Source organism: Nelumbo nucifera, chromosome 7 (genome assembly GCF_055504915.1).
Source record: "Nelumbo nucifera cultivar China Antique chromosome 7, China Antique-T2T, whole genome shotgun sequence".
Classification (NCBI taxonomy): Eukaryota; Viridiplantae; Streptophyta; class Magnoliopsida; order Proteales; family Nelumbonaceae; genus Nelumbo; species Nelumbo nucifera.
The window spans coordinates 8,081,129-8,186,564 of record NC_142655.1 but is presented as its reverse complement, the minus strand read 5'-3'; the positions used below and the strand labels follow the sequence as shown (position 1 = coordinate 8,186,564).

The following is a 105,436-nucleotide window of genomic DNA, read 5'->3' as shown; positions in this document are numbered from 1 at the left end:
CTTCATTAGTGTCCAACAATTTCCCAAAATCACACGAATCATTTTTCTTGTAATTTAACAAATTTTCACCTCTCGTTGCTTCAGCATAGAAAAATAAAGATTGAGTTCATGCTAGATTATCTGATACAAAATGTGCATCATCCAGTGGCAATACTTTAGAAAACTGATCGTGCCTTAAAAAACAAATTTTATTTAACATCGAATTAAACACAGGATACAGATTCTTTCTCTTGAATATTCAGTGGATCTAACAGATATTTTAACATAAAAGAAAGAAATTTATTGAGAAAATATAAGAAGGCTCAAGGATGAAATAGGGTGATGATTTATCCCCCAAATGCATAGCATTGAAACACATTCAAAGGTACATCATTTTACCAATCAATAGTCTCCCAAAATTCTTCCCCAAAATCTGATCCGTTTGACTTATGAAAATTCTGGTAAAATCATCAGCTAATCCACTATCAACTTTCCAATTTCAATTATCTTTCAATGTGTCTAGACTTATCTTTGAACAGTCTTATATTTCTCTCCTTCCATAATTCCCAGCATATAGTGACTGGAATGCAACTCCAATATATGCCAGCCTCCTTGCTACCATAATCTTCATTCAGTTAGTGAAGATCTCACCCAGATTTTTTTTTTTTGATAAGTTGATCTCACCCAGGTTGTTAAGATGGAAAACCTGAACTGCAAATAAGAGAAGCAGGGATGGCAACGGGGCGGGTTCGGGGAGGGTTTTGTAAATTCTAGGCCCTACCCACATCCCTAGACCCCATATAATTTTCTCTTATTTCTTGTTATATATCAAGTGATAAATAAATAAAATGACACAAACAAACAACAAAATTTTCAATTATTTAATCAAAACATATAAACTGTCAATTATCCTTTACATAAAATTCAAAACATAATACATAAAGTTATGTGCTTTCCAACAATATGTGGGTTGATGAGGGTTGGGTTTAGCCTAAGACTGTACCCTACCCGTACCCGTATGGGTTGTAGAATCTCAAAACCCCCATGTCTGCCCCAAAAGCCATCCTTCAAGCATAAAAAACCCACCCCATTGGGGCGGGTACCCACCGGGTAGGGTAGAAATTGCCATTCCTAAAGAGAAGAACCTCCAAAGAAAATCTGCTACCTTGCTAGTAATGAGTAAATGCCTCACACCTTCTTCATATTCATGACACAAATAACAAATTCTGGCTATTTGGAAGCCTCCTTTTTTCAGTGGATACAACAGTCGTGCTTCTGTTTCAAACTGTCAATTGATATCTGCAAATTCACATTACTATTGTTATCTAACATGTGCCAATTTCTAATGGAAAGACCCCATCTTGATGTAGAGAAAACTGAAGTACTTTGAGATCTTACAACATAGTCATGAGTCTCAAATATAGGATTAGAGTGTCATTTGATGATCAAATTTGATAGAGATTCCATAGTTAGTTCATCATCATCATCTTCATCATCCAAGCCTTGTCCCAGCTACATGGGGTTGGCTACATCAATCCTGTTCTTCCCTTCTGTTATGTTAAGTGTCATATCTATTGTTAAATCGTGAGGGATTAAATCATTTCTTACTACTTGAACCCATGTCCGTTTTTGGTCTGCCCCTAGCTCTTCTAGCCCCTTCAACTTGTTACAGGTAACTTCTTAGAATTGATGTAGATGGTCTTCTCTGCATGTGATAAAACCATCTTATTACAGGTTTCTCATTTAATCACCTATTGGAGCCACTACCAGGTTCCATCAAATGAATTTATTTCTGACCCTGCCCTTTATAGTTTTTCCATTCATCCATCTCAACATTTGAAATTCTACCAGACCCACTTTTTGGACACGTTTCTTGAATGCAATGCTCTATTCCATAATACATTGGCCTCAACCATTTCATAAAATTTCCCATTTAATCTGAATGGTATTTAGCTACCATGTAAGGCTCTAAATGCACTAATCCATTTTGCTCATCCTGGTCTAATTTTATGGGGTGACATCTTCCTCAAGCTCTCCCTTATTATGGATTATAATAGTAACTCTTTAGCTACCATGTAAGGGTCTATATTGGTTCCATGAACTCTTTAGTAACTAAAGAATTACTATTCTAAGTTCTGAATGTTAAAGCTTTTAACTCAATTTGCATGGAAGTTCTATGAAATTGTGTTGTCAAGCATATGCTAGGGAATTTTAATTTATTTTGAGATTTAAAGAATAAGTTTATGTTAAGAGTGAAGAAAAAACAAAACAAAAAAAACGTCCTCTGGTGTTCTGCATACCATTTTGTAATGAGTAACCCAGGGTTTTTGCCCCATCCTCTGATCTTCTGCATTTGTTTAAAGAACTGATTTTAGATAATTTGGGTTGTGTTTGATACCACTACTGTTTCTACCTGAAATGTTTTTCCTCGATCAATACAAATTGGTGAGAGGTGTGTTTAAAGAATGATTAGACTTCACCTCCCTGGAGGTAGAAAAACCAGTTTGATAAACAGCCTCAAATAACAGTTGTATGCCAGTTTGTGTTGATCAACCCAAAAGATCAGTTTGATAAACAACCTCAAATAACAGTTGTATGCCAATTTGTGTTGATCAACCCAAAACATTTTAGGTAGAAATAGCAATGTTACCAAACACAACCTTGTTGGCTCTTTAGGTTTCTGTTTGGATTGCAATTCGGTAGTTGCAGGTCCAAAAGGCTTCTCCTCTTACAAGGTCTTGTCACTAGATCGAAATTCTTTCCCTTCTTCCCTGGTTGGGTATACAAAAAGTTATTCCCTTTTCAGATAACAATTATAGTGTGATCTTTTTCGAGGTTCAGTAAATAGCATGCCATATTGTAACGAAAACTGCATAGTTTGGAAGATTCCTGTAAATGGTAAGTTTCTATCTATAGACGCTTGAATTATGTGATGAAACGGCTACATGAAATTTGGGTTCTAATTTTGAAGAAAACTTTGTAACATGAGCCATTATTATTCCGCAAGTTAACAAGTATTCGTGCGAGATCGGATGACAGTTTTTTTTTTTTTTTTTCATTTTCATAAAATTTCTATGAAATTCATTTGTCATTCTGAGGAATTTCAAGTAAGTTAGGCTTCTGCTGGTTAAAGTAAAAAGACTAACAATTTCGGAAGAATGAAGTCTCAATCTCTACCTTTATTTCTTTATTTCTTATAAATTGAGCCTATCATGAAATCTTTAACGGGGAAACAAGTATGAGATTCAATATTTAGAGCTTTTCTAAATAAATCAAACAATTCCTGTTTGGGAAGTATGATTACCACTCCCCTTTAGCTCATGGAACGCCTATAAATTTATCGATGTTATCTGTCTTGGCTTTATATCCTTGTTATTCATTCATTGGTAGACACATGTACAGAGGGGCCTGATATGGGAATTCAAAATAGAGACGGGATTCTGATCCAATAGGGGGTGCTGGGTTGGTTTGGGTTAAGCTATAACTAGCCAAACATGATTTTCAATTCTAAGGTTCTAAATCCTAACTCGACCCTATACTTTGGGTCTAGTCTTGCTTTGACATCTGAATTTTAATGTGCCAATCCAATACTTGAACTCTCAAAACATCTCAATTTAATCTCTACCATTAGTCAGTTATTTGTATCATATGATGACATGTGTAACTTAAATTTTTGAAAATGTCAAAATTATCCTTTGAAATAAGACCATTGTTTATCATCTTCTTCTTCGAGAATTAAGATTGAACTAAAGTAATGGTGAAAAACGGACACTTGGATTTGGACATTTAAATAGTTGATAAAGAAAATTAGATGATGTCAGAAGGGTATTAATCTGCAATTTATCCTAAAAAAATTATGACAAATCACCATCCTCTTCCTCTCATTTCAATAACTTTATATGGAATTAGTATTTTTTTAGTCATATTTCTAACCTAATCCTAACCCTTTTCTACTATTTTCGGGTTGCCCCAACTCAAATTGCAACAGTACCCACATTAAAAGTGCTCAGGGCCGGAATTGGATACATAAAGTATGTGTTTGGTACCGTTTATGTTTATTGATTAAATATTTGTACTTTATTTGTTAGTAAAACTGAGAAATGCAATAATTGCAATTGTTTATGACAACTGGGTGCCATTAGGTGCCACTTCAGCATAACAATGAATAAGAATAAATGCTTGGCCCTCTATGAAAGCTTCAAAAAATAACTTCTACAAACAGTTGTCATGCAGATAAACCAAATTTTATCTTTTACATTTTCGATGTAAAGTTTATTTTTTACATTTTCGATGTAGAGAAGAAGAAGAGAGAGAAAATGCTGAAATGACGCCTATATGATACCATCAATAAATATTTACTAAAAAAAGGTAAACGGTACCAAACATCACAAAGTAAGAAGACTCTGAAAAAAGGTAAACGGTACCAAACATCACAAAGTAAGAAGACTCTTTTGGGCTGACCTTCCTAGTTATTTGTCTATCCCGGACGCTTGGAAGGAAAGGAACGAAATTGAACCCTACCTCTTTTTCCCTTTTTCTACAAAAAGGGAATTAGATTCGACCTAACGTTGCTCACCAATTGACACAATGATTTCTGGACACCGTTTGAACGCTTAAAAATCACATTCCATACAGGACACAGCAGGCGCATTTATTGGATTGAAACGCTTTCGTCAACTGAGCTGAGTAGGGTTGACACGATTCTGTCCATTAGAGTTGGCGTGGGAATCCTGGAGCCTTACCAACCAGCTGATTGGATGGAAAGAACCCAAGATGATTTCCAAGTTAATTACCCTGCTTAACTTTATCTTTATATTTGCATATACTTTTAGGAAGGACAATGTAAAGAGACAAATGCTTTTATACAACTGAGTTTAATTCACTTCATGGACAAGAGTGCTCTCAATTTTCGAGCCTAAGCCATTGTTTCTTGCTCTAAACATGTACCTTTTGTACTGGGTACATAAACTACATACTCCAAGTAAAGGTCAAGTATTTGAACTTTGAAGCAATTTGGCACATGGGTTAATCATGAAGGAAAAACAGGTCTTGTACTGCTCTGTTCTAAGTTTAATATAAAACAGAGCAAAACAGGTTATAAATAAAATAAATGCAATGTGCAGAAACTTGTGGTTCCTGTCAGTATTTTTTGTTTTAATGAGCTGAAATCAGATTCAACTACATATTATTTTATGAGGGAGGATTCAACTGCATTGGGTTGCCACTGTTTATCTGGTAAATCATGTGGGGCTCAGATTACCAGCTGGATCATTTCAGGCAAATGGTGGAAATATTTTCCATATAAACTCTCCTATTCAGCTAGTAGACCTAATGAAGAAGATTTACCAGGCAAAAGTTGAACTAATTTGGCTGAATTTCTTTTTGTTTTCTTTTTTTTCTTCTCTTTCGTATTGGCTTCTTGTTGAGCATCACTAGCCATTAAATTAAATAGATATTAGGTGCTTGTAGTTTCCCAGATTATTTAATACTCAGAATACATAGTTTTTATGTTCAGATCTTACCAAAAAAATGTTCAGAATCTTCAAATTAAGGTAGGATCTACCATCTATATTGAATGTTTCAAACTAATTTAAATATTCATAGATTGTACTGGAATATCTGAAGTAGAGGAGGGGTACCTAATATTCTCCCATTATTTTATTATAACAAAATAATAATAATAATAATAATAAAATCCTCCATATTCTTTAACCCTCTATTGCTGACTTTTTCCATTGTAACTATGAGCTTTGCTAATTAGGATTAGAAATTTAGAACTACCAAGTTTTAGGTCTGTAAGGAAGAATAGTCTTCTTTTACTTCTTTCATTTCTTCTTTTCAATGAGCTTGAGCCTCCATTTTAGAAGGAATTGCAGTTGAAGCAAAGTGGACTCTAGGGCCTTCCACCCATCCAAGTCTTAACAGTAGAAAGGTGAAGCACTTTCTATATATAGCCTGCACCTGGGTGATTTGATCCCTTTAAAGTTTAAATATTCCCCGCCTTGACTTCATTAATCCCCAACAATCAAAACTTCCACGTAGTTTCCTCACTCCCCAAGAAAGACAGGCTGCTCAATTTGTTTAATGCATCTCTTACGAGTTTGAACGCATCGTCATCCTTTATGCGCAGTCCACACATTAATTGATTAATGAATCAATCGTGCTTGTTAACAAGAAAACAACACGTGGGCTGTTTGCAACTTGCAGATATATATATATATATATATATATATATATATATATATATATATATATTCCTCTTAAGTGCCATTCATACGTGCCAATGAGTCATTATATCCTCTTCCCAATTAACCTGTTTCTGTTTGTATAAGCGAGGACGCAAAAAGAACCAAACACGTAGTCTATATGGAAAGTTGTGGAAAAGAATATAGTTAATTGGATATCTCAAGGCTTTATTTATGAAAATAAAGTAAGTTTCTAAGGGGTCCAGTCCAATAATGAAGCCAAATTTAATTTAAGCTCTTCTGAACATCGTTTTCATGCTTAACGCAACAAGTCAGGGTTTGTTTGGATAAGCTTTTTCACTTTTGAGCTCTGGGCTGTGAAAATCAAAATGAAGTGTTTTTGAGTGTTTGGTAAGATTTACCGTCAAAAACCGAAAACACTTTTAAATCCAAAGCACAAAGCCTAAATTTGGGGTTTTTAGGATTTAGAAGCACAAATCCTAAAGATTGTCCAAACATAACGTTAAGTTACTGTCTAAAGACTATTTAAACAGACAGCTGGCCATGGGGCAAGACGTCAGCCATCAAGGAGTAGTGGCTGAAGTCATTTGCAGTGTAAGCATCAACATCATGCCCAAGTAAACAAGTGTTCAACGTAACTATAGCAAATTTCTTTGCCAAGAGACAGAGATGAGCCGCAGCCTTGTCCAAGTGGAGGTCACATCTCTGCCCCACAATGCCCCACATCTTTGCCGTGTATTAGAAATATCTCTCTTGATGACATCATCGGGACTGGTACTATCATTGGAAGATGTTTCTAATACACGGTGGAAATGTGCTGTGGGCCGTTGTGAGGCGGCTCTTTATAGGATGGAGATGTAAACTCGTCCAAATGGAATCTCAATTTGGGGTTTGGTACCTTATCTATCTCTCAAACCTTAAGCTTGAATTCCCATTTAGCTATAGATGTGAAGTTATTAGAAATATATGCATCTGATCAGGCAAAAGAATGAGGATGAATAGAGTTGCCATCAAATTCACAAAAGGATAAATCAAACGTGTGTAGCAAGAGAGACTTTGTATTTGCGTGTATGGGACTAACTGCTGCCATACACCAGTGCAGTGATGCATAGATAAATAACTCCATACCTAACGTACAACCAAAGCTCAAGCTTGTTGCCTTCTCCAATTTAGAGGTTCCTCACGAAATCCAATTTGTTTGTATCCACCGAAAAGCACAAATGGGCAGATGCTTGGATATGGTATAAGAGTAGGGACCCATGTCATTAATATTGGTCCGGGTTCCAATTTAACACATGGGTAGCCGTCCAAGTCCAACCATTGGCACCTATTATTGAGGACTATGAGTAGTTTATTTTCGAAGAGGTGAGCACTTAAATATCTGCACACCAGAGATGTTTGTCACTATTCTCTTTCTATAACCAGGTCCTCATATTGCCAGAGACCGGATGGTTTAGCAGTAGACACTATTCAATCAAAATTTTAGTTTCAACGAGTGGATTGAGTGAGCTAATTGCCAATAGGGATAGCAATTTCTACCCTACCTGGTAGTAGTTGGGCCTAAAAGGTTGGTTTTTTTTTTTTTTGTTTGAACTTTGAAAGATGGATTTTGAGTTTCTACAACCCATATGGTATGAAAAGGGTATGGTTAGGGGTGTCAATTGGACTGGATTTGGTCCAATCTGGTCTAGTCCATAACAAATGGATCCGGTCCAATCCAGTCCAATGAATATTTTGGATCATTTTTGGACCGGTTAGAGATTGTTCAATCTGTTCAAATTCATGTTAATTTAGATTGGTTTCAACTCAAACCTGGTCCATTGACACATGTGTTCTTATCTTTTATCAATGGACCAGATATTGGCTCAATCCAATATAAATTAATTATGGACGGACCAGGTCCAATCCGATATGTCATATTGGTCTGTCCAGTCCATCCAAATTCAATATGTCTTATTGGTCCATCCAATCTGTTCAAATAGATTTTGATTTGGACAGAGTCCAACCCAAAACCAATCCATTGACACTCTTAGGTATGGTACCCACATATTGTTGAAAAGCATATAAACTTTATGTATTAGGTGTTGAATTTAGTAATATTTTAAATTTTATGTAAGGGACAATTGATAATATATGTGTTTTTACATGTCTTAATTAGATAATTAGAATTTTTTTGTTTATTTAAATTATTTACTTGTTTATTGTTTATGTATGATAAGAAATAATAGACAATTAGATATGAATTCTAAACCTAATCCACCCCTTCCAATCTATTATAGGTTTTGGGGTGAGTACAGATTGGAAAGTTTAGGAAAACAGGTGACATCTAAAATTTTTAAAACCCTCACTAAACCCATTGTCATCCCTAATTGCCAAGTTGTGACAGATTCAGAAACCAAAGCATTTTACCCTCGAATAGGAAATGGGTCGGGTTAAATTCACACGGGTCGAGAAATGGTCATCGAGACTCGTATTTTGGCGCCCCTGCAGACCCTGCAATCGTGAGTCGTGAGTCGTGACGAGTAAATCCCGACCCGGAACTGTCAGGTTGCGCTGGGACGCATCCCATTACCGCCACCTGCACAATGAAACGTGATGAAATAGAATTTGTGTCTACGTCGGTCGGTCTAGGCTTGTGTAGTTCTACGGTTCTACCCCCTACAAATGGAATGGGGAATGGGATCTTTTCCTTCTCTTTTGTTGCATGCTTTGGTGGAAATATATATAAATGGGCTCTGATTTTTGTGCCTTCACGGCGTGCTCTAACAGTAGTTGAGTCTATTGGGTTTGGATCCATTAGACTTGATTGTACTGAAAATTGTATTTATTTATTTAAATGATAATTTAAATTTTTAAATTTGATAATATAGTGTTAAAAATGATAATAAAATATTAAATTATTTATATATTAATAGATTAAATATTTTAATTAATATTAACTTTCAAATTTACCATTATAAACATAAAATATGATAAAAATTATAAAAAATATTATATATATATATATTTAATATAATAATCAATTACACAGGTCTTAATTAGCTTGAGACATGCAAACACTGAAACCAATCCTGACAAAATCATGGATCAAAAGGACATAATTGATCCGGTTTGGTTCAGTCAGTCGGGCAGAACTGGCCCATTGACAGCCCTAGGAAAAGATGATGTTTGTTATGGAGACAATGTAATACTGTAATCTTAACGCGAACTCAATGTCCATTCAACAAGCTGTGTGTATCTCTATAATGGAGGAGGAGGATCAAAGTGCATGACTAAAAATATTTATGGAAGATTAAAGTGGTTGAGACTGAGATATCAAATCTTAATTAATTGTCTACAGGTTTACAGTTGATTTCCTTTTGAAGGAAATCCTGTTAAGAAAAAAAAATAAGCCTTGAAAAAAGAAAACTCCAATTCAACCAAAGCTTTCTGATTGGGATGCTTAAGATGAAATTGAAATTAATAAAATAAAAAACGTGGCTTATTACAATGGAATATCCCAAAAGTATATTGCATGTAATACACGGACCTTTCTGTTTTACACCATTCAGCTTTGTAGATGAGAATCTTTGTGGGTCCCTCACTCCCTCCTCATCTCTTCGATGATCAAAAAAAAAAATTAATGGGTCAGGGTCATCATCAACAATGTGATCACCATTACTAGTTTACTACAATAACAATTTAGGGCCTAGGAGGGGTCCCCCACTCCTCTGTCTTTGCGGAACTGGTTCAGTCATGTGATTGGTCCGGGTTAGGTTGAAGTTGAACCCTCGGTGTCAATTGGGTGTGGCCCAAGAACTCCATTGGTTGATCTCAATCGATCGGATTGATTGTCGGTGGTGATACAATCTCATAGAATTTGTATAGCCGTTGTATCATATAGATAAGATTTCGTCCTACACAGTGAAGCGACGAGGAACCGGAACTCTGGGAGTTGGAACGACGTTATCTCCACCAGATTTTATCAACTCGATCCGGTTCTGTATGGTATTGTCGAAGAGCCGGTTTTGGGGGTTGTCAGCATAGCAGACGTAGTAACAACTCACACATGCGTGTGGCAGCGCCATTCCGATCCGAGTCTGATGCATTAATTCATTCAAAGCATGATTTAATTAAGTTGAGCACTTGCTTGATGCATTTGATAGATTAATAAACAAGTGTGAGTTGTGAGTGAGGGCAGTAATACTAACCAAGAGGTAGCCAATGAAGAAGGCCATGAGCGAGACCGTGGCCGTGAAGCTCTTGTGCTCCGCCCAAGTCCAAGAAGCCGTGACAAGGACACAGATGGAGCCACTGCATACTCCGGTGAGGAAGCCAATGGCGCTGGTTATGTCGGAGTCGACGATTGGCTCCATTTGCTGCCTCTCAAACATCTCCCATGTTTGTTCTGATGCCTCAACAAATCCCTTTCCATATGCAGCTATCTGTAACAAATACCCATTTCATTCCAAGTTTCCAACCCCAATTTCTTCTGTATAGTAATTAACTAAACTACTATAGTATTATTAGAGAGAGAGAGACCCCATCTAATATCTCTATAAACAATGTTGACTCAACTTCATTGGATGAACTCCCAATGTCCAATTTTTATTTTTTATTTTTTTTTTCAATCCATATCAAATCCATTGGACAATTACAAAATAGGATATGGTTTGGTCAATTATAAGATTAACCCCACTTAATATTTAAGATGGTTTGATCAAGGGCATAGAAAATCATCTACAGCGCATATTAAGAAAGAAACAATCTGTTACAAGTTGAAGGGGTCAACAGGATTAGAGGTAGATCAAAATGAAATGATGGGTTGAAGTAGTAAGAAATGATTTTAGGGCTCTTAATTAATAATGGATATGGCACTAAACAGAATAATAGAATGGTGAATCAGGATTCACGTAGCCCCATCCCATACAATTGGGATAAGCTTAAATGATGATGATGATGATGATGTGGAGTATAGTTGTGATTTTTCAAGTAGGACCCATAGTGTAAAGGACTTAGAAGGTTGCTTGCAAGCATTTGTAGTCTGAAGTTATTGCTTACAATAAGTGAAAAAATAAGCTAACTTTACCTGAACATAGGCCCAGCCATTGCCATATCGGAAGATGGACTCCATGACTCTGAGGCAGCAATGGGCGCAGGAGAACATGAACTCATCTTCGCCTTCCAGTAAATTGAGACCCCGAGCAATGATTCGCATAGTTTCGATGGTCGGCACAAAGAGAGAACCTAGACAAGCACTTCCAAGGTTCAGAGTCATGGCTCTATGGAAGCAAAATTGGGTATTAGATTGCATTCCTCTGAGATAATACAGAGATATAACCCGACTAACTGTTAAATTTGCTACGTTTCTCATGACTTCAGCTGTCCAAGCTAAACTCAAGATCAGTGCAATTATGATCAAAGGGGGGAAGTAGAAATTCAAGGCTCCAATAACTGCTAAAACCCAGAGAGAAATCCACATGAACCCAATTCCGAGCATCCAGTAAGTGGGTTGATTGAGATCGGGGAATTTCGAGACTGGTTCAAAAGATTTTATAAATATTTTTGCACAGAACCCAACTCTCTGTGCGACCCAACAAGCATAGAGGCCATTGCCGATCGCAAAGCCGATAAGGGCAATACCAACGCCGTCCGTCGTTGCCCTCTGGAAGCAAAGGAGGAGAATCCCTGCAGATAGTGATGTCGCAAAGCTGCTCCATACTATGAATTTGATCATGAATCGAGGCCACTCTCTGACTGCCTTTTGCCATACGAAGGCAAGAATGATGCTTAGAATAGCTGAACCTTCAACTTGTGGCAGCCAGAACTCCAATATCCTTCTCTCTTTTCTTCGAGTGTCACCAGTTTTCAAGAGACCTTGAACCGCCTTGAATCCAAGAAACGATACCAGCCCAACTGCAGCAACCATGTGTAGAAGAAACAGAAACAGAGAGATTCGATTCGTGTAAGCCCTTGAACTCAGTGTATTCAACGGTGGCTGATTCAATCAGATAAACCCAGAAACGATGAAAAGTCAATATATTGTAAAATGAAAGAAAATTTAAGCTTCCTCTCACTCCCAATCTATGCAACTTACTTGAGGAGTTGAGAGAGTCTGTGCAGGAGCGGGAGCAGCAACTCGAGTGGCATTTGGACCTCGAGGGATATTTGGAACTCGACCACCTTGAACGACAATCCTCAGAGGATTTGATGGATTCAAATTTCTCAAATTGGACACATGGAATTCCTTCTGAGTATAGTTTTCCACCATTTTTTCTTGAATACCCACCTCTTGTTTATCTGTTTCCTTTGCATCTCTATTAACCTTGTTCTCCTTCTCACCTTCTTCTCTCGCCCCATTTTCCTTACCTTGTTCCTCCATTACCTGAGAACAAAGAAAATCTCTGCAACTATAGCGAACCAGGAAAACAGAAACAAAACAAAGGCTCCAGAGTAATATGTTTTAAATGTTCTTACTGGTTCTGCAGCGCCCATGGTGGAGAGAAGTCTGGAATTTGTTCTTGTAAACCTTGTATCGTCGTCCCCGATGGCGATCGTTTACTTCTTGTTGCTGATGTCGTTAGCTCTTCTCTAGCCATCAACTCATCAGCTTCTTTTATTTCTTTGTTCTTTTGTTCTAATTTTCAACTTGTCTCGGCTGTATCTACGAGACCCACTTTGATTGGGCTACATATAAATATGTGGGTAGGTGGATTGGTCCGAATGGCTTAGAAGATAGTCGGGTCCAAAAGTCTTCGATCCAAAATCCAAACAGACATGTTCACTTCAACATTTCTTGTAGAAATTCGGTTAACCTCTTTTTTTCCCCTCTTCATTCTTTTTCTCCGGGCGCAGGTTTTTGTTGGGAGGGAGAGATCAGAGATTGTCTGATGTAGCACGGTCCGGTCACTCCTAGCTGGCGGGGGCTTCGCTTCTAGTTGGCAATAAACAACACCTGAGAAGAGGAAGAAAGTAAAGAATTCCCAGGGAGCTTGCCCAGTGGGAATATTCTGATGCTTAAGTTAGAGCTGTAGAGAATGTAGAGGGAGCTAAGAGTGCAGATAGCGCAAGATCAATTCAAGTCAAGTTAAGTTTAGATAGATTTTTGATTACCTTTACCCCTTGGGAATCGGGGCCTTTAAATACTGTGTTCTTGCCAAATCGAGCATAACCGTCTCTGGCCCTCTGTCACAGTCGTTTATTGCCAGGGCTGTGCAGGTAACCGTTGCAGAGTACTACCCAATTAGATGAGAGACACGACCCGGGGAGGACAGACACACCGCCACCTGTCGATGGACGTGGGTATAGTCTGCTGGACTGGCAGGGACTGCATCATCGGTCAGGGGATGTGGTGCAGTCTGACGGATACGGTCTTGTCAGATAGAATCTTTCTGAAAACGCTTTTGTCGTTCAATAGCGAGCTATCCTATTAGCGAGTTGCTTTGTAGCGAGCTATCCTATTAGTGAGCTGCTTTGTAGCGACCTCCCGCTAGCGAGCTGCTTTGTAGCGAGCTCCCGGATGTATCCCGAGGTGATTCTGCCTGAGGTTGCCCTTAAGGCCATCCTTTTGCCTAAGGATTGGAGCGAGCTGATTACTATAGCTCGCGAGCTGGGATAGACTTAGCTTGGAGTGTTCCCTTTCAGTATACTGAGGTTCTTGAGCTTGCGCTGTAGTGAACTGTCATGTAGCGAACTGACTTGCGAGGGTATTGACGAGCTCGTTACTCAGTTAAAGTCAAACTATCACGCTGAACTGTCGCTTATGTCGAATCATGTCCATGTATCACCTTCGTAGGAGGTCGGGTCAAATCTTCCTCCATCAAGACCTAAAATGCTAAAATCATTTTGATCACTGGTCACTGGGTTGCGGATCAAATGGGTCTGGTCATAGCTCAGTACGTAGCATGGGACCCATCTTAATTGACAGATGTGGTGATTTAGCAACTGTGGGGAAATCCAAATTCAACCCGAACCGGAACCCCAAAGGCCCGAAAATCGTAAGGATAGTGTCGGACATAGATGAGATGATAGATCACTGGTTTGGAGGATTAAGATTGGATGGTGGTTGGACTTTAGTGTTGGAATAGAAAGATGAAGTGGGTGATAAGTTGGACGGCTAGGATTGTATTTACATTATTGAAGTATGTAGGGAATTACAATTATTCTTAGTTAGCTTGTGATCCATGAAAACGACTGATTTTAATCCATGGATCATGTCTTCACTTCTCAGGGCGTGCAAGGCACTACTTCCACTATATTTATTAGTACTAAAACTAATTAGGGTTAGATGTCTGAGATTGGATTTCCAAAACCATAAGTTAAGAATTAATTAATTAGTTTTTAAGTTTTAACTGATAGTTAATAAAGCTAAGTTAGTAAAGTAAAACATTCGAAGGCGATAGCTCAATTAATTTGATTAATGAAAGACAGCCCACGGGAATTTGTAAATGAGATAAGTGGATTGGTGGAATGAGTCGAGAGACAGGATTCAAATTTGTATAGAAGTATAGAACAAGCAAATGAGAGGTAAACTTGTAATTTTGTAGTGCCCTAATGCCTTGGGTTTTTGATAACTAGTTTTATTACCTTCTTCGCTTAGAATTTCTCCCTCCCCCAAAAATCTTCTTGAATGAAAGCAAGGTTCAAAATTGTAGTGTAGTGGTGTATATATATATATATATATATTAAACTTGTTAAATGCTTTTTATAATGTTTTTTTATTTTTTTTAGGTAAAATTAGATAATGACCATTTTATTCATAAAAGTATTATTATTGAAAGGGCAATATTGTTTTATCATAATTTTTTTTTATAAGTAAAATTATTTACTTAAGTGGATAAAGGGTGATACTTACTCAAGTAACTAACCTACTTGGGAATTGTTCGTTTTCATAAGATCCACTAATACCAAAACACAAAATGTAGGTGAATTAATCAACTCTTGTCTTGATCAACTTACCTGCCTCCATTTACTGAAAAACGAACAAGACTTTTAGGCTATGTTTGGTTTGAAGGAAAAAGTAGGAAAAGGAAAGAAAACCTTTACAAATCTTATATAAATTTCCCTACATTTTTCTTCATTTCCCTACCCTTTCCTTCAAACCAGACGTAGCGTAAAGGGATTTAGGGGGGCAACTGGGAGAATTGGAGATTAGTTGCCAAAGCTAAAAATTTGTATTGCATGCGGGACTAACACAAAAATTAGACACCTCCTCTAACCCAAAAACTTAAGTTATAAGGTTGTGGCCTTGTGGGGCAATTATATATATAAGTTCGTTGCTTTCTTTTCAATGTGGGACACCATCCACTCACAAATGAATCCCAATAACAGCGAACTCCTATCTTATATTATCTTGAAAAGAAAATATAACATTACCTATAAAAAATGCGCAAAAAGAAATTTTTTGCTCTGGGATCAATGCCTTGAATCTTCTTCTCTTCTCAAAGGTCAAAAAGGCAGCTCTCTTTTCTGTCAATATTTAACTGCATCTATTCCCCAGAATACTATGTGTTGTTTTGCACTACTACTAATAATTTAGTTGTCTGGACTATGGAGCTAGCGAAGGAAAGCTTTAATTGGAGAAATGGGTCAATCTTTAGAATATTAATTCTAGTTGGGTTGGTTGTGGAGCCTTCTAAGTTGTCAAATTTATGGAGCACTGAATACTGCAAAGCAAGACAAAGACAAAGCTAGTTCCATTTTGGACAACACATTGTGCATCAAACTAAAGCTTTTGGGCTCTCAAGCAACGGAAACAAGAGCAAAAGAACAAATTAGACAAATGTAAATCTCGTTGCAGCTTCTCTCAGGCAAATTCCTTGGAGGTATCTGTTGGACCTGGCGTGGAATTCCTTACGCTAAAAGGATTTAGAAATGAATGGAAGATGTATCATTGGTTGGCTATAAGCAGGTGGTCAAGCAACCTCTTTTAGTCAAGGTATTCTTCCAAAGGGGCAATGAAGTCATCATGGTTGGAACCATTAGATTGGCTACACATCCTTGCCACAATCAATATGTGAATGCAAGGAAACTTCAGACCTCGGGGAAATTTCTCTCCAAAGCCATCCATATTGTCAATTGAAGAGACTCTCAGGTACTGTCTTATCATCTTAAGATAATTATTAAGGCTTTGTTTGGATAAGTTTTTTCTTAAAGGACTGGTTTGGGAGGGATAGAGTGTTTGGTTGAGTTGCTTTCACTGAGCTGTTTTGGAGAGCCCACTGGAAAAGAATCGGGATCTCCTGCTAACAAAATTCTTTTCCAACGTGATCTATAGATTTATGCACATTCCATACATGATGGGTCCCACTCTTATGGTAGATCCCACACATGATGTGCAGATACAGGTCTGCAGGTTGGAATTAATGTGTTGGGAAAGATTTTTATTGGCAAGAGATCTGGGTTCATTGAAATTAGAAGCTCACCAGATTGGCTTTCTGATATTCATTTTCAGCTCTCAGCTGGGGTGGTTTTCACCAAACGGATACTAAGTTTTGGGTTGTGATAAACAAAACTGAGGCAACAAGTATTTTAAACATTTGGTAAGAGTTGTTTGCAAAAGAATAACAATCTAAAGCCAAAACAATTTTATGCGCCCAAGCATAAAGTGAAAATTGGGAATTTAATGATTTTAGGCTTTGAAAGCACAAATCTTAAAGCTTATCCAAATGCATCCTAAGCCCATATGGGCTGGCTTAAGAAATAGGGTTCAACTAAATCCTTCTCTTACAAAAGGATAAACATGCACATAAAAGTAATAGATTACATACAGTTTTGATGGTGCATAATTTGGTAGCTTCCTACTAGAGGACGGTTCGGACACGGGACTAGATAGGTCGCTTAGTCGAGTTGTAAGGAAAGAGAGAAAAGATCAGAGTATCCGGGCTACTTTACCCAGTGTGGAGTTTTTTGAGAGCTAGACAGCAAGAGAGAGCTAGAGAGCTTGAGTGTTAAATCATGTGTACCTTATGAGATTGGAGGTGAGGGTCGTGAGGCCCTTATATAGGTGAACTGCCTTGAGCCTCACAAAACACATCCGGGATCTCCAGCCCGTTTGGTTTGGAGGTGGTTTTATGCCTGGAGGTGGACTCTGTGTAAGCAAGTAATGTTTATCCAATCCCGTCCAAAGAAGGCGAGGTGATAACCAGCTCTTCCAACGTGGTGTCGTGATCCCGGAGAATTCGGAGGCAATAATCCACTTAAAGGGGAGGTCACTAGGCATGTTAGAGTTCAAACATGTCGCTAACCAGAGTTAGGTCAGATTGGTGGAGGCAAGTCACCTCTTATGCCAACCTAAGGTCTTGCCTAGCTGTTATAGTTCGACCTACTGGGGTGGTATTGAGGTCATCGGTGTAGTTGTGAAGTGTCCGAGATGCTCCTGCGGTCTGTTTTCATGGTGCCAAGGTGTCATTCTGCAATTCTACAATGTCAGGTATCAGGATATCATTGAATGACCAAATTACCCCTCATCAAGTTTCAATTAATTTACCTTGGATATGTTTTCTAATTTCCTTATCCTTGCTAAACATGTATACTCTACTTTCACGGTCTCACTCTTGTTGGGTGTTTGTGTTTTCTTGGTAAAATTTTTGCAGTGGACCCCTTGGAGGTTGGAGCTAGTTAGGTCTCTGTTCAAAGAAAGCTGAGTAGGGGTGGATTTGAGCCGAGTTAAGCTGAATATTTGGCTATTCAAGCTTGGTTCACTCAAACTATGTTAGGCTCAAGCTTGATTCGAACTAAAAACTTGAGCTTGAGCTGGGCTTGGTTCAAAGCTCGCAAATTCGAGCTTGACTGCAAGCCAATTTTTTTAAAAGAATAAAAAAGATACATATAAAAATATTTTTTATCTTGCATATAAAAATTTAAGAATTGTAAAAATTATTTCTTATTATACATATAAAAAATAAAAAATAAATGTATAAAAATGTTTTTATTTTGCATACAAAAAAATAAGAATTATAAAAATTATTTACTATTATACATAAAAAATAAAAATATTATTATATAAAATAAAAAATATTTATTATATATATTTATATGTATATGTATATATGTATATAATAAAAAATATTTATTTATTATATTAGGCTGACAAGCCTCATGAGCCAAACTTCACTAGGCTCGAGCTCAACTCAACTATCAAGCAAGCCTATATATTAGGCTCGAGGTTGACTCGAAGCTCGATTTAAACCGAACCAAGCCAAACTTTTCACGAGCCGAGCTTGAATAACTTGTGAGAAGCTCGACTCGTGACCACTCCTAAAGCTGAGGAGTGGCAATACTAGTTCTCTTGTTTTGACAAATCAGAGGCTGCCAAATGCTGTTTTGGGATAAGAATCCCATTTTAATCAACTGTCGGCCAGAATCTCCATGTGTCCATGTGTCTCTGGGAAGGAGCTTGAAGTAGCACATACAAAAAGGAGAAGACAATATTCTGCTGTTTATCCTCTCAAGTCTCAATCCCCCATGTCTGGGGAGGGGCTTCTGATGGTAACTTGCACCATAGAAGTTGCACAGAATTTGTGCATCTAGGTGTAGGCTGCTTTTTCATCTTTGGAGACTTCCCTACAAGATGTGAATTTGACTTCTACATGTTTCACTTTAGCCAATCACAGAGAGTTCAACATCACTAATCAAGGGTCCTTTTTATTTTTAGAGAAATAATTCTAAGTATAAACAGTGAGTTTGAGCAACTCTTGTAAACTTTGTCCTAAACTAGCATCCATGGAAGGATATACTAAGACAAGAATTGGACATTTCAGGAAATTATTGGGTCTCATTTAATTTTGTTTTTGGGAGAACTAAGAATTGCATAAACTCACTTGTTTAATAACATTATTCACAGTTTATTATACTTTTCGGTGTACTCTGCTTTTTCATGTTTTCCTAATGAGAGAAAGAGAGAGAGAAGATTTTGACAAAATCATAATTTATAAGATGGGATTTCCTGAAAGCGAAACACATACAAACATGCCGAAAGAATGGCATCCATGAGAACACCCTTCTATGAATTTAACATATAAGTACAAGATAGATTCCCAATGTGCATCTGGATGCCGTGTTCTCAGCATTTTTGCATGCTTCTTACATCCAAGAGTTACGGACTAGTAATCTCTATATACATAGTATATTGAGGAGAGATGAAGGCCAAGAGTCATCACACCTCAATGGTAAAACAGATTGATGTGGAGTCATCACTTCTGATGGTAACCACACCTTAATTTTCACGTGAATCAGATGGTATGATGTGGAGTTTTAAATAAAACAGATTGATGAAACAGGATTCATGTGGCCAACAAACCCCATATAATGGAATAAGGCATGGATGATGATAATGAGATGTATGATGCGGAACTAAGTCCATCTTTTGCATGTGAAATATAACCTTATTTAAATCCCCACCTGAAAAAAAAAAAAGGAAACTAGGAACGTTCTACATGGATGAGTCATCCGTGTTCAACCTCAATCTCCTATTAACCAGATGTCACCCAACAATTCAATATGAGCAATTTTGAAATGATCTGCCCGGTGAATATTATTAATTTAGCCACGTCAGACCATGAGTTGCCTAATTTTGACTAAAAAACAGATCACTTGTCCTGAGGGCTATTCATGGGGGGTTTTGATCGGTCACAGTTGTTCCGGTATCATATCTTTTCGACATCATAGATATGGCCTATACGCAACCCTAGCATCCTACTTTGTGTTTTTCATACAAGACAAGGAAATTTCCCTTTTAAGAACCCAGATTCCAACTTTACTTCTTAAATGGGTGTTTACCAATATTTATGAATTTGTTTTTAACAAGATAATTCATATCGTTGAGTTGTTTGTCCTATTGCTTCCAGAAAATGAGATCGAAATAAGAAAAGAAAGGATAAAAAAGGAGGAAAAGAAAAGAAAATAAAAGATGAGAATAAAATAAGAGATCAGGCTCACTTCAAAGAAAGGTTTTTAAAATCGAACCGGTCAGGGGTTTGATTACTGGGTTGAATAGTCCGATTGTTTGAACCGAATGCTCAACCCATTTTGACAAAAAAATAAAAAATAAATAATAAGCGGTTAAAACTGTTGAAACGATTCGAATGATTAACCGCCCGATTCAGCGGTTCGCTGACTAAAATCAACGGTTTTGGGAGAAAATCCGGTTTTTGAGGAAAACGGAATCGGTCAGACCCAGTTTTCCGATCCGACCATCTAATCCAGGGTCCAGTCCAGTTTTGAAAACCATGCTTCAAAGTCCCAGCTTTGTTTTGTACCCAACTAAAACAGAGCACATGAATAAATAGGAAGCTATTAAGCTGAGTTTGATTGGAGTACAAATACAAAGATGTAGAGTGCAAAACCTTGTATTTTGTATTATTTTGTATGTATTTAGTATTTACGCTACATATTTGCATTTGTATTCCTTCCAAACTCAGCCTAAGAATTTAAATTGAGCGTTTCTTTTTGCTTCGTATCCTTACAAATCTACAATAGCTGCATTTCTTTGATGAACCAAAGCATTAAAGGCAATGGCCGAATTGAATGCTATTAGAGCAATTATGGATGGTGACAAGCCATGTTAGCCATGGCTTAGTCCTAATTAGACCTGTTCATGGGCCGGGTGGTCCGACGGGCTGAATCGATCTAGCCCGGTCCCCGGACGGGCTTGAACACGCATATGGGCCCGCAGGCTTAACCTCGGGCCAAAAATCCCAACCCGCAATAAATTCGAGCCGGGCTTGGGATTTTCCAAAATAGCCTAGCCCAGCCCAACCTATAATTAAACCTAAAAACCCTAGTCGAATACCCTCTTTTTTTCACCTCTTTGCCTCTTTCCTTTCTTTTTCCAACAGAACCATTCTTCTCCACATCCTCCACAGTTCTCATCCTCACACTCTCAGGCAGCCACACAACCGACGAGGTAACAAACGTTCACCGGCACAACAACTCCGACGGTGAGTCCTCACACTTCTCTTCTTCTCTCTCTCTCTCTCTCAGACACAAACTGATCACTGTTAAACTTAGAATCGCAGGTCGCAACTCACAGACCACAGTCACCACGAACTCAGTTCTGACAAACACAATCACTAGCGAACACAAACGGGCTTCGAGCTTTTTATTAGGGCCAGGCTCGGGCCCAAGTTAAAGGCTCGTTGGTCAGGCTAAGCTCAGGCTCGGGCCTAACAAATTTTCATTAATGAAGAGTAAAAACCCAACCCAGCCCATAAACAGGTCTAGTCCTGATGATATACACCATCTCTAATGTTCTGGGCAACAATATGCCAGTATGCCACACGTTTTTACCACACCCATATGGCCAGAATTGCTCCTCAAGCTCTAGAATATCAAAATTATGGTCGTGACATTATGGAACCTCGACAATTGCCATGGTTTCCACTTTCCAGTTAGAATTAACATTTATTAAATGTTAAGCTGACTCCGGAACTATTTCTTCCTGGATCCTGAATTCATGATATTGACCTGTTTTAGTTCAGGATCTCCAGTGATTAACATCTTGGTTTCATGGGGTGTTTCACCATGCCGAGGTTCTAGGACTAATTTGACTTCAGTAAAAAGGCAGTAGCTGGTAAAAGCTGGGACAATGCAAAACACTACATTTCTTCAAGCTCCACTAACACAAAAACTCAATGTGTTTTTTCTTGCAGGATTCACAAGCATTGAACATCAAAATTCTTAGATAATACCAAGAGAACGAAAGGCAATCAAAATGGATTTCTACTTCCTAGATGACTCATCACTTTGAAGGCTAATTTACACCACATGCCGCCACGTTATATGTGCTTTTCTATATTTACTATCTGCAGTCCAAGCATCTATTATTTTTTTGAACCACTTGTAGATTCTGGTGGTGATTTTACAATGCTAAGCTGCCCACCTTCTTTGTTAGCAACAGTGGCAGCCTTCACCTCATTGCAATGGTTTATGAACTTAGTTAACTCCTGGAATCATAACATAGAAAATAATAATTTATCAGTGCTGCAAACAAACTATATGACAGAAAAATTAGAAACAAAGACGTACAGCTTTGTGGACCTTTCCCATTTCATAATCCAAAAACTGAAAAGTAATAAACATTGGAGCTCTTCCCATTCCAAAAATAGCCATGGCGATGCATGAATAGCCAAAATAATACCAGCCACTAGTTACTATCTACCATTAACTGAAACAAACTAACAAATGATAAGATATTTCATAAGTAATAAAATCAAATTATAAAGAAATATACTGAACTAAATAGATTAATGGAGATCACCTTAAGATAGTGTGGCATCACTGAGCATACAAACAACAAGAAGACAAGCCCAGACCACTAGTTACTATGATATACTATCTACTAAGACCAAGAGGATACAAGGGTCGGGATAGTAGACTGATGCAAAATGGTTCTCTGAGAATTGTGCAAAGCAATGGTAAAACGTTGAACTGACAAGTGTGAGAACCCGTTCAAATCTGAAAACAGCCAATTAGTGCAAAAAATGCCGAGGGTTGGGTCCATGTACATTCCACCCCTCCCAAGACCCTGATATCTGGGCCAGCAATGAGTAATGGCCTTCTTTTATGAATTATGATCCTTTATAGCCACTCTGTTTAATAGTTAATTCAGCTTTACCATATAAAGTCTATGGTAAAGACCAAATTAGCCACCAGTATTCCAGTAATGCAGTCCAGAGAGCTACCAAGTATACATTTAGTGAATAACATTGATAACATAAAGGGATTTCTTCACTTTCTTTCATACCCCTAACTGAATGAATTCAGAAATAAGACAGCAATCCCTTCTTATACAATTGAAGGTAGCCTACAACTAACACCCCCCCCCACCACCCTGTGATACTGCCTTTGCTGCTAATATGCAAGCAGCCACTAGCCCACTACCCACCAGAATGCATAGGTGGCTGCCCACGTGCACATCAACCAACCAAAACCAACATACTAAGTTGCTTTGTGTCGCAACCACCAAAGTCATCCTATAATAACAAGGGATAAGGTTTATTCTCTTAACTATGTATACATTGTTTATACCCTGGGGCTCTGGCCCCTATGTTGCATGGTTATTATCAATATACCACTTACGGTTGACAAAGAAAATGTTAACTAGTAGACAAACAACATCTAAGAAGGTAACATCCTATGATCTGGAACATACTTTCCAGTCTTTCACTTTAACCATCTCAAACTACTCAAAATGCAAGCATTGAAGCCATTATAAATCAGAAAAGAAAACTAAATAAATGAGGCAAAAAAACTGCTATTTATATGTCAGTACTTAGTTTGTACACAAAAAGAATGTTTGGCTTAGGAATAACATCATTGTAAAGAATTCATATGCACTCTAAGTAATAGTTGTAAAAGGTTACAAAAAGAATGCCCCATTCTATTGAGAAGAATCACTAAAAATCTAAAACAGCTAGAAAGACATGAGTTTTATTGATAAGAATCTCAAAGATGTGCCAACAAGGGTGCACCTTTACAAAGGTCTTCTAGGGAAATGTTATTTTGGGCAGCTTTGTAATCTTTCTTTTTGAATACCTGTAACATTTTTTTAGGAGAGGCTGCACCTTGTGCCTCTCCAAGGGATGCTTGTAAAAGTTTATTCTCTTTGATTAATGAAATTATCATTCAATTATCAAAAAAATACAAGGGTGTATCTTTCAGTCAATATCCAGTGAGTCCCCTCGACTGCACTTTTCTGGAATTCATATAGCATGGCAACTAAAAAGGAGATGAAGGAAAACAAATACTCTGTCTCGAGACTATTGAAACAGGAATCCTAAGTCTAAAGGGATAGAAATTAAATTTACTGGCTAAGCTATGATTCCCATGGAATTTTTTGATATGATCAATTTCAATCAAAATATGGAAGAGATATTAACAGAAATTGATTTCAGTTTCTAATGTTTTAATGACAAAAAAAAAGGAAAATTTGGCTCCCATCCCCACTAACATGGTATGACTCATGTGGACTGCTATGCTCAAAATTTTGCAAACATCATGGACAATGTAATAAAATGTATCAGCAAAGTTGGTGGTGAATCTGTCAATCATAGACACCCATAATATTATTTTACAAAATTGCGATGGATATATTTCGTACCGTTCATTAAGAAACAATGTCCTTAAAAGCTAAAGCTTGAGATGAGGGGTACAAAATAAGCCCTTCATCTTCCCTGCCCCTTTCAGAGGAGAAGGGGACTACATCTGAACTAAAATGCCAGCCTTCCTAAAAGAACTTCAACTACCATTTAACTTATCAATAGCTCTGCAAGGAGTGGTGTTATGAGGAGTGATTTGTTTTAAGGAATAGCTGATGCAGTTAACTTCTCTTCCTCTATTCCTTTTAATTTCCTTTTTATTTTAAATGAGTATTTTTCAGTTACTGATAAAATTCAAAGGGCAACTGTTTTCTGATTGCATATGGATCACAATGTTTATTGCACAACATGACAAGGAACTCTACAAGACATGTCAATAATTCCAACTCAACAGAACCACTTCATGCTGCATGGGGCTTAAAGAGAAGAGAATAGATCAATAGCAAGACTTACAAAACGGGCTAACAGGCAATCAAAGCCCATTACCAAGTCCAAAATAGGCCAAATATTTAATTATTAAAAATAAAATATCTAAATACTTGAACCCAGGCCTAGTCCCAGGGAGACATCCATACCTAGGCCAATGCCAATAACTATTTTATTTGGCCACGTACCCAGGGAAAGAAGGATGGTTAAGTGGAGAACCACAGCACCTAACCTCATTAGCATGAGAAGGACTGCCATCAATTTCCATCAATTAGTTATTATTTATTACTTGTAAGTTATAAGCATTACTCTGTACCCTCTATATAAAACCATCTAACTTTAATTTATAATAAATGAAAGGCAACAAGGGGGCAGAGGAAGGGAGAAAAAACAACTAGCACTGGTCAACTCTAGCACTTGTTTGTTCCTTTAATGGAGAAACTCCATTAACCATTTAATATTTGGAAATCTCATAGTAATACTCCAAATTGAAGGACAGGTGAGGCTAAGAAGGCTATAATTCTAGGATATGCAACTTAACTTATCATTCATTCTCTTCTCCATTCTATCCTCTCTTAAACTTCTGTTTATCAATCATTGTATGGTTACCTAATTCACCCTGTACACCCAACCATAACCATCACATCCATTTCTAATACAAAATTTAGGGTCCACCACCATTTTTGTCAGTAACAATCAAATTGTATTGACTAAAAAAGAAATTGTCGTGTAGATATACAGAACCGTGCCTAGCACCCTTTAGGTTGATATAGGAAGGCATAGCCACCTAGTTCACCCTTATTGTTTTGCGTTCACATCAGTTTCTTAGGGAACACCTCCCCAGTACACCTTAATTCAATTAGGACTTTTCTTTGTTCAGGGAACACCACTCCCAAAGACTTCAAAGAATGCAATTATTGGTTATGTTAAGTCCTCAAGTTTGGAATCCATAATTTTCCTTTCTAGTGGAGGTTTAGGTGGTATTGTGGTAAAGTGTGCACTCATGCAAATATGAACATTTTTGAATTGACCCCATTTGTCATAAGGATACATGCCTTATGAATCAAAAACAGAAGTCCCTAGGAGATCACAGAAATTATGGTACCACAACAACTTAGTTTCTCAAACTAAATAAGTCTAGACATGTCAAGACATGAATACCATTTGATGCTTGACACAACACTTCCTGTAACATGCTGATTACAGCAATTGATGATGATCACAAGGTTTCTAACAAAAAAAAATGCAAGGATGGTATGTTGAGTGTTGACAGTCGAAAAACTAGGGAACAAGAGACAGTAACAAGTTAAGCAACACTAAAAAGTTTAACTTTATAATACCCCATCAAATCACACCTTTAATAACAATTAAAAGGTCTGTATTTGCAAATCAACGTACTAACCAACTATTACCAAACTTGATTTGCTTAGATGAATAAAAGTTAGAGTATAAATATGTAAGTTTGGGATAATGATTATGGGTTTGGTTCTCCAATACTACCATTACTATCATGAAGTAAAAAACCTAGAATATTTTGCAAATACATCAGAAAGCCATGAAGAACTATCCATTATTTACTTAAAGCACAAGGGTTTCTACTCAAGCCTCAGAACCAAAATATTTGGCTTGCTACCAAGATGGAATGATGCAACAATGGTCCAGTGACTTCAAGAAGTAAATGCATTACTTCCTAAGCATTTGTATCATCTGAAGGAAGGAAAGTGGTCTGAGCTAATAAATCTGTTGGAATGCCAAAAGGTGTGTATGACGTAAAAAATTCAACCTAAATATTAGTGGAAACCGTAATTAAGGAGTGCATTATGTGCAAGATTCAACCTAAACATTTGTAGAAACTGTACTTAATGGCCAAAAAATTTTGTTGCAAACATTTCTTGGAATGTGGCATCGAGTCTACTAGGAAATATAACGGGACAGACCATGACATGAGTAGCATTTACTTAGAACAAAAGAATAAAACTTAAACCCTTTTTCTCAGGGCGTCAAAAAAACAAATAAAACACTTTTTCTCAGAAACTTAATTTCAATACGTCTAGCAAATTAGTAGATACCTTTTCACAGGTACAAGGCATCTGCTAGTTAAGAAGAGCTCGTTATAAGTTTGGATTTACATTTCTGGTCGCAGAAGAGAGAGAGGGAGAGAGAGAGAGAGAGAGAGAGAGAGAGAGAGAGAGAGATTACCCGATCAGCATCCATATCCTTAGTAACCTTTGATGGCTTCACAGATTTCTTCCCTGAAAAGTAAGAAAATGATAAGCTGAAAGAGAACAACAGAGATGGGGATGGAAAAATAGATGGTGTAGTTTACCTTTGCGAGTGACAGCGGCTTTGCCATGGCGATTTGGAGGAATTGTCTTCTTCTTCTGCTGTCCTTTGAAGAGATTGGCCTTTTGGGTCATCGTAACACCTTGGGATAAAGTAGAGAAAGCCTCAGGACCCAGGAATGTTCCTTCTTTATAGGGTTTTCAGAGTTCCTCACGGTTTTAGTGTTGGAAGGAAGAAGATGACCGTGGAATCGTTACCTTGGAACAACTTTTTAAGAGAAGGCGGTGGTAGGGCAATCAATTGGTCGGACCACCTGTCCATCCGACCGAAATCCGGTCTGATTAGTGAGTGGCTAGTTGCCACACACATACTCCAAAGCCAGAGAAGTGTATCCGCTTCACCGAATAAACCAATCCAGTCTGATCAGGATGTGATGCCATAAAAGCAATGGACGGCAATGATTCGTAGAGATGTCAATTAATGTATGATGCCGAAAGTTTTTCTTCCAGACTGTTTACCATATATATTTAGCCAAAAGGAATCTAATTGTTTGGACGGTAACGATCATTCAACTTGTTCTCTCTATCATTGTTCTTGGGTCCGCCCAAATCATTGACAGCCATAGCTTCATTTGAAATCACATTCAGTCAATACAAAACCCGTTCGAACACCCATTATAACCTTACATCGAGAATATCTCCATGAAATAAAGCAAGAAGTGCGCTCATTCATTTGAAGTTCAAGGGATATTCACTACTCAGGCTAGATCTGTGTTCTGTCCATGGAGTTCTCTTTCCTCTATTAAATATGTTATGTATATCTTTGTGTGCATATAACACGTATACTTGTATAATAAATTCATACAAGACCGAATGGCCTTAAAAATCCAAAAATATATATCAGAGGGGGCCTAGCTGGATATCTCTATAAGCCTGTGGGATGGAACCAAGCCAGCCAAAATCAAACAGACCGGCGGTGAGGCCAGATTTGAATGGGCCAATTCCGGAAGCCTGGGCCCAATATAGTGTATGTTCTTTAAATTTGGTACCCAACTTGTTCTCTCTATCAATGTTTTAAAAATCAATTTAGAATCAGAACCGCTTTGGCCACTGGTTTAGCTGTACGGTTTGAACAGATGATCCATTCAATTTTAAAATATAAAAACAGCTAAAAACCATTACCTGAATCAAATGGATCAACCGATCAATTATCCGAGTCAGCGGGTCACAGGTCAAGTCAACATTTTTTAGCAAGATTCTGGTTCAGGGGCGAAATGGAACTGACTGGCTGGACAGCTTCCAGGCCAAATGGTCTGACCATCCAGTTCAACGATGGTTCTAAAGCCATGCTCTCTATATACAGTGAGCTCAAAGTGTGCTGGTACAAAAGCACTAAAGTGCAATTGGAAATGAACTTTAAGGGTGCACTCTCTTTTTTGGATTTGGAGAAGGGGGAAAGTTGATCAATGGGATTTTGGTTCCTATTGACCATGAATTCCATGTTCTTGTTTCAGTTTTATGTGGAGATCAGGGAAAGTTTATTTTCCTAGATATCATTTACCCAGGAAAGTGATACCCATCTTCTAGGTGGATAAATAATTTTCTAACATAGGGGGAAAGTTACCAACACTTGAATGGGACAAAAGTGCCCCTTTTAATAATATATTTCTATGGCTAAAATGGTCATTGTCTTATTTACTTGGGAAATGAAAGAACATGTGTAAATGCGCTTACCCAGGTAAGTGTTTCCCAAAAAAAACTTACCCAGATAATTGCATTTACCTGGATAAATAACTTACTGGAAAATGAACAGAACCTAAAGATCATAAATAAACATCAAGCCCAAGCCTTTGGATCTTGTTTGATAGCAATGTAAAATATCATATAACTTGGGAAGGTATTATAAGGGTATAAAGAAGATGTCCAACTACAAGCTTGATACCGATCAACGTTCAAAGTTTCACTCACAGTAGGTAAAAATAGCACATAGAGAGTTCCATTCCATGGAAACTCTTTGCTATTTTTTTTTGTTTTTTACTCTTTTGAATGGTAATTTGTCAATAGATACATTATCACCTATTGACATTTAAAAGCAGTTGAAATCATCTAGATCATTGCTTAAACCTTGGTACCACCCTAAATCACATAGCTCAGAGGTTAGCTATAAAACCATTAAATTATATATTACAAAATACAAGAGAGTACACGACATGAATGAATTATATGATGCACCTAATAATTAAACATTCCTAATACATAGCAGAGTATTATCGGCAATACTGCTTCAACTGAAAGCAGATTCCCTCTGATACCCTTGTTAATCAAAGATGATTTAGAAAGAAGTATCATACTATAGTGGATCAACATCTTGTGGCAATATGACATTACTAAAACTTGTACGCTCGATTGAAGTTGAACCTGAGTCCCATAGCCCCAAAGATTCAGTGACGAAGCACTCCACTTTTTCATCATCTTGTTGAATTGGAGAATGCCCTTCATGTGTTCTCAACCCATCAAGTTCTATTCTATCTGAGGATGTTACTTTGTACTAAAAATGGCAACAATTAGGATCACACCCAATGTACCCATCTCAAGACCCTTAGATAGTTGGAACCATCATTGGGTAATAGCCTTCTTATATTATCTCAAATATTTATGAATAATTGGAATGTAAATAGAATTAGTAACTAAAGGTAATATTTTGTACCTAAAAACAGTTTTTTTTTTTCATTTCTAGAACCCAAGGACTACTCTTAGGCTATACAATCCATCTGGATTACACCAAAATATATGCAATATTTCAGACCTATATCTGCAACATATATACCTTAAAGTTGTGTTTCATTTGATAAGAAATAATTTTTTGGAACCGAATTGAAGTCAGTTGTTTAACCAGTTGATCGGTTTGGCTAGTCGGTTTTTTTGTTTTTTAATTTTACAATATATTATAAAAATATGTGATAAAAAATGATAAATATATATATATATATATAATATTATATTTTAAATAATAAATAATATATATTTATATATATAATGCATATTTATTAATTTATAATATATAAAAAATATAATATATATATATAATATAGAAATATATTTATACCGGTCGGTTTGATTATCTGCCAGTTTTCTATATTGGTTAATCAAAATTGAACCATATCTTTAATTTTTTAAAAACACCGAACCGGCTGATACAGTTAACCAATTTTTTTATTTGGTTTCGATCGATTTTTTCTCACCCCTAAGAGAAAGAGAGTTTTCATCAAACCTGTGTCTGATAGAAAATGAAAGACAAATGGGAAAATGCTCAACCGCAGCCTTAGGTTGCTCAAAGGCAATGAGATCTTGTGAGAATAAAGAATCAAGGACTATTCTTTGTCAGTTCGAGCCTCTAATGTTTGTCCGTTTTTGTGTGCACATGTAATTATATAATATATGTATATTTAAATAATTTTATCGAACTAAATCATAATGGATTAGATTCTCTTGGGTTAGTCCCGATCCAATTATGTAATTGGACTTTTCGGACTCCATGGAGTAAGTATGTGTTCCCATTATATGCAGAATCACATATACATCGCACATATGATTTACCATTTGTCATTGGCAATATAGAAGACATCGTAGGAATCCCATCGTACGAATTGGGGCCACAGGAAGACATGGGATCACCCTCTATCTCCCACATCACTTCCACCACATCGTTTCCCTACGGGAGCGAGTGATGATGATATGCAAGAGCTGTGTGTAAGTGGAGATCGAGGTCTGGCAACAGCCGACGCCTAAGCAACCAATTCTCTCCATGTTACTGGGGCAGACTGTTGCGCAGTATACTGCCTACAATTGATTTCAGATCACCTACCAATAAAATGTATTCCAACAATCTATCAATATAATTTCACACAGCACATCTCATTCATTGCATCTCCCTATTTCATGGTGAGATGTGTGGTGTTAGATTAAGTTGATAGTAGGGGTTTGGAACATGTTTCGTTGGCAGATGATCCTAATCCAGATTTATCATTTACCGTTGATAAGCAAAAGTGTGTATACAGAAGAGAACAAAATTTTTGAACAAGTGAACATTTCAATGGGACTTTGGTCTTTGTGTATGCACAAAGAAATGATTTAAACACCCATAATTTGACAGATAAACAAACACCTCCTTAGCTTGAAGCTTTGAATCCAGCTGTTTTTTTTTTTTTTTGCTGGGTTAAAAGATTATATTATACCACAGCTATATTTGCAATTCCACGAAAAGCAAGACATGTACAACGACCTGCACACCCCAATCACAAGTAATTAAATACATCAGTTACCGGCAAATTGTGTTTTCGAGTACCACTAGAGGTGGGTCATGTTGTTCATTGCTATAAAAATCGATTGAACCCACTTCTCCTTCCCAATCAAACAAGTGTATGTGATGTAATACATTACACAATTAATAATTAAAATAAGAATGTAGAAGGTTAATTTAAAATTTATAGAAAATTTGAGCAAGATTTAATATTAATAAAATCTTAGTTATGAGAATTGTTGTTGTTGTTATTATTATTAATGATGATGAAATTGATAGCTCTCTACTGGAAGACAGTTCGAACGTCGAGCTGATGAGGCTGATAGGCTGAGTTGCAAGAGAATAATCAGAGTATCCGGAGTGTTTTATTTAGGATGGGCACTTCGATGCTTAAGTCAACTATGAGTGTGAAGAAAGCAAGAGAGTTTGAGTGCACAATCACACATACCTTTTTTGGTTGAAGGAGGTGCCTTTATATAGGCATGGGCCTCACGTAGCACGTCCAAGAATTTTGAAAGTACGTGGCTTATTGGCCTGTCACCTTCATAGGTAGTTTTCGCGGATAGCAATAAGGCTTATTTGATTATTTCCGAAGCGGGTGGCACAGAAGTCAACTCTATCGGTTAGGCGGCGTGATCCTAGAGGACTGGGAGATAAGAAGTTCCACGTAGTGTAAGCCGGTCACCATGTCATGTAGGTTGCCACCTCAGGCCTCGGTCAAGTCGATAAGTGCTTGATAGCCAAGGTCCTAGGCCTGCCCTTGCCGAGGTTGCTAGTCTGCTCTGCCGAGGTGTGCTCCCCTTGAGCGAGGTGATGCTAGGCATTCACTCTCAAGACATCTGACGTGTGTCCGGGGTGACTTTAAGGTGAATACGAGGTGATTCTGACTGACTTGGTAAGGACACATCACTACCTACATGGCGTCAAGGTATTATGCAACAGTTTGGAAGTGCCATGTGACATGACGTCATTGGAGGGCCAAATTACCCCTTATTAGAAATTAGGGTTGTTCACGGGTTGGGTTGGGTCGGTTTACTGTGGTTTTTCCAACCGACCCGACCGGGTCAGGTTACCTGACATAGAAACCGAAACTGACCCGGTGTTAAGCAAAACCGACCTGGTCGGTTTGAGTCAGGTTGGGTCGGTTTCGGTTCTAAGTTCATCCCTATGATAAAATCTTGCTAATTTTAAAAACAGTTATAAATTGAACATCATTTCAGCCATCTCCTATGATAAAATTTAAATGAAAAGTTAATCACAAAAATTGTTCATTAATCCAAAGTTTCTTGCAACCATTCAAAAACTAGGTGGCCTAATGGGCTTTGGAACTTCATGTTTGAATTAGGAACTAAGTCGGTTCGATTCGGGTCGGTTTTGGTTTTCTTGTGTGAAAACCCAAATCATCGGTTTAGAAATTTGCACAACCCGAAACCGACCCGTGCTGATGAAAACTCGACCAACTCGGGTTAGATCGGTCCGGGTTGATCGATTTGATCGAGTTGGGCCTTCTTATGAACAACCCTATGAGAAATGACTAACATTATAAAAAGAAGAAAATCTTAATCATGACTTATTAACCTGAGATAAAAAAGATCCATAGTTTAACTAGTAAGATCATTTGATTGTTGACTAAGTCAATAACATTTTGTAACAATGGTTTGCTCAGAGATTTATCTAGGTGATATTAAACAATTAACTGTTTAGTTCAAACACAAGTTAACAACATTTATATAACCTACAAGTAAGAAGATTTGAGGTTAAGGCTTTTTTTGTTGAAAATCGACAAATCTAACATTTCCCAAATGCTTAAATTATTCGTCTTTGTTACATAGGCTATGATAAGAACCCTTAAATTATTATTTATTGATATATTATTGTTGTTTTTACCATCCTCATATTTCAAATCCAGATCCATTTATGATACAATGTGCAAGCTGAGATGGTATAGCAAAGTTGGCCCAATATTACCAGTATAGCTTTAGGCTTTTCAAACTCTTCTTTTAAGTTGGCAACTTGGCATGCACTTCCCCATGATGAAGTCCTCTCTTCAGCAAAATTGAAAAAGAAGTGAAAAGACAAGAATGCTGACGACCAGGAGATAAATCCACATATTGTGGCTTGATTTATTGCTTAATGAGTGTAATGCCTTATCTCCCAACTCGCATTCCCTTATGACAATTCCCCAACATCACAGTGATGTTGTCTGTAAGGACTTATGCTCCGGCCCTCTATATTATTTGTGATGGTGGTACCCTCATGAATGAATAATCAAGGTTCTTTTGGTCTAAATATTTTGGATAACGACTTAAATTTTTTATATGCTCTGGGTGCCATAGTTTCTAATGTTTTCAGCCGCCCCATGGAAGTTGAATGTATCGCAGTTCTTCAAAGCTTCTTTCAAGTATCATGGGTGGTCCAGTCTCACCATTTAACTCGGATGCAAAAGCCCTTGTAAATGCCAAAACAGGATCTTTGGAATTTTTTGACAGGAAATTGCAGCATTATCTTCACAAAATCTTGAACTTTATTAATGATTTTGGATCTGGATATTTGCAAGGGTGCACCTTGGACGACCCCAAATTGGGGTTTTGTTGAAATTTGGACGAATAGAGATGAAACACCTGGGCCTAATGCAACGTAAAATCTTCAAAACGGGTATGCACCCCTACAGAGTTGCATGGTCGGAGACCTGCTGACAAATAAAAATTTGGTTGATAGAGTTGTCCCTCTAAGCCAATTCCGTGCCAGAGTGCCTCATTGTATATAATATATACACCGTCAAAGGCTCTTAAAATATCCAGAGTTAAGCCTAGTGGTTCTGTCTTTCTGGGTTTTGATGTCTAACTCGCTGGATATTAATCAATATATGAAGAATTTTATCATAAGCTTTGATGAGGTCTGCTCTGAAAATTCTATATCTGAGACCACAATTGAAATAGTGGTGCTTTAGAGTTTTTTTTTTTTTTTTCTTTTTTTTTTACACATAAAAGAGACCAAAAAAATGCGAAAGTATCGGAGGAGGATTGCCGAACCTTACCTTTCTGCTTTATTAAGATAACCATCAAATCATGGTTGATTGAATGGATGTGCAGAGTTGCTTAGGGTAGAGATTTGGGTGAGGAATTTTTAGAGATTCTAGTGTTTTGGGAACTTGGGAATTTGAATAACATATGAGAAAAACGAGGACAACTGTTGCTTAATGCTGTCTTTGGTTTGAAGGAAAAAGTAGGGAAAGGAAGGAAAACACAAGGAAACGTATATAAAGTTTGTTTGTAAAAGTTTTTCTACATTTTCCTTTCTTTCCCTACTTTTTCCTTCTTACCAAACATAGCCTAAACGAATTTCTTACTTGTCAATGACCCAGTAATTGAGGTAGTCACTTTGGTGTCAACGAACTCGCTCCAAAAAATTATAACAGGTGAGCTGGATCAAACCTACTGAACTACTGTGACTCTGTGGTATGGCCAGCGCCATAGGTGCACCGACCCTTGAATCCTCACAAATAATGCTTGATCTGAGTACAAAAACCGGAATATCATGATGCACATGATAAATCTAAAATTGCACGAACAAAAACTATTAAAATCATTCCTAATTGTCCATGTTATAACCGTCTTATTGCGATATTGAAGTAGAAAAAGAATACATATACACAGTCAGCATGAATAAGATGATGTTTTATGATGTTAGGTGCTTATAGCAAAGACCACTGGCACTTCCAAGCGTGGCAGAATGCGGCGTGTTGAGCAGATCCAATGGGAGGGTCATGCAAAGCAGAGACCGGCGTGTAATGCGGGACCAATGGTGCGATCGGACGCAGCGACCTCAAATGGCCGTGCCCTCAGGGCCAGACTACATTCTAGCCATTCGCACCCACTTAATAGGGGGTGCCCCAAGGTGCACATCTAGACTTTTCACCACTGAGAATTTCATTGTATCCCTTGTGGCCTCATCTGAGCACTCCTAATTTAGGCTTCGTCCACATCTCGCCACACCCTTACTAATTTGACTGTTGCAGTCCTCACTTCGGGTTAGCACCTAGGGCCTTTGACGTCTTATATCTCTTCATAGGACTGACCTACAAGCCCTTGGCCACAGTGGACCTCGGACTCATCAATCAGCCTTCGGCTCGGAAGCGATCTACTTGTTGCCCTCAGCCCATTCAAAATAGTAACAATTGGTACCGTCTGTAGAAAATGACTATTAAGATTTCCCTCAATCAAACTTGCACTAAAAAACTCACCTTAAAATCAATGAATAGAATGCTCTCTGGGTTAGACTGCTAAAGAGTATCTTTCTAACAATGAAAAATTTCCTAAAAGAATTCTGAATAGCGCTTTTTCGGTTTGAAAAGTGATTTAATTCTAAAGCTTTGCATAAGATGCTTCCTAAGTTGGGTGTGTATGTTTATTAGAAATCAAATTTAAATATTTGGTCTTTTATTATGTGGGTCATGAATAATAATACTTTTGAGTTTCCATTGGGTCCTATGAATAAGAGCCAAGAATCTTTTCTAATTAGAGACTTTATGGATCAGAATTCTAAGAACTGTGACAGAACTAAATTGAATCAAATCTTTCCAGTTGCTAGTGTGGACAAAATTGTTAAGACTCATGTATTTATAAGTGATCATAATAAGTATGTTTGGACAAGGAGCTAGTAATGGTAAATTTTAAGTCAAAAGTATATAAAGTATAATGGGATGAAAACCATTTTCAACTAAATTCAACGACATTAAGTCTTATTAGGAAAGTTTGGAATCTAAAAATACCTCCAAAATTTAATGTGTTTTTATAGAGAATATGTGGTAGTTTTGTGTGTATTAAACAAATCTTTGTGTTTTTTGTCAAGAAGGTGAGGAGTCCATTATTCATCTATTTTGTTATTGTCCTTTTGCAAGAGCTATTTTGTTTGCTAGTCATTGGAGTTTGAATGTTTCATGCTCTAATTTTCACTCAGTTTTAGATTTCCTTCTATTTGTTTTAATAATGTAATTCAGATTCAAGAGGAGAGTTTGGATTATATTTCTAAGTCTGTTAATAATGTTATACAAGAAGATTGGACTAGTCAAGGGTGTATAGTGCTTCTTTGTAATGGGGGACTAATGATGGTTGTGGATCTTACAATACAAAATTGGTTATAGGGGGTAGATTAGGCAAGGCTTCAGATTCTATGGAAGTTGTTAGATAGTTATGCCCTTAGGTTCAATCAGATTGATGTATCTTTTGACATTTATTGTAAATGAATAAAGTACATAATTGATTTATGTCATTGTGGTGTGTTTCTGTATAATACTCTTAAACTGGACATTTATGAGACTCGTATTAGTTTAGAATCTTCACAGCTGTTGGATAGATCTGGGGAGATTTATCCTACCAAGGCTGACACTGATGTACCGCCAAGTTGATTGGGGTAGCTTGTCTCAGCTATCAGGGTGAGACCTGAGGTACATGCAGTGTGGGTTTTCTTGAAACCCTAAATTGGACCAAAATTCTAGTATTGCCTTGGACCTTGGAGATAGATGGGCAAAATTGGAATGTTACACTTGACCCCTATATTCGATTATGGTATTGCACTAGGTGTTGGATCGGGCTGTCTTTGATATGCCAATTAGTGAGATCCTTAGAGGGGGTCAAAACCTGGGTATGTTGGGACAATCTGAGAATTCATCTGAGTGGGTGATCATAGTGATAGGATCAGCCCCTTTGTCGGACAAAGTGAATGATTGGGGATGCACTCTCTCTGATGGAAACCTAAATTGTCAGTAGTTGATTTCAATCGTTGAAATTTGTTTTTGCAAAATATATTTATATAGATATATACATATATATTATGGTTTCAAAATGTTTGCAAAAGGATTTAATTCCCAGAGTCCATGTGAGTAGAGAGTGCACCATTGTTCCTTGCAGCCGAGGGAGATGTCCTTTCTTGTCGGGCAATGTTTGATCATTATGGGCTGAGAGGTTAAGTGTAAGACCATTGAGGGTAATACCTGATGGGCTAATCTTGCATCTGCCCACAGTTTTTGGGTTTTCATAAGGTGGCTGGACCCAAGGACCATTTAGTGTAAATGTTGGGCCCATAAAGAGTCTATAGTGATGGACTCAGGGGTTCACTGTCTCCTATAGTGAATTCGGCCAGGCCTTATAACAAAGGCTGGGCTGAACCCATGTGGCTAATGTGTAGATCAATGTTTGGGTCCCACGCCATACAAAGAGAGCCAACTGGGCAGCAGGTTAAGAGGTTAAGTGAGCACATAAACTTAATGGACCTAAAGCCCAATTTCGAACTGTGTTAATTAGATTAATTAAATAGGGGCGGATCTGGGTTTGGATCAGTAGATAAGGATAAGAGGATAAGTCTTATCCACTTAAAGAGTCTAGATCCAAATAAAGATTTGGATCAGGAAACTCCTAATTTGATTAGGATTAAGCTGATCTTGAACTGCAGATAAGATAAGGGATTATCTTTATCACTTAAAGAGTCCAGATCCAAATAAAGATTTGGATCAGGAAACTCCTAATTAGATTAGGAGGTTGTCTCTTTAAGGCTATAAATAAGAGAGCAGGGCAGACATGAAAAAGACACTAGATACAAGACAGCAATCTGTAGAGTTCTTCCTTGTTCTTGCCGCCCCGACCTAGTTCGACCTCCACTTGTGGGAGTGATCAAGAATTGTTCTTGATATTGCTTCTTGGTAAAATAAGCAATTTGAAGTCGTGCTCACCAGCCCTCTACTCCATTCTTGCTGAATAATTCGGTTCTTGCTTCGTCCTGCTGATCCTGCTTCACTTCACACTGTGTCATCTTCAATGGAAGCAAGTTTTGGTTATCTCCTTGGGTGTGAACACCTTCATTGGGAGTTACTGCTACTTTGTATCAAGTATATCCCTCTCCTCCCTTTTGGTTTCAGATCTGATCTGGTTTGGTTCAAGATTGATCATTGAAAATGCAGTTTTCTAAAATAAGGAATGCGACTCCCATATGGGATAGAGAGAAATTTTTGGAATTTCGCCCAACCTTCCTACAGGTTTTGGCCATCCATATGATGGATCTCTCATCCCTTCAAGTTGAACTTCCAAACAATTTGGAAAGCTTGTTTATTGGCAGAAGAGCAAGGTTGGAGGAGTATAATCATTTGGTTAGATGCTAAAGCTGTTGTGGACTCACTGAATAGGGAAAGTTGTGAGATCCCTTAATTTTTGGAAAACTAGGTTGATTTTATATTTAGGGATTATAGCAGATAAGGGATTAGTCATAAATAATCTCTTATATTTATGAGTCTAAATTTCTTTTCTGTTGTTAAGTTTGTTTATACGCCTTCTGCTTTTATTGCATCTTCTCACTTTTAGCTCAATGGGCCAAAACATCTAGAGACTTTTGCTTCCATGGTCCCCATTTTCCTTCTGTTGTATACTCTTTTTTTTTTCATTTTAAGAATTAAAGATCATTTTGAAGGGATGGGATATCCATCATATGGACGCCCAAATCTTGTGGAATGGATCGGGCAAATTTCAAAAATTTCTCCCATCTCTGCTGGGAATCGAATTTCGTATTTTAGAAAAACATATTTTTCAAGGATCAATCTTGAACCAAGAACCAAAACAGATCTGAACCAAAAGGAGTAGGAGAGAGGTGTACTTGATATAGAGAAATACTTTTTCTCAATGGAGGTGTTCACGCCCAAGGAAGGAATCAAAATATGCTCCCACTGAATATGGCGCAGTGCAGGATGGAGCAGAATCAGCAGCGTTCTCCAAGAACCTGATCCTTCGCAAGAATCAGCAGGATGGCACGTGAGTACAGCTCCCAATCAATCTTTTCCCAAAAGATTGATATCAAGATCAAATCTTGATTTCTCCCAAGAATTTGGAGATCGAACTGGGGTTATGGCGACGGCAAGAAGGAAGCGACAAGAAAAAATTTCTACAAATGTTGCATAAATCTTTCTTCTGTGATTTCAGCTCTGAAGACTAGAGATCTTGAGGTCTTGCATGTCTAAAGGCTGCCGCCCCCTCCTCCTTTTATAGGCTTAAAGGAATAAGCTCCTAATCCCATTAGGATTTGCTGATCCAAATCATATTTGGATCAGAAATCCCTTTAAGTGATAAGGGAGAACCCTTATCTTATCTGCAGATCATATCAACCTTCTCCTAATCTTATTAGGAGGCTTCCAGATCTAAGTCTTATTTAGATCTTGGACTCTCTAAGTGGATAGGGTCAAGGCCCAATCCTATCAGCTGATCCATTCCAGAATTCGCCCCTTAATTAACTGATCAAATCAGCCTAGTTCGAAATGGGCTTTAGGCCCATTTAAGGTTATGTACTCAGTTAGCCTTCCAAACTGCTGCCCAGTTGGGTTTCCTTGTATGGCGTGAGACCCAAACATTGATCTACACATCAGCCACATGGGTTCAGCCCAGCCATTGTTACAAGGTCTGGCCGAATACACTATTATGGACAGTGCACCCCCTGAAACCCATCTCATGGGCTCTATGGGCTCAACACTTACCCTAAGTGGTCCCTAGGCCAAGCCACCTTGTAACACCCAGGGACTGTGGGTAGATGCAAGATTAGCCCATCAGGTATTACTCTCAATGGTCTTACACTTAACCTCTCAGCCCATAATGATCAAACACTGCTCGACAAGAGAGGACCTCTCCCTCGGCTGCAAGGAACAATGTTGCACTCTCTATTCACATGGATCCCAAGAATTAAAACCTTTTGCAAATCATTTCGAAATCATAACATATATATATATATATATATATATATATATTGCAAAAACAAAATCTCAACAATTGAAATCGGCTGCCAGCAGTCTTGGTTTCCATCAGAGAGAGTGCATTCCCGATCATTACCTTTGTCTGACAAAGGGGCTGATCCTGTCACTATGATCACCCACTTAGATGAATTCTCGGACTGTCCCAACATACCCAGGTTTTGACCCCCGCTAAGGATCTCACTGATTGGCACATCAAAGACAGCCCAATCCGACACCTAATGCAGTATCATAATCGAGTCTAGGGGTCAGGTGTAACTTTTCAGTTTTGCCCATCTATCTCCAAGGTCCAGGGCAATACTGAAAATCTGGTCCGGTTCAAAGGTTCTATTAATCCTACACTGCATGTGCTTCGGGTCTCACCCTGGTGGCTGAGACAAGCCACCCCAATAGTTGGCAGCACACCAGTGCTACCCTTGATAGGATAAATTTCCCCAGACTTACCCAATGGCCGTGAACATTCTAAACTAACACGAGTCTCATTAAGTGTTCAGTTTAAGGCTATTATACAAAAACACACCATAGGAACATGAATCAAATGTGTACTTTATTCATTTATAATAACTTCATAAGTTACATCTTTCTAATTGAAGCTAAGGGCATACAACTGTCTAACACTATGAATCCTATACTGCATGTGCTTCGGGTCTCACCCTGGTGGCTGAGACAAGCCACCCCAATAGTTGGCAGCACACCAGTTTCAGCCTTGGCAGAATAAGTCTCCCTAGACTTACCCAACGGCTGTGAACATTCTAAACTACCACGAGTCTCATTAAGTGTCAAGTTTAAGGGTATTACACAGAAACACACCACTGGAACATGAATCAAATATATACTTTATTCATTTACAATAAATTCATAAGGTACATCAGTCTATTTGGAGCTAAGGGCATACAACTGTCTAACACATTTATCCACCAAAAAAAAGTACAGACAAAACACATAGGAGTGAAAGTCGAATGGGCTGGTTTGGATTTTATGTCAACCAAAGCCCAACCTTAAAAATTGGGCCTAAGGTCTAAGCCCAAACCGAACCAATAATCAAGTCCAAGCTGCTCATTCCAGGCTCAGCCCACATTCAACGCAAACCCAAGCTGAAATTTGCTTGGATCCATTTATCCATTTAAACAATTAAGATGCGAATTCAAGGAATAAACAAGAACCCAATAGGGTTGGGTCAATTCCAGTTAGAGGAGATCATGGAGTGCTTAAGAATCAAAAGATGTAATATCAATGGTATGAAAATCTCCTACGATAATGGAATTGCTCATAAAATTGTTCAATTTTCTATTTGTAATAACAAAGCCATGATATGGTCTTCCACTCCTGAATTCCTTCAGTTATTTGTTGTATATTACATAGAATGGAGAAACTAAGTAATTCATCTTCAGGAACGAGAAATTTTGTATCATCCACTGATAGAAGGATGCTTTGGAATTAATAGTTACATTCCCTAAGCCGAGATTGAAAATAGACATTTTATTATAGCTATCAAGTCTGAGCCGTATAGTAGAACACAATTTCACAAGTCAACAAGAAAGATGGCCATTTCAGCACCTATTCTGAGCAATCATCTCCAATGCACTATCCAGTGATACTGCCAGATGATCATTCATACTACTATCATATATAACATTACTATGATGGAGATCTGATGGTTCACCAAGCAAACATTCTGCCTCTTGAGAATCATGTTCTATCATTGGAAGTACGACCCTTCTAAATCTTTCTAGCTCAATTTCTACTTCCTTCATTGTTGGTCTTTCTTCTTGATTCACGTTTAAACATCTCTTTGCAAGCTCAGTTACCTCTTGAAGTTGATCTTCACTACTCTCATGCATTACTTGTTCCTCCAAAATTTTGTGGATGTTGTTCTCTTTCACCAAACTAACAAAATGCCTGGCAAGATTTCTCTCTTCTTCAGGTCTATCAAAGGAGAGTGCCTGCCTTCCTGTTAATAGCTCTGCAAGAACCACTCCAAAGCTATAAACATCGCTCTTCTCTGACAATTGATTTGTATGAAAGTATTCTGGGTCCAAGTATCCCAAAGTTCCTTGTACCAATGTAGTAATCTGAGTTTGATCTGATGGAATCAGTTTTGAAGCTCCAAAATCTGATACTTTTGTTGTATAGTTATTATCCAAGAGTACATTGACAGACTTAACATCTCTATGAATGATTGGTGGGGAAGCTGTAGAATGTAAATAAGCAAGAGCAGATGCTATTTCTGCTGCTATCCTTGAACGATCTTCCCAAGATAGTGTAAACTTGTGTCCTTCATTGTGGATATGGTGAAATAAAGTTCCATTGCTTATGAACTCATAAACTAACAATGGAACTTCAGTCTCTAAGCAACAACCCAGAAGTTTCACTACATTTCTATGGTTAATTTGCGAGAGAATGACCATCTCATTGATAAATTGCTCAACCTGACTTTGATCAATTATTTTGGATTTCTTGACTGCAACTTCCCTATCATCAGGTAAAATTCCTTTATACACTGTGCCATTGCCTCCCTGACCAAGAATTCTATCCACGTTGTAGTTGTCTGTTGCTTTTCTAAGCTCATCTACGGTGAAGATTTTGATAACTTCGGTAGGACCATTACGTGAGGAAAGATGTTGCTTTAATAGAAGGCCACCATTTTGTTGGAAGAATTTCTCCTTCAATTTATAAAGCCTTCTCTTATGGAAACCCCAGTGCAGCCAGAAGCCACCAATTAGGAAGATGATGCCAGAGCTAATACCTATAACAGCAAGATAAATTTCATTAATAACAAGAACATTAAACATTGTATCTGTCAATGATAGAAATTGTTCTAACAATTCATTTTTCTCTCATTTAACGGGTGAAGGCAATGTTTTAGTTGGCTAGAAATAGCAATTCAATGCTTGGTTTACTACTTTACTTGGACAAACCCAGTATAATTACTTTTGTCTTGGAAAGACTCACGACTCACGAGCAAGAGAAGAAAAGAACACTCCAGATTTCCTGCCCATAACTCTCTACCACATTCTACTTGCCTTGAATTGCAACCATACATCGCCATTTTGTATGTGAGATGTACAGCTGCAGTGCATTATGCGTAGGGCGTGGGTAGAGAAAATGAGTAGGAAATCTTCTGGTATGCCACTTCCAAGACGAGGTCCTCGACTGTCCTCATTTTCTCGGGCTCGTCCTCGTTTAGGAGTATCGAGACGAGGTCCTCGGCTGGTTGGCCTCGGTTTGTTGGTTTGTCCCTAAGGTTGAGGCCTCCCAATGGCAAAACTTCCCTATTCTTTCCCTTCAGTGCCATCACATAGCACTATCGATCTGCTTGTTGGTTCTCACGAACGACTCTGATGCCGTGCTCGGTGGGAAACTTCATAACGACGTGGTAGGAGGAGATAGCTGCCTTGAGGGCGTGAAGAGTCAGCCTCCCGATGATGGCATTGTAGGGGGGCCAATCCTCACAGCTAGGAACTCCATCATCCTCATCACATGCCGAGGTTCTGTCCCTACGGTAAGGGGTAGGGTGATCTTCCCCTTCGGTTTGACTATGTTCCCGGAGAATCCGACGAGTAGCACATTGGCCGACTGAAGGCATTCCAGCCTGAACTTCATCTTTTCAAAGGCCTCATAAAAGAGGATAACCACTGATGAGCGACTATCGACCAGTATCCTCTTCACCATAAAGTTGGCGATGGTCACCGACACCACTAATGCTTCGTCATTGGGGACTAACACCCCCTTCAGGTCCTCATCTGTGAAGGTGAGAGCTTTGTTCTGCTTCGTCTTCTTGGGAACCGGCGCCTGGATGTTGAGCTGCCTGGCATAGGCTTTACGGGCCAAGGCCGAGGTGCCACCCGAGGCCGAGCCTCGGCGATGACTCCTGCTAGTTGTTGTGGCTACTGTTGTTGCTGTGAGGATGAGGCATGGCATCGCCCCCCACATACTCCTTGAGGTGACTATAGTGAATGAGGGACTTGATTTCGTTATTGAGGTCATAATAGTCCTCGGTGTCATGGCTGATGCCGCGATGGTACTTGCAATATTTCTTCGAGTTACCCCGCTTGGGGTTCTGCTTCATCTTCTCTAGCCACTTCATATACTCTTCTTTCTTTACTTGCATTAGAATTTGTATTTGGTTGGAGTTGAGTGGCGTGTACTTGTAGTATGTTAAGGCCAGTAGCTTCTTGTTGCCATCCTTGTTGCTGTTGTTGTTGTTGCCGCGACCGTCTCCATTCTTCCTTTTCTTCTCCGACCCTTTGTGGTTGTGATCGACTTCTCCTTCTTGGCATTCGCCGGTCGAGGACTCCTTGGCGGCGATTTACTTCTGGGCTTTCTTCAAAAATTCTGCCTTGGTTTTGGGTGGTATCTTCACTGTAGAGCATTCGAGGGTTGACCGCGGAAGGAGGCCGTTGATAGCTGTGTGCACGAAGACCATTGGATTGAGGTCTAAGACCTTGAGCTCTTCCTTCTTAAAGCGGTCAATTTAGGACCGTAGACTCTCCTCTCTCTTCTATGGAACAGACATTAACGAGACGACGCTCTTCTGGCACCATCAGTTGCTGATGAAGTGGGTGGGGAATAAACTTGGAAACTGCTCTCACGAGCTAATAGAACGCGGTGGGTGTCTAGAGAACAATCGGTTGGCTACCACCCTTGAAAGTCGCTTGGAAATCCCAGCATGTCAAGGCGTCGGAATATCCATAGAGGAGCATGAGCGCTCTAAAGCTTTCCATGTGATCATCCGGATCTGTAGTTCCGCCGTACATTTACAAGGTGGGGGCTTTGAAGTGGGGAGGGTTCTGAGGTGATGTCGTCGGTAAAGGCGTCCATCTTGGTGGACAAGGGATTCTAGCTTGCTAAGGCGTCACCTCAACCCTCCTTTACCTATCGAAGTTCGCATTGCATGGCACCGATCTGTGCCTCAAGGTCAACAATCCTCTGGTCAACGGGAGCTTGGGCTTCGTCCTAGTTTTCTCAAACACGGAATGGGTTGGCCCGATTCCCTAGGTACTTTGGTGCGGGCACGTCTTGAATCCTTTTGGCCCATTGATCATTGATGATCTCCCGAAGGTCTAAAGCATGTGAGGGAGAGGCACGACATCAGTCCCCAACCCTCAAAGGAGGACTATAGTTACCTAAGTGCACACCTTCGTCCTAGGAGCTTTCCACTCAATAGTTGCGTTCATGGTCCCAGCGCTAGTCGCAGGACCTTGCTAGATCTCCTCCCCTTCAGCTTGGGAGGTGGGAGGTTCTCGACAACTGACTAGCGCATCGGTAACTGCCATGGGACCCTAAGGGGTTGGCTCCGTGGGGTCTAACTAGGCTCCTAGCTAGAGAGCTTGGGAGGAGTGCTTGTTGTGGTGCCCCAGGCTTTCAACGGGGCAACCACCATGTCGACTGCCTCCTGTCGGTTGCACCACCTCGTCCAAACACTAGGTGATGTTGTTGAGCCGGTTGAGGACCATCTAAAACTAGTCCATGGTGGCAAGGTTCTGAGCGTTTTGCTGATTATCTTGGTTCTTAGCCATTACATTGGAAGTTAAGTGATTATGTTTTGAAGTAAGAGTTCACTTGAGGGAAGTCTTAGCAGTCGTTCCCACAAACGATGTCAATTTTTATTGCTTGGAATGGGCCAAGGGCAACAATGTAAATTTACTTCCGAGGTGAGGGCTGGTTGAAGAGTCCGAGGGCTGGTAAAACCGAGGGATGTAAGTCTGACCAGTGAAGGAAGAAGCACGTCAGAGGCCTCTGGTGTTATCCCAGGGGTGGAGACAACGATGACCAAATTAGCAAGTGCGTAGCACAAAAGGTAGAACAAGGCCTGAGTGAGATAGCTCATACGAGGTTACCAAGAAGCCAAAGAGCTGAGAGCAATAAATGCCAAGATATCTAACCTAGGAAGTGATGCCACTTATTTATACTTGAACATGCTTGGAGTTAGTTACAAGCGAACGACTAGGATGTGATCTACCCTGAGCCGCACGCCACCATTTGAGGAAGCCATGTGTGCATGCACCATTGGGCCTACCATGTGCGCCTACATCACTACCCTCATGGCTGCCTCCGCTCAGCTCTCCTCTTTTGGTGTGACCCTCTTTTGAACCCATCTCTTTACAGAAGCCTTGTTGGGGCCTTGCAATACATCACTCTATTGTGCTCCAAACTCTCCTACTCTGTTAACAAGGTGTGCCAATTCCTCAAGGAACCTACTACTAAACTCTTGGTTGTTTTGAAATGCATTCTTCATAATTCATGGTTTTCTTTTCCATCCCTCTCATTCATTCTTGTTGACTGTGTTCTCTGACATTGATTGGGTTGGTTTCCCTATTGATAGATGTTTACAATATTTTTCCAAAGTGATTTGTTGTTTTGGTTGTGTGTAGTTTCCTTATTTGTTTGGTAGTTTAGTTTGTTTTTGTTGCTTTCTTGTTTGTATTTGTTGGAATCGGAGTTGTTGTTGGTGTTTGGTTGCTCCGTTCTGTTTAATGAAGTTTCTTGACTATCTATACTACTTATAAAAGTGTGAATGAGGAGGTATTGGCTTATGGAATTTTTCTTTACAGAAATACCCCTCTTCTTGAATTTAGTTCATCTCCATTGAAAGGGCAAAAAATGTAATTAAAAAAATACCATTAAGTACATTCAATTACCTCTCATTAAATCTCACATTTAAGTCATTAAATAAATCACATTCTCTCTCATTGAATCCAACATTTATACTTTTGCTTATCATCATTACACTAATAAATGCAAACACAATAATTATTAATAGAATGAAATTTTATATTTTTAAAATAAAGATAGAATCACCCAAGTGACAGGTTTTTCAAAAAAATCACTCCCTTTTATGTATCTAGGAGCCCCAATTGGAAGGAAGAAATTAAGAATAAGGGACTTTGATCCTCTAATTGGCAAAATAAGAAAGAGGTTAGAAGGCTGGAAAACAAAATTACTAACTCTTGGAGGCAAGTTTACTCTTATTCGGAGTGTGCTTCAAAGCATGACCATTCATGTTTTGAGTACAACAAGTCCCCCTAAGAAAGTAATTCATAGTATTTCACAAAATTTTCGCCCAATTTCTATGGGGAGACTCTAAGTACGGGCCAAAGCACCACTGAATAAATTGGGAAAGAATCTGTAAACTTGTGGAGAAGGGTGGATTGGGGATCAGGTCTTTATTTGAGATCATCAAAGCTTTACGAATGAAAGCTTGTTTCAAGCTAATCCAAAATAACTCTAGTTGGGCAAATTTCTTCCATTCAAGATATCTGAATGACATGCCTCTTGGCCTTATATCAAATCATATATCTTCATCAAAATTCTGGAAAGAAATTTGTGAAGTTAGTGACCAGACTACAATGAATAGCGAATGGATTGTGGGCCGAGGAAATGTTTCTTTTTGGTACCACAATTGGACTGACAAGGGTCTCCTTTTGGACTTAATGATTCTAGAGGATATAATTGTTTTCAAAGTCTGCAATGTTATCACCGAGGATGGTTCATGGAATTTCCCAGATTCTTTCAATGTTAATAAGAACATCTAAGAAATTGCTATAAACTCGGAGGTTGTAATTTCAGAAGCAAATGACAGGCTAGTTTGGATTTGTACAAATAGTGGAAATTTCATAGTTGGATTTGCTTGGAATCCCATCCATTCACAGGGTAATCAAGTAAATTGGTCAAGGAATGTTTGGAATTCAGGTATCCCCACCAAGATCTCCATGTTTATGTGGCGTTTTCTTAATAAAGCAATCCCAGTGGACACGACTATCAAACAAAAAAGGGATAATGCTAAGCCTCTAAATGCAGGTGTTGTAGAGATGCTAACGGAGAATCATTTGATCACCTTTTTTCTAATGGAATCTTAGTTACAAAATGCTGGAAGTTTTTTGCAGAAAAATTTGGCATTCCTATTCACTCCATGCAACACATTAGAGATCGTATCCTAGATTGGTGGAGTATTTGCAACATTAACTCCCATCGTAACCAAGTTCTTAGGGTGCTACCTTTGGTGATCCTTTGGAAAATTTGGGTGGAAAGGTGTAGAAGAATCTATGATGATAACTCTATCCCCGCAAACTAGGTAATCCAACGTATCATAAATTGGTTGGTTGAAATTGATAAAGTTATTTCATTACCCACTATTGAAGACGCAAATGATTGGTGGAGGACTGGTTTCCCAATTCCCCCCAAGCCCATCAAACCAAAACTGTACAAATGGGTAATGTGGCAAGCTCCTTTACGTGGAAAGGTTAAACTAAATACCGATGGGGCTTGTCGAACAAACCCAAGTATAGGAAGTGAGGGAGGACTGATTCGTGATGAGGAGGGCAGATTTATCAAAGTTTTCGCAAGCCCTTATGGTTTCTACACTTCCCTTCAAGCAGAAATAAAGGCGTTGCGTGGTGGAGTTAAGACTTGTATAAACCATGGCTATCTTAATATTGAGATTGAATGTCATAACTTTGTAGTGGTAAGCCTTTTCAATTCAACCGTTATTCCATGGAGTATTCATTACTATGTAGTAGAAATTAAAAGGCTTCTTGACTTCTACAACTTCTCATTAAACAATGTGTACCGTGAAGCAAATAGACCGGCAGATTGCTTAGCTAAAATGGGCGGATTGTTGGAAGAATTCACCAGTTTCAACGCCATTTCACATACCCTAGATCAGGTAAGAAAGTTAATTTTTGAAGATTTTATAGGTCTGCCCAATTTAAGAGTTAGATAATCTTTTTGTATTTTTCCTTTGGGTTGGGCTGAGAGATTTAGGTTGAGGGATTTGTATCTTGGGATTGGGGTAAGACGGGCTAAGTCCTCCCCTGTAATATCTATTTTTATATTTGATAATGATTAATAAAATTTAAGGTGGCTGCTCCTCCACCTGGAGTAAATTTTGGGGTTAAAAAAAATAAACATAGAAACGAAATCATATTTTTCATCTAAGTGGTGGGTAAGTAGTTCAACCATTTGGGTCAAATAGATAATTTCATGATGTCCTAAATAAATAATACGAATTTAGAAATATAAAAATACAAAAAATATAGAAAAAATATGAAAAAAATTGGACACGTTTCTATTATTATATATTTGTCATATTAAAAATAACTATGATAAAATAGACATAATTTTATTAATGATGGACATCAAATATACAACTTAAAACCGATTGGAAATTAAACCATCTTCCTATCTACGGGATGGGTTAGTGGTTCATCCTTTCAGGTCAAATAGGTTAATCCATGATGAATAATTAAAAATAAATTTTTAAAATAGGATAGTACAAAAATATGAAACAATTTTGGGCACATCTATAATATTATATACTAATAATATAAACAAAAGTATGATAAATAATAATTATTTTATCAATGATATAAATGAAATGCAAAATATAAACCGGTTTGAAAATGAAACCATTTCCATATTTAGATTGTAGGTAAGTCAATGATCTAACATTCTAGGTCAAATGGGTCAATCTATGATGTCATAACTAACTAACGAATATTAAATACATACATATAAACTCAAAGAAAAATATAAGCTTTGTATAAAGCATTTGCTACAATTCTATTGTAATATATTCATCAAATTAAATAAAAATAAATGTGAAAATAAGAATTACTTTTATCGATGATGAAAATGGAATACATGATTTAAAATCAACCGAAAAAGCAAAATAGGTTTTCTATCCAAGTGGTGTGTTAGTGGTTAAACTATCCATGTCAAATGGATATTATTAAATAATAAAATACATAAAATTCTATAAAATGTAGAAATTTATCAATAATTTTGGGTTCATTCTATAATATTATATATTCATCATATAAAAAAAAGTGTGATTAATGAGAATTATTTTCATGAGTGATAGAAATGTGATAAAAATTAGGATAAAAAATAAAGAGCATTAATTTCTAACACATGACCCGACTAACCATGTCAAATGGTTTAATAATTTCATTAGCCAGGTCATTGTAGGCAACTGGTTTGGTAGGGATGCAAACAGATCAGATTCAGATCATATTTGAATTTGGGTATATTCAAATCTAATCTGATCCAAAGATTCGACTAGATCGCATAAATATTGATTCGAATCCGAATCCAATCAAGATGTTGGATATTCGAATCTAATACGATCTGATTTCATTTTTTTAAAAAAGTAATAAATTATTAAAAAAAAGAAAAATATAATAGTTGAAATAAAAAACAAAAAATATAAGTATTTCCTCAACTATTTCCATCATATAAAAGTTTACAAAAATGCAATATAAATAATATATTTATAAATAAATAATAAATAACATATATATTATATATAAATAATATATACTATATATAAATAATTTATTTGACCACAATATTAAAAACCAATGTTCAAACAATATATTGGAGTTGCATTTTCTCTTGGTAAATAGGTAATTTTATTATCTCATAAATTAAATAATAAAAAATACAAATATAGAAATTTTTATAAATTTTATAAGAAAATTTGGACAGACATTAATATTATATATTCTTCATATTAAACAAAATATGTTTGAAAAATGAGAATTATTGTTAGTAAAGATAGAAATGGCTAAAATACAAAGAAAAAAAATGAATTAATGTCTTAATCATAGTCCATTTTCCTGGTTAAATAGGTTAACAATTCAACAGTAAGGTCCTTTAATTATTGATTATAAAGTAAAATACAAAGAGATCCTATCTACCAACGTTTGGACACCACTTGACTCCCAAGAATTTCTAAATTATAAAGTAAATTTTTATGGATCCTAACCTCTCTTGGGCCAAAGGTGCTTTTCAAGAGGTCTCAAATGGATTTCTCTGGGACCACCACTGGAACCTGAGAGTCTGAGACTTAGGTCCCTCCCTGAGAGTCTGAGACTTTCCCAATTCTTCTGTTTTCTAAAGATTTTGGAGTTGATACACAAGTGTGTATCATCGACCTACCAATTGAAAGATAAAGGATCGACGTACCTAAATCGGTTCACTAATAGATGTGAGAAAAAGCAGGGGATTACCTATTACCCAAGGAATATATCTTTCAACCTCATTTTCCTTCATACAGCCAACTCCAATTTTCTTCCCATCGCCGTGATAACCAGGTGGACAGGAGCAACTATAATTCCCAGGTCCATTTACACAAGTCCATCCGCAATCGTTGGTCTTTGTGTCCGCGCATTCATCAATATCTGAAAATACATACAACCAAAAGGAAGATATATAGCGGTGACTTCCTTAAGCTCAATCTATCTATTTACTATTTCAAACACAGGAAAATTAACACAAACTGATTCATCAACTCTTCTACGCACTGGGGGATAAAGAAAAAGATCCTACCATGGCAACCTTGTGGAAGATAAGGATTCCCCTCATAGCCGCGGTTACAGAAACAAGCATATCCATCTCCAGAGGTGACATTCCTGCAGTAGGAATTGGGGCCACAGTTGGACGAGGGATTAGCGGTCTCACAGGTCCCATTCCCAATAACCCAATCCAGCACCACTGGGCGCTCCGCCGTAGGGTTTTCCCTATATGCGGTAACATTAAAATCATTCCCGAGCCACTCCTTGTCAGCTATGAAAGCGTACGCGGTGTCATTTAAAGCTGTCACACGACTTGATCCCAGTTGGAGGTACTGAAGGAGCGGCAAGATAGAAGTCTGGCAACAACCATAACCACCGTTGCAACCAGTTGGTGCGATCCTAACGCGTTTATTGACCTCAACGGTTCCGGACATTAATATACAAGCTGACAGGCAGCCTCCGACGCGTATACCACCACTTATCATGTAGCCAAGGATATCGCAACCCACAGTCGTGAATACGTTACGGTCTTGTGATAGGTAGAAGGGAGTGCCTATCAAGTTGAGAAAGTAGTTACTTTCATTTTCACTAGCATTGAAAAGCCAGAGTCTGTCGGTAATGATCTTAACTTTGTTTTCAGGCAATATTTCTACCACCTCCGAAGCTGGAGGAAGCCCAATGCTAATAGTGGGGGTATAACCGGCGGCGGCAGTCGAATCACAAGAAACTTCGAACGAGGAGTTTTTGGAACAGTTAGATCCAATACCGAACGGATAGGGAATACTGACGTTGCCGCATTTGTCCTGACACCCAGGTAATGCCAGAGATGATGATGCTGCTGCTACTTCATCCTTTAGCAATACAAGTAATAAAGACAAAGAGATGAACTGAAGCGTCGGCCGTTGGGCTCCTCCATTTCTCGCGATTCTTCCAGGTTTGCAGAAGTGATGCGGGAGATACCAGGGGGTAAAGCAAATAAGCAATAGAAATTTCTCAGCAGTTGTGGCCAAGCCATATTCTATCATCAACTTGCTATAATCTATTAAAGGGTTTCTTGCGTTGATACACAGACATTGACCATCCAAATGAACAAGTCATCGACGTTTGATAACATGGAATGCAACTCTGTACATCTTGAAGATTGTGAAACAATGCTACCGAGTATCGTCACGCCTTACGTCACGGAGGCATTGTTTATATCTGGTGTATAAATGAATCCGTATGCATCGTTTCTCAGAGTTTGGATCTGCTGCTCCTCATTGTGGGTTAAGTACACTGATCGGGATCTCCTCCTCGTGCGTTACATCCCACCGTGCATTGAGAACATTTCCCGTAAATAATAACACATAAGTGTAGGAGATGTTCCCAATGCACGGTGGAACGTACTTGTCAGGTTGGTATGAGAGGTTTCATGTATGAGAAGCAAATATAGTTTCTAATTACACTGCAGTTCAATGCAGAATTCTGAATTACAACCACTCATAATCTACTAGTTGCCCCTATAAATCACATTCTACCCATGGATTTGGCATCAATCCATGGTTAGGATTCATCCTCTCTATACTGTGGAGTTAAAAAATTCTGATCTGAACTGATTAATCATTCTCCCAGTTTTTAAATGAAAAAATGTTTCAGATGCATGGTTGAAACATACTATAAGGTTGGTGTGAGATGCACTCTGTGAAGAGCAGATCCCATCTCTGTTTCTCAAACCAACCTTTACGTCCATGCAGCCACACATGGGATGTGCTATGAGATTGGTGGTAGGAACACAATGTGAGGAGCAAATCCAGGTTAATTCCAATTGGCTCATTCTAGTGTCATGGTATAACCATTTTATCAGTCAAGAGGGAAGATTTGTTATCCATAATCCAATTCATCTTGGTAGTAATGGAGAGTTTTGTATCTCCATAATCCAATTCTCAGAGTTCCAATTGGGCCTTCTTATGAACAGCCCTAGTTCTCGTGGTAGTAATGGAGAGTTTTGTATCTCCCCTCCCTAATTTAGCGTTATCTACTGTAAAACGAAACATGCGATCACCTTCTGCGAAATCTCTTATTTCAAGTCTTTTATAGTATAAAATCTTTATAAAAATATAAGAATAAAGGAGAAATAAGGAATAATGATTGAAAAAAGTTGTGGCCCATTCAAAACAAACGAACCTGATTCCGACTGCAACTAACAATGGTTTTCATTTCTAATATCGAAAGACTAATCTAAAGCTATATAATCCATCTTGATATTGTGGTGCACAACAGTTGTTTATGTCAGAAGGTAAGCCCATTGGGATCTGGATTACACCAAAATATAGAATGCAATATTTCAGTATTCTTTTCAGTGCCTCTCTCTCTCTCTCTCTCTCTCTTAATCAAACCAAACATAGATGTGTGCCTAATAGAAAATGAAAGACAAATGGGAAAATACTCAACCGCAGCCTTGGGTTGTTCAAAGACAATGAGATCTAGAACTTGTTAGAATAAAGAAGCAAGGACTATTGATGTTGAAGACAATCCAAGTCAAATTAGCCACGTGGCTATGCTTGATTTGATAGAGGGAAACAAAAAGTTGAGGGAAAGTTCTTAAAAATATATGTTCCCTCAACTTTCTATTTTTAAACCAAAGACAGCCTAAAAACATCGACTGTAGAAAGAGGATTAGGGAATAGGATAATGGTGGACTGGATGGGCACAATAAGTATAAACAACGTTTTCTTTTCCTTTTTTTTTTGGGTGTTTTTCGATGTTGACACCAAGTTATGGAAGAGATAAATTGCATACTCAACTTTGGTTTGGGCTGCAAAGTGGAACGAGTTGGGCAGGTTTAAGGTCAATGCAGGTGCAACCCAACGAATTGAACCTAGGGCTCGAATTTAGGCCCAGTCCGAAATCAAGCCTGACCTAGCCCTAACTAAAATTTGGCATACTCAAGGCAAGTTGGGTTGGTCAATTAAAAAGCCCAAAGCATAAGAGTTAAGCCCAGTCCATACAAAATGCAGTATGGATCGGTTCAGCTAAGGTCAGGCACGCAGGATGTTTTTTCCTATTCTTTGTCAGGCCGAGCCTCTAGTGTTTGTCTGCATGTATATAATTATATAATATTGCATGTACATTTAAATAATTTTATCGAACTCAATAATAATGGTTCAGATGCTCTTGGGCTAGTCCCGATTCTTTGTGGGATTGAATCTAGACTTGTTTTTTAAGGTGTTATTAAGTTATTCGCTAGGTTTTGAGGCTGTGGTCTCCTGCTTTATTTGTATCCGCCTCGTATCGAATTTTTATTAATAAATAATATCTTATTATAGTCAAAAAAAAAAAAATCGAAAACGGATGCAATCCATATCCAATCCAATTATGTAATTGGTCCTTCAGACTCCATTTTGGATTTTTAGTATGTGATTAATTTTTATCAAACCCCTTTGATAAAAACCAATATATTTCTTTATAATGATTTTGCATTGGGCCTTCTTTTTCCTTGTCTTATCTTAATTAAAATAGATGTTTCAGTCATGGTTTTCGAAACTGGACTGGACCGAAAAAACTGAGAATTGGTCAGGTGATTGGTTTCGTTTTTCCCCAAAATCGGTTTTTTACCAAAAATCGTTGATTTGGTCAGTAAATTACTGATCCGGGCGGTTGAACTGTTCGGACCATTCAACAGTTTTAACCATTTTTATTTTTTGTCAGAATGAGCCCGATAATTCGGTTCAAACAGTGGGACTGTTCAACCCAGGAATCGGACCCCTGATCGATTTGTTGTCCAGGTTGATTTTAAAAACCTTGGTTTCAGTATAGGGTAATTACAGAAACATACCTTGTAAATGGGGGGGGGGGGGTAGTGATACCAAGGATCTGAATTTTCAAATGCGACATTTTAGTGCCCTAAACTTTAGAAATATATGTTTGAGTCTAATTCTGTTAAAACTAACACAGGTGAGGGCACAATTATACAAATGCCCATATTTCCACTGTTTTTGTCATTCTAGTCAAATGCTTACTTTGCTAGTGCTAGTTTAGGTTCAAAGTTCCAAGGTAGAAGAAGATGAACAGTGAGCACAACAAAATCTAAAGAAAGGCATTTTTTAATCTGGATTTTAAACAAAAAAGAGACCAAAAAAAAAAGCTAAAGTATCGGAGGAGGATTACCAACCCTTTATGCTTAATTAAGATACCCATCAAATCATGGTTGATTGAAATTGAATGGATTTACAGAGTTGCTTAGGGTAGAGATTTGGGTGAGGAATTTTTAGAGGTTCTAGTGTTTTGGGAAGTTGGGAATTTGAAGAAAGAATATGAAGAACATATGAGAGAAACGAGGACAACTGTTGATTAAACGAATCTCATGCTTGTCAATGACCCAGTACTTGAGGTACGTAGTCACTTGGTTTCAATGAACTCACTCCAAAAAATTATAACAGTTGAGCTGGATCAAACCTACTGAACTACTGTGACTCTCTGTGGTATGGCCAGTGCCATAGGTGCACCCTACTCTGTCCCCACCCTTGAATCCCCACAAATGCTTGCTGGTGAGTACAAAAAACCTACTAAAATCATTCCTAATTGTCCATATTGTAACAACTTATTGAGATATTGAAGTCGAAAGAGAATACATATAATACTGAGTCAGCATGAATAAGATGAAGTGTTAAACAATAGTGGCTGGTCATCTAATGGCACAGTGACACTACTCTCTAAACTTCTGAATCCATTTGAAGTTGAAGCGCCATCCCATATGCTGGACGGTACAGCTATGAAGGATTCCACCTGTTGAAGGTTTTGTTGAATCATTGTATGCCCTGCAGACATTCTCAATCCCTCTAACTCAATGGAAACTTCTCTCATTGTGGGCCTTTTCTTGCTATTCAAATTCAAGCACCGTTTGGCAAGGTTAGCAACTACCTCAATATCATCTTTTTCGCCACCTTTGACAACCTGTACATCAAGGATTTCAAAGAGACGGTTCTCTTTTATTGAAGAGATAAAGTAATTGGCCAAGTTTTTCCCTTCTCCTGATCTAGTTGATGATATTGGCTTCTCTCCAGTTAAGAGCTCTACAAGAACCACTCCAAAGCTATAAACGTCGCTCTTGTCAGTGAATTGGTTTGTTTGGAAGTACTCGGGATCCAAATAACCAAAAGTGCCCTGCACTCTAGTTGTTAAATGAGTTTTATCAATTGCAATTGACTTTGAAGTTCCAAAATCAGAAACTTTAGCTCTATATTTATCATCTAACAGTATGTTTGTGGATTTGATATCTCTATGATAAATTGGTGTAGCAGCTGATGAATGCAAATAAGACAATGCTCCAGCAACTTCTATAGCAATTCTTAATCGATTCTCCCATGTAAATATGAAGTCTTCACTTTGGTTATGGGTATAGTGGAAAAGGGTTCCATTTGAGATGAACTCATATACTAGTAGAGGAACTTCAGTTTCCAAGCAACAACCTAACAATTTAACCACATTTCTGTGATTGATTTGGGAAAGTATGACAACCTCATTAATGAATTGCTCAACTTGATCTTTATCCACCTCTTCATCCAATTTTTTGGACTTTTTAACTGCCACAATTCTTCCATCTACTAACATACCTTTGTAAACAGTACCCTGCCCTCCCTGACCAAGAATCCGGTTTATGCTATAGTGATCTGTGGCCTTCTCCAACTCTTCTGCAAGGAAAATCTTTGTTTTCTCAACGTTACTTTCCTCTGAAGATATTTGGTGTTGTAGTAACAAACCACCATTTTGTTTGAAGAAATTCTCTTTCATTTTTCTACTTTTTATTTTCTTATGTAATTGGTATAACCAGAAACTACCAAGCAGTAGTAACAATATTGTGAAGCTCGAGCCAATACCTACACCACCCACAAAAGTCAAAGATCTGGTTGCAGTCTCAAATAACACAAAAGTTATAATAAACAAATTAAATTTAACAAAGTTCAATCCATCTTAACTATATATTATGATTGTTCACTTAAACTTGGATTCAGTTTATGAATTTAAGTGCTAAGCTCATGCTTTGATCTTTAGAAAATAGGCATAACAATTTTGCATGATAAAGCATAACACCCATTCTCATACTAAAAGGAGCTTTGTATATCCATTCTTTTAAAAATATAAATAGGTGTTAATGAAAATTTGCTACAGGTAAAAGTAAAACCTAATAACCCAGGTTTTATGCAAAATTTTGCAATATTCTATTAGTTATAGCAACATAATAATCTTGTATTAAATAACACTATTAAGAGAACGTAAGTAAATCTTAGTCAAAGATTGATGGGAGATTTAGAAAAATTGACTTGTAATATGATTTTTCATTTTCTCTATTGAATCAATTTCTAGGTACTTGGAATTTGACAATTTTGATCTCCAATTTTGCCCCTGAAGCCTTCAATGAACCTTTCAAGTTCCAAAATATCTTTTACCCAGATTAAAAATAAACTAGGAAGCACAAGTAACTGTAGGGATGCAAATAGGTTGGGTTTGAAATGAGATCAACCTAAATCGAACATGACCTGAAACTACTCCAACAAGAGATTGAATCCAACCCTAGTTGACCAAATGAAATGGAAAACAAAACCCGATCTGACCTGGACTAAATATTTCAAAGCTACAACAATATCAATGAATCAAGTTTGGCACAGGTCAACACTGACCTAAACCTGACTGAAAACCTGATCAAGATTGATCCCACCCTTACCTGATAAGGTTGGGTACATGGGGATTCGCTACTTAGCCCGACTCACTTTCATCCCTAAGTAACTCCATGGATAATAGAGGTTGCATTTCATTTATATACCAAAACGATCACCAAAAAAAAATACTATATTCCAAAACATAGCGAGAAACTCATAAAATAAAGTGAAACCTTTCTTGGACCAAAAATGAATGTAGTAAAGTCTAACAATTTAGATCCATGACAAGGAAATTAAGTGTCAACAACCTAAACCACATTCAGAATGTTCTAGAAAACTACAAAAGTTAAAAGGAAAATAATGCTGTTTGAAGATAAAGGTAAAGTGCATATAAGAGATATGCTCAAACTAACAAGCATGGTCTGTTGTGTAGTGCAAGATAGTACGACTTGTATGCATGTATTCTTTGCCAAGTAGTAGTTTGTTGAATGGTAAGACAAACATATATATGAAAGTGTTCTACTGATCAGTCAGTTCAATCAGAGAGCCTTTTTCGAAAGTAAACTAAAATTTTATAAAAGGAAAAAAAATGCAAATATACAATAGGGGCCCAGCCAAACGAAAAAAGAAGGCCACCATACCCAAACTAGCAAATCAACAATCTGAAAAGACAAAAAAAAAAAAGAAAAAAAAAGCTAGCCTGGCCAAAAATCAATCAGACAAGCAAAACTCAAACCAGATATACGCACCAAAATAGCCCACAATCAAAAAAAAAAAAACCAGATCCACATAAATCCCAAATCAAACATACCAAACAACCTAACAAGAAGAACCCAAACTAAACCAACCTAACTTGAGCCAAGACAACCATCTCAAATTGAGTTTCTCCCCTGGCTTTCTCTGCTACCTCTACCACTATGCTTTTTGTGCCTCTTCTACCAGGTTGAATCACATTGTCTGCATAAAAGTCAATGAGTTTCCTTATTTTTCTACTCTCCTGTAGGCCTCCAAAACTGTAGGAATCTTCAAACTCCTTAGTAGAATCCTCCTTGCATTGTTCTTCCTCTAAGCCATACCAAGAAGTTTTGGACTTCCGTCGCCGAGTCCTCCTCCAACATAAAATTTTCTTTTGCTCACTTTTCTCCACCCAAGAAAAACAAACCCAAAGAATTCCCCACATGAACACATGGACATTGTGATCCACATGTTGCTTTAATGGATCTACCTCCCCTTCCTATTCCTCAATAGAGGTGCTTTCACCCTCAACACCAGGTTTCCCAACAGTTCCTTTAGCCACCAACCTAGTAACTTCAGAAGTCATCAGGGACTCACAACCACTATTAACAGAAAAACTTACTCCTCTTTTTAAAGGTGAACCCCCCATCCCCCCACCCCCCACCCCCCACTACCAACATCTGGACACCACTTGACTCCCAAGAATTTCTAAATTATAAAGTAAATATTTATGGATCCTAACCTCTCTTGGGCCAAAGGTGCTTTTCAAGAGGTCTCAAATGGATCTCTCTGGGACCACCACTGGAACCCGAGAGTCTGAGACTTAGGTCCCTCACTGCCATTAATTTAAGGGACGGTGGAGTGATCTCAGGCCCAAAAGGCAAAGACAGAGGCCCATTCGTGGTCACTACTTGACAACCTGTGATTTTGCCTAAGTTTGGATCCAAACCCACAACCATGGTATTCTTCTGAAGTCTGAACCCTCCTTCCAAGATGGTGATTCTTCTCCTCCTCTGTTCTTTGTTTCAGGATTCCCTTCAACCTCATGAGAACAAAAGATTACGGTGTTTTGGGTGGATGTCTACCTTGACAGTGTTACTTAACCCTAAACATGCCTCTCGCCCGTCCACTTTCACACCTTCACCACCCACTCTCCGGCTCCACAGCACCCTCATTAGATTGAAAAACTCAATTCTTTTCCTATTTCATCTGAACAACCTTCTTTTGCTGGAAACTAGCAGCCAAACATCATCTACCAGCCATGCTTGCACTTCCAGGGCCAAGGAACAAGTAATAGGGCAGTTTCACCCAAATCATAAGAGGGTTTTTATTTTGAAGAATAGGTAAAATATCAAAAGGACCCTTATACAACTAGAGGTTGCAGACAGGGAATATATGTCGATACATACAAAAAGAATGCCTATGCCACCAAGTCCAAAGAAGTCAATACAGCTCCAGTCCAGGTTCAACAAACCCCCTTTTCACATCTCCAAATTCTTTAAAAATAACCCAAAACCTAGAATGTAACAGAAACCTAAAAAACTCTAAACTACATCTTTGATAGCCCTCTAATATCCAGTCTTTCCAAGTTTGTTTACTGATGTTGAAGAGCTAATTGGCTACTGTTAAAACGATAAGAGATTGGGCTTGCACCTAGCTTCAACTGTGGACTTTAAGGAAAAAAAGTAGACATCTACTAGCAAAAAGCTTGATCGTGGATTTCAGACGGCACCTTTAGGCCTTAGTTGTCTACTCTTTGAATTCCCTTGGATCAACACCCAAACCTTCTAATGCACCTACCAAGTAGTGATGAAGCTATGCTTCCCCTCAACCACATACTTACTAGCTACAACCACCCAAATTGTGCCATGAATCACCTTGACCGCCACCTCTCCCTCTTCCAAAATTCCCAACCCAACCATAGAAAAGAATGTTAAATGAACATGCTTTTTTATTTCACATGTATGAATCCAAATCATCCATTAGATACGGAATCCTCTAGATTTCCCATGTGCTTACTATTGCTATTAACACACATTGACACTTCTGCTATCTTGTTTGAAGTTTTTTCTAGTAATATCACCCATAAATGAAGTGAAACCTTTCTTGGACCATAAATGAATGTACTAAAGTCTAACAATTTAAATCCATGACAAGGAAATTAAGTGTCAACAACCTAAAACACATTCAGAATGTTCTAGAAAACTACAAAAGTTAAAAAGAAAATAATTCTGTTTGTAGATAAAGGTAAAGTGCATATAAGAGATATGCTCAAACTAACAAGCATGGTCTGTTGTGTAGTGCAAGATAGTACGACTTGTATGCATGTATTCTTTGCCAAGTAGTAGTTTGTTGAATGGTAAGACAAACATATATATGAAAGTGTTCTACGGATAAGTCAGTTCAATCAGAGAGCCTTTTTTGAAAGTAAACTAAAATTTTATAAAAGGAAAAAAATGCAAATATACAATAGGGGCCCAGCCAAGCAAAAAAAGAAGGCCACCATACCCAAACTAGCAAATCAACAATCTGAAAAGACAAAAAAGAAGCTAGCCTGACAAAAAATCAATCAGACAAGCAAAACTCAAACCAGATATACACACCAAAATACCCCACAATAAAAAAAAAAAAAACCAGATCCACATAAATCCCAAATCAAACATACCAAACAACCTAACAAGAAGAACCCAAACTAAACCAACCTAACTTAAGCCAAGACAACCATCTCAAATTGAGTTTCTCCCCTGGCTTTCTCTGCTACCTCTACCACTATGCTTTTTGTGCCTCTTCTACCAGGTTGAATCACATTGTCTGCATAAAAGTCAATGAGTTTCCTTATTTTTCTACTCTCCTGTAGGCCTCCAAAACTGTAGGAATCTTCAAACTCCTTAGCAGAATCCTCCTTGCATTGTTCTTCCTCTAAGCCATACCAAGAAGTTTTGGACTTCCGTCGCCGAGTCCTCCTCCAACATAAAATTTTCTTTTGCGCACTTTTCTCCACCCAAGAAAAACAAACCCAAAGAATTCCCCACATGAACACATGGACATTGTGATCCAGATGTTGCTTTAATGGATCTACCTCCCCTTCCTATTCATCAATAGAGGTGCTTTCACCCTCACCACCAGGTTTGCCAACAGTTCCTTTAGCCACCAACCTAGTAACTTCAGAAGTCATCAGGGACTCACAACCACTATTAACAGAAAAAACTTACTCCTCTTTTTAAAGGTGAACCCCCACCCCCCCACCCCCCACTAAGGCCTTTACTTACAAATTCATTACCACATTCAACAACCCTCTAAGAGCTGCTCTTCTACAAGAGATCCTAACTACCAACATCTGGACACCACTTGACTCCCAAGAATTTCAAAATTATAAAGTAAATTTTTATGGATCCTAACCTCTCTTGGGCCAAAGGTGCTTTTCAAGAGGTCTCAAATGGATCTCTCTGGGACCACCACTGGAACCTGAGAGTCTGAGACTTAGGTCCCTCACTGCCATTAATTTAAGGGACGGTGGAGTGATCTCAGGCCCAAAAGGCAAAGGCAGAGGCCCATTCGTGGTCACAACTGGACAACCTGTGATTTTGCCTAAGTTTGGATCCAAACCCACAACCATGGTGGTATTCTTCTGAAGTCTGAACCCTCCTTCCAAGATGGTGATTCTTCTCCTCCTCTGTTCTTTGTATCAGCATTCCCTTCAACCTCATGAGAACAAAAGATTACTGTGTTTTGGGTGGATGTCTACCTTGACAGTGTTACTTCGTCCTAAACATGCCTCTCGCCCGTCCACTTTCACACCTTCACCACCCACTCTCCGGCTCCACACAGCACCCTCATTAGATTGAAAAACTCAGTTCTTTTCCTATTTCATCTGAACAACCTTCTTTTGCTGGAAACTAGCAGCCAAACATCATCTACCAGCCATGCTTGCACTTCCAGGGCCAAGGAACGAGTAATAGGGCAATTTCACCCAAATCATAAGAGGGTTTTTATTTTGAAGAATAGGTAAAATATCAAAAGGACCCTTATACAACTAGAGGTTGCACACAGGGAATATATGTCGATACATAAAAAAAGAATGCCTACGCCACCAAGTCCAAAGAAGTCAATACAGCTCCAGTCCAGGTTCAACAAACCCCCTTTTCACATCTCCAAATTCTTTAAAAATAACCCAAAACCTAGAATGTAACGGAAACCTAAAAAAATCTAAACTACATCTTTGATAGCCCTCTAATATCTAGTCTTTCCAAGTTTGTTTACTGATGTTGAAGAGCTAATTGGCTACTGTTAAAACGATAAGAGATTGGGCTTGCACCTAGCTTCAACTGTGGATTTTAAGGAAAAAAAGTAGACATCTACTAGCAAAAAGCTTGATCGTGGATTTCAGATGGCACCTTTAGGCCTTAGTTGTCTACTCTTTGAATTCCCTTGGATCAACACCCAAACCTTCTAACGCACCTACCAAGTTGTGATGAAGCTATGCTTCCCCTCAACCACATACTTACTAGCTACAACCACCCAAATTGTGCCATGAATCACCTTGACCGCCACCTCTCCCTCATCCAAAATTCCCAACCCAACCATAGAAAAGAATGTTAAATGAGCATGCTTATTTATTTCACATGTATGAATCCAAATCATCCATTAGATACGGAATCCTCTAGATTTCCCATGTGCTTACTATTGCTATTAACACACATTGACACTTCTGCTATCTTGTTTGAAGTTTTTTATAGTAATATCACCCATAAGCTTGATACTTCTTATTTAATATGTGAGCAAAGGAAGGGCTTATTTTGGGAATTTGGCAAGGTTTTTTGGGCTAAATTTTAAAACTAAAAAGGATGGAGAAAGGAGTATCGGGGAGGATTCCCAAATCATTCAATCTTCAGCTTAGTGGAGTCTAAATGGCCTAAGAATCTTCTGTTTGACCATATGTTTTAGGATTCAAAAGGGCCCTAGATGGTCTCCTTGTAAAGCTCTACTAATGAGGCAAATTATGGCCAAAATGATGTTTTCTCTGAGGGAATATTTAAATAAAAAGTTAACACTTTTGGTGGCTAGGTGATGCAGTACATCTCTTAGACATGGAAAATATTGCTGAAAATTTTATTGATAAAAGGGAGAATCCAAAACTTCAGAAAGTATATGAAAGGACAAAGAGGACTAAGAAGGAAAAGTGGCCCAGTAGCAGCCCAATAGTCAAGCCAAGTAGCATCAATTAAGTCCAGTCTCTGTTAGGGTGCTTAATATATTAGTTTAGTATTTTTTTTTAAGTTTTATTAGAAGTTTACGTTTTACCTTTTCTAAAGAAGTCAGTTTTCTATTGCAATCCAGTTTTCTTTTTCTTTGAAAAGCTTAGTTTCCTATTGCAAGTCAGTTTCCTTTTCTTTTTGGAGTAATTAACTCTTCCCTATTATAAAAGGGAAGGTTGGTAAATCTTTTAAGAACAGGATTGATAATTGGAATTAATTAATTTTTACTTTTCACGCTACAGGAATCTGCCTTACTAGAGTCAGGTAATCCTAGAGTCTTTGTCTCCTTTACTCTTTTATTGAATATAAGGCTGCATTTGGCATTCCTTATTTTAAGGACTTATCTCCTTTTTGCAGTTAAAAACTCAGTATTCATAGGGGCATTTTAACTGCAAAAAGGAGAATAAGGAATGCCAAATACAGCCTAAGAGAGGATCACAGCTCTTTCTAATTTTGTGGTTTAGACAGTGTTCCACAAATTAGAAGCTGAATCTTACCTTAAATTTCTGGGATAAGAGACTTGTTCTAGGAATTTTTGGTGAGTTAATTAAAACACAGCTAACCATTCAGAGCTGTGCTACATCAATTGGTATCAGAGCTTTGTTCTTCTTAAGAACACTGATCCATCAGCTGTGCTGAAATCAAAGGGTGGAATAGATCAGAATTCAATTTCAAGGGAAGAATTTCAGAAATCTCAAGAAGAATTGTGGACTGAGATTAGGCCAGACCCACATGCCAAGCCTCCCTTTCAGTGGCGGTGGCGCAGTGCCAGTCCATGCACTGTCCCCATGAGCATGTGTGCGCCCATGAGGAACCCTGGTAGCCATGCTAGCCATTAAACAGGGCCACCCCGCGAGGGAAGTTGGTCTAGGAGTGCCAAGGTCAGGCACCCAAGGAGGTCGACCACCCCTCCTCAAAGAGTACTTTAAGCTTTTGGTGATCTGTCAATAGAAAACATGAGTTCTCCCAATAATCATACTGGAAAATTTACGATAGTTCTCTCAAAATTTAGCCAATAACCCACCTTTGTCCAGCAAACAAATTCCTCAAAATCCTAGTCCAAAACCTCACCAAACCAGGTCTGCTGTGTTAGGTCATAATTGTGGAAAACTTGGATGTGTACGAGGACATTGTCGGGCTAGACAGCTTGTCATGTTTGATGATGGAAGTCAGGGGACGATTATGTTTATTTAGGAAGATGAGCAAGAAGAAGCAGTGCCTTGTGATGAATAACAAGAAGAGGAAGATGCTATAGGCCCAAGGGATTGTGGTCCATGTTTGGTGAATAGGAGGTCCTTCTGCACTCCTAAGAAGGAAGAAAATTGGCTTAGGCATAATATATTCACCACCACTTGCTCCCTTGGAGGCAGGACAGAAAAGTTATTATCAATTCAGGAAGTTGGGAGAATGTTATCTCACAAGAAGCAGTAAATAAATTGAATCTATAAACAGAGCCACACCCACACCCCTACTAGTATCAACATCCAAAACAAAATCCTACTTAGCCTCAACTTAGCCTTTTTAACTTCTGCACCAGGGCTTTTCTAGGAGCAATTTCTTGCTTCAGCCAATCCCAGATAGTGGAAATTGGGACTAATGCTTGAGATTGCCCGAAGAAGCTGGTCCAGGAAAAATCAGATTGTGGGAATCAGGGGCATAGTATTTGGAATTGTAGGTTATAATTCAATTTTTAGGCACTTGGATGTCCCAAAATCATGTGCATATATTTGAGCATCTATGGAGTTCTAATTCATACATTTGTGACAAACCTAATCTCCCCGCAAGGGTTTATTTTGTCAATTCTCATGTTGGGTAATATATACACCTTGTGCATGATATATAATAAAATAAAAAGATATGTTATACCTAATAGTATCATTTAATATAACATCAAAATCATCACCATCATCATTATTTAATAATACCTACATTTTTTTTACAATTATCTCTATTAAAAGCAAGACAGTCAACTATTTAGATGAAATGGTTTACCAGACAATTTGAATTATTCTCCACCAAGAGAATTAATTCTCATATAACAGTCATACATTGGAATTTCAATGCATTGTTCTAATGCATAGATATTTGAATTCCTTATGTTTAAATATCCATGAGAGTTTTATTTCACACGGTGAAAATGCATTATAACTGTATAAAAGTAAGGTTTCACCTATCCGATCATAAGCAAAATAGTTAATCAAAGGAAAAAAAAGGATAAGGAAAAATGGTTTAGAATTTGGGAAGATCAATATGAATCAGACCTGGCCTGATCACGGCTCTGGGACGGGAAATTCTTCAAGGCATGATGATCTTTACCGTTCAACTAATGCTCTAGTCATACTCTACGATCATTCCACAGTGATTCATATCTTAGAGAAGCAAAAGTTCATCTCATGGCTGTGGCTCGTTAATTTAGAGGGTAAGAGTTGCTTTAAAACCATTAAACATGTGAAGCCAAAACACTTAAACCCAAAAGCACAAAGCCTAAAATTGGGACTTTTTACTTTTGGGCTTTGGAGGTGAAGAAGCTTATCCAAATATAACCTAAATCTTTTTTCTTCCAACAGTTTCCATTTCCAATTAATTGGATGACTAGAACGGGCCCCTTTTTAGTATGGATTCTTTTGGTTTTGGTTCCTTGAAGTTAATGGAAATCACTATTCGAATCGACTGATAGGAATAAGCAACAATCGGCAGTTTTGACAGTTACTGACAGGCAGTTTTGACAGCTAAGGGCTGTTGGGTGCTTAACAAGATGCCAGATCAACCTGGCTGAGTCACCAGTCCAGTTAGTTAAGTTTGTTACCATACAGTTGTACTTGAAACTACTTTCTGTTACTTCTGTTTCTGCTTTCTGTTACTCATGTAAAGAATAGTATATAAGCATCAGAATGGGCAGAATAAAGCAGCAGAATTGTTACCTTATTCCAACTTCCTTTTCCCTCCAATTCTTCCCTTCTTCTTCTCTAATTCTTTCCATCCTCTTCTTCTCTTCTTCTCACTTTTATTCCCAATTCTTCTGTTTTCTAAAGATTTTGGAGTTGATACACAAGTGTGTATCAAGTGGTATCAGAGCTTGATCTTGGCACCATTGCTTAAGGATTTCAATTTGCAGCAAGACCAGTCATGGCGGAAGGTACCAGAGACCAAGAAGCTAGGAGGCTCGAGGAATCCTTCAAGAACTTTACGTGTGAGGCAAACCAGAGGCAAGATCAAGCAGATGCTCGAATTACTGAGTTAAGCGAAATGTTTGACAGATCTCTGGCTGAAATGAGGGAGTTACTTACAGCCTTGAGTTTCCAAGTTCAAACCATTAATGCCCAACAGAACCAGCAGATGAATGTGCCACAACAGAACTCCACAAGATTGACTCAAATTGATTTTCCAAGATTCAGTGGTGAGGATTTCAAGGGTTGGCTGTACAAGGTGGAGCAATTCTTTGAATTCGATAGGACTGCCGCTGAGAACAAGATCAGGGTAGCCGCAATCCACTTAGAAGGTAAGGCCCTACAATGGCATCAAATGTATGCCAAGAGTAGGGGATTCAGGGGTTTACCTGTTTGGGAGGAGTACTTGAGAGCCATGAATGAGAGATTTGATGAACAAATTTATGATGATCCCCTCGCTGAGCTCAAGAACCTTAAGCAAACAGGTTCCCTCCAAGATTACTTTGATGAATTTGACCAATTATACACACGAGCAGATGTGGCTGAGACCCAAGCTCTCAGCTTCTTCCTTGCAGGCCTCAAGAAGGAAATTCAAAATCCAGTTAGGATGTTTAACCTTGTATCACTCTCCCAGGCTTATGGAATGGCCAGATTACAGGAGATCACTAATGAGTCATTACTTGCAGTGGCCAAGACTCTCCTCAAACCATAACATCAGTCCCTTCCAAGGCCTCAACTTCCTGTATCAACGAAACCACCCCAACAGGCCTTATTGCCTAGACCGCCACAGCAACCCTTATTACCAAGACTGTCACCACCAGCTCTCTCAGCTAGAAACAGTCAGGCTGGAATTCTACCATTGCCTCCCAGTGCACTGCCCTTGAACAAGGGTAACTCTAGACATACTAGAACCCTGTCTAATAAAGAGTTGGAGGAGAGAAGAGCCAAGGAGTTGTGCTTTACATGTGGTGATAAATATGAACAGGGCCATAGGTGTAAGGGAAAACAATTGTATTCCATCACAATTGCTGAAGAAGAGGAAGGTGGGTGAATTGCCTGTGAAGGGGAGACATCTACTACTGAAGGGGAGACTCCACTCATTGAAGAAGAAACACCAGTGGAGGATCTACAACCCTTGATATCTCTCCATGCTCTATTGGGGCAAACTGAGACTATTCAATACAACACCATGAGGATCACTAGCTCTTATAAGAGGAGGAATTTGCATACATTGGTGGACTCAGGAAATTCACATAACTTTTTTGATGCTGTAATGGCAAAAAAAGATAGGTTGTGCACTAGAAACCACAAGGGGCCTCTTAGTCAAAGTAGCAAATGGAGAGCTGCTGACTTGCAATGCAATATGTAGAGGCTTCACCTGGTCCATGCAAGGGTATGTTTTTACAACTGATGTACTGATACTAAATCTAGGTGGCTGCGAACAAGTACTTGGAATACAGTGGTTAGAAACACTTGGTGATGTTCTTTGGAACTTTAGAACTTTGAGAATGGAATTCACCTTAGCCGGTAGACAAATAGTATTGTTCGGTGAGCAAACTGCAGCAGTAATGGCAGTACCTGAGAAAACCTTGTCTCAACAACTGAAGAAAACCACTGACAGTGGACTAGTTCAGTTCCTTACCATTCATGTCAGAAGCAAGGAAGAATCGGTTGCACTTCCCTCAATTATGCAACTAGCAGCAGGAACTTCGGTAATCCCTACATCCATTCAGGCTCTTTTAGATGAATTCAGTGATGTTTTTGATGAACCTAGAGGGTTACCACCACATAGGGCATATGATCACAAGATAGTATTAAAGGACAACACTAATCCTATTAGCTTAAGGCCCTATAGGCACTCATCAATTCAGAAAGACATTATAGAACAGATCATTAAGGAAATGCTAGATAATGGAGTCATAAGAGCCAGTAATAGTCCATTCTCTTCCCCAGTTATTCTTGTAAAGAAAAAGGACAGCACTTGGAGAATGTGTATTGATTACAGAGCTCTCAACAAAGCCACTGTAAAGGATAAATTCCCTATTCCAGTGATTGAAGAACTCTTAGATGAATTGCATGGGGCTGTTATTTTCTCCAAGATTGACCTCAGATCTGGCTACCACCAGATTGGAAAGCATGTTGGAGATGAGTATAAGACTGCATTTAAGACTCATGATGGTCATTATGAGTTTCTTGTCATGCCATTCGGCCTTATTAATGCACCCTCAACATTTCAAAGCTTAATGAATGAGATGTTTAGGGCCTTCTTAAGGAAGTTTGTACTGGTGTTTTTGATGGCATATTGGTGTATAGCCCTTCCAAGGAACAGCGCATGACTCACTTGAGGCAAGTACTTACCATACTCAAAACTCATACCTTGTATGCCAAAAGGAGCAAGTGTAGCTTTGGCAGTACCAAGGTTGAGTACTTAGGCCATTTTATCTCCGCCAAAGGGGTTTCAACTGATCCAAAAAAGATAGAAGCAGTCCTAAGATGGCCAACACCTGCAACCGTTAAGCAATTAAAGGGATTTCTAGGTCTCACAGGTTACTATAGGAGATTTGTGAGGAACTATGGTCATATCAGCAAGCCCCTAATTGCTCTATTAAAGAAATATGGGTTTAAGTGGAACGAGGAAGCAGAAGAGGCCTTCCAGAAGCTCAAGCAAGCCATGGCTTCGGCACCAGTACTTTCCTTACCGGACTTCTCCAAGGTTTTTGTTGTCGAGATAGATGCTTCAGGTCATGGAATTGGTGCTGTTTTGTTACAAGAAGGCCACCCACTTGCATTCATCAGCAAGGCACTCTCCAAAAGACACCAGCAACTCTCAGTTTATGAGAGAGAACTACTGGCCTTGGTTTATGCAGTTAAAAGATGGGAACACTACCTAACTGGAAGGCACTTTGTGGTAAAAACTGACCATCAGAGTTTAAAATATCTACTAGAACAGAAGATCACAACCCCTGGACAACAGAGATGGTTGACAAAGCTACTTGGTTTTGACTACGAGATCCAATATAAGAAGGGGAGAGAAAATGTAGTTGCTGACACTCTTTTAAGGGTGCATAGTTCTAAGTTGTTTGCCTTAGCAGTATCAAGTATACAGTCTGGCCTCTTAGAGGAAATACAAGCTAGTTGGGAGAAGGATGAGTATCTCCAACAACTCATTGCTTCTCTCCAAGAATCTCAAGTTCCTTCCGTTACCCCATACACACAGTATTCTTGGGATAATGCAGTTCTAAAAAAGAAAGGGAGAATAGTTGTGGGGAACAATCCTGCTTTAAGGAAGAAAATCATTCATCTAATGCACAGTACACCAATTGGGGGCCATTTAGGTGTCTATGCTACCCTCAAGAGAATGCAGGCAGTATTTTTCTAGAAAAGAATGGCAAAGGATGTAAGACAGTTCATCAGAGCTTGCAGCATCTGTCAAAGATGCAAATATGACCACTCGGCTGCTCCCGGTCTCTTGCAGCCCCTTCCAATTCCAGAAGGTGCTTGGCAAGCAATAAACATGGATTTCATTGAAGGATTGCCAAAGCCACAGGGCTTTGATGAGATTTTTGTTGTAGTAGACAGATTTACAAAATATGGTCATTTCATACCCCTTGCACATCCCTTTACAGCTTCCATGGTGGCTCAATCCTTCATGGATCATGTCTTTAAGCTATATGGGTTACCTAATTCCATTGTTAGTGACAGGGACTCTGTCTTTTTGATCACCTTCTGGCAAGAGCTATTTAAGTTGCAGAGTGTAGACTTGCTGCTATCATCCTCGTACCACCCTCAATCTGATAGCCAGACTGAGGTGGTTAATAGAAGCTTGGAGACTTATCTCCGGTGCATGGCTTGTGATCAACCTAAACAATGGGCTAAGTGGCTCTCCTTGGCCGAGTGGTGGTATAACACAACCTTCAATACAGCCATACACACATCTCCATTCGAGGCCTTATATGGGTATCCTCCACCTATCCACGTGTCCTACTTCCCAGGAGATTCAGCTATAGCTTCTATTGATCAACAATTGCAGGACAGAGAGTCAATGTTGCAACTCCTAAAATACCACTTGACTCGAGCCCAGAAAAGGATGAAGACCTTGGCTGATAGAAGAAGATCTGAAAGGAAGCTTGACATTGGAGATTAGGTCTATGTGAAACTGAAGCCTTATAGGCAATTTTTTGTAGCTCACAGAGATAACCATAAGCTTTCTCCCCTTTATTTTGGCCCTTACAAGGTGCTCGATAAGGTTGGTGAGGTAGTGCTATCCTAGCTAGGAGAATGGTGAAGAGAGGCAACCAGGCAGCCACCCAAGTCCTCATACAATGGAGCCATAGGCCTGTTGAAGAAGCTACATGGGAATATCTTTATGACTTCCAGGCTCTATACCCAAACATAGTCCTTGTGGAAAAGGACTCTTAAAGGAGGGAGTATTGATAGGAACAAACAACAATCGGCAGTTTTACAGTTACTGACAGGCAGTTTTGACAGCTAAGGGATGTTGGGTGCTTAACAAGATGTCAGATCAACCTGGCTGAGTCACCAGTTCAGTTAGTTAAGTTTGTTACCATACAGTTGTACTTGCAACTACTTTCTGTTACTTCTGTTTGTGCTTTCTGTTACTCATGTAAAGAATAGTATATAAGCCTCAGAATGGGCAGAATAAAGCAGCAGAATTGTTACCTTCTTCCAACTTCCTTCTCCCTCCAATTCTTCCCCTCTTCTTCTCTAATTCTTTCCATTCTCTGCTTCTCTTCTTCTCACTTTTATTCCCAATTCTTCTGTTTTCTAAAGATTTTGGAGTTGATACACAAGTGTGTATCATCGGCCTACCAATTGAAAGATAAAGGATCGACGTACCTAAATCGGTTTACTAATAGATGTGAGAAAAAGCAGGGAATTACCTATAACCCAAGGAATATATCTTTTAACCTCTTTTTCCTTCATACAGCCAACTCCAATTTTCTTCCCATCGCCGTGATAACCATGTGGACAGGAGCAACTATAATTCCCAGGTCCATTTACACAAGTCCATCCGCAATCGTTGGTCTTTGTGTCCGCGCATTCATCAATATCTGAAAATACATACAACCAAAAGGAAGATATATAGCGGTGACTTCCTTCAGCTCAATCTATCTATTTACTATTTCAAACACAGGAAAATTAACACAAACTGATTCATCAACTCTTCTACGCACTGGGGGATAAAGAAAAAGATCCTACCATGGCAACCTTGTCGAAGATAAGGATTCCCCTCATAGCCGCGGTTACAGAAACAAGCATATCCATCTCCAGAGGTGACATTCCTGCAGTAGGAATTGGGGCCACAGTTGGACGAGGGATTAGCGGTCTCACAGGTCCCATTCCCAATAACCCAATCCAGCACCACTGGGCGCTTCGCCGTAGGGTTTTCCTTATATGCGGTAACATTAAAATCATTCCCGAGCCACTCCTTGTCAGCTATGAAAGCGTACGCGGTGTCATTTAAAGCTGTCTCACGACTTGATTGCAGTTCGAGGTACTGAAGGAGCGGCAAGATAGAAGTCTGGCAACAACCATAACCACCGTTGCAACCAGTTGGTGCGATCCTAACGCGTTTATTGACCTCAACGGTTCCGGACATGAATATACAAGTTGACAGGCAGCCTCCGACGCGTATACCACCACTTATCATGTAGCCAAGGATATCGCAACCCACAGTCGTGAATACGTTACGGTCTTGTGATAGGTAGAAGGGAGTGTTTATCAAGTTGAGAAAGTACTGACTTTCATTATAACTAGCATTGAAAAGCCAGAGTCTGTTGGTAATGATCTTAACTTTGTTTTCAGGCAATATTTCTATCACCTCCGAAGCTTTTGGAAACCCAATACTAATTGTGGGGGTATAACCGGCGGCGGCAGTCGAATCACAAGAAACTTCGAACGAGGAGTCTTTGGAACAGTTAGATCCAATACCGAACGGATAGGGAATACTGACGTTGCCGCATTTGTCCTGACACCCAGGTAATGCCAGAGATGATGATGCTGCTGCTACTTCTGTCACTGCTAATTCATCCTTTAGCAATACAAGTAATAAAGACAAAGAGATGAACTGAAGCGTCGGCCGTTGGGCTCCTCCATTTCTCGCCATTCTTCCAAGTTTGCAGAAGTGATGCGGGAGATACAGTGGATGATCTTCCGAAGATCAGCCACTCATCCAGTCACAAGAAAATTCTTAATTTGGAGTCGGCATCTGCTGCTGTGTTTACACTACTCCCGTCCATGTGGGATATAAAATTGCATAACCCTTACGTCATTGCAGAGTTAAAATCAACGTCTGCAATTCTTCTCGTCATAATCAACGCCAGGATCAAAGATTCAATGGTAAATGAATTTCGCGGCAAGACCACCACAAACAGACGAAGCTTCCGAAAGTTGCCTCCTGGCTCGCTGTAAAAGTGTAGAGGGAATGCCTGTTCGGAAAAAAAAAAAAATTCAGACGCCAAGTCAATAAAAAAAAAAAAATCAATCACGCAAGGCTTAAAGTAAACTAATTTATTTTCTTCATCATATTCATAGCACACCAAACGTTCTTTATCCAATGGAGGCTTCACTTTGGTTTCCTCTCTTTCCTCAAAATATCATTTCTTAAAATACCAACTCAGCATCCCCGTTATCCTAAAATCTATCTCTAATCCCAATCACTAAATCATCTCCTCTTCTAAAATTTCTTGTAAACTATCCTCACTTGAAACCTCCTAAAATATCTTTAATCTGTCTCTTCCCTCCTCTTATATCTCTCTCTATCTTTTTTTTTCATTTCTATCTTTATTCACTCTACGTATACGTGCATTTAATTTCCCAACCATTTTTTGTACTTTTTATAGAAAAATGTTATACAATTTTATTTTATTTATACATAGATAACGTACCAATTGAAAGTCTTCTCACTCATCCTAACCTGTAAAGTCATAGGCTCTTTTGCAAGAAAGTGAGAAACGGAATCATTCATATTTGCTGCTAAACATTTAATTATTTACACAATAATGTCATTATATGAAACAAAAGTAATGCTGGTTTGTCATTTCCTCTTTCATATTTGCTATTAAGCACCTAACTATTTAAACCGAAAATATTTTCAAATTTATAAATATAAATCATTCTCTCTCTCTGAGTTCCATATTTTGGGTCATCTAACTTAGTTCTAATATAAGGCCTTTGCATGCTCCTTCATCTATTTCTTTACCTAATGGTTCTTTAATGGTGACAACTCGTAGGTCGTAGGGGAGAAGTTCTCCTGCCCTGGTTTGTTGCTTAAGGATGTCCTGCATATCCCTACTTTTAAACATAATTTGTTGTCCATTGGAAAGCTTACATCCAAACTTGGTTATGTTGTCCTGTTCTCCTCTAATCACTATCTTCCATAGGATTGTATATTGAAGAAGATAACATTTTAGGTGCAATTAATAGCTACAATACATGGCACACTCGACTTGGACATGCACAGTTGTTTATTTTGACTAAGAGATGGTTTTCTTCCATTGTGACAAATGAGTGTCTCATATATACTTGTTAATATTTAGGATGCATACCACACAACTTCTCATTAAAACTGGAGTTTTGGGATGAATGTGTGTTCATAGTTGCATACTTTATCAATTATTTACCCTCTACCACTTAGTGGGCAGACACCCTATGAGGTTTTGACCGGAAAAAGGCCCTACTTACACCCAAGAATGACCACTTCCCAAAGACAAGTTTAACACACACTTCTTCGTGGGCAATTCCTATGGAACTCAAGGGTATAGGGTGCACAACTTAGCCACTGATCACATATTTATCTCTCAGGATATGTAACATTTTATGCACATATATTCCCCTTCGAAGGCATTTCCTCATCCTTTGACCATACACCCATCCTAGTTGACCCATTCACCCTCAACCCATATCTCCTACGATATCTGTTACCACTACAACATAGCCCATTACTTTTGAGGCCCCACAGAGTCTGTTCAAATCAATACATATCCTCAATGTGGCCTTTGCCCAGCCACCTCAAGGACCACATTTGCTATGGGCCTACTACAGAATTGCCTAATCTTGTTGAGCTCAATACCTATACATAGGTTGCTCATGATCCAAACTAGCAATGGACCCTAGAAGAAGAAATCACAGTTCTTGAACGCAACCGTACTGTTAGGTGGTTTCTAAAGATATATACAAGTTGAAGAATATGATTATCATGACACTTGCTCTAGTTCCCAAGCTTGTCACACTCTAATGTGCTTTTGTCGTTACCTGTGGAAGGGAATTTCACCAACTTGATATCAACAATGCCTTTTTGCATGGTGATTTACATGAAGAGGTCTATACAACCATTCCACTTGGATTTCCTTCTTCTTCAAAGAACAAAGTGTGTAAACTTCATAAATCACCATATGGGCTCAAGCAAGCTTCTAGATGCTAACTTGATAAATTTGCCTCTGATCCCAAAGGCATTGGGCTCTCTCAATCGAGGGTTGATTATTCACTCTTTGCTTATTCTCAACATAATAATTTCATTGATGTTTGGCCTGTATATGTTGATGATCTTGTAAGTGTTGATCTAGTTCACAATACAAGAAAAACAAGCTAAGCCGACGCTCACTAAACCGTCGGCTTAGCCATTTCAACCGCCGGCATAGACATGAGCCAGCGGTTCAATGGCCGCCATCTATAGTTGTGTCGCCCTAGGTCATGGACACCGGCTTAGAAGACAAAGACCGCCATCCTAGGGACCCGGTCCAACCATTCTTTTGCTAGTGGTGTTTAGAGAACCGCCGGCTTATATAGTGCACGACAACAATTCAAACTGCCGTTAATGGATGCCTTGACCGCCGGTTTAGTTATTGGGCCGGCGTCTCTGACCGCTAGTTTAGTTATTGAGCCGACACCCTTGACCATCGGCGGCGTATATTCATTTGTCATTTCCATAAACCGCCACCTTAGTTAAAATTTGTAATCAAATCCGGCTTTTTTAACCGCCGGTTTAGACTTAATTGTCATCTAAATAAACCACCACCATAAATGTTATATTTCATCAAAGGTGGCGGTTCGGACCGCCGGCATAGACATTATATAAACCGCGGGTTTAAGTATAGTGATTTGCCAAAGGTGGCGGTTTGCATGACCGCCGATGTAGGTTTAATTTTCTTTTTTTTTTAATTAAGAATGTCAGTTTAAACCTGCTGAAACCTAAAGCATAATTATGAAACTGAAACCTGAAACAAGAATTCAATACAATCCATTTTGATAATCTAATTTGCACTTATACTCAAGTTCTAGTAAGCTGATATACACTTAATCGAAACATAAATCTACTAAAATTAGTTCATGTAAACTCAACAAAGCAGGGCAACAGAAAGAAACCCCCAAAGGCATAAACAAATTATAACCACGACCATATCCCCAACCCTACTTAATATTGAAACTTAAAAAAAATAGACACTAAAAATAATAATTGTAAAAAAAAAAACAGACAAAATAAACACCCCAAAACTTTCCTTCCCCACTCTCACTCGTTTAAACGACCCAAAGACAGTTTACATGTGCTCTTGTCTGCAATCAAACACCATTTGCTGCTTACACTCTGGAGGCCATTCACCTTGCTGACCTTCCCCAGTTTGGGCCCTTCCGCTTTTCTGCAGTTCAGAGCATTGAAGTGGACGATAAGATATAAGCAAAACCCAACAAGTAAATTGGACAAATCAGAATTTTGGCTTCTTCAAGAGCTTTTGGGTCAAACTCTTCCCTGGATACTATTCATTCTCCGTGCTACAAGAAAGTTATGTATATTGGTAAGAGCTGCAATTAAAGAATTGATACAATAACTACCAAAAAAAGATACAGTAAAATGCAATTTTACCCAATTGCTTTCTGTAGGATAAGTTCATCCTCCTCAATCATATGATAAGTTTTTGTCAAAGCAGAGTTTTTGAAATAAGGATTAGTATCAAAAAAGAATTCCAACTTGAACCCCTTTGGATTATCAATCCTACACCACTTGATGTCCTTGAGATACTTGAGTGCCCCTTCATCACACTCTGAAATCTGAACTCCCGAAAATGCAAAAAGTCAATCACTTTAGAAACAATCAACAAGGAAAATTTGTAGATCATGTTCCCTTACCTCCTCTGCTAGAATTACATTGGTCTTCATAGCAGTGAACCAGAAATTAGGAACTCCCTTCTCTGCTCGAATGCATAAGTGAATGATCAGACATGGTAGACAAAAATCTAACAAAATTTAAAAACTAATAAAAGCAACCAGATTTGCTCTCATCAGGCACCTTCTGCACCTTTGTCCTCTTCTTGATCTGCTGCAGCTTCCCTGATCTATTTGGCACATGTTTTTATTGTTCTATTCCCAGGGAGATTCAAAAGCTTAAGAATCTAACTACATTGATTCTTTGGTAGAACCATTTATCCGAGGAGATTTCTCCTGAACTTGGGAACTGCAGTAGCCTGGAGTTGCTTGCTTTGAATGACAAGCTTTCACTGGAAACTTAAGATCACTGCACAGCTTGTGATTACTGCACAGCTTGTGATCACTGACAATGCTTTCACTGGAATGCTCACAGGGTCACAGTTTTACTAGTTAACTGGGTGGTTAGCCTGTTCAAATCATGGAAACCATCATTTAAGCAGGACCCAGAAGGGTGACTGGGTTATTAGCTGTACAGTCCAGTCCAAGCTTGACAACACTAGTGGGCACCATAGAAGTGAAATGATACATTTGCTATCCTTGCAAAGATGCTGGAGTTTGAAGATGGAGTAAAATTATAATCAGAGAAGGGAATTAAAAATTTTGGTTATTAAGGTAAGTTGAGGGAGGATAGAATTTAGTGTCTTGTGCCTCAACTTGATATTGTAACACTAATATTGGGAATTATTTCCCCCCTCGTTCTTTTGTTAGGTGCTGCCTCAGTTCAAATTCTCCCAAGTCCAGACAAGTTCAGTCAGTAGGCATATAGAATGTTTTATTGTACTCGTATTGAACAGGTGCATATTCGGTGGGCTAGAGTGCTGCAACAGTTTTTTTTGGAGTTACAGTGGCTGATTTCACAAATGATTGGAGACCAATTATATTGTGATAGTTTTTTGTATATTACTGATTCACTGTAAATGATATAGTGATACTTTTTGAGTAGTTCTTGAAACATGTTCTTTTTTACAGAAGAGGGTGCCCTAGTTCTTGATACATGTTCTTTTGTACAGCAAAGTGTGCCCCTCCCTTCTCATTCACATACTATTAATACAATACTTTTTGCCAAATTATCCAAAAAAAAAAAGAAACTGAATAAAACCTTCATATTACAAATCCCTAAGACAGGACCCTGATGAAAATCAGTTATATTTGCTCTTCCCTAGAAAGTAAGTCAACAATGAATTTGCACTCCTAGGGATCTATCTACATTAGATGTTCAATTTTTACTCCCAAGTACAGCCAAGTTCTGTCAGCTCCTCAAAACAAAATGTTTCATTGTACTCTCTGTCTAGACAAAGGATCAACTAGGAAATTTATTGATCTTGCTACTATTAGACGAAACTCTATTATATTAGACTTATGAAGTAGAACTCTACTCCTATGGATATTTGAGTGTGTTTCTTGTCCACAGTGGACTCTATTAGACGAAACTCTATTATATTAGACTTCTGAAGTAGAACCCTACTCCTTTGAATATTTGAGTGTGTTTCTTGTCAACAATATTTCTGTCAAGGCTTGTAAACATATTGGAAAAGGTTAGGTACCTTTGGATGGTGGAATCACTGCAGCACATAGATCAACCAAGATAAATGGCTTTGGTATGTCTTGTCCATGATTTTTTTTATCAGTGTCTTGTCCATGATTTTTGAGCTTTAGCAATATTTTATTAGATATGGATACATATACTTGGTTTTAACTGTACCCAGCTAGGAGTAAGTCTGTCAACAGGTGAGATCTGGGTCAGGACAGATCTCTAAAAGATGTGGAGGAAAGCTTTCCTAGCTAGGGGGAGAAGTAAATGCAAAGAACATGTTTAGAATTTTGGAGGAGGAAGAAACATATTTGAAGGGGGATGAAGAGCAAGTGAAGGAGGAAGGCAGAGAAGACAACGACTCTCTAAAAGATGTGGAGGAAAGTTTTAGGTATGGGGGTTTATCGGGAAGTTGAAAATTGAGAAGACTTACAGAGTTGTATTTAGGCTACTCAATGCAAGTTGTTAAAGAAGTGAGAAGTTGCAGTTCTAGGGGAAAGGGAAGGAGAGGAAGAGGCTTGTAGGGAGTTTCGAAGAGCTTTGTAAGTGTTTTTGGAAATGTCTGTTTTGTTATGTTGAGTGGTTGAGGGTAAAAGTGTGGTTTTTTGGGTAGTATCTCGGAGGGTAGGCGTTGTTGGTGCCTTTGTTTTGGCTCAGGGTGATTCTGGTTGAACATTTGTAAATCATACATTTTTATTTTATAAAATTTTTTATATTTATCTTAAAAAAAGTTTATCCTGGTTAAGGCATTTCTTTCCTAGAATGAATGATCTTTAGGTTTGGGTCTCTTTCTGCCTATTTGATGGCCTTTTGTGGGTAGGGGTGAGAAAAAAAAAACTGAACCGAAAAATCGGTTAATTGAACGGTTGGTTCGGTGTTTTAAAAAATCTGAAGGTATCGGTTCGGTTTCGGTTAACTAATATAGAAAACCGGTGGTTAATTGAACCGACCGGTATACATATATTTCTATATTATATATATATGTATATTATATATTATATATTTTACATATTATAAATTAATAAATATGCATTGTATATATAAATATATATATATTTATAATATATGATATATTATTTATTATTTAAAATATAATATTATATATATATATTTATTTTTTTTATAATATATATTGTAAAAAAACCGAAAAACCAATGAACCAAACTAACGGTTAACCGAACTCGATCAACTGATTAACCGATTGGTTTCAATTTGATTTCGACTAGCAGTTTTCCAAAAACCAGTAGTACCGGTTCGGTTACATAAAAAGGCCCACTAACCGAATCCGTGAGCACCCCTATTTGTGGGTGCTCTTGTTCTAGCGATTTTTACATCTTTCAATCCTTTAATTTCTAATGAAAATGATGAAAAGGTAGAGAAAGAGAGGGGGTTGGGGGGAGAGCAAAGAGAAGAGAATGAGTACTCAAGATAATAAGTGTAGGGACTAATGACAAGCTTTACTCACATGCATAAGAAAGCATGGGAGAGTCCAGGAGATATGATGTTAAATAGAGGCAGGATTAGATGAAAAAGAAATGGTAAGGATCGGAGACGAAAAATGTTTTTGACTTTTTTCATGTGTGGTAATGTTCATGATGTTTATGATTGTCTATGGTTCTAAATTTCTACATAAATCCAACACTAGATAGTTTATCGTAAAACAAATGGAAATGTAATAGAAGATATGTTATTATATTAAGATCATTTGTTCAAGTGTGCTAGCCTTTAGGTAGGTGAAGTTAATGCGATTTGGAAGAAGGGAGAAAATCTAATTATAATCAAATTTAGATGGTCAAAATAGAGAACCATGTGAAGGATCCTAATCAAGGCGTGATTTTCTTTTCAATCATTTCGGAGAGAGAAGATGAATTGCCTTGGTCCAAGGATAGAGAACAGTCCCATGAGTGAATATGGTGCCTCTAATTATCTGGTGAGGAAAGATGCTTTCTCTCTCTCTCCATTTGTTGTTAACAAATTGTCAAAAAATGAAGATTTACATGGTGTTTGGAAGCATGGGTGCTTTTGGGGACCGATTTTTAAGAAAAAATGTCTATGCTTTCAAGACCCGTTTTTTACAAAAAAATACTTCTGCCACGTAGGTAGTGAGCAACACTATGCTGTTTGATAAGGTAATTTTCATCACCGTTTTTCATGAATGTGCTGATAGGTAAACACCACATAGGATACACATCAATCAGCTGTTGGGGGAAACGGTTCATCCATGCATGAAATGCTAAAATTTTTTGACACATGTCCGATTTTTTAATAATCGACTGAACCAAAGAATAAGATACATGGACATTTGTTGAAATGCCTATGTAGATCCGACGTGGCACTATTTTTTTGAAAAACGGCCCCAGTTCCAAACATCCCCTAAGCTAGTGAAAATGGAGGTGTTTGGGACCTTTGCTGATTTATGAGAAACCGGTGCCATGTTAGAGCCACATCAGCAATAGTTAGTATTGAATATCTTGTTTGGTTGGCCCATTTCTAAGAAATCAAAATCAGAAAACCGGTTAGAAATTGATTATGCAAATTGGTTCTAATGAGGAATTGTCATTTTCAATGATTCCTCTTTTTCAGTTTTTTTTTTTTTTCTTTTTGCTGGATGACTTGGCACTTGACATGGAGCCATGAAAATGTTTCAACAGCGAAAAATCATTGTTGAGAATACTACCAAATAAACTTATTGCCAATTTCTCAAAAATCAACTTAATTATGTGACAAGAATGGAACCAAACAAATAAATATTACCCATTTCTGAAAAAATAGCGATTCTTGAAACCAATGGTTTCTGAAAAATCGCAATTGAGTAATCGACAATGATACCAAACATCTTTAGGGCCCCACACTTCATTAAAATTTGAAACCCAACAAAAGAGTGGCATGTTAATTCCTTTTGTATTGGAGAAACACCCATGTGTCTCATTGTTTGGTTCAGCCGACTATTAAAAAACCGGGCATGCCTTGAAAATCGGGAATTTGGTGTTTCATGCATCGTGAACCATTTCCCCCAATGGTTGACTGATGTGTATCCTATGTGGTGCTTACCTGTCACCACATATATGAAAAACGGTGATGAAAAAAATTATCTTACCAAATAGCATAGTGTTGCTCACTGTCTACGTGGCAGAAGCGTTTTTTTGTGAAAAATGGGTCTTGGAAGCATGAACATTTTTTCTTGAAAATCAGTCTCAAAAAGTGCCTATGCTTCCAAACACCATGCAAATTGAACTCTCTTTAGATCTAAGAGTCAGATTGTGACTTCTCTTAAAAGAAGTTGTGTCGATTCTCTTAATTTATACCCCACCTCCCACTTCTCTTGCAGTAAGGATTAGGGGGTCAAAATATAAGTGAGATTTAAATGGGTTTTGAGGCATGGGGGGCCATGACTCCCCTTTGCCACTTCTGGCTCTGCCTCCGGTTTCAAGTTCAAGCAGAAAACATCAGTTGTAGCAGGGTAGGTTCCGGTTCCAAAAATTAGGAACCGATCCCTACAGGGTAGATTCCAAGTTCTGCCATGGAACAGAACAATATTCACCCCTACTTGATAGGACTGCAACTCGGGTTATCCCAAGTTAGTATTTTATACTACTTTCGGCTGAATTGGACCTTTAGGCTCGATTCATTCAAAATTTGACAAAAATCCAAACTAAGCCTGTCTAAATTGCACCTCTATACCGCCCAACCCCCAAAGTACATGATAGTTCTCTATATTTTACCCCTCAAATGCTAATATGTATAGTATACTGTTCACTTTTATACGATGAACTCGTGCCACACAAACCCACCTTGTATTGGCATGTGCCCCATTATGTGACATTGGGTCCTATAAGTTGTGTTAATGTTTTTTCAATTGTCCTAAAAAACCGTTAATTCATAGGCTAGTTTGATTCATTTTATATTTTATCATAAAAATATAAAATAATTATATTTTATATTGACCAAGTACCGTTAATTCTAACCCTTTTCCTCTCCCATCCGAGTCTTACCTGAACTGGTTAGCATGTGCCTTAGGCTTTTGGAGTCACTATTAAAGCAAAATGTTTTTGAATATCATTCCCAGGGGTCTCATCACCTCCATTTCTTCAATTGATGGGTGGTATCTCCATTCCTAGTCTAAATGAGCCGTTTCCCAACACTCACCTATACAAAATTGCTCATGATCCAAACTATCAATGGACTATGGAAGAAGAAATCACAGTTCTTGAACACAACCATACTTGGTCAATAGTTGATCTTTCTCCTAATAAGCAGCCCACTAGTTGGATGCTAAAGATATACACAAGTTGAAGGATATGATTACCTTGAAACTTATGATGTGTTTGCGAAGCTTGTCACACACTAATGTTTACTGGTTCCTGTCATTATCTATGGGAGGGAACTCCACCAACTTGATATGAACAGTGCATTTTTGCATGGTGATTTACATGAAGAGGTCTATACAACCATTCCACTTGGATTTCCTTCTTTTTCAAAAAACAAAGTGTGTAAACTTCATAAGTCACTATATGGGCCCAAACAAGCTTCTAAATGCTAGTTTGATAAATTTGCCTCTGCTCTCAAAGGCATTGGGTTCCCGCAATCGAGTGTTGATTATTCACTCTTCATTTCTTCTCAACATAATAGTTTCATTGGTGTTTTGGTCTATATATGTCGATGGTCTTGTAACTACAAGTGCTGATCCAGTTCACATAGAAAAACTTTTAAACATATTTAGATGGTTGTTTCCATCTTTAAGCATCTCGTTGCATTGTGTTATTTTCTTGTGCTCAAGGTTATCTGGTCTAATTCTAGTACATTTGTTTGTCAAGGTAAGTATGCTATGGGTGTTTTGACAGATGTGTGTGTGATGTCTGTGGAACAACAATTGATTACCTAGATAGTCTGCTTCTTAGTGATCCAGCCTAGTATCAATGTTAGTTGGATGCTTGGTGTATCTCACTATCACCAAACTCAAGCTTAGTTATCCTATCCATGTATTAACACCATTTCTTAACATGCCTAGAGAAGAACATATGGTAATAGCACGATGTGTACTTTAGTATAACTAAGTTGATCCTGGTTAAGGCATTTTCTTTCCTAGATTAATGAATGATATTTAGGTTTGGGTCTCTTTCTTCTTATTTGATGGCCTTTTGTGGGTGCTCTTGTTCTATCGATTTTGACATCTTTCAATCATTTCTATGAAAATGAAAAGAGAGAGAAAGAGAGGGGATTGGAGAGAGAGCAGAGAGAAGAGAAAGAGTACTCAAGATGATTAGTGTAGGGACTAAGAGAGTTTAATTAGGAGATATGATGTTAAACAGAGGCAGGTTTAGATGAAAAAGAAATGATAGTTCATAGTAAAACAAATGGAAATGTAATAGAAGATGTTATTACATTAAGATCATTTGTTCAAGTTTTCTTGTGAACCGTGAAGCAATATTTGAACATATCCTCATCCTCACTTATCCCATCATGTGTCCTAGCCTTTAAGGAGGTGAAGTTAATGTGATTTGGAAGAAGGGAGCAAATCAAATTATAATCAAGTTTAGATGGTCAAAATAGAGAAGCATGTGAAGGATCCTAATCAAGGGATGATCTTCTTTTCGAACACTCCAAAGAGAGAGAGAGAGAGGTGTTTGGGATCAAGGCAATCCATCCTCTCTCTCTTTCTCTCTCTCTCTCTCCATTTGTTGCCAATAAATTGCCAAAAAATGAAGATTAAGCTAGTGAAGATGGAGGAGGTGTTTGGGATTAGGGCTGTCCACGGTTCGGTTCGAACAATGGACAATTTTTGCAATTTGAACCGGTCCTACTGGTTATTTAATTTTTCCAAACCGAAACTAAATCGGTACCACTGTTTAATCTATCCGTTGATTTTTTTGACTGGTTCAGTTCTTCGGTTTTTTAGTTTTTTTATATTTATAATATATATTATATAAATATAATATATGTAAATATTTATATATAATATATAATATATTTTTCAATAGATTATTATAAATATAATATATAGAAAATATGTGACATATATAAAATATACATATAAATGTATATACTGGTCAGTTCGGTTAACCATCGGTTTTCTTCTAAGGTAACTGAAATGGTCCTTCGGTTTTTCAAAAATGCCAAACCAAACCAGTCCTTCGGTTCCTGTTCGGTTTTTCATGGACACCCTTATTTAGGACCATTGCTGATTTATGAGAAATCAGAGAACCGTTAGAGCCACATCAGCAGTTTAGAAGTCAGTATTGAATATCTTGTTTGGTTGGCCAATCGCTAAGAAATCAAAATCTGAAAATTGGTTAGAAATTGATTATGCAAATTGGTTCTAAATGAGGAATTGTCATTTTCAATGATTCGTCTTTTTTAGTCTGATTCTTTTTCTTTGTTTTTTTGTTTTTTTTTTGTTTTTTTTTGCTGGATGACTTGACAAACAAATAAATATTACCCATTTCTGAAAAATTAGCAGTTCTTGAAACCAGCAGTTTCTAAAAACCACAATTGAGTAATCGACAATGATGCCAAACATCTTTAAAGCCCTACATATTATTAAAATTTAAAACCTGACAAGAGTGGCATGGTGCTTTTGAATTGGAGATCGCTGGTCTATGCGACGACCACAGTTGCCGTAGATGCGATCTCATTTCGAATGTGCAGTTGAATGCCATGTTGAGAGTTTTTACTTTTAGGAGGTCTGTCTCGAGGTTTACATATTGGATTTATTTAAATTAAACTCTCTTTAGATCTAATTAACGGTCAGAGTGTGACTTGTGCTTAAAAGAAGTTGTGTTGATTCTCTTAATTTGTACCCCCCACCTCCCACTTAAAAGAAGTTGTCTTAACATACCCGTAAATTAAGTATTTTGTTATGCAAATTTTATCCACCAAAAGACAGATGAACAAATCATTCAGTTCAGTCACAACATTTAATAAGATGATCAGTAGACCTGTCGGTTAGAGTTCAGTTACAGGTCATTTGTATAAAATGTTGGTAAACATTGTAGCTACCCATAAGGATAAGCATGCATCAAAACTTAAAATATAAAACATATTTATAAGTAGTAAAGTAATATATATATATATATATATATATATATATATATAAAATTAAAACTGCTATCAAACTCTCAATAGAAAGCAAAAGGGACACAAGAACAGATGACTAAATGCTCCTGAATAAGCTCTACACGAGTACAGCTTGAAGCAGCAATTAAAATAAACTATGAAACTCGAGTGTGATATTTTGCAAGAAAACTAAATGAAATATTCTACAACCTAATCAAAATGACTACAATGAAGTAGTGAGCAATAGTGGTTCTTTGTCTCGTGTCAACATGCTGCCACTCCTACTTGTACATGTGGTTGAAGTTGATCCAGCATCCCATAAGCCTGGTGGTTCAACCGTGGAGCACTCCACCTCTAGGTTATTGTTTTGGCAAACAAAAGAAGTCGTTTCCCTTGTCTTTAGTCCCTCGAAAAAAAAAAAAAGCTCCATTGCAACTTCTTTCATCGTGGGCCTTTTCTTACTATTCAAATTCAAACATCTCTTTGCAAGGTTTGCAATCGCCAAAATCTCCTTTTTACCTTGTTTTACAATATGTGCATCAAGAATCTCAAAAAGGAATTCCTTTTCTATGGAAGAAACAAAGTAAGTAGCCAGGTTTCTCTCTTCTGGGGTCTAGTGGAGGAAATTGGCATCTCTCCAGTTAGGAGTTCTACAAGGACTACTCCAAAACTATAAACATCACTCTTTTCTGTGATTTGGCTGGACTGAAAGTATTCTGGGTCCAAATACCCAAAGGTCCCTTGTACTATGGTGGTCAAATGAGTTTTGTCCGTTGTTATTGTTCTTCAAGTTCCAAAATCTGACACTTTAGCCCTAAATTTGTCATCTAAAAGGATATTTGAAGACATTACTTAATGTCTCTATGATAGATAGATTGGCACCGAAGCTGCTGAATGTAGGTAAGCAAGTGCTCCTGCAACCTCTGCAGCAATTCTTAAACGATATTCCCATTAAAATATATAATCCTCGCTCTCATCATTGATGTGATCAAAAAGATTTCCATTGGAGATGAATTCGTAAACCAGTAAAGGAACTTCTGTCTCTAAGCAACATCCTAGTAATTTGACAACATTCTTATGGTTGATTTGTGCAAGTATGACAACCTCACTAATGAATTGCTCAACTTGATTGCCATCTAGTATTTTTGACTTTTTAATTGCGATAATTCCTCCATCTATAGCATGCCTTTTTATATACTGTGCCTTGTCCCCCTTGACCAAGAATCCAATTCTCGTTATAGTTGTCAGTTGCCTTTTCTACTTCTTCTGCTTTGAAAACTTTTGTTTTCTCAATGCTACCTTTTTTGTTCTAGTAATAAACCGCCATTTCTTTTGAACAACTTTTCTTTGCGTTTCTTCATCTTTCTTGTCTTGAAGACTTTATACAACCAGTAACCAACAGCAAGTAACAATAATAGTCCTACACTCAGACCCACCGCTGCAAAATCCATAACAATTAATATAATAGTTCATGGCTGAAAGTTGTGAATTCACTATAGCTTACAATATTTCTTTTGCTGTTATTTTTCTTTTCAAGTAAACGTTAATTTTCATTCATAACTTCCATGTACAAGGTTGGGTTTTCACCTTGCAAAATTTTTCAATATTAATAGTGCCGAAGACTACTTTTATAAAGCCATATATGGAATGTTGCATCTTGTGAGGCGGCAAGCTCATGATGAGGATCTCACCATTAGAGAATATCAACCTATTTAGGTAGAGGGGTCAATTGGATAGATTTGGTCCAACCTGATCCAGTCCAATGTGAGTCCACTTATTAATGGATTGGACCCAATCCAGTCCAAATCCAATCCAATCCATTAAAATGTAAGTGGATTGGATTGGATTCAATCCAAACCGAATGAAATATCAAAAATTATATAAAAGCACTTTCAGCATTGAAAAAAAAATACTTTTATAAAAGTACTTTGATAAAAATATTTTCATAAAAAAGCTTTTACAAAAGCACTTTATTGAAAGTACATCGAAAAAGTGCTTTTTGTAAAAGTCCTTTTATAAAATACTATTATAAAAGCACTTTACACTTTTGTAAAAGCACTTTTCGAAAAGTATTTCCATAGACTTCTATAGAAGTACTTTTGTAGAAGTGTTTTTGTAAAAGTACTTTCATAAAAGTGCTTTCGTAAAAGGTACTTTTATAAAAGTACTTCCATAGAAGTGTTTTTATAAAAGTACTTTCATAGAAGTGTTTTTGTAAAAGTGCTTTCGTAAAAGTACTTCGGATTTCATAAAATTACTTTTATAAAAGTGATTTTATAAAAACATTTTGGTAAAATTGCTTTTATAAAAGTGATTTTATGCTGTTTTCAGTTTTGATTGATTTTGAATTGGGTAAGGGTTTGGCCTCATGATCGTATTATTGGAAATTTGGTTTAGGTCTAATTCAAACCAATAAGAATATGAACCAATTTATTTTGGATTGGCCCAATCCAATAATTGTTATGGACCGTCCAAATCTAATTTGATAAGGTTTGGATCGGATTGGATCCAAACCAAAACTGGTTGATTGACACCCCTATATTTAGGGACTTCATGTAATAGCTTAAGCTTTTAGGTTGAATGGTTCTTTGAGATGGTATCAGATCTAGTTTAACCAACTGGTCTAGTGTTCGATTCTCGTCACCTCATTATAATTAATTAAGTTTGATCACAAGGTATTGGTGGGCCTGTGCTGTCCACGCTTCAAGTCCATGGGCTTTCATGCGACGAGGTGTACTAGAGAATATCAACCTATTAAGGGACCTCACCTGACAGCTTAAGCTTTTAGGTTGAATGGTTCTTTGAGACTCACTTACATTAAAATACATAAAGTAATATCGCAGTCCTATATGTGCAACATATATAACTTGAAGTTGTTCTTAGTTTGATAAAAAGTAAAGAAAAAAGTTGTTCAGGGAAAGATCCTATTAAATTTCACGAAGTTCTTAAGAGCTTTCTCTCAACTTTTTGCTTTTGTCTTACTTTTAATTTGTTAAAGCAAATCTAACGTAGTCCTGTGTCTAGTTGAAAATGAAATACAAATAGGGAAAATACTCAACTTTTATTTTCTTTTTTTGTCTTTTCTTTTCTTTTCTTGGTTGATGTTTCACTCTTTTGAATGTTGAACGAAGTTATGGAAGAGATAGGTTGCGCACTGAACTTTTATTTCTTTCCTTGATAAAATGACAAATGGTCTGTCTCAAACAATTCCTTAGATAATAAAAGGGATTTTTGGACCGCACTCCCCTTAGAAATTTTTTTTTTGTAATTTCCTCCTAGTCTACTTAGTAGCCCCCTTATAAACTGCATCCTGCCCAAAAATTTAGCATCAATCCATGGGCAAGATTCAGTCCACCACCCCTAGGTAGAACTAGGATTTCGTAGGGGTGGGCTGAATCATAAAACTCGGCCCATAATAAAATGATCTATTATGTTATATAAGACGACAAATTGGTCTTCCACATCCAAAGGGTTCACACTCCAAAATGTAGCCAATCCAATACATCCATCAGCTGGGTGTTGGATTTCAGACTCCATTAGCAGCCCTAGTTATTAGTGGGATTAACAAATCAATCCCCAAATTACAAGTATTTCCCTATAATGATTTTACATTTTTTATGATAAGTAGTATGATGCATGGGGCCAGCTTTTCGTTATATGCTTCCCATTTGAATTAAATTAAAATAGATGCTTCGATATAAAAATTACCCAAAATAAAAAAAGAAACAAGATTAATTTTGCTCTAAAAGTTGGTGTATTCCCTTTTAATCATAAAAGCCTAAAAGGAAGTGAAGGAAAGAATTAATACGTACCTATACTGACCACTTTCACCACGAACCTTTTGCTTCTATTGCAATCATTTTCATATCCCTTTCTGCATTCTTTTTTCATGATAAAGAAATCACAGAAGAACAAACTTAGTGCATGGAAATCGCCTCAACAATGAGTCTGATAATTAATAAAATTTGATATCCTTAGATGTAGGAGAGGTTGAATTTTATAGAAGTCTATACCTTGACATCCCCCGCCCTGGAGTTGGAGCTGCAGGTATGGGTTCCCTTTATATGCATAATCACATTCACACACATATATTGTTCCATTTCCAACCGGCCGGATGTAGTTTGGAATTGACGCCACACTTGAATGTCTTATGCTCTATCCCCCACATCAGTTCCATTGTACCGTAACTACCGTCCCGCAATAATCTTAGTAGGTCGTTGTCTCCCCAAGGAACCCTACCTCGGTAGCTTTTTGAATTCAGGAATGTATTCACGCATTTCTCTTTAGCGCTACCGTTGCCGGAGCGGGTGATGTTGATATTCAAGATCTGCATTGACGAGGGAATCATGGCCTGGCAACAGCCGACTCCAAAACAATCAACTTTCTTCGTACCATTATTATCAATATCGTTGAGGAGGCAGGCGGTTACACATCCTGTGAGGGAACCATGATGATCACCTGTATCGACTAAGGCAATACGACCGCAACCATTGACCGTCAACGAATTATAATATGAGAAGCTAAATGGGGTTCCCACAAAACTGATGTTCATAGTCATTGCTGCAGGGGATGATGAGCCATTGCAGCTTGAAATCACCGGAGACTTGACTTAAACATACACATCAAGTTAGGAGTGCTGGTACTTAAGAATGGTTTAGGGGGGTTGTAGGAGCTGCTGCAAATTATTTCCAACTTCTGGTCTCGGTAACAACCGGCTCCGATGCCGAAGGGATAAGGAATGCTGACATTCCCGCATGAATCTTGACACTGGGTCTGGATTATTGCCACTGCCGATGCTTTTGGTGGCCATGATAACAACAAACAGATGATGATGATCATCATCAGCTCATCAGCTCAAGCCACCAGTGAACAAGTGCAGCCATTTGATCTCCTCTTTGAAGGTAAAAGCGTCAACTGATGCGACCGATAGATGATGATAGACATTTGGCAAAAAGCCTAGAGTCTTTATAGAATTAATACTCACCAGAAACTAACGCTCCCGAATGAATTATGAATACATATCTTAGAATTTCGTGGAAATTGCTTCAGGCCAGGGTCGTCTTCGATGACGCCAGGGAGGTCTTCTCAGGCGTGCACCATTTTCCATGTATACACCGTCATGCATGCATATTGGCTCCGGATTCCGAATCTACCATAACCAACATAGATGTAGAACTTACAGTTACGGCCCCAGTCGCAAATAAACACATAGGGGTAAAAGTCACGCAGGTTGGGCCGGGTTTTCAGCCCAATTCTAAAATTTGGGCATAAGGCTCAGGCCCAGACCGAGCCATAGGTCAAGCCCAAACTGTTCAACGGAGGCTCACTGCATCAGCCTGAACTGAAATCTGATACAATTAGGTTGGGTTGGGCCAGAGTCCGGCCGGGCTCAGATTGATCAATCAACCTACACTAAAAAATGATAAAAAATTTGTATTGTATGTGTATGTAGTTGGACAGGCTGGGACCAGATTCGGACTAACTAAAGGTCGTTGTGCCTCATCTTAGTTCATTGGGTTGGGTTGATTTCTGTTTGGGCTGGCTCGGCTGGGCGCCCATGAAGCCTTTTGTCTCTTGTTTACGAAGAAAACCATGAGATACCATTAACATCATCTTGTGGAGACGAGGACTTTGAGTCGGGATTGGCTAGCTAGTAACAAACAAGGCTAAGGCCACCTCTTGCCAATATTTGGACATCTTCAGAAAACAGTGTCTAAAATACAAATGCGAATTTCTCAGGTTCTTGGGCTTAGCTAGAGACATGGATATTAATGCTTTTGTTAGATTTTACGGTAAAGCGAGTAGGTGATGATGCAAAAAAATCCATTAATTCTGATGAACAGTGTTTTTGGCAGCACCCTGTTGTTATAATTACTTCTTGGTACCTAATGACACAGAGGTTGAGCTGGAGTATTTCTGCTAAATAAAGGTTTGGATGCCGAATTGACTGGATTGAATTAGGAGGCTGTTCGGGTGCCGAGTTAGGTAGCTCTTCAAAGAGACCTATAAGGAAACAGTGTCAGAGGACCCGGGGTGGCTAACCGACAAGGTTGCTCCGATGCTTAAGTTAGTACTCTTGTAGTAGATTGTGAGATAAAAATCAAAAAGTATGAGAGCTAGAATGTACTTAGTCGCGTGTACCCTCTCGTGTCCTTGGGGTTGGTGCCTTTATATAGGCTTTGTTTGGCGTGAGCTTCACACACCGCATCTGAGATTTTCAAGAGATCGCCTAACCGGTCCGATATCCCCGAAGGTAACCGCATGCACACTGACCATCCTCCGGAATACTCAATACGTGGGCCAACTTCTGAGAAACATGGGAGTGTTGGGATATGCACACCGAATTTTTCGACAAGCAAAACTCGTAGGTCACCTCCTGGACTTTAGTCAGGTCGACAAACCCTCGAGGGAGGTCGTTCCTCGCATCGAGGTCACATCATCCAGTGACGAGGTGCCAAAGGTCAGCCCTAAACAAGGTGCTCCTAGCCAGCCTAAGTTGTGGTTAAAGTCACTAGGTCGGAGTGAAGACGAACCGCGATCTGGGAGTCCAAATCATCGCTTAGGTGGTGTCCATGTGTTATCCAACTGTTCCAAGATGCCATGTGTCACGATGTGACTAGAGGGTCAAATCCGCCCTCATCGATTGTCCCCCACTCTCGAACTGAGGGCAGCTCATCTAAGGGAGTAGATTGTTCCTTTTGGCCCAGAATGACTGTTTGATGAGCTTGTAGTCGTAAGCATCGATCCAATTTGCTTCTTAGGTTGGAAGAGTTTGAGTGTTTGTAGCCTTACGCAGGACCTAGCCGTCTTGATTTTTGGGGCACAAGAGCAAATTCATTTGCTCAACGAAAGGTGGAAAAGGTACCCCGAGGACATCTACCTTATTAGGGATGTGACCATCAAGGGGTTCTGCAATCTGGCTAAGTACCTCAAGAGCGAAGGTCATCACGTCGTTCTCAAGAAGGGGTTCTAACTGCGTGATTGCTTTATTAGGTCACTCCACCTAGGTAGACATCGACGTAGTGTCACTCGAACTGGTTCTCAAAAGAGTAGCTAGTGAGTTCGACGCAGAGCCTGAAATTGAAGTGAAGAGATTGGCCAAGTTTGCATCTGCCATGGTGTTGAGAGCGAACTAGTCTTTCCTTTGTTCTCTTTCTCGTACTGAACGCGAATTGCTTTTTATTTCACGAATGCAAAAGAGGCAACTAGGTCTCATGCAGTGCTGAAGTCTTTTATCAGCTCAGCACCTTAGCCCTTAGGCTCTAGGAGCGACTGCATCTGCCATGGTGTTGAGAGCGAACTAGTCTTTCCTTTGTTCTCTTTCTCGTGCTGAACGTGAATTGCTTTTTATTTCATGAATGCAAAAGAGGCAACTAGGTCTCATGTAGTGCTGAGGTCTTTTATCAGCTCAGCACCTTAGCCCTTAGGCTCTATGAGCGAACTGCATCTGCCATGGTGTTGAGAGCGAACTAGTCTTTCCTTTGTTCTCTTTCTCGTGCTGAATGCGGATTGCTTTTTATTTCACGAATGCAAAAGAGGCAACTAGGTCTCATGCAGTGCTGAGGTCTTTTATCAGCTCAGCACCTTAGCCCTTAGGCTCTAGGAGCGACTCATAGTCCACTCTCCATAATATTATTTAGATGACGTGTGGCCTGACCAATTCACTTAAGCGGGTGGTCATTCTGTTGTACCCTTAGATGTGGCTACTTCTACATTGTCACTTGAGATTGACTTCCTCGGGAAGGTGCTTGCAAGATCATGGCATACTACTCCTCGAACCGTTGATTGTCTGCTTCTATTGGAGTCATGGGAGGCTCACCCTAAGGGGGCAGCTCTGCTGTCTGCGGACCGCCTACACTCACGGGAACCATAAGGGGCTCGATCTATGAGGGCGGTTCCACTTTCAGCTCGCTTCCAACTCTCAAGGGGGCCATAAAAGATCGATCCGTAGTGAGGCTTCACAGTTCGGGCTAGAGATAGTCCGGGTTAGATCGCTAAGGCTCGCCCGAGCTGGTTATTTGTTTTTGTTCCATTCGTAAGTTTTGTCATTACTTTCGACGTCAGATGATAAGTTGATGCCGTGGTTGCACTACATTAGCCTTTAGAGACGCTGGTCATCAACTCCTACGAGAAGCCACAGGGAGCTCGACTTGCGGGAGCAGCTCGACTAGCTGTAGGTTGCCAAATCGTGTGGGAGCCTTGAAAGGATCGACCAGCAAGGGCGTTCGCACAGTCCGTAGGCTGCTAACTCCCATGGGAGCCACGAAGGATTCAACCTGTAGGGGAGCTGCTTAATCGGTTGGTCATCAACTCCTGCGAGAACCATGAATGGCTCGACCTGAAGGGGCGGGCTTACTTCGAGGTGCTTGTTGCCAGGTTGTTGGTTATTAAGGTCATTCTGCTATTGATTGCTCGAATGCACCGAGCTTCTTGATTGTCATGGAGGAGGGTTCTCATGTTCTTACCCCCCCGCCCCCTAGTAATTGATTCTTTGTTCTTGACGTTGGTGCTGCTTAAAAATGCATTTGAATTAATAAAAATGGAAATTATAGAGTGAGAACTTAAATTTTTAAAAGATGAGATTTTAGCTTTCTAGAAGAAGAGGACTTAGCCTTTTAGAAGGTGAGAACTTAGCTTCTTGTAGCGTTTCCCACAGATGGCACCAATTGATGAACGGTGTTTTGGCAGCACCATGTTGTTTCTGACTACTTCCTGGTGTTTGATGACTCAAAGGTCGAGTTGGAGTATTTCTACTGAATAAAGGCTTGGATGTCGAACTGACTGGATTGAATTAGGAGGCTGCTCGGGTGCCGAGCTAGGTAGCTCTTCGAAGAGACCTGCAAGGAAATAATGTCAGAGGACCCAGGGTGGCTAACTTGGTGAGGTCACTCCGATGCTTATGTTAGTACTTTTGTAGTAGATTGCGAGCTAAAAATCAAAAAGTACGAGAGATAGAATGTACTTAATTGCGTGTACCCTCTCGTGTCCTTGGGGTTGGTGCCTTTATATAAGCTTTGTTTGGTGTGAGCTTCACGCACTGCATCTGAGATTTCCGGGAGGTCGCCTAACCGGTCCAAGATCCCTAGAGGTAAGCGCCACGCACGTTGACCATCCTCTGGAATACTCGGTACGTGGGCCAACTTCCGAGAAACATGCGAGTATCGGGATATGCATACCGAATTTGTCGACAAGCACAACTCGCAGGTCACCTCCTAGAATTAAATCAGGTCGGCAAATCCTTGAGGAAAGTCGCTCCTCACGTCGAGATCACACCAGCAGTGACGATGTTTGAGGTTTGAAGAGATAATGTTAGAGGTTTCGTTTTCGTTTATGTAATAATTGCAATGGTAACTTTTAGCTGTGTAAAAGTCTAATTAAGGAGAAACTTGCTTAATTAGAAATTACAATAAGCGTGTCGCATCAAACAGAGACAGCTTAGGATGGTTGCCAAATTGTTGGGATTTTGGTCTCTGTAGATTGTTCTACTGAAAAAAAACTATCTACGCAACCCATCATGATATATATACATCGCCAGTCATTGTATTTGAGATATTTTTGTCGTCTCAATCTTCAACATGGTCTCCACTTTGGCCATGAGCTGAAGCACTTTCTTCCAAGCTTCCGGAGAAGATAATGGCTAGTCATGTCACTATATATTGCATTGACTAGGAATAGCGCAGAAAGTCTACCTTGTATCTCTCTTCTCTATAGAACAGACAGACGAAAGATGGGTCTGCTTTTCTACGTGTAGACGAAAGTCTACCTTGGCGTGCGCTTACTTCTTCACCAAGATGGTTTTATTATTGTAAGGTTTATCATCAGGCTTCACCAAGCAATATATAAATAACCATTTCCATAAATAACAAAGAATGAACCTTTCAAGCTGACTTAATTGGCCTTCGATTTGAGAATGTTTTAATTTCTTCATTGAATTTATTGGAAATTTCACTAGGAAACATGAAACAGCTGTTCAACATAAACACCAGACCAAAACGAAATGATAGCAGAGAAAAAGAACCACACGGAAAGAGAAAATATAGTGTTTTCACCCAATGACTACAAGGACTGAAAGATATCAATTACATTTTTTTTTTGTGAAAAAAATTAATTAAACTTTCTCCCTTTAAAGGGTTTATGAATTCTCCAGCCAAGATTATGAAGACTAAAAGGGTAACGTCAATGTTGAGGTAAACTACCTAAAATTATAAATTCTTACCAATATTGCCGTTTTCTTTTGTAAAATACCAAGTTTCAAAAGGCATGGCTTTATAGTCTATACAGCTGCTTAGGTATGAGTCACTGAACTCGTTCTTTATTCTTGAAAGGTGATGGTGCCACATTGTACTGAGTGAAAATAATCGATTGACCCAACAGATCAGTAGCAAGACAATCAGTAGTAATATAATTCAGAGGCCTCGTTCACTTTTTTGTAAGTTATTTATATATCCGAGTAAATGCAATTGCCTGGGTAAATAGTTTATCCTAAGAAATACTTATCAGGTAAGTGTATTTATTCATGTTTTTTTATTTCTCAAGTAAAGAAAGTAATGCCCAATTTATCCATAAAAATCCATTATTAAAATAGTGTTGGCAATTTTTCCCCCAGGTGAGAAAATTATTTTACCCACCTAAGATATGGGTATCACTTAATTACCCGGGCAAATGATATCCAAAAAAATAAATTTTCTCTGATCCCCATATTAATCTGAAAAAAGAACATATGATTCTTGGTCAATGGGAACTAAACCCCCCTCCTCTCAAAATCCCTACAAAAAACCCCCTAAGGAGAGAGAATTGAAAAGATAGCAGAGATGTATTGAAGGTGAAAACAATTGAGTCGGGATCAGGACAATCGGTAAACAGAGGTTAACATGACCCAATGACTCAAATGAAGAGGTGTTGAGGGAGAACCCCTGGTTATCTTTTCTAGTTAAAGGGTTGCAAATGGGTCGGATCCTATCACATATAGGCAGATCCAAATTTGATTCCTATGTATTCAAATTCAAATTGGATCATATTTATTGGATATTTGACAGATTGGAATTTAATTCGGACCATATCTATAAATTAGATTAAAAATGACCATAATACTATACATTATTAATAAAATAAACTAAATATGACTTCAATATTATATTTTATGAACAAAATGAATTGAAATTACTTGTACAAAAAACTTGAACCTATGACAATATAGTGAAAATACAAAATTCAGACCAACTTCAATCGAATTAGATTATATAGAATCGGAAAGGGGTGGAAGTACAATCGGTAGCAAGCTAGAGACCAGCAGATCAGTAGCAAGCTAGAGACAATCAGTAGCCAGAGGGTTAACATATGACTCGAAGAGAGAGTTGAAGAGAGGGCAGAGATGTGTTGAGGTTGAAAACGATTGAGTCAGGATGAGGACAATCGGTAGACAGACGTTAACATGACTTAAATGAAGAAATTAATGCAGAGATGCATTGAGGGTGAAAATGTTGAGGATCAAGACAATCCATAGTTAACTAGCATGATTGATTCACAGAGAGCTTAAAAGACAAGGATAGATGTGACGAGGGACAACCCCCGGTGATCTTTGCCAGCTAAAAGGTTGCAAACGGATCCCATCGTATCAGATATTTAGGCAAACCCAAATTTGATTCCTATATATTCAAATTCAAATTGGATCATATTTATTGGATATCTGGCGGATTAGTATTTAATTTGGATTATAATCCGATATTAAATAGTATCTATAAATTAGATTAAAAATGATCATAATATTATACATTATCGATAAAAATGAACTATTACTTCAATAGTGTATTTTATGAATTGAAATTACTTGTATAAAAAAACTTGAACCTATGACAGATATAAAAGTATATGAGTAAATATATTTAAATCAAATCGAATAAGATTATATAGAATCAGATAGGGGCAGATCTACATTTGATCTAATTATAAAGGGATTGAATTTGGATGTGCTCAAAATTTGCAAGTAGGACACGTCAAAAGGAGAGAACTTTGGAAGCTTGCCAAATTCTTCTGCTACCATAAACCAATGGTCATTTTGATGGGACCTGAATAAGCATTTATAATAATAATAAAAAAAAGAAAATGAAGCTCCATTATACAATTTTGCAAGAACAGAAAATGAAATATTCTATACTGAGCATCAAAATGACTATAACTAAGTAGTGAACAATAGTGGTTCTGTGTCTTGTGGCAACATGACTCCACCCGAACTTGTACATGTAGTTGAAGTTGATCCAGTATCCCATAGGCCTGGCGGTTCAACCATGGAGCACTCCACCTCTTGATTGTTTTGACCAGCCAAAGTATTCACTTGCTTTGTCTTCAGTCCCTCAAGTTCCATTGCCACTTCTTTCATCGTAGGCCTTCTCTTACTATTCAAATCCAAACACCTCTTTGCAAGGTTTGCGATTGCCAAAATTTCTTCTTTTTTACATTCTTTCACAATGTGTTCATCAAGAATGTCAAAAAGGATATCCTTTTCTATGGAAGAAACAAAGTAAGTAGCCAAGTTTCTCTCTTCTAGTGGTCTAGTGCAGGAAATTGGCATTTCTCCAGTTAGGAGCTCCACAAGAACTACTCCTAAACTATAAACATCACTCTTTTCTGTAAATTGGCTTGACTGAAAATATTCTGGGTCTAAATACCCAAAGGTCCCTTGCACTATGGTGGTCAAATGAGTTTTGTCTGTTGTTATTGTTCTTGATGTTCCAAAATCCGACACTTTGGCTTTATATTTGTTATCTAAAAGTATGTTTGCAGACTTTATGTCTCTATGATAGATTGGCATGGAAGTTGCTGAATGTAGGTAAGCAAGTGCTCCTGCAACTTCTGTAGCAATTCTTACACGATCATCCCATGAAAATATGTAATCCTCGCTTTGGTCATGGATTCGATCAAAAAGATTTCCATTGGAGATGAATTCATAGACCAATGAAGGAACTTCTGTCTCCAAACAACATCCCAGTAATTTAACCACATTCTTATGGTTGATTTGTGTAAGTATGGCAACCTCATTAATGAATTGTTCAACTTGATCGTCATCTAGTATTTTTGACTTTTTAATTGCAACAATTCTTCCATCCGATAACATGCCTTTGTATACTGTACCCTGTCCCCCTTGACCAAGAATCCGATTCTCATTGTAGTTGTCAGTTGCCTTTTCTAATTCTTCTACTTTGAAGACTTTTGTTTTCTCAATGCTACCTTTTTCTGAAGAGATTTGTTGTTGGAGTAATAAACCACCATTTCTTTTGAAGAACTTTTCTTTGCGTTTCTTAATCTTTCTTCTCTTTAATACTTTATACAACCAATAACCAGCAGCAAGTAGTAATAGTAGGCCTACACTCAGACCCACAGCTGCAATATCCATAAGAAATTAAAAGGTCATTTTATAACTAAAGAAAGACATTCATTGCTTATAGAATACAGAGAAGTTTTGTACTCTACATATTTGTATTTGTACTCCTTCCAAATTAGGTCTTCGGGGTAGCGACACTTAGGTCTTTAAACTTTCATTTGTGATAAAGAGCTACTTGTACTTTCAGATTCAACCTTTAACATTCCATTAATTTTAACTTTTATAAAACCATTTTGCCCTCTCCTCTATCACATTCTTGGGTTTTTCATTGATGGGAAAGTGCCCCCTTTTCTCTCTTATTTCTCTTGGCTTTCATCTTTTTGCTTATTCCCTTTTGCTACATTATCTTTATTCCCAAATTTAGCATTTTTTAATGTTCCTATTTACTAACAATAAAAAAGAAAAAGGTTAGATGCATCTAAGGAGAAATTGTTCAATAGATTAATGAGGACGCAGCCTGGTCAATTGCTTTTACAAGAGACAACAGACGGGGCATCACTTCTTTTGGATCATGTCTAATTTAATTAAAGTAGATGTTTCAATATGAAAACTATCCCCAATAAAAAAATTTAAAAAACAAGAGAAAAAAACCCAGAGAAAGCATGGTTACTTCTGTTTTTGGCTTATTCGGCGGTAAATTAGGATTTTGTTTGTATTTATTACTCTTCCTTTTAATAAATTTCTCTTTTTATCCTAAAAACTTGTGAGAAAAGAAAAACTTCTAATCAATCAATTGGTATCGGTAAAGAACTACCTTGGTAGACTGATAGACTACTTCCGTGCATTCACGAGTATTATCGAATAATGGTTGGACAATCAAATTTCAAAGTAAGTTATAAGACTTAATGGGAGGAAATGGAGGAGAGAATCCATACCTAGACTGACCACTTTCACGGGGAACCTTCTGCGCCTATTACATACATCTTCATATCCCTTTCTGCATCCTTTCAGATCGGAACGTGCAACATATATATCACAAAAGAACAACAATAACTCTTAATTAATTGTTTCATCTATCAGTCAGACTAAATAAAATGTGATCCTTCATTGACCTACCGGAGATGAGAGATTAAATTTTACCTTTGCATCCGTCGGGTAAGTATGGGTTCCCTTCATATGCATAATCACATTCACAGTAGTAGACATATGTTCCATTGCTGCTTTGATAAGGTACACGTGTGGATTTGGGGCCACACTCCAATGCCTCATCCTCTATCCTCCATCTCAGTTGCACCGTGCCGTTTTTTATCAAGTCTCCAATTACTTTGTCTACGTCTCTCATAATAACGTAACCTATGAAATTCAGGAATGCATCCACGCATTTGCCTACAGCGGTGTCGTTGCCGAAGCGGATGATGCTGATATTCAGGAACTGTATTGACGGGGGAATTCCGGTCTGGCAAAAGCCATCGCCAGAATAGCCATCCGTGTCCATATGAGTACCAGTGGTGACATCGAGGCAGGCGGTTACGCACCCTGTGGGGGCACCATTATCACCTGTATGGACTAAGGCAATACTATCGCAACCATTGACCGTCAACGAATTAAAATATGAGAAGCTAAATGGAGTTCCCACAAAACTGATGTTCATAGTTGCAGGAGATGAGCCATCGCAGCTTGAAATCGCCGGAGCCTTGACATAAAGATACCCATCAACAACAGATATGTATAGCACCTCCAACAACAAGTTAGGAGTGCTGGTACTTATGAATGGTTTAGGTGGGTTGTAGGAGCTGTTGCAAATTATTTCGAACTTCTGGTCTCGCTAACAACCGACTCCAATGCCGAACGGATATGGAATGCTGACATTCCCGCATGAATCTTGACACTGGGTCTGGAGCCATCGCCGTGTTTGTATTGTTGCCACTGCCGATGCTTCCGGCGGCCGTGACGATAACAAACAGAGGATGATCATTGTCAGCTGAAGCCATCGTTGAATAAGTGCAGCCATTCTCTTCTTTCACAATAAAAGCATCAAGTTATTCAACTATTGATGATAGAAATTTGGTAAAAAGCACAGAGTCTTTATAGAAACTAGAAACTAACTAATGCTCTCTCTGGGATGAATTATGTGAAATGCTTCTTAATTGAATTTCGCCGAAATTGCTATGCCCATTTCTTTACTTGACTAGAAGTAGAAGAATTTGGCGAGCATCCAAAGCTGTCTCCATCTGACTCGACCCACTTGCAAACTTTTTGCACAGCTTAAATTCACCGTTAATTGCAATTTAATATAATACATACTGAAAAGTGAGCTTGCTGTCAAACCTCAAAGAAGAAAAATAATGGAATGGAGACGGGTGCATCAACTAATGAGCTTTACTGTAATTGGGGCTGTATAACCCGTTATACATGTCTAGTTGACCCGGAGTCAAGTCTTACGGTGTATAGATGGAAAATGATGCGTGCCTGAGAGAAAAAGTCAAGATACAGCATTTCCATCAGCTTTGAATTTCGTCGAAACCTGCAGGGACCGACTTCACCACTCCATGAATAATTAATTGACTTACAAATAGTAAACCCAAGAATTAATCGAACCGAATTAAGAAAACCGAATCTTAAAACGCGGTTAACAGAACCGACTGAACCAATCGGTTCAGTTTTGGTTTGGATTTTTTGAAAAAAACAAAAGACTGGTTCGGTTTTTGGTTAATTTATAAATATATACTTATATTATATTATATTTATAATAATATAATATTATATATATAATAATCTATTTATAAATATATTATATATTATTTATTATTTATAATATAATATCATATATATATATATATATATTTATATAATATATTACAAATATGAAAAACCAAAGAACTGAAGAACCAAATTGGTCAAAAAACAAAACTGGCGGACCAATTAACCTGTAGTACCAATTCAATTTCCCTTTGGAGAATGAAAAATCCGGTACCACCAGTTTGATTTGCAAAATATGCCATGGTTAGGTTAATAACCAGACTTCTTCGATTGCAAACAACTCTGCCTCAATTGCTCCATCCCATGTCTTACAAAATCCATCATCACAATTTATTTTGAGGTTTGGACTTGCTTTGCTGATTATGCTGAAACTCAATGGCATAAACACATTCATAATTAGGGCTGACAATGGTTTGGGTTATTGACCCGATGGCCCACTTACAAGATAACCTATCAATACAATTAATTCACTGAACATGTAAGCCACTTAACAGAGATTAAAACCTAACAGCCATGACAATGAAAATGACTCTGATACGAAATTAAATAAACAGAGATTTGATAATATATGCATGGCCCATAGTCCACGTTATATTTATAATGTGCATGTATAAGAGCCCATCAAAGATGGATCAGAAGAATAAGATATAAATGAAATGAAAGTAAAATAATTATTATACAAGTGAGAGAATCCACCGATCTGGGTATGCTTCATCAGTACACGTAGGTGGAGAGACTTTTCTCTAATAGTTAGAGAACTATATAGATTGTGATCAATGGAAGAAAGAAATTGGGCAGGACGTCACAGCCAGGGAAGAGTACTGATAAGTATGTGGCCGCGTGTTCATTTATCACGACAAAAGCTGCTTACGCAATTAACTCACCTTAATTATTTCTTTCCTACTTCTACTTCGCTTACTCCTTAACTCCTAAGCAAGATCAAACTCCAGCTGAAGTCAAGTCAATAGCGTTGCTTCCATACCTCACCAGGGGAGACTCCCCAAATCTCACCAGGTGTAGGTGTTGGTGGGGTTGTTGCGTCATTGTCCATGAGTATGGACCGAGGCTATTACATCCGGGCCATGCATGCATATACAGCCATCCACCATTGCTCGGCGACAGTCAAGGTCCCACTTGGGGACAGTACCTCACTGCCGTCACTTGCCACTTGTCTAGATGAAGTAGTTGGGCCAGAACTGAAAAGTCTCCTTGAAATTAACATTGTCCACAGAAGAATCTGAAATGTTCAATTACTTGCTTTTTCTTTTGTTTTCTAATTAATGGTTTGAAATGTGACCATGTATTGTTACCAGTCTTAATCCTCTAATGACCCGTTTGGTTTACAGTTAGAATCGGAATTTTTTGAAATTAGAATTTTTTGATTTACAGTTTTGAAATTTTTTGAAATGCGACCATCCAAAGCTGTCTCCATCTGACTCGACCCAGCGGACCCCAGTTACTCCATTGTTACCAGATGAAATTTGTTGTCACTCCCCCTGACGGAGATCGCTACAGCGGTGGTGGAACAGAGACGAGATATCTAGAGATAGAGAAGCTAGCCTACGCACTGGTCATCGCGGCCCGAAAGCTCCGTCTGTACTTCCAGGCTCATACCATCGCCGTCCTCACCGACAAACCTCTGAGGCAAGTCTTACTTAAGCCCGAGGTATCTGGTCGATTAACGAAGTTGGTCGTCGAGCTCAGCGAGTACGACCTCCAATACAAACCACGAACTGCAGTTAAGGCCCAAGCCTTAGCAGATTTCATTGCTGAGTGCATTTTCAACTCCGAAATCCCCAGGCCGGTTGAGCACGAGGCCCCCAGTTCGGGCAAGCTCGGAGCTCCAGTTGAGTCCGACCCCGTGGGGTAGTAGCCAGTGGGGCATCTCTCCTAGTTAGGCCAAGCGCGAACTGGGATGAGGAGCCCTGGTTCCTTCACGTAGATGGCTCCTCGAACCAGCAGGGCAGCGGAGCCGGGATAGTTCTGCACGGCCCAAGTGGCACAAAATTGGAGTACACGCTACGCTTCGAGTTCGCGGCATCCAACAATGAAACAGAATACGAAGCGTTGATTGCTGGACTAGCTTTGGCCAGAGAGGAAAAAGCCAAGCATGTCGTCATCTGCAGTGATTCCCAACTCGTAATCAACCAAGTCAGAGGAGATTATGAAACTCGCGAACCAACCATGGTTGCCTACTTGGCCAAACTAAGAGAGGCTCTGCTCAACTTCCAGTCACACTTCATCAGAAAAATCCTGAGGTTGGAGAACGCTGAGGCCAATGCCCTGTCCCGGTTAGCCAGCACCAGTGATGTCACCATGAGAACCGTGTACATAGATGACCTACCTCGGCCTAGCATTCTCGGGGGGGCAGAGGAAGTCGCTCCCGTCGTTCATGCAGAGCCGAGGTGGATTGACCCGCTGCAAGCTTCTTACTACATGAGACCCTCCCCGCAGATCGCAACGCGGCCAGAAGGGTAGAGCGCCAGGCGGCCAAATACGTCAATAATAGACGAACAACTGTACCGAAGATCCTACACACTCCCCTACCTGCATTGCCTGCGACCCACCGAAGCTGAGCTCGTACTCCGCGACACTTATGAGGGTCTGTGCGGCGAACACTTGGGGGCAGGGCCTTCGCCCAAAAAGCACTACGACAAGGGTATTATTGGCCAACAATGAAGGCAGACGCCATTGAGCTCATCAGGAAATGCGACAAATGCCAGAAGCATGCCAACATTCACCATCAGCCTGTTGTCGACCTCAAGTATCTCACCAGCCTGTGGCCCTTCACGCAATGGGGCATTGACATACTTGGACTGTTCCCGCCAGTGGCATGCCAGAGGAAATTCTTAGTGGTAGTAGTAGATTACTTCACCAAGTGGGTAGAAGCTGAACCCCTTGCAACAATCACAGCCCGGAACGTCCAAAACTTCTTTTGGAAAAACATTGTGTGCCGCTTCAGGCTACCCCGGGTACTAATTTCTAACAACGGCAAGCAGTTCGAGGACATCAAATTCCAGAACTGGTGCCAAGACATGGGGATCCGACAGAATTTCACTTCAGTTGCACACCCTCAAGCAAACGGTCAAGCAGAAGTCACAAACAGAGCCATCCTCCGCGGACTGAAGGCACGTTTGGACCGAGATAAAGGATTGTGAACAGATGAGATACCCAGTGTTCTATGGGCTTACAGAACCACGGAGAAAACCACCACAGCAGAGACTCTCTTCAACCTCACTTACAGCACCGAAGCAGTAATCCAGGCAGAAGTCGAAGTACCTACGCTGCGACTGGAAGCATACAACGATAAGACAAATGAGGATGAGCTACGTACCAACCTCGACCTACTCGATGAAGTAAGGGACCTCGCGTACATAAGGACTACAGCTTACCAGCAAAGAGTAGCTCGGTA

At 38.5% G+C, this 105,436-nt stretch overlaps 5 protein-coding genes and 1 pseudogene across 6 annotated transcripts; all 6 read right to left on the bottom strand.

Annotated features, from left to right (window-relative positions):
• Positions 1–9,618: 9,618 nt before the first annotated feature.
• LOC104613408 (uncharacterized) lies at positions 9,619–12,832 on the bottom strand. The gene is made up of 5 exons (XM_010281202.3): positions 12,642–12,832; positions 12,262–12,549; positions 11,254–12,162; positions 10,376–10,609; positions 9,619–10,264 (listed from the first exon to the last, which is right to left on the bottom strand). The coding sequence occupies exons 1-5, from the start codon at positions 12,657–12,659 to the stop codon at positions 10,082–10,084; spliced, it is 1,632 nt and encodes a 543-aa protein (XP_010279504.1). The 5' UTR covers positions 12,660–12,832; the 3' UTR covers positions 9,619–10,081.
• Positions 12,833–21,733: 8,901 nt separating this feature from the next.
• Positions 21,734–27,235, bottom strand: LOC104613407 (2,3-bisphosphoglycerate-dependent phosphoglycerate mutase). The gene is made up of 3 exons (XM_010281201.2): positions 27,015–27,235; positions 26,888–26,940; positions 21,734–22,108 (listed from the first exon to the last, which is right to left on the bottom strand). The coding sequence occupies exons 1-3, from the start codon at positions 27,103–27,105 to the stop codon at positions 21,986–21,988; spliced, it is 267 nt and encodes an 88-aa protein (XP_010279503.1). The 5' UTR covers positions 27,106–27,235; the 3' UTR covers positions 21,734–21,985.
• Positions 27,236–35,466: 8,231 nt separating this feature from the next.
• On the bottom strand, positions 35,467–53,243 carry LOC104613469 (wall-associated receptor kinase 2-like). The gene is made up of 3 exons (XM_019200492.2): positions 51,384–53,243; positions 51,065–51,235; positions 35,467–42,798 (listed from the first exon to the last, which is right to left on the bottom strand). The coding sequence occupies exons 1-3, from the start codon at positions 52,372–52,374 to the stop codon at positions 41,603–41,605; spliced, it is 2,358 nt and encodes a 785-aa protein (XP_019056037.2). The 5' UTR covers positions 52,375–53,243; the 3' UTR covers positions 35,467–41,602.
• Positions 53,244–55,876: 2,633 nt separating this feature from the next.
• LOC104613468 (putative wall-associated receptor kinase-like 16) lies at positions 55,877–73,907 on the bottom strand. Of its 2 annotated transcripts, XM_088892083.1 has the most exons (4): positions 73,702–73,900; positions 72,362–73,590; positions 72,043–72,213; positions 55,877–57,204 (listed from the first exon to the last, which is right to left on the bottom strand). In XM_088892083.1, exons 2-4 carry the CDS (start codon positions 73,266–73,268, stop codon positions 55,973–55,975), a joined length of 2,310 nt encoding a protein of 769 aa, XP_088748209.1. In that variant the 5' UTR covers positions 73,269–73,590; positions 73,702–73,900; the 3' UTR covers positions 55,877–55,972. The 2 variants fall into 2 exon arrangements, with proteins under 2 accessions (XP_088748209.1, XP_088748210.1); XM_088892084.1 differs by lacking the exon at positions 72,043–72,213 and having other exon boundaries at positions 72,362–73,907.
• A 2,763-nt stretch (positions 73,908–76,670) lies between these two features.
• LOC109115902 (wall-associated receptor kinase-like 1) lies at positions 76,671–87,416 on the bottom strand (annotated as a pseudogene).
• Positions 87,417–98,005: 10,589 nt separating this feature from the next.
• On the bottom strand, positions 98,006–101,323 carry LOC104613406 (putative wall-associated receptor kinase-like 11). The gene is made up of 3 exons (XM_010281200.3): positions 100,405–101,323; positions 100,200–100,268; positions 98,006–99,323 (listed from the first exon to the last, which is right to left on the bottom strand). Exons 1-3 carry the CDS (start codon positions 100,913–100,915, stop codon positions 98,122–98,124), a joined length of 1,782 nt encoding a protein of 593 aa, XP_010279502.1. The 5' UTR covers positions 100,916–101,323; the 3' UTR covers positions 98,006–98,121.
• Between the last annotated feature and the right edge of the window lie 4,113 nt (positions 101,324–105,436).

Bases quoted from the DNA above. Each gene is read 5' to 3' on its own strand.
- LOC104613408 (XM_010281202.3), bottom strand. The intron at 12,163-12,261 runs GTAAGTTGCATA...TGATTGAATCAG, and splicing joins AGACTCTCTCAACTCCTCAA to CCACCGTTGAATACACTGAG. The intron at 10,610-11,253 runs GTAAAGTTAGCT...TATTTGTTACAG, and splicing joins ATGGCTGGGCCTATGTTCAG to ATAGCTGCATATGGAAAGGG.
- LOC104613407 (XM_010281201.2), bottom strand. From the start codon at position 27,105: ATGACCCAAAAGGCCAATCTCTTCAAAGGACAGCAGAAGAAGAAGACA. The intron at 26,941-27,014 runs GTAAACTACACC...CTTACTTTTCAG, and splicing joins AGCCGCTGTCACTCGCAAAG to GGAAGAAATCTGTGAAGCCA. The intron at 22,109-26,887 runs GTAATCTCTCTC...TTATGATTCCAG, and splicing joins AGGATATGGATGCTGATCGG to GAGTTAACTAAGTTCATAAA.
- LOC104613469 (XM_019200492.2), bottom strand. From the start codon at position 52,374: ATGATAGAATATGGCTTGGCCACAACTGCTGAGAAATTTCTATTGCTT. The intron at 51,236-51,383 runs GTAGGATCTTTT...ATGTATTTTCAG, and splicing joins TCTTCCACAAGGTTGCCATG to ATATTGATGAATGCGCGGAC. The intron at 42,799-51,064 runs GTAATCCCCTGC...TTGCTGTTATAG, and splicing joins ATATATTCCTTGGGTAATAG to GTATTAGCTCTGGCATCATC.
- LOC104613468 (XM_088892083.1), bottom strand. From the start codon at position 73,268: ATGGCGAGAAATGGAGGAGCCCAACGGCCGACGCTTCAGTTCATCTCT. The intron at 72,214-72,361 runs GTAGGATCTTTT...ATGTATTTTCAG, and splicing joins TCTTCGACAAGGTTGCCATG to ATATTGATGAATGCGCGGAC. The intron at 57,205-72,042 runs GTAATTCCCTGC...TGGGTGGTGTAG, and splicing joins ATATATTCCTTGGGTTATAG to GTATTGGCTCGAGCTTCACA.
- LOC104613406 (XM_010281200.3), bottom strand. From the start codon at position 100,915: ATGAACATCAGTTTTGTGGGAACTCCATTTAGCTTCTCATATTTTAAT. The intron at 100,269-100,404 runs GTAAAATTTAAT...CCGATCTGAAAG, and splicing joins CTTACCCGACGGATGCAAAG to GATGCAGAAAGGGATATGAA. The intron at 99,324-100,199 runs GTATGGATTCTC...TGGATATTGCAG, and splicing joins CGTGAAAGTGGTCAGTCTAG to CTGTGGGTCTGAGTGTAGGC.